The sequence below is a fragment of the Pararge aegeria genome, chromosome 16, assembly GCF_905163445.1.
Source record: "Pararge aegeria chromosome 16, ilParAegt1.1, whole genome shotgun sequence".
NCBI lineage: Eukaryota > Metazoa > Arthropoda > Insecta > Lepidoptera > Nymphalidae > Pararge > Pararge aegeria.
Window position 1 is genome coordinate 5,710,554 of NC_053195.1, and position 144,179 is coordinate 5,854,732.

General features: G+C 34.5%; 1 protein-coding gene across 5 annotated transcripts; it reads right to left on the reverse strand.

The window, feature by feature from the left end:
- Nucleotides 1-529: 529 nt before the first annotated feature.
- On the reverse strand, nucleotides 530-94,005 carry LOC120630308 (collagen alpha-1(IX) chain-like). Of its 5 annotated transcripts, XM_039899491.1 has the most exons (28): nucleotides 93,823-94,005; nucleotides 38,523-38,569; nucleotides 37,558-38,075; nucleotides 18,401-18,469; nucleotides 18,199-18,219; nucleotides 17,368-17,397; nucleotides 16,246-16,275; nucleotides 15,801-15,834; nucleotides 15,249-15,385; nucleotides 15,048-15,146; nucleotides 14,668-14,748; nucleotides 13,768-13,953; nucleotides 13,305-13,460; nucleotides 12,998-13,115; nucleotides 12,331-12,392; nucleotides 11,869-12,051; nucleotides 11,513-11,593; nucleotides 11,333-11,416; nucleotides 11,041-11,260; nucleotides 10,883-10,956; nucleotides 10,366-10,458; nucleotides 9,904-10,005; nucleotides 9,395-9,543; nucleotides 8,656-8,832; nucleotides 6,885-7,028; nucleotides 4,136-4,228; nucleotides 2,512-2,614; nucleotides 530-1,565 (listed from the first exon to the last, which is right to left on the reverse strand). In XM_039899491.1, exons 1-27 carry the CDS (start codon nucleotides 93,861-93,863, stop codon nucleotides 2,560-2,562), a joined length of 3,084 nt encoding a protein of 1,027 aa, XP_039755425.1. In that variant the 5' UTR covers nucleotides 93,864-94,005; the 3' UTR covers nucleotides 530-1,565; nucleotides 2,512-2,559. The 5 variants fall into 5 exon arrangements, with proteins under 5 accessions (XP_039755425.1, XP_039755426.1, XP_039755427.1 ...); XM_039899492.1 differs by lacking the exon at nucleotides 17,368-17,397 and having other exon boundaries at nucleotides 530-2,614; XM_039899493.1 differs by lacking the exon at nucleotides 16,246-16,275 and having other exon boundaries at nucleotides 530-2,614.
- Between the last annotated feature and the right edge of the window lie 50,174 nt (nucleotides 94,006-144,179).

Sequence of the window (144,179 nt, forward strand, 5' to 3'; positions counted from 1 at the left end):
TTAAAAATTGCCGTGTCTACAATATTACATTACACCATGCACAGGTGGTGTGATTCAATAAATTTATTGATGCGCAGGAAAGTATAAAAATTTAAACAAACTAAACAAATATATTTCCTAACGTTTCTTCTACTTTAGTAGTAATTAATACATTAACATACATAATATAAAACATTGATTTAATGTTATGTTACTATTAAATCGCAATCATAACACTTGACTTATTTAAATATTTTTTATTGTTTGTCCAAAAGTAAGCAATCGTGCACAAGTGCATAAAATTGAGTTTTAGTTCGCGTACACATAGCCTTAAGTACGACTTTAAGAGCATGAAAAGTGATAAAGTATTCAAAGTAACGGATAAGTATATACAGATGATATCTCTATTCTTTAAAAATGCTGAGTTCAACTTTACCAATATAAAGATAAGCGTTACATTTCCAGGTATATTAAGTATCTAAAATAATACTACGTAATTAATAAAGTAAAAATATTTATTATTTATGTGCAGCAACAGAATGAATATAGCAAAAATATTTTTCTCTAAAAGGCAGGTAAAAATAAAATGCGGATTAATTCTTAAAAATTTCACTCTGCCCGTCTTTCTGACATGTAAAGGGCACAATTCTTAAGTGATTAGGAGCCAAACAACTTTTTTGTTTTTTTATTGATAGTATTTTGCGAGATATATCGTAAAGCCAGAGAACCAAGTGCTTAAACAATAATAGGAGTTCCGAATTGTTTAAAAAATACAAAAAAAGTTCACTGCTTAAATGCCACAGTTATACTTCGCTCATTTTTCATCCTAATACACATAAAAATAAGACTTAATTTTAGTATATTTTAGAAGATTTTTAGCTACAATTTCGTAAGTAGCTTATTTTTCATTTCGCTTTATGTCAAAAACCTCTAAGACTAGAATAATGTATCTCCAATACATAAGGTCTTCATCATCAGGTCTTGTCCTCTTTATATATATATAGTGGGAACGTTAATAGATATAACGATAAAGTAATATGCATAAGACATAACATGACATTTCATAGTATTTTTAACTTTAGAACTGTGTTGGTACACCGCGAACAACAAATTTGCGCACAGATTCGTCAGGGGTTAGAGCAATAACCCCTCGATCTTTAACTAAAAAGCTTTTGTAAAATCGTTTTAAAATTTTATTCAACACTTTTAAAGAATTTTATTGTCGATTAAAACAACACAATACAAATACTTAATTCTATTTAGAAACCAAAGGTAAGTTTTACGATCCTTAAAGAATAGGAAAAGTGTCGCACCTGTCATGAATAATTTTCCATACATTTTTATTTATATTTTTTAAATATGCGCTGTGCAGACGTAACAAATTTGAACCTGGAATTTTGGCGTCTGGCAACTCTGAACTAGCAAAAAATAAACCTATACCAGCTTTCTTATAATGTTTGCTTTGCAAACCAGCAACTCTAGGACATCCCTCCGTCTAACTTTGCGTATTCATATCTTCAGCCACCAATTGCTTCTTGTTGGGTTCAGGCTGTCATAGGAGGGCAGGATCCACCAAGTCACTGCAACTATTACGAAAACTTAAAAACGTCTGCAATACAATTACTATTCAAAAACTAATAATATAAAATTAAGAGAAAAGTGATTATACCGTTCTGAGTGTAATGTGACAACAATTAGTTAACTTATTAAGCGTTTCTAAAATCATCATCCTTAAACTAAAGAAATTGTTATCTTACAGTTGAAATTAATGACTGTTTAAATATTATATCTAAAAGTATAATTAATTAACTTACATTTATAATATTATACTAATGACTAAACAATATGACACGAAATTGAAAATTTAAAAGGCAACTAATTGTAGATACCCCTCGCCACGGTTGTCATTTAGGATGAAGGATTTAAAACCGGTTTTGTTCTTTAGGTTTATTTGGGAACGAGATATCAAGCGTCTTCTATAATGTTTTTTTTTTGTCATGAAAGCTGAGAAAAACACAGCGCCGCGCAACTAATTGAAAGATAAAGCACGAGCGTTCAATCAACCCAGTCAATGCTCACACAAAGAAATCGCGCGTTAACAGGTTAATGAATGGATGGTCGCGATAATCGTTACAAAAGTTACCTTAACACATTGGTATACATTGGCTTGAAACTTAACTGATTGCAAGCTCTGCAGCTGTATAAATAGCGGGGGAGTATCTTAAACCGACATCAAACATGAAAATAGCAACATATTTTGTCGGTGCGAGGGAATATTTTCGTTGATAACTCCATGCTACGTGACTAACATAATTAAATACCGCGAAAGTAAATATTTGCTGAATTCATTTGAAAAACTGAGGTTAAGAAATCTAATTTTTAATAATTTTGAACATACTATTTTGTTCAGGGCCATTTTTCAATCAATAATGTACTTATATGTACTGTAAATGGATTTCATGTATTTTATTATATTCAACTTAGTTGGTTCATAAAACCTACGCAGGAGTATAATATTATGGGTCTATATACAATGGAAATATTAGGAAGACAGTAAATAGTCTAGTGTTTCTGCGAATGTTATGTTTCCGGTATTTGATTATAGAACGTAGATTCCGCCATACTCATTCTTGACCTGAAATATATAAACATTTAATTAGTGGTGCGTGGAAACAGAGGCGTGCATAGTGGGTATGAACAGGGTTTGCAGATGATATAAAATGAAGAAAGTTATAAAAAACTTAAGGATTGTAAGAGTTACAAAAAGCCTACACCCGAGTATTTATAACTCGTACTGGAGATTCTCTTCATTTTATATTATAACATCTGCATACCCTGTGCATATCCTCTATGTACGCTACTGCGTGGAAAGTATTACGACCTACAGAGTCCTACTCCTGTTTTTCAAGAGATCTGACATCTCTTGGAATATTTATTAATAGACGTACATGTACTAAAATTGAATTCTGTAACCTAGAGAATGAATTCTGAATTTTCTCTAGACTGGTCTGAGAAAAAGGGCGCCAATTATAAAGGCGACGGTTTTCCTCTAAACATCAGGTGCCCACCTGACCTTTAATGGGAATGGAAAACCAAGGTTGCTTGGTTCGTCAATTATGAGTATAAAAACGTAGACGTACGTGGATATGTGATCCAAGGGTATGGTTAGAAATTGGGAGGCTATAGCTTGATACCCTAACGACTATTCCGGTACGATGCCGTAAAACCGATAACGGTTTAATATAACTGCCAAACCATTAACAGGTTAGCCCGTTACCATCTTAGAATGCATCATCCAGCAGGTGAGATTGTAGTGAAGGGCTTACTTGTGGCAGAATAAAAAAAAAGTGGTTAAAGTAAAATGTTCATAAAAAACTTGCCACTTAAAAATTACACATTTGAAAAACATTTTTTACGCGGGTCAATGAAAAATTACACATTACTACATTGATAAATTCTATCGATAAGATGTATAGAACCAAATCTAATACTTCATTAAATCAACTTATCTTGAGAGCAGTGCTATTCAACCGGAAAAAGTTGAAAAAGACGGTATTAATTTTAGAGCTGCCAGTTTAGTGTAAGATTAGCGTACAACCGAATTGACCACACTGTGGTATACCAGAATAGCTTTTCGAAATAGCATTTACTTTGATACTAGCGGTTCTATGCGGCTTTGTCCTCGTTTTATTTATGATACTTGTACCTTTTCCCTATACAAACTTTCGTCAATTTTTCTACACAATACAATACAATGCAATATCACGACCGAATCACCCGCCCACTTTTTAGTTTTATTTTTTACCCTGAAGAATCGTAGCTTAAGATTAAATGACCGATAGCCTCCTTAAAAATTCGGATTTGCTTGTTTGTTGGTCTGGTGGAAGGCTCTTAGGCTGTGGCAAAGACCTGCCGCCAAGCGATTTAGCGTTCCGGTACGATGTCACGCAGAAACCGATTAAGACTAATAAATAACCCTTATAGGGTAGCCCGCTACCATCTTGGATTGCATAATCAAGTACCATAAGGTGAGATTGGTGTCAAGTTCTAGCTTGAAGTGGAATGAAATAAATAAATAAGACTTGCATGTCTTCACTTTATGAAACTTAACTAACTATGAAAGTTAGTTTGCCACTTATTTTATTAAAAATCTTACCTGTGGTGTCTCCTTCTTGCATTTGATTTCAAAACTTGTGTACGAGACGTAACTTCTACGCAGAGAACTATAAGCTCCTTGTTACATGGATATCTGGGAACCAGAACATGAGTTTGAATAAACCAGATTTTGCAGATAAACTAGCAAAATTAAGACAAAAACCGTTTGCGAAGAACCCCTTCTTCAACAGGCATAATAATAAATAGGTTAGGTTTAATTAACAATTTTATAAATTTAAAATGCATCCACAATGTTTCCTACTAGATGGCGCTACAGTCGCTATAAGACTGACCTAAATGCATTTATTAATTTCGGCAGCGGTAGGAGAGCCGTAGCTTAGTGGTCAAAGCGCTCAGGCCGCGATTGCCAGAGAGCCGCAGAGTCAGGTCCTGTTGGTTCCGAAAATGTTTAAATTCATTTTAAATTTATAAAATTCCTCCAAGTGTAGGTAAAAACACTTTTAAAGATTATAAAAATTAACTAACTATTATTTTCGAGTAAAACTCACCGTAAAGTGTTCGGTGAGTTTTTTCGGGAATAGGGGCAAACTTGGTAAATTAACAAGGTTTCCTGTAAAGGGCTATATAAGTTCCAGGTGGGACGTTCTACTTAGAGTCGGGTCATTGGGCGTTGGGGCTATTGGGTTTGATGGATAGACATAAAGTGGTTAGAAATCACTTCAAAGTGACGGAAGAAACCGGGAGTTAGCCACCACGACTTTACAAAAAAATAAATAAACAATAATTATACTACAACAATACAAACATCGCTATACAGCCCCAAAGTAAGCGTGTGCTTGTGTTATGGGTACTAAAATGACTGATGAATATTTTTATGAATACTTATAATATACATATAAACACCCAGACACTGAAAAAAAATAATGTTCATCAGACAAACATTTTCCAGTCGTGGGAATTGAACCCACGGCCTTGGACACAGAAAGCAGGGTCGCTCCAAACTGCGCCAATCGGCCGTCAAAATGTGGTTAAATTGCTGTTTGTAGTGTGTAACAGTATTTGTTAGAAACTATATATAGTTACGATCACAATGTAGTGTTGACGGTCAGATACTAGAAATGCCTTGCATAGCCTGGATACAAAAAAGAATAAAAAAAAGGCGGGTGCACTATTCATGTGAATTTAAATTGTATTTTAGCTTGATGGATGTTCCAGCAATTCGTTCACGAGTTCAAAAAACGATGGATTCAAAAAGCGAATTTGTACAGAATGAAATAACAAAATTTACTCAACCGTAATTAATGGTATCTAATAGGGTGCCGCTAGGGTTGTCAAATTACAATTCTTTAAAAATTACCATTCTTAGATCCTTAAATAAATTTCATTTATTGAATTTATAAGTTAGACTCATTGTCATTCAGTCGTGAGGATGGTAGCCATTGAAGTCTCTGAGACTGCGGGAGCAGTTGCCGAAAGTACAATATCATTATCATATTAGAAATAACTAACTTGGGGTTAGCATGTGGTCTAACTACAGACTAGGCCCTTTTTTCGATTCCCGGTTTAAAACCAGGTCTGCTGTTGGCGGTGTTAGCCCACGTGGCTCCGATAAGCTATGATTCCCAGTTATTATCTCTTACATATTGTGATAAAAATCGCTAAAGCCTATCAAATTGCAACGGAGCGGTGTTAGCCCAGGTGGCTCGGAGGCTACGTTAAGCTATGCGTCCCAGTTCTCTCTAACATATTGTGATAACAATCGCTAAGGCCTATCAAATTGCAACTGAGAAACGTGGTGAGTATATACTATACCTTCCTTCTAAGAAAACAGAAGCTTCCGCCCAGCAGTTAATATGCTGAAAATGGTAAGGATTTTTAGAAATGTAGGCAACGGTGAGTATGAAATTAACTTTGGCCGATCGATCTTTCCACCGCACTATGCCAGCGTGGTGGACTACTGCCTTAATCCCTTCTAGTTGTGAGAGCAGACCTGTGCCCTGTAGTGGACCGGTGATGAGTTGATATGATTATTGATCTTCGGCCTTAATATGTGTAGAGAAAATTGCGTTCTTAAATTGCGAATTCAAATTCAAATTCAAATTCAAAATTCGAATTCAAATTCTTTATTTGGAAAAATATGGTACTAAACAAAGTGGAAGGTGGAAGGTGGAAGTGGGCATCAGAAAGAGTTTATCAAAAGAAAAAGTAGAAGTTTTTAAATGGTGGTTGTAATTGGACAACCCTAGGTGAGTTTCAAACATGTTACAGTATAGGAGGGCATAATATCCAAGTTTTAACGGTCTACCCATGTCCATCTATGTCTTCTAACGAAACGGTGGAACAATAGTCGCTTAGATTAATGATTTACCCACGTTAGGTTTTGAATGTTGTTTTGGTTTCAAATAAATACATATTTAACATAAAATTTTTAATCCCTGACGCAAAAACGACGGAGTGTTATAAGTTTGACGCGTTTGCCTGTCTGTGGCATCGTATTTCCCGATCGGATGAACCGATTTTAATTTAGATTTTTTTCTGTTTGAAAGTCGAATTAGCGGGTATTGTTCTTGGGTATGTTTGATGTAAAAAGGTCCAACGGGTTTTTATGGGAAAAATAATTAAAAGGCTTGACTAGTAGAATAATGTACACATAATTAAAAGTCAAGAATTTTTTTTTTTTAATTTAAAACCCATTTACGAGCGAGACTTAAGTCGCGTTCTTCTTATTAAAATATTAATAAAAAAACCCCGCAATTTCAACATCATTATCTGTGGAACCATATACTTACTCTTTCAGTTCTAGAAGTCTACGTCCGGCAAGTGAGGACGCTGTACCTTTGCTGATTGCGTTATCACTCTGCCAATTGTCGCAGGAGAATCTTGGTGACCTTGAGCCGAAGGAGTCGCTTCCAAGCCACACTGCTTTGGTTCGCCTGCGAAATAATGGGAACTTTAATTTAATGGGATATAGGAAGGCCCTCTGAAAAAATTTAAGCATTATTTTGCTTCTATCCAATATGCATTATTTAGTTTTATTAGCTTTTAAGTGTAATTTAGCATTACAACAGATTGACATCAACTGCTGAACATAGGTCTTTTGTAGGGCGTTCCAATCTCCACAATTCTGGGCCGCTTGTTTCCAGCGGCTCCCCGTGATTCGTTTGAAGTCATCTGTCTGTGCCGGGTTGCGGGGGTGCGGGGTTGTAAGTGACATTGCAAGGTTTTTAATGACCAATTGCACGACTAGATACAAGTCTAAGCAACGGAGATACGCGGACAGAGGTATCACTTCGGTAGGTAACAATATGTGGGGTTTGGGGGAAAAAAGGCGCCTAACAGTTACTTATGGATTCGACGAACATTGCGCGTTTTACCTTCATACGCATAGGAATCACATTTTATATTGGTCGGATTATCTCTGTAAACTTTGTTACCTAGTATTTCTATAGTTCCGAGGAACCCTATTAAAACCCTCTTAACTTTCCCTCGCCGTTCAACCTCGTATGGGTGCCAACTCACCAGTATCTAAGTTATGTCAACTTTATAACAAGTTCAATATTGTAGAGATACATTGTGGTTCTCTGTCCGAATATAACTTTATATGCATGAAATGAATTTTATCAGTGTCCTATTTGGATTTTTATTTCATTATTTTATGCTTTGAAGTCATATTTCACATTAGTCACATTAGTTAATGTTAGTTTTTTATAGTAACATAAAATAGCAGTACTACATGCTTCAAATAGTTTTGATGGCCTGAATGAAGTTTTATACATTGCCTATACTGGATATATTTGTGTAGTTGTAAGTTAGTTTACCTGTAAGTAGCTTTACATTTTGAGTTCATACCGTATAATCTTAATATATATAAATCTCCTGTCACGATGTTTGTCCGCGATGGACTCCTAAACTACTTAACCGATTTTAAATTAAATTGGCACACCGTGAGCAGTCTGCTCCAACTTAAGAGATAGGATAGCTTAGATCTTTAATTATAGTCGCAATTTTATTTTATTGCAAATTATTTGTCTTTAATTAATTGACAGTCACAGGTTATACATATATATACTACTATACTCATTTAAGGCTTAACGATACTGAATACTTTAAAAACAAAATCAAACGCAGACGAAGTCGCGGGCAACAGCTAGTAATATATATATATCTACAGTGCTACTATTATTTGGATAGCCAGAGTTCCCTGGAACCTAAATAGGGTACTGTATCCAACACATGTCTGGTGTTAAGGTGAGTGCTGTGGTCTTTTAAGTGGGAGTTCCGGGTTTGACTCCCGCCAGAGTCAATTTGGATATTCCATCTGGGTGATAATCGATAAAAACGTGCCGCAAGGTGTTATGATACCGTACAGCAACCATAGGGTTTAATATAGCTGTCATACCTGCGACAGGTTGGGTTAGAGAATTTAGTATTTAATCCACCACGCCCAGTGCGGATTCGCCAACGAGAGAGCTAACTTGTAGTGGATAATACAGAAAAAAAATAGTCTTAATAAAATCAAAACAAATGGCTGATGATGAGAGGATTTTTTTGTTAACTTACCAAGTGGGATCAATAAATATACTCTTCCCGTTAAAGCTGTAGATAGAGTTGTTTAGCAGGGCACCAGATCCATTGAACATGCTCGACCAAGAGTCAAATAGTACCTCGCCTCTAGAATTCTGAACCGGCAGGTTACTATTCATACCCGTTTTCCCAACAGATTTCAGATCATCCACGCTAAAAAAAAATTAAAAAATAAGTAATAATTTTATAGCCTAATAGCAGGATTATACTTCATCCAAGGTGCAGACTTACGGTATGAGGACGTGACTAAGTCAAAATACTAGTAGGTCTTTTGGATATTTGACCAATTTTTTCAGTTTTTTAATACTCTACCGTTTTGTATTAAATACAAATGCTTTCAATGAATTTTTAATCGAATAAAGTTGACTACAAATAAAAACGCATTGAAAGTTAAATTAAACTGAATCGCAACTAAACAGTTTTAAAAATGGTGCGCTGGTGGTGTAGCGGTGGCGTGTCAAATTAGTTTTTGTACAACACAATAGTTATTACATTATCTATAACTATTCCAAGTTTCGAGGCATTACAAAGACCAAAGTGATTAAAATTTTGGTATGAAACCCAAAAAACTTACAAACTCGTATGCAATGTCTTTCTAAGATTATAATTTTATAATGTAGATGAATGGGCTACCACCCACCTACGGTACAACAACTCAGTAAATTTGGAGGGAATGTGTACTAATAAATTGATACACGGTTAAATTTCTACTTACTTAGTAGCTAAGAAAGCCACAAAATTGTTGGTGTGGAATGACTTCGAACCCTGCCTGTAGCATTCTTGGTTAACAGCATTCCTTCCAGTCCTATTTGCTGCGGTAAGCATGTTTCCAGGATATGGCTTGTTTAGAGCTACTAAGCGAATCTATCAACAAATAATCAGTAATCCGTACATTTGTTATGATCCACTAAGTTTTAGACAAAGAACTAAGAAAATCTTTCTGCAAATTTGCATGAACTAATAACTAAGTAATTTTACTTAGTCGTCGAGTAAATATAACTTAATCCTGTACGCTTTACTATCTAGTAAAAAAAAAGATCAAGAGTAACATTTTTTGTTTTTTATTAACTTCACAGATTTCATAATAGTCTGTGTTGTTGGAAGACTCAGGATGTTATGTTTCAGGTAGAATGTTGAGTAAATGCGACTGTCAAGATATCTAACCATATTATATGTGGCAAGAATCCTACAAAACACGATTTTCAAAAAAGAACTCTTACTTACATATCTTTCGTTGTTCGGTTTAGGGACTTGCAATTTTGAGGATTGCAGCGTATTATACTTTGGCGGTGTTAATACTGCACTTGTGTGTATTACGGAATCTATCTGAAAGCAACAAAGCATACTTACTCAAACAAGTGTTGCTGGTAATTTTGCTCTGTTATTATATTTTTCACATTCAATCAATATTATGGAGAGACCTTGCAAAGTATGCAATCCAAGTTTGGATGAAAATTAAGTAACTGGATTTTTTTCTTACTTAGGGAAATAAGGTACCTACTCCTGACCGTTCAAATGTTTCGAAAATATTCTACATCAGCTGCATAGACTACACGCAATTTTTTGTGTTAAAGTTAGTTTTTAATAGCTTAGTAGTAGTAAAGTTATTTTTTATAGCGTAGGTAGTGTTTAGTAAAAGATTTTTTGATAAAAACCTAACTAACTGATCCTAGTTGTTCTACTTACAAATACATATTTCCATCCTTTTCCGACTCTCAATAATAATTCCTGTTCTTCCATGATAAAAGCTAACGTTCCCTGAGGTATACTTGAGGTTTTCTGAAACAAAAATATTTAAAGCTATACGTTTCTATTTACGTATTAGAAAAAATAGACCGACACTGATCACCCTGTCGTGACAGACTTGCAACAGGCGTAAATCTCGCGATCACTGCTGTTAAACGTCACTTTTGTTTATTTATTGTATGGAAAAGTTAACTTTGACAGCAGTGATTTCAAGATTTATGCCTGTTGCAAGATCGTAATCACCCTGCGGATTAAATAACTATTACTAACTCTCTGAGAATTCCATAATGTAATATGTAGGTATACTACCAAATGTTTTTTTCTCTATTAGTAAAGCATATGTTGCAGAATATTCAGATAGGCGATTATATAGTTAGTATCTGTCTATAAAGTCATCTATCTTATGAATCAATAATGATAATAAAATTGGGGACTCTGAAATTTCTTTATTACTAACCTTAAAAAGAGCTCTTCTCGTTTTATAAATAACAGTTCCAGCGGTATAAAAGTCATCTTCGTCTTCCAAAGTGCCTGGAGTTAGAAAAGGGTTTTAAACATTGATTTAACTTAACATAACTTACATATGCCACCTTTGATAATTATCTACCTACTTACCCTTACTGTTATCGAAATCAAAAAGTGAACTTTTAATAATTTGGCCCGGTTCTCCTTTAGGACCAGTTATTGATGTGCCAGGTGGACCAGCCGGCCCCGGCAATCCAGGTGGTCCGGAAACTACATGAGAGTTACAGCTTTCACATTTCCCAGGTGTGCCAGGTATACCCATTTTACCTGCCGGGCCAATTTCGCCTCTGTCTCCTTTTTCACCTTTAAGCTGTAAATGACATGATTTTATATTTAATGTACAAGCTACCTAGTCAAAATCAATAAGTTGTTAAACATGTACCTTCCCAACATCAATGAATGGTGTATCTCCCTTTTCACCTTTAACTCCCAAATCACCTTTATCGCCTTTAGGTCCTTTTAAACCCTAGAATTGTATATAAATAAATTTGTTTGTTTAGAGTATCAAGTAGGTGATGAATAATTTGCAAAATAGGATATAAAATGAGGTTTTTTTACCAACCGCTGGTCCACGTGGTCCAGTTTTTCCTTTGTGCCCTTGTGGGCCTCGGGGGCCATGTGGTCCTTGCTGCCCTTTTGACCCCTATAGTAAAAATGTGTATTAAGTAGTAAAATTAGCCAAAATTTTACGAGTATTTTGATGATAACTTTATCATCAAGATACTTGTTATATTTTGGCTGATAATAACCATTACGAATACTACTAGTTTCATGACATTATATAATTTTACTAATTAAAGATACTAGTATAATATGACAAAATTTGAAAGTAAATTGTCACAATACAATAAAGTATGCTTTATAGGAATAACTTTTATAATAAAGTATTTGATAATAAGGAAAATAAATTACAATTACTTTACTGATAGCTGCAGTTGGTACATTTCCTGGTCGACCTGGTTCTCCAGGTTCACCTTTATGTCCCATTTTTCCATCAGTTCCAGATTCTCCCTTCTCTCCTCGAAGTCCCCGTTCTCCAGGAGGCCCTTGTGGTCCATTGGTACCATCAGTTCCTTTGACGCCTTCTAATCCTTTATCTCCCTTGAATCAATTTAAATGAAAGTAGAACAAATACGTAATTAAGTGTTATTTAATGTCATCTAAACTTAAAATATTGCAATGGCAAACTGAGTATACTATACCAGGTATAGCTATGACCTCTTTAAAGTAGCAGGCATTGACTGGATACCATAAATACCCGTGGTTTCGCAAAACATAATAAATACACTGAACCCAATGATATTTGTGGCATACACAATCACATCGATAAACTATTGCAATGTTATAAAAGTATCAAAAATAAATCACAGTGCCTCCTACCTTCTCACCAGGCGATCCCTTTTCACCTTTCCCTCCTTTAATTTGCACTACTATGGCTTCTCCTGCAAATTTACAACAGAGCTATGAATTGAATTTAATAAAAGAATAACTTTAGCAGATATAACAACATTTTATATTTTATATTCAAACTTCAATTACTACGTGGATTGGAAGCTGTTGCAGATACCGTCTTTGTTAAATTATTCAATATTTTATGCGTGTATTTTTTTTACGTGCATAATTATTGCTTCAACCATTTATGTTGTAATTCTTTTTTTAAAAATTGATAAAATTGAATGTTAAAATTCCAGAAATAATAATCATCATCATCCAATCAATCCAGAAATAAGTCATCAAGACGAGAAATTACCGGAAACACATTATGAAAGATGGCACTCCAGCCATATATCGAGCGTATCATTGCCCTAGGCATATAGTTTCCGGGTGTTTTTATCTTGCTAACGGCGAATACTTGCACAGATAAAACGAATTATGAGGAGGTTCCTCACTATGGAGCCCTGACCGTTGGTTGCAGGGCATTAGAAACCCCGCAAGCAGATAAGAGGATGTTTTATTCGTATATTTTTAATAGTGTTATATTTATTTGTATAATTTAACATTGTTAAGAATTTAAAAAACAAATGATGAAAAGTGACTATTAATTTACCTATGTCTCCCTTTTCGCCTTTTTTACCATTGCTCCCAGGCTCTCCAGGTATTCCATTTATTCCTGACATTCCTGTGTCTCCCTTTTCTCCGGGTGGTCCTGGTTTTCCATCCTGGCCCTGTGCGAATAATTACAAGGATACAATTTTAAATTAGGTTTTAGGTCAAATAATACTCAGCCTATTTTTTTGCTCCAATCCTTTATGAAGAATAGTGCTGATACATTTCATGACGAGATAATGTTCCATTAGGGAATACATTTTTTTTGTAACATTTGTGTAATACACTCAACCCATATAAAAACTTACCTGAATATGTTCTATTACTTGATAGCCTCTTTCACCTTTGGCTCCCTGATCTCCTTTCTTCCCATTCTCTCCGTCTCTTCCATCTCGTCCGGCAGGCCCAATTGGCCCCATATCACCCTTTTCACAAGTGATTATTTTTTTTGCCTCTACTATTTCCTGTCAACATATGCTCTGACACTATATGCTCCTTAGTAAAATACAACTAAATTATAAAAAATCTTTTAAATGCATTGACATCAAAAAAGAACAGAATATAATCATTAATGAGTAAACTAGAAATATAAATACATATAAAAATATATTTACTCAGAAAAGGTAAAAATCTTTGAATAAAACTTTTCAAAAGAAGAAAGGGTTTCAGAAAGAAAATCCTCCGTAGACCAGAATCATTATATCTTCATTAAACGAAATATTAGAAAATATAGATACGGATATAACTTTAATACACTACAACAGTTATCACCTTTATTACAGTTCCTGGTTTCCCCGGTGGTCCGGTTTCCCCTGGTGGTCCAGGGTCTCCATCTTTTCCCGGTGGTCCTTTTGGTCCTTCTGGTCCAACCATTCCTGCGATTCCTTGAACCCCCGGCTCCCCTTTAGTACCATTTAGACCTGGTGGACCTCTTTCTCCTGGGGTGCCTGGCAAACCCTGAAAGTGATTTTAAACATCAGTTTTAATTATTAATTGTAAAGATTGATAAGTTCTTAAACTACTTTTAATAAAAAGGCTAAAGGGTTTATTTAATATTTGAATATGCTTGAAAATACTTCTTCGACTAGAGAAAATCATAGAACTTCCTAATAAAACGCTTATGTTATGACAAAAGCTTTATTTAAACATAAGCAAGCTGTAATATTATAACAACTTTGAATATATCCTGTAAGTTATTTCTAACAGTGAATAAATCAGATATCTCATCATAGGAGTAAAACAAAGTAAACTCAAATCGGATAATCTCCCAGCCATTTAAGAATGAGTAGATATTAATAGATATGATTTACATCCTAGAGAAATCTTTAATTTTTTCTGGGAGTAGCCTATGTTAATCTTTAATCCATAAATCACGTCAATACGTTACTCTGTGGCTGCGTAATGGGAGGATAATCGAGTCACATTTGCACATATATAAAATTAAATCCTAGTTAAGGGGTCTCGCCCGACAGCGTCCGTGTACAATTATTCGATGTCTTTCCATATTCTACAACATATCCTGGACCAACCGCGTCGCCCTACCCACCAAAGGATCGTAGCGTCTTCTTAAATAGCATATAAACATCCTCAAATATGAGGTTATCAAAAATCATTTTTTTTATATCATAGTGGTTTCTCCCAAATATAGATCCGAAAACTTTTAATACTAACGGCCAAACCATTTACTCCCGGTTCACCTCGAAGTCCTGGTAGACCATGTTCGCCACGTGGACCAGCAACACATTCACATTTCTAAAAAAAAAATTATTCACCATCATCAATCAAATCGACTTTTTCTTCACTTCTAAAGACTTTTTGAATTAAATTGATTTAACTTTTTTAACTTTTTGAATTTTATGCCATATTTGTGTTTACAAGAACATACAAAGTAAATTAGAAAAAATTTAACGTTTAGTTTAGTAGGGTAAAAAAAAATGTGTCTTTAAGTAGTTATTTTGACCATCAAATTTAACTTAACAAAGAAACATTTAAAAATAATTGTTAAATTTATTCAAGTCAACGGAAGAGCAGCTCAAATCAATGTATCTTACTCCATTATCACCCCTTTCACCTGCAACTCCTGGAGCTCCTGGAGGTCCTTTAGGCCCTTGTGGACCCTCGTGCCCAGTAATAGATTTTCCATCGTCACCCTAAAGAATCATAAGCTTTTAATATTTTTAATAATAGTATTAGTAGTTCTTCAATAGCAAACACCAAAAATAATATTCATTTTAATCATTTCAATTTCTTACTTTGTTTCCCTGTTCACCTTTTTGACCCTGTTCACCTTTTTCACCTTTATTACCCATTTCTCCTTTATCACCTTTTTCACGTATTTCAGTTTTTTTACTTTTTTCTTCTAAGTTCGTTGTTTCCTCTACATTCGGATCTGCAAAAACATTAAGCATGTTCTTAGTAGTGAACTTGACATTTGTGGAAAAAACATGAATATATCGTTTCATTAATGCATTTATCAATATTTATTAGTAGGTATAAGTTAATATAAGTAAACTAATTTTGTATTTCTTAATTAGTTTGCATACTCATTTAAGTAATATTAAGTATCTGCAACTAGCTTTTGCCCGATACTTCGTCCGCGTGTGTTTTGTTTCAATAAATTTTCCCGGACTAAAAAAAGTCTCAAAGATTGACATGGCAAGTTACATTTATGCCTATGGACAAGGTATTTATTTGTGGGCAGTGTATTTACCGAAAAGGTCACAAAAATAAAAAAATAAGAATTGACACAATATCGCATTTATAATGTAAGTATTATGTTAGGATTAAAAAAGATACAAACTTACCATTGCTGAAGTCTTGAACGTCCCCCCGGATAAACTAAAATTTAGAATTTACACTTAAAACAGTAATTAATGAGTATAGATAAAATGTAAACTGCATGCAAAAGCTCGCATTAAAAACCCTTTATGAGATTGCCCCCAAAATTATAATGCGCAAAGGGGTAAGGGAAGAGTGGAGTATGATTCCATTTAAATTGTCAAATAGTTAAAATAACAAAACAAAAGACCTAGCCACGACAGATTAATTGCGAACAGATAGATCGTAAACATGGCATCAATTAAAATATAGGCACTATGTATTATGAGAAATTGGATTAAACCAAAACTACTAAACATAACTAATATAAAATAATTTAAAATTTAATGCACAATAAATAAGGAAGCCTTAAATTGCTCGCGTAGTATATACAAACTGAGTTTGAAGTTATTTAATAAAGTTTACACGTACCTTCAAATTTTGTGGCTTTTGGGTAGTATGCTAAAATTAGGTTAAGTTTAATTAATTTTTGTTATTTTCGTGTAGACATTATGTTAAAGATTAGACATGCTAAGAAGAAGGTTAAATAATAAAATCAAAAAACAAATTAGCGAAGATGTAAGAATACTTTGATTTTTAGAAAGCTTCAAATTAACACAAATAAAGAAGCATCTGACGCCAGAAAATATTAGATATGTACATAATTGTGATCAGCGGTTTAACTTTAGGTTGGAGAATTCCGTTGGAATGCTTATTTGGAATTGTTAACTCAACGTTATCAAATCAGAAATGAGGAGATCCTTAGAAGAACCAGAGTTAACGATATAGGAATGGGCGGGCCACATAACTTTGAGAACCGATGGACGCTGGGTTATTAAGGTGTTTGAATGGTAACCAAGCAACCTTAAGCTCAGCTTTGATAGACGTTTAATAAGGTGGATAGAAGCTATTAGACTGAATTGGACGTTGAGCTGGAGCAAGTAGCACAATAATTTAGAATTTCTCCCTACAAAATACCTTTGTCTAGTAGTGGACGTGCATCGGTTTATATGATGATTGAGAACCTAACTCTTAGTTTGATATAAATAGAAAATTGGTTAGTTGCCCCTCAAATCACCTGTTTTCAAGGTATTTGCTTGAAACTGTTTGTTCTTGCGCTTTAATTTTAGAGCATCCATCTGTTATCGCAGTTTTATGAGTCTTTACGAGCTCTCATATTTTTGGGCATTAAATGTCTTAAAAGTTATAAATGTGTACCTCATGCTAAGAAGTTCTTCTATACCATTGTATAAAATGTTTTAGATTATTTATTGATGATATTATGTTACGAATTGCCAAAAGTCAAGCTTGCAATGAGTGTCAAAAACAGTTTTTTTTATTCAAAATTATAAAAACATTGTTCAAACATAAAAAATATCGATTAAAAACATAGAGAGAGACGAGTAATAATTTAATGTTTTTGGCTCTATTGGTGCTGCACTCACCAAAAAACATTTAATAAACTATCAAATTTAAATAATTTATAAAAAAGCGTATTAGCTATATGTATGCTTTTGATTATTACTTTATAAATAGCTTCTATTCGAAACTTACAAGTTTGTCGGTACTGGAGTTAGGCTCAATCTACGAAAGAAATATAAGTGATGTTAAAAATGCTACTGTGCTCCAATAATAAATAAAATATTGTAAATAAACCATCGAACATAAACATAAATATATATTTATCATAAATTATGGCCATAATTTTTGATTGCATGATGAGAAAAATAGGCATGATGAATAATTTTAATGATTAAACACTGCCCTATGATGTTAGGAAGTAACTTCTGTAGCCAAAATAATCATTTTTTGCAGAAAATAAACGTTTTGTTGAGATGAATTGCACATTATATTTTAAAAATTACGTTTGCTTGCGAAAACGCGCGCCGTGTTTATAGCAGTACTCGTGACGTCATAAGCAAATTTGAGATTCCTTAAGTCCTTGTTCAATTACTAAAGATTATTGATATTGGTATTGATAGCAAAAACTTAGCAACTGATAGTTTGAAATCACAAAATACTTGATATACGCAGATATTTCCGAAGCACAAGCGGTACAAAATTATGTGTTTATAGACGTGACGTTATAATCGTCTGATCACTAGGTTTTGTAGTTTCATGCATTGAAAATAAATACCAATCTCACTTAGAATACTAGTAAAATGCGTTTACCATAACATATGAATCATATAACATTAGAAAGATATATTATACATTAGAAAGATATATTATTTTGGCGATTCTTTGTTGGTTTCATCATGCCTATTGTATTACATTTAGAGGTACTGAATATATGAAGTGAAAAGTGCCAATAAACCTTAAATATCAAGCTTTTTAAGCAGATTGATTGATTGAAGTGATCTGATATTTTTTATAAACACTTACACTATCGGGAAAACTAAACGCCTGTAAGATAAACATAATATATATAAACTCGTGCAAATGTATTTATTTATCGTAGGTTCTTTTTTATAATATAAATATCCAAACATTATTTAATGGTCCTAAATCATAGTTAAACTTATTTTAATCTTAAATAATTTGAAGGTACATAAATTTAGTAAGGATACTACATGTTTATACTTACATCATTACAAATGTTATCTCTTCCATAAATTTCTGGATTTGGAAATATTTGCAGGTTTTGTATCGCTCCCTGTAACAAAAGAAACAAATAACAAAAATTTTATATTTTCTTAAAAATAAACAGCTAAGTGTAAGTAAGACTTGCGCACTGAAGAAACTAAAATTAAAAAGTTTATTGAAAAGCAAGGTCCCCTTAAAAACTTTTTTGTTTTAAATGGGACCTTGGTTTTCAATTCAAAATTCAAATTCAAATTCATTTATTTCAAGTAGGCCTACTATATAAGCACTTTTGAAACGTCAAGTATGTAGTGACTCTACCACCGGTGCGGAAAGCAGATTCTACCGAGAAGCGCCGGCAAGAAACTCAGTAGTTGCTCTTTTCCAACATCAACATTTGCAATCATTTTACTATCTTGTGGGAGATGAGAGCGAGGCTGGCTGCTTCCAATCTACCTTGTCATTGAGGAATTCATCAAATGTATAATAACCTCGCTGTACTAGATGCGTTTTTACACATTTTTTAAATGTATACATTGGTAGGTCAAGGGTTTTCTGAAGAATCATGTTGTAAAAGCGTATACTCATCCCCACAAAGGAGTTCTGCACCTTTCGCAGACGATATGCAGATATTACTAATTTATGTCCGTTTCTGGTAAGTCGATTGTTAATTTCAGATTTTTGTTTATAAAGAGCAATATTTGTCTCACAAAGACTATATTATTATAGATATATTGCGAAGCTACTGTAAGAATACCTATTTTTTTAAATTTTTCATGAAGCCATTCGAGTGTTCCAAGTTTATATGTTGATCGTACGGCTCTTTTCTGTACTATAAATATACTTTTAATATCTGCAGCTTTTCCCCACAGTAAGATCCCATAGGACATAATACTGTTAAAGTATGCGAAATAAACAAGCCTATCTGTTTCAAAATCGGAAAGCTGTCTAATTTTCCTGATCAAACCTACAAAACTCTAGTAACACAGCCCTTCCACCGTAAACTGTTACGAGGTATCATATAAACCAATTCAGATATTTTAGCTACGATTAGTATCTATGAAACCATATTATATTGCAGCATTTAGTCATGAGTTATCCATCAACATTTACTATTACCCTTTCAAAATGAGATATCTTTAACTCTATAAAGTATGCCTATTAAAAAAAAGTAAACTCTTAGTTTTTAGTATGGGATTCAGAACGTATTACAACGTACTGGAAATCAACGCTCTATCATTGGAATGGAAGAACGTGAAAATTTGTAAGAGCTTTGCGTTGAAGCAAATATCATTGTTCTGTTAGAAGATTAAAAATATGATGGGAATGAACCCCTTTGTAATGGAGTTTTAATGAAACTGAGTTTTAGATTTGCTATATGCTAGATTCCAATGCTATCGACGCAAATTGATTTTACACGATTGGATATTTTGAAGTTTGCACTTCTTCACTGTAAGCTTCTTTATTTAAATATGACGTCCATACTAACCCAGTGTTTAGGACTTCGGTTTCACTTTCGGGGGTTCGAGTTCGTTTTCCGGTACGCACCTCTAACTTTTATAAGTTATTTGCGTTTTAAGTAATTAAAATATCACTTGCTTCAACGGCGAAGGAAAACATCGTGAGGAAATCCGCATGCCTCAGATTTTCCATAATGTTCTCAATGGCGCGTGAAGTCCACCAAGCCGCACTATTCCAGCGTGGTGGACTACGGCCTATAAATCCTTGTCATTGTGGGAGGAGACTCGTGCCCTGTGCTGTGTCGGTATTGTGTTGATCGTATTAAAAGTAAAAACTTATGAAAATTAAGTTAAGTAGTAATTTAGCTTAAACTCCACACCGAAACCGGAACATCCTCAGGAGATGTTGACTTTACAATTAACAATTATTCATCGTAAAGTCAACATCTCCTGAGTATGCTCCGGTTTCGGAGCGAAAGGTGCGTACAGGGTACATTGCCGAAAATCTGTTTGGTGTGGAGTATAAGGATTGAAGAAATTATAAATTACACCATACAGATTGTCATGCTTTTCGCGGAGTATAGCAAATGAAGCTTAATTTGCATAATATATCATGGATTTCCGCAAAGTAACGCCTGCTGCTATCCAACATATCATAACATATCCAGCTTTTAGAAAAAAACTCACCGAACACTTATCGGTGAGTTAAATTTTGTGTTAATTTTTTTGTCAGATTAAGTTTACATGACGATTTGTCAATGCTATGTGCACTTGTCATTGACGTGCATATCAGTTCACGTTTTCGTGTGTGTGCTATGTTTAAAAAACGTGTAATATGCATGTTGTTAGTGCTCTTAATAAATAAATATATAAATAAACATTAAAAACATATATTTATCTTTTAAATAACTCAGTGAAAATTATTTCAGTGCCGCGTTGAGGTGGCCGATTAGAATGCAGTTGTCCACACCCTTCATCTTTCCGCTGCTGCCTTACGAGGCTACTAAGGGAGCATAACGGAGAATATGCAGATGTGTCCTCTGTGCTTCTATTACGATCTACAGCGATCATCATCCTGCCTGCCCAGCGGGATGATTATGTGTAAATCCTTTTGGGTATATTAGAGGCCTTTAGACAAGCAGTGTACTTTTAAAGGCTATTATTGAATCCCAATTGTTGAATAAAAACTACTGTATCAAGTTCCTACCGTAGAACCTATACCTACAGCAAATATCCACAATATTAACAGCAGAACGCTGAAATAAATACTTGAGTTTTATGAAATAAACACGTAAAATAACTGTAGGAGTTGACTGTTTCATTATGACTATCATTAAGAATATTCTCTTATTGTTGCGCAGATGAAATAAATAAATATAAAGCAGGGTGTCATGTGTAACCAAGATGGAACATAACTTTTATGTGTTACGCAGGGGACATAAAATATTACCGGGATTTAATATCCGGGCGTGGTAAAAATATCTGTCAGAGAAGATTCAATTTTGATACCTATTGCAGACCCGATCGGCTATTTTCTTGACTAAATAAAGGTCTGCTTATTATTGTTTTGTGTCAGGCGTATACGGGAAATATATTTATAAGATCTCATTTCTGAAATTGATTCACACTTCTGATATTCGGATGAGATAAATCTAATGCTAAAATTTTACGTGTTAGAAATCCGCACTAATGATGAAATCTTTAATATAAGTAAAGTACATTAATATATACATTTATCTACATAACCATACATTTACACACTTGTACATAATACAACTTTATGTATGGTTGTTAAAAATACTCATACACAGCTTCCAAAACCTTAAAGGAGTTTTACTTACTATTTGTGTATACCATATTTTGGTCTCCGGTAGAAATAATAATCAATCTAATACAAAATCATCATATTGAAGATATGTCGATAACGATGTCTATCTTGACTTCACTGTTTCATCTAAATTTCTCGGATTACATTGATTCTATTAACTCCGAACCTAAATTATTTCTATCTAATATCATGTTAATCCGTTTCTCTATACCGCCGTAAAACTAACAGCTTATTAAAAATAAGTACTACTTATTTGAGAAAACCCCCAATAAAAACAACGCAACGAAAGAAAACACGCAAATAGCAAAAATTTTGTGTATATACACACTCTATACTTTTTTGAAACGAAGATCCTTAGCAGCTTGCCGTTTGAGTTAATCGGATGTAATCTGCACATAAGAAGAAAGCGTTACGTTTGCGTTACTCCATGTGGGTGGTTCGGAGTGTTAAATATATATTGCTGACGAAGGTTTTCTGACTGCACGCATTTTTGGAAAAAAATATATTGGTTAGAAATAACCTACCGTGTGGATGGGCTGGAATAAGGAAGATAAGGTAATGGAGGTCTTGAATGTGCTCGAGTGCTATATTATTTATAGAATTTGAAAGCAGATACATTTGGTATATGAAACGCAATGTCTGCACGAGTCCATGCTGTTTGCCTGAATGCTACGCATATTATGTTAGGCCGAAATAAAGGTAGGTGTTTGTTATGCTTACTTAATATTATAATTGCGAGAGTATGCTTCTTGATTTGTTCTTGACACATTACAGAGCAACACATTTCCGAAATATTTTGGGCGTATATTTTATGGGCTGGAGTGACATAAGCATTAGCCTGTGTCACTCTCGGGCCCATAAATAATATTTATCCCGGAAAAATGCACGGACAGATTTTAGACACTTTAAATATGTATGCTGATACCATAAAAGCTAATATTATCTTATTCGGTACGCGGAAAAAGGTTAAGGATCCTAAATCGGAATATAATTGAATTATGCAATTTTACATCTATAAATTAAACGACTTAAGAAATGTGTTGACAACGAGTTAATATGATATCATTATAACTGCAAGAGTATAATGAAAAAAGTAAGATACTCACGCCGAAAACCAACTTTTGTAGAACCCCTCTCGTTTTTAAACCTTAGATTTGATTTGAACTAGTTGGTATGTAATATTTGTTGTAAAAAAGGCATTAATGAAGATTTTTAATAAAAAAAATATCACAACCATATGCAATTAGTATCATTACCACTGAAAGCCTACAACTACAGAATAAGGATCGTAATACAGAGGTTTAAGGAAGCTGTCTGGACAGAGCAATTGTGCGGAAAGTGCGGGGCGAGGAAAGGATCCTTACTGACCTTAGTAAGAAACCTACAGAGCTTTTTTATAACGTGGCGATGCTGTATAAAGAATGTCTGCATTTACAAACTAACAAATAATGCAGAAAGACAAAAGTGGCAATAGCCTAGTGGGTAAGGCTTCGGCTTCTCTTTATAGGCACGCACCTATAATATTTCGGAGCTATGTGCATGTTCTCAAGTTCTCAATGTTCTCAAGCTTTGACGGTTGATTGTCGCAGTGGGCAGCGACCCTGTTTTCTAAGTCTGACGCTGTAGGTTTCCACAACTGGTAAATGTTTGTGTGATGAACATGAATGTTTCTCATTGTCTTGGTGTTTATCTGTACATTTTAAGTAAATACATAAATACTATTATTAATAAAATACTCATCTACGCTTACTTTGGGGCTGGATGGCGATGTGTCGATTGTGGAAAAAAAAACGGCTTGTGAAGTCTACCAATTCGCACTTTGCCAGCGTGGTGGACTAGTGCCTTAAATCCTTCTCGTTATGAAAGGAGACCCGTGCCCTGTATTAGGCTGGTTATGGATTGATGATGATGATGATACCGATGATGATGATGATGGTGATGAGATAAAGTAGTCAAGTGGAATAGTAGAGCAATCATAAAAAAGTATATCATAATATGTCCAGTACTACATGTATGACCGAACTTGGTCACAAGCATATTAGTGATCATTTTCCAATAAAACACAACACCGAAAAGATATTTTCCTACTCCGTTCCATTTTAGGAAAAAATCATAAAAACAAGAAGACATATGCAAATACAGAAGTTTATCTCTAAAACTGTCATAAATACATTATGGAATACCAAGATGTTCGTATCATAAAATAATTTCACCGTGTACAGCCACTTTTATCTTGCGAAGTGGCTCAAAATCGAGTTTTATTACAGACGCTTTCGAGGTAAGCAGGTTGAAATGTATTCCAAGGAAAAATTGGGTAGTTACACAAGACGTGCTGTAATGAATACATCATCCGCATTTCAGCTGTAAGAAAGATGTTATTTAAATTTTTGAAGGCTTTTAATTTTATTGGAGTTTCATTTTAGCGCTTCATAACATGATACTTTACATTTCGGAATGATTACCAATGGAAATATTATATTATATTATCTTTGTTTGTCTTTTTGTTTGTTGTGTTTGGGCCAATCATAGACAACGAACTTGACAAAGTTTATCAAAGAAATAGCCATATGACTTGATGGACATTACTTTTTTCCGAGGTAACATTCCCGGAAGATTTAAAGAAACTTACCAGCTAAACCGATTTACGCGAAGCGAAGAGATAGCTTGCATCCTAAAGACGTACATATAAATACCGGGAAAATTACGAACTTTATAACCTTAAAAACGCGGAAGATGTCGTGGGTATTATATATTTGCATTGAAAACATTTTGCTCATACCAGTTTCATAGTAAACACAACGAGAAAAATATTGACGATACAGCAAAAACCGGCCTCACTATTTGGGAGTGCGCCATATGAAGTTTTTTTTTTTAAATATAAAAGTCTTTTATAACTGCAGAGGGGCTGGACAACGACCCATCCGCACTGCTCGTTTCCTCCAAAATTCGTACCCATCTCGAATGCGCGGCCTAATTTGTGAGTGAGACCGTAAATTTCCCTACTCCAAACTTTTGCAAAAAGTAAGCCCATATATTCCGGGAATACATCACGCGACTCGACAGCTGAATACCTCTAAGTGTTGCGATTTTAATTCCGCCTTGCAGCGGTGCGAATTTTAACGACTCATTTTGTAGGATTGAAAACTTTTACTAGCAACCTAAATTACAATAATTTATGAAGCCACAATTTGAGTAAATTGACAATCTGACTCATCTGGTGTGTATACGTAAGTTACTATAGTCATGGTTTGTTTGTCTTTTAGAACCTTACTGGTTCTTTGTCATAGTTGATCACTTTCCACAAAGATTACAACCTAACTCTTCTATTAAAATTGTTTGTCAAATAGTAAAAGTAATGAAAAAATAAATAAATTAGAAAACGCTAACTAGCTAAACGAAAAAAATGTTATTTTATTGTTTCCTCAAAGCGTAAGTGAAAATGTTCAATAGTAAGTAACGATTCTTAGATCTGCCATTACTATTCAACCATGAGAACACTTTTACAAATATTACCTACCTGATTGTAATAACAAGAGGTATACAGTCTTTTCTAATATAAACAATCAGAATATAATATATCTCTGTAGATGCTTCTTACTTGTTTAAATAAATTGCTTATATACTCAACACTCTCAACTACTCAACCTCTTCAAGTGCTCGCCCTAATTTAGATCATAATATTTTACTGCTATTATTATTATTATATTGTGCCCTACGGCTCCGGAAATTACGGGACGCAGCTATATATATCATATAGGCCTAATATACAATCCGATTATATTGAGTAACTACATGAATAAAAGATAGCGATGCAACTTCTTTTAACATATTTTAACAAACGACTGAGGTGTGGGGCTATTGAAACTTTCATTCACGTTAATATTGCCAATCGCAGATGACCGTCCCGGGGACCCAGTCCCGCCTCGCCTTACTTAAGATATTTTAAATTTCCAATAATAAACGACTGCAAATAATGCGTGACATTATAGTCGTCTTGTTAGTCGACAGCGCTGGGTAAGCAAGGTTGTCTCAAGAAAATGGATTTGAGCCCGTTTTTTGGAATTTTTGAAGATGAGAGAGGTATCCAAAAGTACCAGCTCCCATCACAAACAAAGGAAATCGTAATAAATAATTGTTAAAGGAAGAATCGATAACATATGGATTCATATGCTGAATGTGAACCAAGAAAATTTCTAACATTTGCAGCAGCAGGACTTGGACTGATAAAAAAGTTCTTATAAATCTGTCAATTTTTTTTTGTATTTAGTATCGCAAAGCCGGTGAGGTGTTTCAGTGAGGGGTTTTCTCACGAGAGTACTGTCCTATTTTACTAATCACATTCATCAGATCTACACAAAATTTTGGTAGAAATAAACACATTTAACGAGTTATTTTGTAAAATCGTCAAACACTTTTAGCCCCTCTCCCAGAAGGACGGTGCTAAATTTCTGGATAAAAACTATACTTGTTACAGTGAGACAGACTGACAAAAATGTTGACAGTTTCGAATATATTCGAAAGCACGCAAAAAAAAAATTAGAAATATCTTTGATGACCCGTTACAGTTTTACAATAAATATTTTTATTATAGATGCAGATTTCATAGAAAGCGATGGAAGTTGTCTTGCTATGAAAACAAAAAGGCCCGGGTTCCGATTTCAGCGTCTTCTTTCTTGTCCAAATGTGAATCTAAGTCAACCAAGGAAAATCCCATTCAAAAACACACAATAAATATATTGAATCTGTCGAGCCATTGGACGAGTTTATTGACACAATGAATAGAAAAACTATTCATAATATAATATAATATAATAGTAAAGTTAATGTTAGTCAATGAAAATCAATGATATTTTAAAAAAAATCTGTAACCGACTCAAAGCTTTCAAGCATCACCTAGTCATTCAGCACATTCTCTATAAAATATGGCCTCACATCTTGCGGAACTTTCCGAAAATTTACGGGCTTACTTTCAAATTAGGCGTTACACATAGATACGAGATTCATATTTCGCAGGATAGCACCCGCTTCGCTAAGCCTGTAGTCCAGTGATTGTTAATAATACAAAGAAACAAAAATGTTTTTAATGCATACAATCAGTTAACAAATCCAGGCTAATCGTGAAGCAAGTTTACGTTTATAACTAGTACCCATATAAATTTAGTGTAAGTTTTCATGAAAACTCGCGTCATATGCATACAACGTGACGCTAGTGTAAATCTGTTATTTTAAATGGAGGATTTAATGTCAAAGTTTGACAACTTCATACAAACTTGACACATTTACGTTACTCCACAGGTAAGTTTATTTAATTTTTAAGTTACACTAAAGGCTCTGTCTGGTTCTTCTACAGGTCTCCTTATTTCTGATTTCGTTATTCACACAACACATCTCGTAGGTCAACTTTAAATTAGCTGGTCTATGACTTGATGGTAACGTTTTGATTATAAGCCGATTTAAGCCCAGATAACTAACATTAATCGTATAAAAATTTATAAACTAAATAAAATATATGATCTAAATCTTACTACTTACAACGTAATATTGTACTTTTTTTATTAACTTTTGTGTAAGAACTAGTTTCTCTGTGTTTGGTAAATTATACTTAATATGAGACGCAAGCAGACATTCATTTACGGAACTCCATAACTTACAAAGTACATAATTAAACATTATTCGTATCCTCAGGCGAATTAGGCGAATTAAGTTTAAACGTACATTGGTACATATATTGTGGTATAGTGTAAATAGATATAGCATAGCATCTAATATTAGAACTATCAGTGTACAGTTTCTTTAGTTTCACCCTCACGTTATCGCCTAGTAAGAAAACCTTAAAAATTTGTATAGCACCTTTTCTTACCGTCTTTTTGTACTCAATTGTGGACGATATTTTCAGTGCAACATAATATGTTCTATGAATTTTTTTAACATTCCAATTTAAGTTATAGATCAGAGCCAAATATTACTTCATCGATTTACATAATGCCGTCTCACTGATTAAACCATCTTTAACAAATTTGAAGTTGAAGTTGTCTGCGCCTTTTCTTCTGTCTAAAATCAACAGAAATGTCGAAAATATTTGTTTTGTTATGATTGATTTCATTGATCTAATATGTTACTATAGTGTGAACATGATTTCATTTTGTTTATTGTAGTAATTCGTACGTAGGTAAAACATTTGTTTAATACTAGCCATTTTTTTATCATAACCTTTGGCTATTTTTGAGTTTACAGTAAGTAGGTCCTTTTAAAAACCTCTTTGTTTATGCAACATAATTTTTTCAGCTTTTAAGCCTTAACTATCACGCACGAAATAACACGACAACGCGCTTTAGCGAAGCCTTTAAAAAGAATCTAGATCTTTTCTTGGAATCTCTTTGGCAAAGAGGTTTGTCTACTTTTTTGCGAACATTTCTTTCGTAATCTTAAGCCTATTTCGCGTTTAGTCACGGTTTTGTATCTACATAGCTCCTCTTATTTTTCTTTTATGCCGTTTCTTCCAACATTTTTATCGTAAATCAGTCTTTGATTTAGTATATTTGAGTGCTCTTTTGAGTGCCATTTTACTTAGAGCCTAAAAACAAATGGAAATAATGGTCTTACTAGTAACCTATTATACTTTGCGATGTACAGACGTACTAAAGGGTTTTCTTTTTTCATTTAAAACAAATTAATTATATACAATTGTTATTGATGTAATTGAACACAACTATGAACCCTCTATGATGCTTTGTCTATGGCACAGACAGGAACTGTATTTCTATAGACAATAATTTCTTCCTTTCGTAATCTGCCTCTTTTTTGCTTGTTAATCCTACTGTCTATTTGTTATTATTGCAACCATGTTATAAACTTAATACTTTCCGAGTATATAATTGACTCTCTAATTAATTATTTTGTTTTCTCAACCACGAGCGATAAAATTGTACATTTATTTTAATTTCTATAAATATTTTCTTGATGTAGTTCTCTACTACTGTTATAGTCAATTCATGCGAGTTAGTGTATGTTCGTGTGTGTGTGTTTGTGGGTGTGTGTGCGCGCGCGTATGTTTGTGTGTAGGTGTGGGTGTGTGAGTGTGTATGTGTATCAGTGGCATTGTATTTTTCGAACGGATAAACTGATTTTGATTTTGTTTTTATGAATTAGTCGAAAGTGTAGTGTGATATTAGCTATCGGTTCAAGATCGTCGCCGCGCCGCCACAAAATGGCAGATTATATAATTTCAGTTTTCACAACTCCCACAATATGGGTATGAACTGAATAGGCATGGCCAGTAAAATACTAGACACTACGAAAAATTTAAAATTCAAGATGGCCGCTACCGCAAATTAGTGATTTTCCCATCTCCCTCATTCTTTATTAGTAGAATAAGGTTGAAAGTTGATGGTTTTCTTAATTCTTAATTTATAATTTACGTCATTAAAAATTTAAAAAGCGAATTTCTAATCTTAAATGTACCTACCTACCTGCCTAAATTCATCAAAAGCGTGTTATACACATGGTTTTGTTCCAAATGTCATAGCGAATAAGGGGCCTGTTATGATTCAAATTTCAGCGGAACTATTAAGTGAGTTGTCGCTAATGTGTTTAGTGTTGCGAGCAAGTTACTGCGGTAATCACACAAATGAACTGACGAGTTATAGTCGCTTTGCGTGGATTTCGAGCATTTCGGGATTATTTAATGTTCTTAATGAATACGAAACAGAACAACAGAATCAAGTGTTAGAATCCATCAAAATTATTGTTTTTTTTTATTCCGCCACAAGTAAGCCTTTGACTGCAATCTCACCTGGTGGTAAGTGATAATGCAGTCTAAGATGGTATCGGTTTCTACGGGACACTACACCGGTTACTAAATCGATTGGCGGCAGGTCTTTGTCGGTAAGGTGGTAACTAGCCATGGCCAACCAGACCAGGCCTGTAAAATTCCAAATTGCCCCTAGAATCGAACCCGGGTCCTCCTGCTCATAGCGCTCGCATTAAAAAGTAAAAGTAATTACAGTCACATGAGGCTTAATACCTATGCCTCAAATTGATGGACACAGAGCGACATGTTGCAGAACGTCCTCCTTGCATGCTCTGTCAAGTATTGCTCTGTTTATAGACGATGGTTTTCCACTTAACATCAGGTGAGCCTTCAGCTTGGTTCGTCAATTAATTCTATTTTTTTTTTGGTTATGTTTAAAACAATTGTGGAAACAAATAAAACGTGAAATTCCTTAATAAAATAATAAATAAATAAAATAACAAATAGTACAAAAGAATTTTCACCCTGTTTCTGATTGTATATAGTCTTAATACGAGTAAAGTTAAGTATATGGTAAGTAATATTGAAAGTGCTCTCTTTAATTAAAAAGTGTTTCTAAGCTTTGCGGAGATTATTAACTTTATGAAGAGAAAATTTTCTTTAGGTGTACTAACGGGGTTTAATTAAGATTTTTCACTGTTTAGAACAGTGATAAACTGAAAAGCGGTGTTTCGCTAAGTAATATGCTTTTTACTTAACTAAGAACGTACTTTTATTGTAAGAGGTCCATTGGCGTTATACTGGTAAACGTTCTTACTGAATTCGTGAACTTCTTCAATGTCATGGCCCTGGTTGGTAGTCAGATCGTAAAAGAAATAACATAATTAAATATTACCACCAAATACCACATGGTATTTTAGCTGAAATTTCACACCTAAATTATAGAGCCCCAAACAAAGTTTATCTTATCAAACCATAAAGTAACTTTAAAAAAACCAAATTTTCTTAACGGACGACCGTAAGTAATTAGTCTGCAGTAAAAATATCTGCTGAGGTTCTATCAGCAAAATTTTCTTTTGGACAAGAAAAACAGAATGTTTTTAATCCTATACAACCTAGTTTATGTAGTACATTTCACGGCACTAGCAGCCTCACGGAATAAGATTATGAAAGATAATGAAAGTTTCCTCACGATTTTTTCTTTCATCGTTAAAGCGGGTGATATTTAATTGCGTAAAACGCACATAAGTGCTAAAAGTACTAATAGTTACTACTAGTAAAATTTATTAACATTTATTATAGTTTAAATTACTCCTTAAAGTTAGTGCCAGGCATCGAACACAGTCCTTAAAGAGACTCAAAAAGTCCTAACCACTATGCTATCAGCGCTTCCATCATTCAATCCATATCCTTCAGATACGATTAATTTATTGTTACATACTAACTAAAACAGACTTTAAGTACAAATAGTCCAAGATGTCTGCCCGCGTCTAGAAATTCACCTTAAATTTCCCTCGGTCCTCGGGCGAGAAATCCTATGATTTACTGAGTTAAATGCCTTATCATAATCTTGCACGTCTCTCATATTTCAAAGCGAGTTAGTGGTGCAAGAAATACGGTTTAGTGGTTTTATTTTTTAGTTGGTATGTATGGGGCCTAGTTGCGAGCTGTTATGTTTTGGCTTAAATTAAATTTCACGCAGGGAATGAAAACAGATATATTTTCTTCTAGGTAAAAGTGAGTTTAGAGAACGCTATTAATAATATTCAACGTTATTAATTAATTCGATGCAAATTCAAGGACCCAAATCTATAAATAGGTAAGAAAGAAGTTTCCTTATGCATTTGTTGACGGGTTGATTGACTGCTGGTTTTCGATCTTGAACTTAGCGATGTTATTAGGAGTCTGCCGATGGGGAATTCGTTTGACCCCATGTAAAACCGGTATACAAGAAATAGATTAAAACGTTCCCAAAATTAATTAATTGGACGAAACTAAAAGGACACTTAAAGCAAGCAAACAATAATTATGTACCTTATAAAATAGGTAAATAAAATCTGAACCAAATGGTACTATTTTTTGGTAACACAAAATATATTGGCAAACCACGCCCCATATTCAAAAGTAGAAAACTGACCGCAAAACACAATTCCAAAATCGCTACAGTTTTCACTAAATCAGGCATTACGAGTTCATTATACACAGTTTCGCTGTGTAACACGTGCCACTGCGATATTTGTTAAAACAAAACTGGCAGCACTTGCTACGATTTACAACGTATTCATTTGTGTCGCTAATCGCAGTTTAAGTTTGACTTATGTGTTTCAAGAGCTTGAACACAATTTGTTTCTATTATTTTACAATTGTTCTACTTTTTTTCTTTCGTTACTTACTTGAGAAGCAAGGTTTAAATGAATTTGTTTTGTAGCAAATTATTGCAATACAAGAAACCAACGCAAAGGGTAGCACTAGATAGCGCTTGGAGAACTTTGACATCGGTGTAATGTGCTAAGTCTGAGGTTTAGGATTTAGTTGGATCTTAATCATTGGCTAAAATCGAAGTCACTTAATTTTAGCTTATCAGAGGAGCTCATAAACTCTGACAAAAATTAGACTATAAAGCTCGAAAAATCTTGACATAATATCTTTCTTAAATAGTGGTGTGAACTGTGAAGTAAAAAATCGCGGAGCCTAGATGGTAAAAGCTTTATAATATACTCGTAGTAAAGTATGTTAAAATTACATTTTAGTAATATGTAAGTTTATTCAAATTCAAAACCCGTATGTAGAACTGAAAGTGTGAGCTAAAATTATGCTTCCTAGTCCTAGAAATATAGTTTTATGAGCAAATAATTTTAGCGCATGTTCTAACGATGTTGGTTTTACTACCAATGGGCTTGTGCATTTTAAAAATACGAGAAGTAAAGTAGGTAATACATTTTAAATGAGTGAAACTATTCTTTCATTAAATTCACATCGAACGTTAGTAAGTACAATTTATTTATGAGTCTGTGTTAAGTATTGTTTATTATACCGGGAGGGACAAGGTTTAGTTGGTGCCTTACTTTTCTTTTTCATTCATATAACAAGATAAATGAGAAAAGGAGAACATAATCCAAATCAATAAGTTCATCTAAATCATTAGCGCACTTTCCGAGAAATCAGGTGGGAACGTAGGTTTCACATCAGTGACATTGAGCAGTATTGATGAGTATTATTTTAGTACTAGCTAGTTCCTCACATACTGGTAATGTTGATAACCTACCTATACATTTTTTTGTGCTACGCATCACTCATTCTCAGTATAAAAGGATATATATATACTTGTTTGTCTTTCCTTAAAAGACGAGATACGGAACGTAAAGTATGGAAACAAAGTAGGTAATTCTGTTTGTGAATATTTCAATACCTAGACATATTCATTTTTCTTTTTACATTATAATAAAAAACATTAGTAATTATTAATATGAAACCACAAAATTATCATAACGATACTTTAATATACAGTCCAATTTCATTTTACACAAACTTCTCACAGAAAATACAATAGAGATACTTTTCTTATTTGTGGTTGTGCTTTGAACGGAACAATATTACATACAATCTGTGCCGCTTTGAGTTCAAGATGCACGTCTCGCGTTCAGTGATTGTTGGAAGAAATATCGCGACCTGATTCTGATTTTCTCTAAAAGTCGTTTAGGTACTATCTTATATACTCGCAAAATTATCATCTGGCTATTTATGATATTATAAACCCAGTATAGCATATTTCTGTACAATAGACAATACTTAATTTTTTTTTAAAGAAATTCACAGTACTATCGTAAGGAAACTAGCGTTGTCGAGCCCGTACCTTAAGTAACTGATAGAATCTTTGAAGCCCAAGTGGAGGTTCGAGAATAGTTAAAACTCTTAGTTCTTTTTTCCTAGTACAACAACAACATCATAATGTTGTATGTGTGCGATAAAAGAAATTTTCAAATGGTTGCTATTTTTCATGAATATCTGTACCAAAACATAAAATGTCATAAATACATTTTATGTTTTGGTACAGATGCAAATGTTGGCTGATGAATTGAAATTCCAGAATATTCAATACAGGAACTCGTCTTAACAAAACAAACAAATACGAATTTGCATAAGAAATCCAAGAACTTATAAAATGGAATAGAAACTGTTAAGACGCATTTGAATCTTTTTTCTTTTTATGTAAAAAATGTATAGTCCTAAATTGCAGCAATTGCTTTGCTTTCTTACGTTTTTCTTTATAATGGCAAAAACAGCATTTTCTGCTTAACTGATAATTAAATAAAATATAGAAATCAATTGAATGGAAATGAGTTTTATATGATAGCTTTGAAAGAAAATATCCTTACTATCTATCTTAACTTACTTAAAGCTATATATTTTCTAAAGGTTGGGAACCACTGATTCCAGATTTATATTATGATTCTGGTCTCGTATGTCCGAGCGTGACCTCATTTTGTGTCACCCGTTATAAAATATAGATTTATGGTGCAAGAAAAATTGAACGCTTTTGAAGTCTGGACTGAGTTATGAAAATAAATAAACACGTCACAATTTCTGTGGTAAGTAAATAAGTATGTATTAACTTTAATAACGGAAGTCTATCTAAATAGACAGACCGCATAAACATACGGACGAATCTGGAAAATGGAAATAGGGCATGCGGTTCAATTAAGACAGCTTTTTTTATCGGTGACAAATTTGTGCTTAGAAATACAAAATTATTGTCTGGGAACTAATTAAAAAGTTTAATACAAAACGAAAAAATACCTTATCTAGAAGAAACGTTAAAGTTTCGATCTACTAGATGACGCTACCGTGAAAGGCATATACTAATTTCGGCATCGACGGTTGGAGAACCGCAGGTAGGTAAGGTAAAAACACTAATAAAAATTATAAAAATATTAATTTATAATTGTCAAAAGGTTAATTATTTACCCATATTTTAAATTTACTGTAACAACGATTTTCATGCAACGAATATTCATGAGTTAGTAAATTAACCAAGTTAATAAAACTCTAAATTATATTTATTTTATGACTCATAAATTAATAAGAGACAACGACGCTTTTAGTCGTTCGTAAGTTATAAAACTACTCATAAAGGTACTCTCCTATGTGGAACAATTGGGTAAGACCTAATCATGAAAATTGAAGTCAGATGTATTTATAAAATAATAATTAAAAAATCCGTTCTATTTTTTAATAATTTAGAGCATTTTTAAAGTTGCCATAATTACCCTTATTTTGAATACAAATAAAATAATGAGAGCTCATAATACAAGCCACCTTATTCGAGACCTTTGTACAACCGATAAAATGGATTTTACTCAGCAATACCGAGTCATAGACAGTAAGAAGGGTGAAGTAGTCTGCTTTTTAATCCTACAACTATTTAAAAAAAAACGGATTTGTTGGTAAAAGTTTCTTTTGTTAATTTAATTTAATCGAAATTAGAACCATTTCTAATATATTAATTATAATTAAATATACTACGACAATACACACATCGCCATCTAGCCCCAAAGTAAGCGTAGCTTGTGTTATGGGTACTAAGATAGCTGATGAATATTTTTATGAATATAATACATATAAATACTTATAATATATAGATAAATACCCAGACACTGAAAAACATTCATGTTCATCACAAAAGCATTGTCCAGTTGTGGGAATCGAGCCCACGGCCTTGGACTCAGAAAGCAGGGTCGCTGCCCACTGGGCCAGTCGGCCGTCAAATACAATTTGCAATTTAAAGTGAAATGCGAACCAACCATTCCTAATATTTAATGTAATTTTCTTAATTGGGTATCCTTATATCAATAATGTCATCTCCACTGGGTGATTATATACCATTATATTAAAATTTAAGTTTTATTAATGCTAAATGCACTGAACATCAGTTGAATAGGAAAATAGGTACTAGAAATTTTGCGATCTACCAGCTGTATGCCACCTATCTTGTAATTCGAAGCTGAAACGACACCTGTGCCCTGTAGTGGACAAATAATGGGTTGATAACAATAAAATGCTCAATGACCTCAGCAGAGTTTCTCAACAGGTGGGCCTACGTATGAACATGAGCAAGACGAAAATTATGTCTAACGCTCATGTTCCGCTCCACCCAGTAATAATTGGAGCTCTGCACTCGAAATTGTAGACAAGTACATATACCTAGGAAGTGGAAATGGGCGGGGCACATAGCTCCGAGAACCGATGGACGTTGGGGTTCCAAGGTATTGGAATGGCGAATGGCGACCCCGCACAGGTAAACGCAGACGACATCAAACGAGTCGCTGGGAGCTGCTGGAAACAAGCGGCCCAGGACCTTAGATTTTGGAACTCTCTACAAAAGACCTACGAGTTTGTCCAGCTGTGGACCTCAATCGGCTGAAGTGATGAACGATAAAATTAAAAATTGTTCAAGCATTCTGCTTAAATTCAATTTCAGGATTTAAAGATAATGTCCAATGCTTAAATCCTAATGCGCTAATGGACAAAAGTTCATACACTCACTGTACATACAACTCATTAATTACCAGCACAAACTTTGTCTCATTCCCATTCGAAATTTCATAATGAATTTCTGCCAGTTCATAGTGCTCTTATTTGAAACTATATTCGGTTTTCATTTAGATTTTAATAATACTGGCTTATTGCAAATTTGACATGCACATAAAGGGTTCCGTTCCAAGGTGGAATATAAAATTATACATACGACAGTATTCTTATTATTCAGATTTAGCAAGAAATTAAAACAAGGACCATTCTTGTATGGGGGCCCGTTTTTATTTAAAAATAATAACTATGATGATAAATGTATTTCGACAATACACATATCGCCATTTATCCCCAAAGTAAGAGTAGCTTGTGATTTGGGGTACTAAGGTAATTGAATATTTTATATGAATAATATTGTTAACTTAGTGTGATATTGTTTTCTTTGTTAAGATAGATTAATATATACAGAGGCAGCGGGGATCCTGAACACACAGGTTTTATTTTAAAACAATAAATTTCATTTCATTTTAATATAAAATATTCATAAATTATCCTAGTAAAATAAAAATAACACCCAGACACTGAAAAACATTTGGGATCATCACACAAACATTTTTACAGTTGTGGGAATCGAACCCACAGCCTTGTGCCAGAAAGCAGGGTCGCTGCCCTCTGCGCCAATCGGCCATCCACGTACTAACGCGTGAAGTATGATTCATGGGATATAGCTGGCTGAAACACGGACGGAGGGGCGGGCGGCTAATAACTACATTAAAGCTACTATGATTAAAAATCGGGTCACTAGTTACATAGTTTTTTTGGTTACAAACATTATCATCGTCATCAACCCATTACCAGCCCTCTACAGGGTACGGGTCTCTTCTCAGATTGAGAAGGGTTAAAGCCGTAGTCTACCACGCTGACAAGTGTGCATTGGTAACCGCGGTTATAAACATACAAACATACAGACAATCCTCTTTACAATATTAATTTAAAAACATAGATTCAGTAAGCTAATATACTAATAATTATGTTGTCCCTTAAATTTTGTATTACGAGTTTATTATGTTCATTATATTCCTCTGTAACACGTGCCAGTGAAATATTGTATAAACAAATTCGTTCATATTGTATTTAATTTATGGTGGCCTACAATATTTGCTCAAGAAGCCGGTTTCCCTATTTATGGAATTTATTCAGATTGGGAAAAGTGTCGTTCTTGAAATTTAGACAAGTCAACAAGTTCAGAAATGTGTTAATTCTTTATAAAGCTCCTAAAAATACGAGCGATAGCATATTCGATTCGGAATCACGTCTGGAAAAATTATCAAAAGCACGTAAAAAATTTGCAATTTCTATTAATAAAAAATGAAAGTATAATATGGTATGGTATGTATATATTTATATATTATATGGTAAATAATATAATAAAAAATGGTTAAAACAGGTGTTAAAACAAACAGTTGTACGGATACAGTTTGGGTGAATGTTTATATGATATGGAACCATCACAGTTAATTTACTGTCAATATACAAAGCGTCGCAACTATAACCACTAATGTAAATAGAAAAGGGAAGAAGTAAATTGTCCTTACCTGAAATATTACTTCATCGGTCTCTTCATATCTTCCAAGCAACAGTGTGCTGTGCTTCGAAAACTTTATTTCTCTGATGACAGGTTCGACGGCAATAGTTTTGATCAACTTACAATCAATGTATAATTCTAACTTTTTTTCTTCCACACGTACAAATATTTTGGCCCATTCGCCTTCTATAAATTTTTTATACGTAAAAGATTTCTTAGTAAACAATTCTGTGTCTAGCAACTTTATTCTTATTTGGCTGGAGTGGAATCGATCGAAACATAGTGCAAATTTCTTATCGACATTTGTAGATATTGAAAATAAGCAAGGATTTTTGCTAATGTTGAGGCTTATGAAGGCATATATTTCAAATGGAGGCTTAAGGCTGTCCAGTGTATGGAACACTTCGTGTAGAGGTACATTCGCTGGTTCAGCTTTTATTAATTTGAGGGCCGTGTAACTGTCATTTCCGCTCGTGCTTTCCAATGACTGAGTATTTTCTTGTATAACATCTAATAAGTCGTATTTGTCTGCAATAAAATAAACATTAAAATAATTCAAAGGTCTTAAAATTGAGTTTACCTAGTATTTATAATAGTGTCCGTTTTTTCGTACGGGTGCTGGGTAGTGTACAAGTCTAATTTATTTTAAGCAAAACTTGGTTGCGACTGCCAAGAACTTATAATGTAGGATAACTTAAAAAAACTATATGTTTGAAATTTTATTGGAGAGGTACATCTTACAGCTCATTTAGTGGTTCTCTTAAAGATAATTTTCTTACTATGCATTGGAGATAACTTGCATCCCAGAGTTGATAATTACTAGGGAGTTGCTTATAAATTAGACTCAATACGTATTGTACCCTTGGTGACATTTGGCCGCGAGAACCGTTCGTTTTCTCGAAATGAAACGTCAAACATAAGTAACAATCAAACAGACACTCCAGTTTAATAATAATTTTAAGATGAAACAAATACCTGGAATATAATCCATGGAGCGTGATATTGAAATGCAAGTGATAAATCTGAAAAAAAGAGAAAACTCACTTAAATACAAAAATGGGACGGACTGGTAATAAAAGTATTATTTTTCTGTTCAGAGAAGAATTAAAGGATTGGAAGGAAGGGCGGTTGGAAGGCGTGAAGGAAGGAGAAACAAAAAAGCAAACAACCTCACGTTCGCATATATAATGTTATGTAAGTTATTTTTAAAATTTTATTTCTTATTTTATACTATTTAATGTCGTCTATGGTTTAACCCAGTCCATGTTTATTTAAATGACTACTAAAATAATAAATGTAATTTGTATGTGTATGTACCTATGTGTAAATACGTGTATTGTAATTAAACAACAATTCTAGGTTTATGATCGACCTAGCTTAGATTATCTTTACATGTGTCATGATTTACTGTCATTTATTATCTGTAATTTTAATCTTCAATAGAAGAAATATAAACTCATAACTGGTTGGTCAATGAAAAATTACTTATTTTTCCCACACTTTCCCTATCTAGCGTTTACCTTTCCCAGAGCGTTTCCCGGGCAGATAGATAAATGAAAAGAAAGACTGAGTGAAAGGCGGAGAAGCGAAGGAGTTGGTAAAAATGTGGTGAAAATGTGTGTTTATTGAACAAAATACAGAGAAAACAAACGATGAAAACAAGAACAACAAACAAAAAAAAAAAATGGGCAAAGGCGGTCTTATCGCTTTAAACGCCAGACAGCCCTTAATGTTAGAGTCAAGTATGGATGTATCATTCAAGATTTTTGAAATAAAGTTGTATTGAGTGAACTGTAATATATTAAACAAGTTATACGTGATTGTATTAAAGGCTCTATAGGTCTACGTTATTTAGCATATTAATAAACTTGTAAAGACTGAATATTACCGTTTAGAATATAAATGGGTCATAAATATAACTAAGATACGAGACCATAATTGCAATAACCACTTTATTCTATATACCTGGGCGACACAGACTTTACCCGGTGTCTCTTTGTCTTTATTGTTATTTCTTTATTCAGTCTTAATAAACTTGGAAAATGAAATATTACTTTATTATTTTAATCTTTACTAGTCTATTTTACTAGCGTTAACTTAAGGACGTAACGTTATTTTATATTTGCCATATTCCCTCCCTCCTGTGTGTCCTGTAATATAACTTTTTTACTATCACCTAAACTATGTCTATTGAAATTTATAACTTGTTTTTATATCTTCTGTAGAGCAATATTTTTGTGAATATAGTATTTCTGTATGGCTGGCCATTTAGACCGTGCATGTGGATAAAATAGTTTACAGACGTTTTTATTTCTGGCTGGGTTAACAAGTATAATAATTTTAGGCTGAAATTTTATATTACAAAAATTAATATAGCCTTTGCTACTTCTGTATAAACTAGCTTTCGAATGGTGAATATTTTATGAAAATCGGTCCAGTGTATCAAAGTTTATTGATTACAAATAAAGCAAACAAAATAAACTATATCCTTGTAATAATAGAATAGTAATAAATATTTTTTTCTAGATTCCAAGTCAATTTAAATTTTAATTAAATAAGGTCTAGAGAAAACACAGTACTTTGTCATATTTACATCCAGGCACCGTTCAGGTAGTCATATCTCTCTCCGATAGTCAAATGAGGCCTAGATTTACACTTTTGCGACCAACTATCTCCATAATATTTCCCATCTGACAAAACCCACGCGCATAAATTATTATTATAAAGTGAATATCTAACTTCACTTGAAAATGTTATTAATGAACATAAAGGAACGTTATTATGCATAATCACGGTATACGCACTGACTATGGCATATATATGGGGAGTCATATGCCTCAGTTGATATTTTACACGTACATGAAATTGCTTTCGTGTTAAATTAAATTAGATATTCATATGAGGTTTGGTGTGGGAGGTTTTAATTAACCTGTGTGCACGAGCCCTTAGAGATTGACGTACGGTACTGTCATGTAGAATTAAGAAAACTTTTCGAATAATTTTAAGTTTACGGATAAGTTTGCGGTAGCCTTATGCAAATTGTTATATGTTAGTTAAAATTGTTTGAAAGTGATACCGCTGAAAGACATGAATGAAAGAGAAAGAAACCTCGCCTGCCATGAGATTTGGATAAAGGATCCTTTTAGAAGTAATCAATAGCCAATAACAGTCACGCCACGCCAAGCTGGCCCGAATGGTTGGTGATTGCAGTAGGTATTAGTAGTTGGACAGGGGACGCGTCTTCCCGTTCTTCGTTCTAGTCCCTTAGTAGCCTTAGCCACTCACCGAACAGGGGTGGTGACAACTGTATTCTCATGTGCATCACCACACGGTACACTAGTTACTGGGGTAACAAATAAAACATTTGGCAAATGAACATAAAAGTGTTAATTTTCAAACATTCAATATTGCGTGCATCTCACTTCTGAACAATAAGGTTTGCTATATTACATAACAAAAGTAACAGTATGAAACTGCCTTCGGTATAACATCGACTGCATATCATGAGGTCCTAGGTCTCCGGGTCGGGCCAATAGTTTTCTATCAAGATATTCTTAGTACTAGCTTGAAGTTGAGAATTCAGTAGTGATAATCTAACCTCTGTGCCTCGAAGAGCATGTTAAGCTGCCAGTCGTGTCGCAACTGCCATGCCATTAGACTATAAGAGCGAAGGAAATAGATTGCACCAGTGTTTATGCACAAACTTGTGAACTATAATATCTTTTGGTAATCGTTGGAGAATCTCTCTTGATATTGACCACCGTGGCCGAAATCGGTCAGGGTAACTGCTATAAACGCATATCATTGTTGTTGTTATAAAATATGATATTACGACCTTTTATTATTAAATATAAAATTAAAAAAACTAAAACACTAGCCCAAAAAATCCTACACGTCTTAGATTACGCATGAATATAGCACTGTACATTCTTGCATTTTGAATAATTCATAATCAGGTTTTTCAGATAATGACTACAGATACAACATCATGAGCCTCAAGTAGCAATTTAGAAAATGTTATTATGTGTTTTACTCGTAACATTTAGGTCATGAAATCCTTGAAATACTACCCAGTACCCATACTACGGCATCAAAGTAAAAGCGATTCACATTAGCAATTTCCAGTGAAATTGTAACATTATGTCATACAACGTCCATTCCTTTGCTAGACTTTGATTACATATTTTACTTTGTGGACGTCACTTTGATGTATGTTATTCAGTTGAAATATCTGAAGAGTCAAACAAAAGTGAAATGTAATAAATGCGCACATTTTTTATCTTCTTCAGATAGTTTCCTGATAGATAGATGTTGGAATATTTTTAAAGAAAGATTAACTTAAAACGTATCGATTCCTGGCATAGGTGAAATAACAAAATTCGGTAACCCCAAAAGTATTTAGAAAAACCGCAAAGAACTACGTTTTGGATTTTTAGTTATTCTTTTAACCTCGCTTGGTACGTCAGGGTAAATTGTAGGTAGGTAATCAATCTAATACCTTCTTTGCTGAATAGTTGGTAATCGTTTAATAGCTCGAGAAAGCATGATAAGAAAGTTTTAATTATTATCTTATGCTTGATAATGATTGGTTATTTTGTGTCAGAAATGTTTGCTTAGTTATCAACCAATGTTAAAGCACGGTGGATCTAAACTATATATCTCACTCTTTTCTAAGAGAGGATACCTGGGGTTGTTGTCTAGGATTATTGATGGTTTTTGAATCCTATTCAGACTGGTTTCGCCACGTTTTGTGCTGAACGAAAATTAGAATCCTAGTTTTCTATTCGACTTTATGTTTTTTTTTGTATAAATTTACAAAACGCGATACCGCCAATGATATATCTCAGAAGTGGTCCCATTTTTATTTGGTGAAGATACCTTTGAGAAATCTTGGTTTAATTAAAGGTGGATAATGAAGTTCCCTCGATTTTCCACACCTAGAGCGATTTGAGTATTTTTTGATCTTACTTCACTATTGGTCAAGTAAGTGATGATGAAGACCACGGAAGGCCACCGGAACTACAAAATAATAGGTATTACTTTTTCATATTTTTACATTTTACTTGGCACCGACTTAACTTGAACTAATCTTGCTTTTCAGTTTTGTTGTCCATTTTTAAATTTTATTTTTACGTACGTAGATGATTGCAGATTCGGCTTTGTACAGTATGCAGTAACTATGCAGAAAAAATCGCCCACGACTATCCGCGATTCTTCCCGATAAATCAAACTAAAATGCATTTATGTCAAATATTAAATTCAATTCTATCTGTTTGTCTACAGGCATGAAAAGCATATTCTACTGAGTTTTGCCAGCAAGCAACTCAACCATTTCCATTAACAACATTTTACAATTAACCAATCATTATTCTTTGAGAGATGTTATGATTGTTAAATTGTAAAATGTGAATAGAATCGCGCACTATGTATTCGAACGGCTTTGACAGCTATATAGGTATAAAAAACGCTTAGTTATTAAATTAATTAAAATGTTTACAAGACCTACGAATAGAAGAAGTTCTTTTCTAAAAAGGCAGCAATTACATAAGTTGTCGGGACGACCATCTCCTTAGACAGTAAAATAAAAGATAGGCGATACTCTTATTCCTTGTTTAGTTCTGCCATTCATTTTTAATTTACAATATTATACAAGTTGCTTGATACCTGCTTTGCTAAGATAATAATTTATACTATCAAATGAAGGTTGGCGTCTATACTTTTAACACCTTACCCTTCTATGTGCCTTAACATTTCGTTAGTGAGGTTTTCTGACTTTTACAAGGTCATAATGCTTGCAATATCAAATAATATTACTGTGCCATACAGTATGATAATTACTACTGTTAACATATCACTATTGATGAATCATTTTTGTACATATATCAATAAATTTATTTCATCCTTCAACAATGTTCAAAACTCACCGAACACTTATCAGTGAGTTTGATTTTTTTTTAAATTTTTTGTCAAATTAAGTTTACATGATGCTTTGTGCACTTGTAATTGGCGTGCATTTCAGTCCATGTTTTTGTGTTTGTGTGCTATGTTTAAAAACGTGTAATATGCATGCTGTTAGTGCTCTTAATAAATAAATAAATGTTACACTCAATTAAGTCACTTTTAGATTCCTAAAAGTGACTTTATTGAGTGTACAGAGGAGGTTGGTTACTAGACAAAACGTATTTTCCAGTGTCTTATCAATCAGGTGACACAGCTTCAAAATTTTGAGAAATCTACCCCAAACCTTAGTAAATTAAGAAATAAGAATTTCCTTAATTTACAAGCTGGTTATTAAACTTATCATTAAATGAAAGGAGGGCAAATTCGAATCCCAGCACGTATCTCTCAAAGTGTATAGACATCATATCTTTGAGAACAATATGGAGAATTCTGCGGCATGCAGGTTTGATGTTTTAATTGCTAAAAACGCACATAACTTAGAAAAGTTATAGGTACGTGCTCAAACTCGGCCCCCCCAAAGTGAAATCGAAGTCCTACCCCCTGGGTTATCATCGCGTCTACACTGAGCTATAATATAGCAATTTCTGATCCAACCCAGACACTCCGTTGCCAAACGTCAGTTTTAGTAGTGTAGTATAAATGAATTGCATACATTTCGTATTTTGCACTCTCATCCGTTTACAGCTTATTCATTTACAATGGCATTATTACTGGTGCTAAATTATTTGTATCCGTGCCAAAGTAATTTTCAATCTGTCAGTGTAGAAATTCAAGATTTCGTCATAGTATTTCTTTTGTTGAAAATATACACCACTGGTAAACTATTGGCGTATTTTTTGCACATTTCTTTTTATAGCATTTTCTCGGCCAAATAGGTCATGCCTTAGATACGTATACATTCAATACTCTGCAATTTTCTTCTACCCAATGTCAGAGAAATGGGGTCACATTTACAGTAATATTATACTTCGGATTCTTCAAGGCCAACTTTAATTTAATCTTAACATGTGGTGTGCCTTCTGAAATGTCCGTGACATGGTATCAATGGCGTGCACCGAGCTCCTTACATGGGTATGCATTCAGCAGGTCAGTTGCACAAAAAGGGCAAAAATTCCCATTCTATAAGATCTATTATCAATTTTAGGGTAGGCAGTGCTTTTGTGCATGTATGAAGCGCACGGTATATACAGAAGAAATGTTAAATTAAATTATAGAGCTAGCCCGTGACTACAACCGTGACGTGACGTGACGACTCAAAGATGTGAGCAGGCTAAAGTATGGCAGTTATAATAAACCTATACCCCTTTACGGTTTCTACGCGTACCAGAATCATCATTCATATTGATAGGTACATACATCGTCTATGTCGGTAAGGCGATAGGGTGGTATCTCGCCACGGCTCAAGCCTCCAACCACACAGTAAGTCAATCAACTTTGAAATAATTACATTAAAGAAGTTTGACTATCAATACCTTACTTATATCTTACTAAAATACAACTTTTCTGAATTACTCGTAGGTGTTCAATATTTTCGTCACTTTATGTTGATAGAATAACATCTTTATGATAGTCCGAACAAAGCGGGGTTGTAAAATAAGCCAGGTTTTCCTTAAAATGTAGGTGTTTCATATTTTTGTAATTTTTTTTTGTACCTACGTTTAATCCCTTGCCCACACGTCGTTGTCGCGTGACACGTGTAAGTAAGCGTGCGGTCGTTTAATCAGATAACTTGTGATTCAGAAATTATATTTTATTATATATTCAAATTAAATATTTATTTGTTTCGATATAAGCACTTTAAAACGCCAAATCTGTCTCTTTGTAGTGACTCTACCACCGGTCCACCGGTTCGGAAAGAGATTCTTCCGATAAGAATCTGCCAAGAATCTTATCAGTTTCTCTTCTCCAACATCAATATTTTACTATTTTACATTCGTAATTCAGTCTTACGGTGGTTTAAAGCGAAGCGGTGTCTTTGCAAAAACATTGACTGTCATATTTCGTAATATTTTTTTTACATAAACATTTATTTGTCGCACTAATAAATATGTTATCATCAGATAAGCGAGACATACGTTATCAGAATAGTTCTATGCTTTTTAAAGATATTTTCGGTTGATAAGAGATCTCTATTGTATAAAATAATTATAATCCCTAATAGTTTTATGGCTTTTTAATTGTCACATTGTATTGGATCTTCTTTGGACATAGCGTCTCTTATCCTAAAATAATAAACAATTACTAAAAGTTCTAAACTAAACTACCTACGCACTTTTTTATATCGAAGAACATTAGGTTTGGCACACTTTGTAAGAAGTGCATTTAAGTCTTGCTATCTATAAATAATGTATAGAAGCGGTAAAGGTAATACTTCTTAAGAAATTATAATATGTGTATTTTTAATTATAACCTTTTTATTCAAAGTCTTTCTATATAGAAAAAATAATAAATTGAACTCGAATAAGTTACTAAGTTACCACTCTCTAATGAATAAATGAATATACTTTAATTGCACACCACAAAAAGTACATAAAGATAAAAAGTATAACAACACAACGTATGCAGTTTGGCAAATTGTACACGTTGCTCTCTTGTTTTTTTTAAGCTCACTATCAATATTTCTATTTTTAGTATCAATCATTGATTTTATATATTGCTATCGGTATTAATACATACCTAGGAAAAAGGGTTTTATTTATTATTCTGAGATATATACACAGTATGGTGATAAATAAGCGTTCTTTTAAATTCAAGTCAGCACTTAGATGCTGCAAAATAAATGCGATAACGCTCTAAAAACTTTTTGCTCAAATACAGTTGTTATGACTTTCGACCCAAAGTTACTTAGTAGTTGCTAAGACATTTATCGCTATCAATAAGTTTGTCGCCAGTTCGCATCCTCCCATTCAATTATTTAACATCGCAGCACGTTTATTATGTAAATTTAACTGTTCATTACGCACAAAATTGCTGTACAGTACACCTTCAGCAAATTGCGAGTCAGAATCAGGTTCCAATAACGACGCTGTCACTCAGACATGTAATTAAGTGGAATAAGCAGAATCTCGTTGGCACTTTTCATAAATATGACGCCGATAAATATATCCCAACTAAAGCCCTGCAATATAACATTACGAACGTGCAATTTTGTAACTTGTTAGATTTATGGGATAAATACAATGTTAACAATTCGTGAAAACGCATAATGTTGACTTTTTTATGTTAGTTTGTTAAGGTAAAATCTTGCAACCGATTTTTATTTCCATACTATTGTGTTGATTTTTGCATGCAGGTTTAGTTTAAACGACAACACATGGTACATAGGTAACATCATTCTAAATTCAATATGGTGGATTCCAAAAGATGGCGGACTATTTAGAGCATTCAAATAAAATGTTTAAAAAGTAATACATCAGCAAAAGTACGTTAGAACCTAGGCAATAATACTCGGCATTTATTTGGACTAACTACATTGTAGTTTTTTAAATAACTTTTAAACATTATAACATCTTTAAAAATAATGTTGTTTTAACATTATTATATAAGACAAGGCGTGAAAATAAAACCTCTTTGATCGAATTTTGAAGTCATATAATCGAGCGATTCGTTTAAATCTAGTAGATGTTTTCTTACTTATTTTTCAACCTCGTTGTTCCGAAAATCTAAAATGTTGTTGACCGTCATCAGAATGGATCGAACACAAGCTTAAGGCATATTGTGCTGATTGAACAATTTAGGTGAACAAAACGCGTCACAGTTTCATTACAAATAAACCGAAACGCAACAAATACATTTAATACAGGCCACAATAAATAGCACCGCGTGGGTGAATCACTAGTCGCCACTTAAGTTTATAGCTTCCTTCGTACTAAAACTGGTGACATTATGCGGTGGTGCTGTCCTATGCAACTTATCTAGATGTTAATTAAACTAAGCCACTGTAAATAGAAACCTATTTTCTTTAGGTTTCCTTCGCTTCCTTGTATATGCAGTGCGAGGCGTGTCAGTGTCTTTGCCACTGCAATTACACCCGTATTCACAAGCTTTACTATGAACCCAACTATCACCACCGAATAAACACGAACAGTTAACAATTAGAGCTAGAACGCTTTAGGAGCTTTGTAATGGCATAAAAGCCCTTCGCATACGCGATGCCGAGTTGACACCAATTCCACTCAAATTTGAGCATGGAAAAGTGTACTTTACTATATTGAAGCCCACCTAAACATTTCTTTTATTCTGTTTTTTATATTTTTGTTATAGACGTCATAGAAATTTTCAACAGCTAAACCATCACAGTTCATGCGATAAAGCCCGGTGACAGACAAACAGACAGACGGACGGACAGCGGAGTCTTGGTAAAAGGCTCCTACCCATTGGACACGAACCGTAAAAAAGGATACTGCAAATCAATAAACTGCAATTCATAGTAAATTTCATATCAGAAATGAAATGCACTTTAAAGTACACGGATGTTGGAAAAACATTCGTCTCAAATGGAAGAAAGGGGGATATGACAATGGGATGTTCTTCGCCATACTATATTGATTCTGCCTGTACGCTTGAAGTACTCGTAGAAATCTTGAATCTACGACGTTCAACATAAAAATGAAAATTGGAATTGTAACGTGATGTAAAATTAAAATTTGGAGAAGGTAAAAAATGATCTACTTGTATTTCTTTTATTTTAATACTTGTTAGCCCTTGGTTGCAATCTCACTTGGTACTACCAATTGATGTTAGTGATAATGCAGTTTCAAATGGTATCAGGTTAACCTGTTAGGGGTTTAGCAGCTATGCTGACCCCTACCCCTAATCTGTTAGTACGCGATATCGTACTGGAATGTTAAATTGCGTCGCGGAATATCTTTGCAGCGTAATAACCAGCGACGGCCAAAGTTTATCGTCAGATCAGACTTTAGAAATTATAAATTCCCAAATTGCCTCTTTCAGGGATTGAACACGGGACCTACACTCATAAAACGACAGCGCTCACCATTGCGCCAGGTAGGATGAGAAAACACCTAGTTGACATAGTAAAGCAAACAATCAATTGACTTTCGTGTATTCATTACCCGCTCAACAAATCCACAAAAGCGTAGCTTATGTTTTCTAAATCTTTTTTTATCTTTTTTTGAATATTTTGACATGCTGTCTCCATACGGCACATCATCAAATACCATTGAGAATTCTATATTGGGATTGGAATATCGTGCATAATATGTATTAACAGTATTGCAGTAATGCAGCGAAATTAACTTTATAAATAAATAAATAAATATACTACGACAATACACACACCGCCATCCAGTCCCAAAGTAAGCGTAGCTTGTGTTATGGGTACTAAGATAACTGATGAATATTTTTATGAATAATATACATAAATATTTATAATATACATATAAACACCCAGAAACTGAAAACATTCATGTTCTTCACACAAACATTTTCCAGTTGTGGGAATCGAACCCACGGCCTTGGACTCAGAAAGCAGGGTCGCTGCCCACTGCGCCAATCGGCCGTCCCTTTGACACTTCAACGTGAATTGTAAGCTTAGCTTCACAGCCTGACTGAAATGTAGGAGCTCCTTGCATTTCCCCTCAGTGGCATCGTATAAGACTGTTACTATCATCACAATTTTAATCATAAATCAAAATTAATGTAAGCAATATTATTAAGTTTAAAAAATTAAAATTTTTAGGGATAAAAGCCTTAAAAGGAAAAAAATAACTTCTATAGGAATACTTGCCTGTCGGTCTATCTGTCAAAACGTGGAGGTATCAAAATTGATATCTACTCATACTCAAGTCAGCAGTGTTTTGGAGATTAGAAAAAATTTAACTTCTATGTTACGCGATTCTCGATGCGATGCGCGATGAAAATAAGACAGTCGAATTCACTGTGCATATTTAAAAATGCTTTTAAAACTATTATTTATTTACTCTAACTCATATTTAATTATTTATGGTATGCAAAAGGAGGTATATATTAGTACATTTTTTTTTTATTTATCGATAGTATTGTTGTATGTAGTCAGGTTTATGTTTTAATATGTAGTTATTCTTGCACAGTTAGTTTCGTGCAACAGTGTACCTTTTCTTTTTTTTTTTAGTTTTCCTAATCCTAAGGTCGCCTGGCAGAGATCGCTTCTTAGCGATAAGACCGCCTTTTGTATCCTATGTATTTATTTATTCATTTTTGTATTTATAATGGACAGTCAAAACTTACATTAAAACTTGCTCTTTTTTTTGAATTAGTCACATAGTAAATGTTCAAGTGTAATATATCATATTTCGAATGTCTGGTCTATTTTTTTGTTTTTCTGAACTTTATGTGGTGTAAAAATAAAGAGTATAAACAGTAAATAAAAATAAAATGCTAAATTCCATGTGGAATAAAAAATTCTTAGTATCAAATATCATAAAAGCATCCACTCTGATGATTTTATAACGAATTGCATTATATCTGTCCGATAAGAACCATTTTACCGGGGAGATATGGGAATTTATTACTTCCGAATTTTCTAATGTCTGGTCTGGTGGGAGGCGAGGTCACTTTAGAGGAGCGTTGCAGTACAATGCTGTGAATAAGCCGATTAGGATACGCAGTGGCGTGCACTTCATACATGCGCAAAAGCACTGCATACCCTAAAATTAATATTATATAGCAAAGCGATCCGGTATGATGTCCCGTAGTAACCGATTAGTACGCGTTAAATATAATTGCCATACTTCCTAACAGGTACGCCATCGATCTTCTGTATAATCTCTTACCATTAAGTGAGATTGTAGTAAAGGGCTAACTTGTAGAGTAATAAAAAAAATGGAGACGAAAGGCACTCCTACTACTAAAAATAGAATTCCCGTCACTACTTAATTAGACTCTATTTATTTATCGGTAACAAAGGTTATCATTTCTGACGCTTAATAACTCGTAATAAAAGTCTATTCTTATCGAAATTAATAGAATTTTGTGTATTACCTTATCTTTTTATAAAATTTTAATTAACTAAGTATTTAATTTATGTATAAAAAGACTGCTGTTGCCGTGTGGTGACGGCAGATCAAAATACAGTTGTCACCACCCCACTTCTTCCCGCGGGTGTCGTACGAGGCGACTAAGGGAATATAACGAAGTGTGGGCAGCAGTGTCCTCTGTGCTACTACTACCATCTACTGCAATCACAAATCCGACTGCCCAGCGTTGGGATTATGGGCAAATACTCCAGTTGGGAGAGGCCGTTAGTCCAGCAGTGGACTGTAAAAGGAATGTTGATGATGATGATGATGATATAAAGACTGGTTGTGAAATTATTTATGATACCAAAAATTTTCTGATCTGGTCTAGTAGGAGGGTAGGTCTATTTTGAGGAGCAGTGGCCTGTACATGCGCAAAAGCACTGCATAGCCTAAAATTGATATATAGCTTTTGTAGGAGTAGGATTTTTGGCATTTATGCAATTTTCCTGCTATATACATACCCTGGTAAGAAACCCAGTGCACGCCACTGAGGATATGGGTTCTACTTAACTTTTTTTTTTAATTTTACTTCAGGTTAGCTTGACTGCAATCTCACCTGGTAAGTGATGATGCAGTCTAAGATGGTAACGGGCTAACCTGTAAGGGAGTATGGGAGCTATACCCCTTAACGGTTTCTACGCGACATCGCACCGGAACTATAAGTCGCTTAGTGGCACGTCTTTATCAGTAGGGTCGTAACTAGCCACGAACAAAGTACCCCACCAGGCACGACCAGAGAAAATTCAGAAATAATAAATTCCCGAATTTCCCTTGCCGAGAAACGAACCCGGGACTTCCTAATAAAATTCACAGCGCTCACTGTTGCGCCAGGGAGGTCGTCAAATCTATGCTGGCTGGGATGTGGAAGATTGCGCAAGTGTTCCCATGTCCCAGTCACTAGGCGACGAGTAGGAACATCGCTGGGTTTTAGTGGGTATTCTGGCCGCTTTATGCCAGTGAGTCCCACATACCCATAATGCATAAACGCATTTCCCAGCGTTAAAAAAAAAAAAAAAAAAGGGAGGTCGTCAAATCTATAAGTCAAGTTAATAATTCAAGGGCAAGTTTATAATTTATGTATTTTGAGCTTAACAAGGAGCGGTTTTAGTCCAGTGGGTAGTACTAAGACTTTACTCTCATGGGGCCGAGTTCGTATCCCAACACGCACCTCTAACTTTTCTAAGTTATGTGCGTTTAAGCAATTAAAATATCACTTGCTTCAATGGTGAAGGAAAACATCGTAAGGGAACCTGCATGCCTGAGACTTCTCCATAATGTTCTCAAGGTGTGTGAAGTCCACCAATCCTCACTGGGCCAGCGTGGTGGACTACGGCCTTTACCCCTTCGCATCAGGTTGATATGATGATCCTGATAATAAGCTTAACAAATTCTAAGTTAAATCAACCGCAATATTTTTATATTACCTACCTGTCAATCAGTGAAAAGTAAAATAAGTTAATTACATGTCAGGTTTATGACCTAGATTTATGTTCTGTTAAAATATCTTGAATGTTATTTAGGACTCAAGAATTAAGGTTAAAATTGTTAGTTATTATTAGGAATAAAGATATTTAACTCGTTAATATATTATTAGTTTCCCTGGATCATTAAGTAAATGGAATATGCTCTTCCAACCGTTAAAATGATTCAGAACTTGCCTTACAGTGATAGGAAATTATGCGAAAGCCTCATTTAAATCATCCTAGTTATTAACCTTTATTTATTTATTTATTTATTAAAACTCTTTATTTGTACACCACTACACAGTTAGGAAAATAAAGGACGAATAGAGAGAAAGACAAAAAATTGGAGTAGAATACAAAAGGCGGCCTTATCGCTTAAAAGCGATCTCTGCCAGGCAACCTTAGGATTAGGAGGCAACAAGAACTTTTAGTATTGAGCTATTTAGTAGTTTTCTAGTGTGTGTCTTTTATAATAATACGTATGAACAAACGCGCACAACCAAAAACATTCGCTAACTAAAATGCTTAACGTATATAGGTATACTTTGCCTCTTTAAATATATTATTAAATACATTATACAGTTCATTTTCGAGCTGGTTACGTGGGCATTGAGCAAAGTGTAAAATATTTTCAACCAATATTGAAAACTAAGTCTAAGCAGGATAAAGGATTCATTTTATCTATGTCAGTCTGCCACAACTGCCACCTACATTTATACGCAAGGTGTGGTCACATTATAAATTTTATAATCGTTGCCACACCGTATAGTTTAAAGGTACGCTGAATGTCAAACAGTTTTTCGCTTTGAACAAACCATTTACAATGATAATATGTGATAAGGTTTTTAAATTAAAATCAAAGTCGTCCTCTCTGACTCCCAAAATAATTTCTAAATTAAGAATAAAATTTCTATGTATATGTTCTAAAAAAAAGAATTGTGTAAACCTACCACATATTTTTTTCACTTCTGGTTAAGTTTTCGTAAAGCTAAGGGTTAAGACAATGTTCGACAAAGCAATTTAAAACTTTACTTTGATTGCTATAGAGTTAATTTTGTTTTGCCCAGATCATTCTATTTACTTTACAAGCAGGTAGCTATTGTTCGACAGGTTTATTATAAACGGCCGCTGATTATGATTTAAAGGGTACGCACGTTCCAGAGTTAGGTAGTAAAAATACAGCAAAATATTTATTCTATTCTCAATTGATGGGAACTTAACTGCTGTCTTTTTTTGGTTTGTATTATATATTTTTATTCAACAGTAAACATATTGATATAATTCCAATTAGTAAACACATAATAATAAATAAAAACTAACATTAATATTTACAAAACTATAAGCCGTCTAACTGTTCACTTATGGGCATGGTACCCAAAATGCTGGCCATGTTGCCCCTTTGAATTGCCGTCGGGCTCAATAGGCGCCGGCTCTTAGGTCACCAGACATCAAGACCAATTTTTTGGACACGATGTAAATAACATTTTTTGTGTCTGAAGACCATGGGCACAGAGTCTCAAACGTAAGCACCGCGTAATCATTACAAATAACTGAGTATTTAGAGCGTTTTGAGCACTGCTGTCTAAGGCAAGTTAATTTTATATCTCGGGATCGAACTGGGTCTCTCCAGAATCGAAACCACCGCTAGGCTATCCAAATTGAGTACACTATTCTACGACAATACACACGACAATACACACATCGTCATCTAGCCCCAAAGTAAGCGAAGCTTGTGTTATGGGTACAACGATGATTGATGAATATTTTTATGAATAATATACATAAAATACTTATAATATACAGATGAACACCCAGACACTGAAAAACATTTATTCTATACCAGCATTTTAAATTTGTTTTTAATACTCTCACTGCAAAACCATAGGCATTTTATATAATCTTCCAACCCTCGTTTCACCTTTTAGCGTAGAATAAAGATACATCGATCCTTAGAAGATACCGACAAACTAAAAGGAACCTTCTAAATTCAAATTTACTAAAGCGGCGATAGCCTAGTTGCTATGGCTTCGGCTTTCTATTTGTGGAGAACGATTTTGATTCAAGGCCACTGACTTTTCGGAACTATGTCCGTTTTTAATTTAGGCGATTTAAATATAACTTGCTTTATTGATGAAGAAAAAAATGGTGAAGAACCCTGATAATTCTCCATAAGGTTCTCAACGGTGTGGAACGTGTACCAATCCCCACTTCTACTGGCTTTTTTTTTTTTCACCGTACTTATATACTAGATCCAAAACCCATGCTTCAATATCAAAATTAAAAGTGTTCAGTCTTCTGGAAACAAAACCAAAGTTCCTAACTGTGGATTTGAGCGTTAACGCAATAACTACCTACGCCCATTTTACAGTACCTGCTATATAATAGTTACCTTGTAGTACTACTAGTAGTGATGGTGGACGCCGGTGGTCCCGTGCTGTGTGACTCTAATGGAGGAGCAAGGAAGAGAAATCGAGAGCGTGGTTATTCCGCTCGGAGAAGACAAACCGGAGAGAGTCCCCTCCCCTCTTCTGTCTGTTGAATAGTCCCAAACGCAGCGATGTTTTCCCGTGACGAGCTTAACACGTATTGTGGAAGGCACTTAATGTGTGCTGAAGGTGCCTACTAAGGGGGTATAAGTGGTAGAAATTGTAAATGACCTACATAATCCTAAAAAAACCTAAAAATGTCTCTTTTTAAGAAGAGTTCCCCCAGTCAACCAAAAAAATAGAGGTTACCCCCAACTATTATGTTCAAATTATTTATTGACACTACATCACCACTAAAACATGTAAAGTTTGAAGGTCGTAGCAGCTTATCTGATACAGATAAATAAAAGCGGATACATAAATCATAATACAATGATATAAAAGGAACATAGGTTATCGGATGTTAAATATATTATTGTGGCTAAACTTTAGGTATAATTTCTATTATTCTTCGTTCTGTTGTTACTTGATTAAACACTACCGTGTTATCATCAATAAGTTTTTTTTACATCCGATCCGTCTTTTCTATTGTGTCTATCGGTCGATTCCTCATCTACATATCCAAGGACTAAAGATCATTACTATTTACTTCAGATCCTTCTACGAGTATTTAGTATTTTACATCAATTGATTTTTGTTTTTAATAGGTAATAAAATACCTATTAAATAAAAACTTTGTGAACATTAAGTTGTGCAGCGCTAGGGAGTGCTTTAATATAATTGGCACATAGCTTTGATCTATTTCGCTACTTAGCTGCCTGACACATCTCTTGCAGAAAAGGAGCTTCTTAATTTTTTATTGTTTATTACTCGTAACAATCTTGTTTTACCGACAAAAAAAAACACGAAAACGATAACGTTTCTCCTTTGATCCATGCATTACACTTTAAGAAAAGCAATGAACCAGTAACGGTGATAAAAATATCGCCGCAAAATCGGGGACATATCGTATGGATCTTTGGAATTGTGCCAGTACTCGGGATACAGCTAAACATATTTCTTTAATTCGTCGCGTATAAAACAAATTACATCTGTCTTAGGATTGTCCATTACTCAGATATAAAGCGGTCATCAGACTGAGGCAGTGGGCCGCGCGGCTAGGGTCAAATGTGTTGTTTTCGAAAGCTAATAATAAATTTTAAGGGTTGGAAAAGCGTCACCAAGGGATAAGGGCAAGTACGGAGCTCGCCAGTATATCAGTTCCAGAACTCGACGACATCAAGTTGGGGAAGGGACATAAGACATCAACCAAGGGTTCCGTCCTGCGAGGCTAGGCGCTGAACTGTCTATCCCAAACTACACCTCAAATTTTCCTTGAATTTTCTTTTCTTTACCATTATTAAATCCTCTTCCAAAAAAAATCTAAATTCATTTATTTCAAGTAGGCCTAATATAAGCACTTTTGAAACGTCAAGTATGTCTGTTTGCAGTGAATCTACCGCCGGTTCGGAAGGCAGATTCTACCGAAATGAAGCCGGCAAGAAACTTAGCAGTTGCTCTTTTCCAACATCGTCTTACAATTTAACAATCTTTGTTCTATCTTGCTTCCAGGCAACCTTGTCATTAAGAATTGTCATTTCTTTTTGTTTTTCTTTTAATATGTATTTTTTTTAAATTACTTCGCTCCACTCGCTATGCACTAACAGAGTACCAGCGTTGTGGGTACATTAGTATCAGCAAAATTAAGCTGAGTCAGAACCTTTTTTACGGGACGGAAAATCTGAGACTTAGGACTATTAATAATTAAGTATTAAATAATAAGTTACACCCTTTGTAAGCCTGTCTGTGAGGTTCTGGTAAATAAACATATTCAAACCTATTCTTTTCAATTTCGATAATCATTTGGACAGTTTGGGTCTGTTGGACTTGAGGTAAACCTTGTACGTCCCCGTTCGATGGTGTCAGAAATTGGGGACCTCATCTTCGCTGGCGAAGTAGATGTATGGATTGAGATGCATTGTCTGACGTGGCAGGGGATGCAGGTTGTGGCAGGGGAGGTAGGTATTACTGTAAACACACACAGATAAAACTCTATCTTCAGGGAACCCAGTCCGTAGATTATATAAACATCACTGCCGCATGTATTTTAAAAAATATGAGTCATAAACTCATATTTCTTCATTATTATCCAAAGGTATTAGAATCGAGAGGTCGACCTTTCTATCTACACCAGTAGTAGCAATAATTTTATCATCGTATTTCTACGAGATAGGACACAAAATGGATATACATAATAATATCGTTAATTAGAACATGGTAACTCAGCGTAAACGCGCGTCCGCCACTGCTTCTGTCAAGGGAACCCTTAGGTATTAGAAAACAATAATAAAGCTATGAGGCCACTCAATTACTACAAGTGTTATTTTGGTAGAAACGTCCGGATTCCACTGCAACCCTTTTGTGCTCATTTAACATTCCGAGATGTTTTTATTACTGTAGACGCGTTGCTACGTTGGTAGTGTTCAAACAAGGGTCAAAATGGTCGTGGGTTCGATTCCCACAGCAGACAATTAATGTTCGTGTGATGAACATGACTGTTTATCAGTGTCTGGGTGTTCATATGTATATTATAAGTATTCATGTATATTATTCATTAAAAAATATTAATCAGTCATCTTAGTACCCATAACACAAGCTACGCTTACTTTGGGGCTAGACGGGGGTTTGTTAATTGTCGTAGTATATTTATTATTTATTTATTTACTAACTGAAACAAACGATTCCCACGGTATTTGTAATAAACCGTAATAAACTCGGACAAAGAACGTGGGCAACAGCTATTCTCGAATATATGTACCTTGTTGAATAAAGCCGTTGTTACTTCAAAGTGAATGAGAGGCAAATACAACGTCTAGTGAAAGAGTGAACTAGAAAATCCAACCGAACTAGTGCCGTTGACGTTTTAAGTGCAATAATACTGGCGTATAATCCGTGTATTTATTTATAAAACGCCTGCAATAGCATAATCCTCGCGCACGTAATAACCTGTCTGACTGTTCGTTACAGCCGAATCAAATTAATAGAAAGGGAATATACCTAGCCTAAACTATCAAATTCAAGTGCTACAAAGAATAAAAAATCGTTAAAATCGTAATATAGTATAGAAAAAGATCAATTTTCAAATTTAAGAATGATTAATTCATAAATAGACCTTATCACAGGCACTTTTAAAAGTGGTTATGTTCAAGCTGGGAGGGTTCCAAACGCGCCCTGGGTTAGACCAGGGACCTGGAAGAGCCCACAACAAACTAAACCGGTATATTTTTGCCATCACCATCTCAGAGATAAATAAATATTTAGCTATAAAGTTAATGCAATTCATACCCAAGCTTTTTAATCATTCATGTAACCCTCAATATTACAATAAAATTTTCTATAAGCTTACGTTTTATATAAACTTCATCTGGTAATTTGTTAAAATGATCAATTACTCTTAAACGAATTATTCTACATTATTTTATGCAGCCTAGTAAACTGCACTACTAGTTTATTTTTACTTCAAATATTAATATTTTTCCAGTCCACTTTCTTTTTAAATTTTGATAAATTTTTACGTAGAAAAATTTAATTTTCAAATTTGTATTGATTATGCACCGTCATAATTTTAGCTTTTTTAAATATATCTCTTAAAGACTCTCTTGAGCCCATTTTATATTTTGCACGGAAGACTCTCTTCATTTTATATATTGCCCTCTTGTGCAGTACAAAAATAGAATCAATATCAGCAACATTACCGGATAATATAATATAGTAGGACATAATGCTGTTAAAATAGCTAAAATACTGCAAACCCTGGCAATTTCCGTATCGGTCTAATGACTTATCTTTTTAACCACATATGCTACAGAGTCTGTCCGATATATTATTTATCCCACCCGTAATTTTAGCTTTGAAAGGAGGCCTGTGCACATTGGAACGTTAATAGGTTAATGTCGATAGACATATTGCAATGTACCTTTAATTCTTGTAATTTTTATAGTAAAGGTACTTTAAAGACACATCCTTTGCCGGTAATCCAATCTCCTCGTGAGTAATAATACGCAATTTATGTACCTACTATGCATAATAAATGCATCATGATTACTTTCAAGTGCACGTCCTAGAGATTCAGGCAGAGTGTACTTTGATTTTTAACCGACTATACCAACAGTAGACCGATGGTTCTTATTTTGTTTGGAGGGATCCTAAAAAAATCGAGAAAACTCTTCAAATATTATAGCGATTTAATTATTGTTTAAATGAGAGCATTTTTTTGAAAAATTACATTTGGTAGATGAAACTTTTCCAAAAACTAAAAAAGAGCAAGAATGTTCACCAAAACTATAAAATAATTAGTATTACACTAGTTGCACTTCGATTATGGTAGTTTTTTTTAATACTAGATAGACTTGCGCTTGAAAACTATCATGAAATAAAAAAAAAGCATTTTGTTCCATTCAAATAATATTACAAACATAGTAAAAAAGAATGAAATAAAAAAATTGTGTCCATAAAGTTTACAATACTATTTCGTTTTAACATTTTTTTGCTTTTATTATATTTAGAAAAGCGCTTGACAACTATCATGCCTTATGTAAAGCAATGATGCGGTCTAAGTTGGGGTGCGCTTGCCTAGAAAATGCCTATTCACTCTTGCCTTGAAGTATATCCTATTAAAAACCGCCAGGCAGGTAACATAACGTAGGTGCTGCAAGCGGTGTAGATTCGTTGCCGATGATTCTTCTGGCGCGACGATCCACCGCGTATAATGCTTCAGTCTGGTACTTGGTTGAGCCATTTCACAGGTGACTACAGTATTCCTGTACTATATACTAAAGTATGCTGGCTCGGATTTCAGCCTGGTAAAGTGTAAGAAGTTCTCCCGGCTTGAGAACCGCTTAACCTTGTTAAGGATACCAAGTTTCTTAGCAGTAGTTTTGCAAGCTATTGTAGGAAAGTAACTTATGCTCATCACAATATGGTGAAGTCCCGGGAGAACTCCTCAACCGTTTACGCCCCGGGAAAAGCAATATTTCGTAAAAGGTTTTGAGTAATTGACTTTTGACTATTATGACTTCGATATAATTGGAAACTTACCCACTATAAAGAGTGAAAAAAAAAATTTGACAAACAGAACCGACTTTGTAAAGCAACTAAAAAGCAAGAAATAAATATATTCTACAGCATTTTTAATTCGAATATAAGGACGAAAGTATATGCCTTTGATCGATCGCCCATCCAGTTTCCTACTCAGGGCTACGTTAATAGTTGGGTCTAAGAAATATTCAATAAAAAAAATTACTCCGAAATACCAATCTACAGTCGAAAAGGTTAAGATACTTCAGCTTTGACGGTCGATTGGCGCAGTGGGCAGTAACCCTGCTTTCTGAGTCAAAGGCCATGGGTTCGATTCCCACAACTGGAAAATGTTTGTGTGATGAACAGGCATATTTTTCAGTGTCTGGGTGTTTATATGTATTTTATAAGTATTTATGTAAATTATTTATAAAAAAATATTCATCAGTCATCTTAGCACCCATAACACAAGCTACGCTTACTTTGGGGCTAGATGGCGCATGTGTATTGTCGTAGTATATTTATTTATTTATACTTCATCATTATCATTATACTACGCTGGCCCAGTGCAAATTTCTGGACTACACACACGTTGAAAACATTATGTAGATCTCTCAGGCATGTAGTAGGTTTTCTCAAGATGTTGACCTTTAAGAAAGTTGGAGGTGCGTGGTGGGTGGATTCGAACTCGGCCCGAATTCTAGCTGAAGTGAAGTCGAGCTCCTACACTGGGCTATCATCGCTTCCTAAGATACTTAGTATCTGCAAAAGGATCATTTCTGTTGTAATTTAACTCATTAAGAAATATCAAGCAAAATCCTGAAGAGCACTGAAAGCTTTAATTTTGCTCTTCTAAATTCATAGTTAAACCGAATTACTTCTCGATTTCCGTTCCTATCGAAATCCAGGTCAACTGTTTAGAAAGTGTCATTGGGTCGCCGGGAAATCTCCCAAGACTTCGTGTCAACACTCGATTCAGCCTCTGTACCGAATATTATGTTTCGTTCACTATGATCTTTAGGATTATAAACTTAAGAAAGATATTCGATTGGTTGGAGCTTCAAATAAGTTTGTAGAACCCGACGCTGCATGATTGATTGACTGGGCGGTGAATGAACTTTGTAAATATATTGGATAAACCTACTCTAGAAAATAAAGGTTTACGAAAATTTTTATTGTTCAGTTTAGGTTCAAAAACTTTAAAACTATATGCTTTTGTAATTACGGAAAAAGTTAAAAACGTGGAAATAATTTTCTTTAACGGTACAGGAAATAATCGTGAGGAAACCTTCATGCCTGAGGGTTCTCCATAATGTTCTCAAAGGCGTTTAAAGTCTTCGTACTTGGCCAGCGTAGTTGAACTACGGCCTTAAGCCTTTCAATTCCGAGAGGAGATCCGTGTTCTGAGGTGGGCTTATAAAAGGTTAATAATGCTTTGCTCGTTAAAAAGCTGTGACAGACTGACTGACAGACGGACAACCTTAAATAAATCTAAGAAGTAACAGATTGTAAAGATATGTAAATGGTTGTTGTTCAATCGAGCATCAACGAATTTCATTTGAATATAGTTTGGCTCATAGATATACAATGTCTGTCAGCATACTTTGCTTGCAGGAAAATAATGAGGCTAAGTGGCGGGTAGAAACTACTTCATCATATCAACCTATTACCCGCCCTACAGGGCACGAGTCTCTTTCCACAATAAGAAGTGGTTAGACCGTTCACCATCACAGCGGGTGAGCGGGTGACCACACTAGATGGTACTAATAGCAAAAGAGGACCCTTTGCGTGGTAACTTAGTGAGTGGTGACGGCATAACAGAATATAGCTGTCACATCCCCTTCTCATCCCTCTACGTGTCTTACGAGGATAATGGAATAGAACGGATAAAGAATATAACTTAAATGAAATGACGTAATAATTAAAAGAAAAAATGATACGAAATAAGTGATTTTATGTTTTATTTTGACATTGAAAAGGTTTCTATTAAGAAGATTTAATCTAATCAGGATCCAATTAAGATATTTGAAAGGCAAGAGCTCCTTAAAGTAAGTGACTGGGAATTCGGACAGCAGTTGCAAAAGTAAACGATATATCACCTTACACTTCATTCGAACGGACTGATTAATTTATCCACTACTAATACAGGAGCTTGTTCGTTCGCGTGTAATATGTAGGGCTGGCCTCAGCCAGTCGAGTGATTTAAAGACAACGCTATACGTACTCGTAAGTGAACTAAAGAGTTATTAATATAATCTGTAAGTGAATTTTATTCATCCGCACTGGGTGGAACGTGGTGGAATTTTATTTCTTTACATAATCATGTTATATTATTTGACGGTGATATTAAATTTATTGGACGGCTGATTGGCGCAGTGGGCCACGAACCTGCCTTCTGAATCCAAGGGCGTGGGATCGATTCCCGTATCTGGACAATGCTTGCGAGATGAGCATCAATGTTTTTCAGTGTCTGGGTGTTTATCAGTAGGTATATTATAAGTTTTATTTTTTTATAGTAATAATTGACGGGCCCAGCAGTTGGCCCACCCGATGGTAAGTGGAAAACCATCGCCTATATCCAAAAATTTGGGGTGCAGGTGCTAATCCTCATGCGCTTTTAATTACATAAAAGTATTTATGTACTTTATTCATAAAAATATTCACAAGCTGCTGCTTTACATCATAATAGCAACCCATTACCGGCTCACTACCGGGCACAGATCTCCTCCCACAATGAGAAGGGGTTAAGGCCGTAGTCCGCCACGCTGGCCCAGTACGGATCGGTGGACTTTACATACCTTTGAGAACATTATAGAGAACTCTCTGGTATGCAGGTTTCCTCGCGATGTTTTACTTCACAATTGAAGCAAGTGATATTTTAATTGCTTAAAACGCAAAAACTTAGAGTTAGAGCTGCGTGCTGGGATTCCAACTCGGTCCCCCGAAAGTTTATTCGAGCCCACCCACTGCACTATCACCGCTTCTAACTTCTTACTTGCTTCGGCAGTACATATACTAAATTTGGAACGATACCCACCAGACCACACCAGAGAAAATTCAAAAATCAATTATATCCAAAATGCCTGAAATTGAAACCAGGGCCTCCAATTTGTAACACCACGCTTGCCAAAAAGCATAGATAACAAACATTACTAAAATTCTCAAATAACTATGCCGGGATCAATCCTTGGACCTACTATTTAAAACACCACAGCGCTTACAAGTACAGTAACAAACAAACAAACAAACATACTTTTGTATTTATAACATTAGTATGGATTAGTATGGATTAGGATTAAAATAAAGTCGATTTTATGTAATACGCACTCATTAAGAGTGATAGCATGCGCAACTTTAGAACTTTACATAGAAAAGGGCGAGAATAACAAGTGACTAGCAGTACTAGTATTCGCGTCATGTAGAGATTCCCGCAAAACGGATGCTCGATGCATATCTATTCCATACGTTTTGTATGCAGTCTTATTTCTATCAATTACATCACACTGGAATACTTTTCTCGTAAAACAAATATATTTCTTTTATGACCTCCTAGTCCATTAGTTCAGTAATAAGTTTTCAGTACGGGTACGAATTGCGGCAGAGTTAATTTGGGAATTTATAATTTCAGAATTTTCTCTGGTCTGGTTAGCCCGTTTCCATCTTAGACCGCATCATTACTTACAACCGTGGAATGAAAAATGTATGTTCACAAGTGATCTCAATATTCTGATAAAAATACTAAGAGACTTTACGCCTTCTAGCACATTTATCCATCTTTCTGAACTTTACTAGATATCGGATAGAAGTAGGCGTTACTTTGCGGAATTCCATAATGTCCCCACTACAGAGCACGGAGAGTTTATTATGGAGCACTCTCAGGTTTGCAGGGTTCCTCACGATGTTTTCCTTCACCGTGGAAGCAAGTGATATTTTGATTGCTTAAGACATACATAACGGATTCGAACTTGCCCTCCGCTTCTAGCCTAAAGTAAAGCAAGCCTCAAGCAAATTAAGCATGATTTATATCAAGATTCTTCTAGGTCAAGTTGGGTTTCAAAAGATAGAACCAATTGCGTAATTAGAATCCAGTGTAAAAATATTATTTTAAATTCAAGCTATATACGAAAAAGATTTGCTTATTTATAGCCTTTTTTACGATCGTTAATCATTGTCATAAAAAAGGCAAGTTATTTATTTAATGTTTCCCAAACAACACATTTTGATGGGTCTATTATAGAAAAATAAACATTACATACTTTAAATACAATATAATTAGATAAGCATAAACATGGTTTTTGGATGGCCGCGCCCAGTGGGATACCAATTCTGCTGCATTTCAAATTGGATTTTAGGTCCATGTCATTACAGTTCCCTTTCCATTGTTGAATGTCAAAGATCTGTCTGCGTGAACCTGTAATTGGGTTGGCCCCTGGATACTAATAAGTAGCAGTCACGGAAATGTAACGGTGTTGTGACGTCATCGTACACTGACCTTATCTAAATCTCTTATCTATACATCGTGTTTCGTGAGTACTGCGTGTTTCATAATTCATGCCAAAGCAGTACTTTTGGCTTGATAAAGCTTAATTTACTATACTATTAATATGTTTTGTTAAATCGTAACAGTAAACTACCTGTAATTGTAACGAACTAACTTAAAAATCATGACAGGTATGGGTAAAGTCAAAATTATAATTTTTTTTTATAAATATACATGATGTAAATGTTTCATATTCGAATTACAAATTCAAAAATCTTTTGTTTATTTAGGCCAACAACTTGCACTCATAAAGCGTTTATACATAATATATAATGTTTCTATTATTGTGAGGTGATGGTGATAACTACATTATTTAACTCAAAACTAGAGCTAGGGGGGTTAAAAGAACCCTTTTGGGCTAGCATGTGCACCATAAGATAATTAGATCTACCCGTTACTCTTATTTTCTTCCATAGAAATAGATGCGACTGCAAGTAAACATAACTTTCTTTCTCGTTGCGTGCATGCTAGCCCTACTAGTCTTAGAAACAAACCCATATCCCATAACAAACCTTGCCGGGATTGACATAGTTATATAGAAATCAGAAATGTCCCTCTGGGTGTCACGCATCATTTGTTACACAACGAAGGGTCATGTGTGACACGTGATGTTGAGGAAATAATATGAAGAATTATGATAAAGACAGCCGTTATAACTTGATATCTGCAAGGATATCATAGCTTATTACATTTAAGCATCGTGATGACGTTTCTTTCTTCTTTCCTATTCCTCTCGCTTCAATAACAATCTTTAAGTAGGTAATAATGTGTTGCGTACTTAAGTTACATTGGAAAGTTTTTCTGCTACACTTTGTTTTAGTGGACTACAAGTGACATTAGTGAGTGAGTTTTAGCGTTACTCGTTATACCAGTATAGCATAACCACAGGAGTGATACATCGAAACACCTAGGAAAATGGAGAAGTAGCGTATTGTAAACTTCACCGACTCCTCTCTAAATAAATTGACAGGTTTCAAGTTTTTCTAAACAAACTCTTTGTTAAGTTTTTTAACTAAGATTTTCGTTGTTAAAGTCAAAGTCAAAGTCAAATATTTCTTTATTCAAATAGGCAAATAGATGGCACTTTTGATGGGTATATTACATGTAAAATATGACATAGAAGTGAGTTGATGGCGATAACTAAATTCGTCAAATTAAAACTAAAGCTACGAGGGACCTGGTCTAAGAAGAAGCCCACAACAAACTTAGCCGGATTTTTTTTTTTTTATTATCACCATCTCAAATTGTCATATAAAACTATCAAAGAAGCAACCTGGTTAGAGCAATAAGTTACACCCAAGCACTATTATCGTTGACATAGTCCTTAAAACTATAATAGGACTTTTCTATAAGCTCACGTTTGATACAAACTTTGAACATTTTCAGAGACATCTGCAATATATCAACTGGTAGTTTATTGTAAAATTCTATACAACTCCCTATAATGAATTACTTATGTAATGTAGTCTAGTATTGCACTACAAGTTTATTTTTGCTTCTAAGATTTAAGTTATTGCAGTCAAATTTTCTCTTAAATTTAGATATATTTAAAGATTTTAAGATAATGACATACATAATTTAAATTTATCTCTCAATGAATTGTTAATCAATCATCGTGGTCACCATGATCATGATTCATGCCATCATGGTTGAAGTATCGATAAATCCCATTATATTATCGCGGTATATACTAATGCACCGGTTGAACTATATTCAAGAAAAAAGAAAAAAAACTCTCTTAGTTTCAACTTTTTTCGATCGTCCTACAGGTCATTCGCGAGGTTTGTGCGCGTACGCAGTGTTAAATACTATCATCATAAACCCATTATCGGCACTATAGGGCACGGGTCATTCCTCAGAATAAGGGAGTTTAGGCTGTCGTCCACTACACTGCCCAAGTGCGATGGACTTCAGACGTCTTCGAGAACGTCTGAAGTGTGTTTTCCGTCACCGTTAAAGCAAAGGATATTTAAACCGTTTCTTAAAAGTCCATGAAGAAAAAAATTAGAGGTGTGTTCCGGTTTTGAACTCCCCTACGATAGTGATTCCGAAGTCCTGAACTCTAGGCTATTACCGCTTCATGTATACCTTACCATTCAAAATCCCATACAGAGATAATTAAGCTGAAAGCCTGCTGAGCGAATCGTACGAATCAATCGATTTCGTATTAATAATTATGTGAACATAAATAATTCACTGCTCATTGCCGGTTGCTGTGTCCCATATCGACACAGAAGTAAATTTCAGTACAGAAGATTAACTCCGTCAACACAGGTAATGAAATTGCAACTTTAACAGCTTGGCTATAAGATGAAACTTGCTTAAAGCCATCTGTGTGATTAACGTTTGAATACCCTACATTACGCTAGTGGCTTATAACATACTAAAAAGCTGGATAACCGCGTAAGATTTGGACCGGCTTTCGTGGAAAGCTGCTGGCACCATTTAATCGGGCTGGGCGTTGATTGCCCGCTAATCTTTATAAACATAGGTATTTATTTTGAAGTCAAACTGTACTTACTACTACTGAAGTTTAATGTTATTATAATTAAAAAAAATAGGTAAGAATCTTCAAGTCGTACTCTTATTATTATTATATATTATCCACTATTAGTAATCGACACTCGACTTAATTAGCACTGGCATCGGAGTCCACGCGCTTGAGGTACGATTTCTTAAGTGCTTAGTGATACAGGGATTGGTAAGAAAAAGCGTCTGTAGCGTGTACAGGGCGTCAAAATATTACATTCTTTTCTTTTTCACATAATGCCAATGCATACCATGCCATGCCATCATACTCAACTGCAGCTTACTAGCATCCCACTGCTGGGTTCAGGCTCTCAGGACTAAAGAACTACTACCCTGCTAATGCGGGTAGTTGGGCTAGTGCCAGATGAAATGTAACTAACCTTCCTAATATTATAAATGAGAATGTGTGGTTGTTTTTGTGTATGTCTGTCCTTCCCTCGCGCCCTATCAAAACAATCAATCAACTTGATTTCTGGTATAGAATTAATTCAAAGAACGAAGAGTAATATTTTCTATGTTTCTTCCTTTTACGCCATTGGTTGCCTGGAAAAAATCGCTATGTAGCGATAAGGCCACCAAACGTGTACTCTCTTGATATGTATTTATATCTCTGTAACTACTTTTTTTCTTTGGTGTACAATAAAAGTGTATTCATTCATTCATTCAATATACGCTATTTTTTATTCCAAAAAGAACATACGGTTCCAAAAGGATTTGTAAGAAAATTAGTAACAAATGCGGGAGATAACCGCGATTAACAAACTAGTCTGAATGTAAAATCTAATCTAATCGAGCTTCAACATTAATGTGTCTTTTACTCTGTCCACAAAGCCCATTTCCGTGACTTCTGGGGCCCTATTGCTAGAACGTGTCTAATTTCTGTCGCAAATGAGGCTTTGTTCGACCACTCCTACCATTGTGACTACAGTAATCTAAATATATGGGCAATATGTTTATTCGCTGCCACAAATTAAACTGGCGATTAAAGAAAATAACATGAAATATTTGTGCCACTGACTCATTTAAAAATAGGGTGCAATTTATCGGGAGAAAACATCGTACCTTGAATTCTTGCCATCTCTATCACTATAATAGATATTACAATAAGCAATATCTTCAATTAGAAATAACTTATTCATACTCTTTATTTGTACTACACAAAAAAATAGAACAAATACTTCAAGAATGAGGCAGGATAAAAAAGGCAGCCATATCGCTAAGTAGCGATCTCTGCCAGACAACCTTAGAATTAGAAAAACTAAAAAGAAAAACGAAAAGGCGGGGTACACTATTTAGAACATACATTCGAATAACTACATACTGATACATAAACCAGACTACACAAAACAACAATACTATTGACAAATAAAAAAAAAAAAAAAAAAAAAACTCATTCTCATTTTATCAAAGCAACCATCGACTGTGTACTTAATATAATAATTTAAAAAAATTCGTTCATAAATAATCAAATTCACAAATTAAACTTATCTAATGCTAAAATATAAGATAAAAAATGTTCTTTTGACAATATGTCATAACATTAAATACCTACCTATTTGAGCTAAAAACGACTGTAGAATTTTATAAGTTGCGATAACCGTCGGGATAGAACATAAAATAAAAAAAAAAACGATAAAAATCGACAAATTAAATGAACATGGGGATAATCAATCATCCAGTTTTGTCGTAGACGTCATAACTGCTATGAATTACGATTGAAATCGATTTTTATAGGTTTTGATAAGGTTTCAGATCGAAACAAGTAATATATTTCGGAAAAAAGTAATAAATCTCGTTTTATCCGTGCTATAACTTTCATTAATTACATTTAAAACATAGTTTAGAAGGCCGATTGGCGCAGTGGGTAGTGATCCTGCTTTCTGAGTTCAAGGCCGTGGGTTCGATTACCACAACTGGAAAATGTTTGTGTGATGAACATTAATGTTTTTATTGAGTGTCTGGGACATGTTTATTATAAGTATTTGTGTACTTATGGTGGTTACTAGCTACGGCAAGAAAATTGAGCAATTATAAATGCCCAAATTGCCCCAGTCGGGAATCGAACCCGGGACCTCCTACTTAAATTTACAGCGCTCACTGTTGCGCCCGGGAGTCAAAAATATTATATTTATATTTGTTTATTTAATATAATATATAAATTATTTTAAAATTCAAAAAACCGACTTCAATATACGCCCAGGAACTAAAAAGCAAAAAAAAAAATTGCTACTTTGGGTTACATTATGTTGATTTTTAATAATAGCTTGTCTGATTTCGATAAAATTTAAATGGGATCACCTCGAAAGTAGGCCCTATAAAACAAAAAAAAAAATTCAAATCGGATCAGGCGTCTTCGGGTAATCGGGTAACATACATAAATTAAAATAAGGTTTGGATTGGGAAACTCCTCCTTTTTGAAGTCGGTTAAAAATTGCCTCAGTCTGTCAAATTGTTTAATAAAGTTAAACCTTTATGGACCTTTCAGGTTTTTGCGATAGTTTAAACAATGAGGTTAAACATTTCTTAAATTGAAGTCGCTTTAAAATTCATGAGTTTTAAGGCAGTGGAGAAATCCTTTCAGTATTTTTCTATATTAACACAAAGAAAATGTCACCTGAACAGTAATTCGTTTCAAAAATTAGCATTTTAAAACGTAAAATGAAAAATAGCATTTTGAAACTTTAAATGAATATTTTACGATATGACTTTTCGAAAGTCTTCAGTAGCTTTCTTGACGTGGCACAGAGGAATGAAGTATGTTGTGGTTCCAAGGTGCTAGACCCCGCACTGATAAGCGCATAGGTGGAGGAGCCCTACTAAGTGGACAGCGAAGGTTAACCGGCACAGTACCGTGAAAAGCGAAATACTTCACGAAAGACCTAGTAGTGGACGTAAACATATATGTTGAAATTATGATGTCTATTACTAATGCGATCACCAATACGTCTGCCCAGCGTAGTAATTACAGATAACCCTACCGTTGGGACAGGCTTTTCGTCCAGCAGTGGACTGTTACAAGCTATTGATAAATAATTATATTGATCAAGCAGAAGGCAACTAACCATGGGTCTCATAAGAAAACAGTCACTCAGCGGGCGATGGAGAGAGCTATGCTTGGAGTATCTCTTCGTGATCTTATGAGGAATGAAAATTATAACCGTAGAAGAACCGTACGACGTAGCTCAAAAAGTCATGAAGCTAAAGCAATGGGCGCGGCACAGGCTCGGCTCGAGGAATGCTAGAATGGCAACTTCGCAACGGTAAACATAGCGTTGGCAGAAATCCCACTACACATGACATCAAGGGAGTCGCAGGAAGCCGCTGAACCCAAGTGGTACAAGAACGTGTTATTGAAACTCCATCAAAAGACCTATATGTCCAGCAGTGAACGTCCATTCGATACTGATGAGACGGCCTAGATCGATACTGAAGAAACACCATCGCCTTTACTTCACAGGGCAAGCATGGAACACTATTGATAAACGACTAAGACACCAGGAGTTACTTTGCATCGTTCGAGTCCATGTAGGACTGGAGTATATCGATAATGCAGTCGTAATTATATCAAAATACCCACAAATTCCATGTCATGAACATTGGTTATTAATGAAATGTTTAATTATTTACCCACTTTATAAAATTACTGTAACACTATGTTTGTATGTGTCTATCAACCTTAGATGTAGGCATTAAGCTTCATGGGCCTACAATGTAAATATGATCAACTGCAAAAACGTAAATAGGAAAACCGCATTTTGATTCCTAGCCAACAACGTCATACGAATAAAAATAGTTTCCTCATTTTTATGTTAGTACCTAATTATTATAAAATATATACTATACAGCTTGACTGGTAACTTTGTTGTAAAACAAAACATTGCTCTTTATAAACGAAAAGTGGATATACACAACTCTAACTGATTTAATCGAAATGCATATAAGTTAGTGACATCTGCATAGCGTCTGCGAAAGGTACAAAGGTCATTTGTTGGATTGAGTACATGCTTTTATAATGTTATGATTCCTAATGTAATTTTGGGCCTACCAATGCATAAATTTAGGCAATATGTTAAAACGCATGTGTAGGTAAGTCGTGGTTACTATACGATTGAAGAATCAGGCCGCTCCACTCTCATCTCTCACAAGATAGAAGCATTCTAAATATGGTTACTTGATGACTAACAAAAAATTATGTTTAAAAGGAGCAATCTGCCGATCATAGAGTCACTACAAACAAAATAACTTGACGTTTACAAAATGCTCATAAATTAGGCCGTTTTGATATAAATTAAATTATGAATTTTGAATTATTTTATACAAGTAGTTAACATCATCGTCAGCCTTATGATATCCCACAGTTGTGAGCAGTTATTCTTTATGGTAGAGAGAGAGAAATCTCCACGCTGCTCCAATGCGGTTTGACGGGTTTAAACGTCTATTTTCACACATATTGAAAATAAGTGAGAAAAAATTAAAAATGATAAGAACAACAGTATCATTATCATCATTACATCAACCCATTAGCGGCCGACTAGAGGGCATGGGTCTCCTCCCACAATGACAAGGTTCTAGGCCGTAGTCCACCGCGCTGGTCCAGTGCGGGTTGGTGGGCTTCACACGCCTTCGAGAACCAAAAGTAGAACTCTCAGGCACGATGTTTTCCTTCGCCGTTAAAGCAAGTTATGTTTTAATTCCTTAAAACGCACATTGCTTAGAAAGGTTAAAAATACGTGCTGGAATTCGAACACGGCCCCCGAGAGTGAAGCCGAAGTCCTAACCACTAGACTAACACCGCTTACGTAAAACATATTATACAGTTCTTATTGGAATCAAAAACATTAAATTGATACCTTTCCTTTAGTGTAGTCGGTTAAAAACAAACAGGCAGATGGTGTCGTTGGTTAGTTTCGAGGAATGCGGTTAGCATTATAAACAAACCAGTGTTAAACCAAAGAACAATAAAAGACTTCTATGGTAGGATTGAAACTTGTTGTAAGACTAGTAATAGTATATTTATATCAAGAAACTTGCTACATAGCGTTAGCGTTGATTATGTAATCTTTTCAAACTTGCACTTCAAATAAAAAACATCAATCCAATAAATGAATCCATATTATAAATAGTACAGTGTGTCTGTTTGTTATCTATAACGTTAAAACGATCTTGAGGAAATTTTGGCACAATGCATCCTGGATATGGACATAGATTAATATTTATCCTATAACCATAACGTACAGAAATAGTTTGCATCCTGGTGGCGGGCATTTTGTCCCGGGAAAATAAAGGATTCCTGTGGTATTTAAAAAAACTAACGCGGATGAAGACGCATGCAACAGCTAAAATATAAAAGTTATCAGTGTGAGCTTGGACTGGACACATATAGAATACTTCTGAATTCGGGGTGATTTACAACAAAACTTGTGAACAAATCATAGGTATAATATATTGAGATATTTCCATAGATGGCAACATTGACCAGAATGGTGACGGACCAAGCACACCTACGAGATGGTAAGTGGAAAACCATCCCTATAAAAAGAGAGAATTCACAGAGGATGCAAGGAACACGTCCTACAACATGCTGTCCTATTTCCATCAATTTGAGGTGTAGGTGTTAACCCTCATGTGCAATTACACTGCCCAACACCCCCTTTAGACCGGAACACAGCATAGCAACAATGCTGCTCAGCGGCAGAAATAAACATGGCGACAATACCGAACGAGCTGTCACAAAAAGCTCTACTACTACTAGATAATGATTCCAACGGCAACAACGCCCGTCAGATTGGAACACAGTAATGCTGTTTGCCGGCAGAAATAAGCGATAGTAATTCCCCGAACGAGGTCTGTCACAAAAGCTTTGACTTCTATTAATAAAGTTATTAAAAAGAGCTGGTTTTGAAATTCGCGTGGTCACAGTATCGTAAGCGATTGGTGATTAATACCACTCGAGATTCAACTTCACGCGAATATGCATGAGTTGAAAAAGTTTGACTTTCTATGATATTTTGCACACTTTAACATGTATTTAATCGAACCAAAATAACAACATACGGTTCCAGCTGACTAAGTACGGAGATTATGTAACGGAGGTGTACGCACGTTTCGCTCCGAAATCGGAGCATTCTCAGGAGATGTCACAACACTCACATAAGGTACATGGCCGAGGATCTGTTTGGTGTGGAGTATAAGGATTTAAGAAATTATAAATTACACCATACAGATTCTCCTGCTTTTCGCGGACTATAGCAAATTACGTTTAATTTTCATAATAGACCTATATTCAACAACAATAATAGACCTATGACAAGATGATGATGAGACATTGCAAAAAGATTTTTTTTGATTATTTTTGATGATTCTTAAACGACGTCACTGACGTCTGAAGTCTTCTGCTTGGCAAAGGAAAAGAGGAATAGTAAAATTAGAGCCAACTGGCCCGTACAGTAATGGAGTAACGACTTCTATTAAGTAAATAGTAAAGATGGTAACATTTTAAATGTATGAATAAAATAATGAAAATTATGTTATTGGAATTTATTAGTCATAAAGCAGTAGTCGCTAAGCGGAAAATTGCAGATAAATGTATTAAAGTCAGTCGTGTGGGAAGTCTGCAATTTATACATATATTTAAATTTAAATATATAGTTATATTTACTATATATTGTATTGCAACATACTAATATACCTATAGCTGAATGGAACTTAACCGATTTATCACTCAGTCTAATATAAATGATGTGGGAAAAAATAAATACTCATTTAAATACTGAGTCGTATAATATAGGAATAAAAATTATCTATCGTGATATTATTTTAACTATTCGGCACAACCACTTGGACGAAATAAAGCTAGCCTCCTGGAGAAGGCATACACTTTTATCCCGTAAAAGTGACTGTGGACATTCCTGCAAGATTTAGAGAAAACAACTTTGTTATCTAACTACCTAAAAATTCTGCTAAAAGAAGCTTTCTGCAGAAAACATATTAAAGGCGAAAATATATTTATTCTTCGGGACTTTCAAATGGAATAGCTACTAAAAGCATAACAGAATGACATATAAACGTATAGTTCAGATTGTAAAATAATAGTGGCATATCACACTATGCCAGTATTATATAAAAGAAAGTTATTGAAATCATGAATACCAAACTTGTTTGTAGATTTAAAAACCGGCAAGAATCAGACTCGCGCACTATTTCGTATTGGCTAAAAACAAATATTCCGTTCAATAAATTATTCGACATACTCGTATAGTAAAATACTGGACAGCATTACTACTACCGCATAAACTAAGTTTTTTTTTGACGTGACAACGTCTTATAAATTGGTTTGCCGGGTGACACTTCAAGAAACTGCGTTACGCTCCGCTCACGTTATGCGCTCACAATGAGAGCGAGTGAGAGGCACGCGTCCCTTCCACTCGGGCATGGTTAGCCCGCCTAAGAGCGAGAGAGACAGACATAAAAAGTGAAAGGCACGCGTCCCTTTGTAGTAAACGCTGTTTCATTGTACGCAAATGTATTGCAAGTTATTGTATGTATATTTGTATATAAATACGTATGTATGTGTAAAGGTAAAAATAAAATTTTGTTAATATGAAATTCAGTGCGAGATTCTTTGTATAAATTAATGTTTTAAATATAATTCTTTGTATAAATAAATGTTTTAAATTGTTACTATTATTTCATCCTTCTTCCTACTATACGAATGAATATTCACATTAAAATTATTTTACCACTCAAAGTCGTTGTCACGTAAAACTTTCGCCCGTATACCGACTTTACAGGCAACCAATTTTTTTGTAAAGGGTTATTGCAAATTTATATAAAAATATACAATATATTTTCTAATTAATTACATAAGCAAATTACGGGGATAAAATGGAAGGATTGTGTTTATAGTAATATTTCTCGGTGATTAAAAAAAAAATGAAGATTTAAAAATATTATAAATTGATATCTCGCTTGTGACAGAATGTCGAACGATAAGGATTTGTTATTATCATTTTGGTAACAGAACCTCTAAATCAGGTTATCGATGATGATTCATAACAACCTATTACCGGCCCACTACAGGGAACGGGTCTCCTCCCACAATGAGAAGGGTTTTAGGCCGTAGTTCACCACGCTGGCCCAGTACGAATTGGCGGACATCCTACGCATTTGAGAACATGATGGATAACTCTCAGCAGTGGCGTGCACAGGGTTTTTGACCAGGGTATGCGTAAAAAAGGAAGGTGCCATATAATGGAAACATCCTTCGCTCTCATGAGTTTTACAAAAAATTCAGGGTATGCAGTGCTTTTGCGTTTGTATGAAGTGCACGCCACTGACTCTCAGGCATGCAGGTTTTCTCACGATGTTTTCCATTACCATTGAAGCAAGGAATATTTTAATTCCTTAAAACGCACATAACTTAGAAAAGTTACAGGTACGTTCTGGGATTTGAACTCGACCCCCGAAGAAAGCCGAAGTCCTAATACCTAGGCTATCCTACTTCAGATCTCTAATATATCATCTCCATGAGATCCATTGCTGGATATAGGCAGAAACTGCCACAAGCTAAGATTGGGTGTTGCTTGTCTCCAGCAACTTCTTCATCTCGTTTTGTCTGTTCATCTAGCTGGGGCTCTGTAAATGCCACGCTTTGCATTGTGGGGTCGCCACTCGGAGAGTGCTAACTTTGGGTCTCCCCTGTGAGCTATGTGACCCCTTGCATCTTTGCAGCGATACTGCGAGCATAGTGCTCTCCAAGATAAATGAATCGAATTCGATGTTAACCTTATGTTAATTCAAATGGTATGCAACCGCTAGCGTGAAAGTGATTTAACGTCAATGAACTCAAAGACATTCAATATGTACATACAGTCTTTACCAAGTAGTACGCATCACGAGGTTCAACGGTTCAGACCAAAAAAATCGGGTAAATCCTGGAGTTAAGAAATTGGCAGTGTCCCGTATCCACCTCCATTTCTCGGAAGTATGCAAAGCCATTAGCCATTATAAAACTAGACCAAAAATCCTAAAACACTGAGAAACCAGGTCTGTGACCAAAAATGGGACAATCCGCTATTGATGGTTCAAGCAACAACCCATTGAAGAAAAGGTACAATGGAATACCTAGATACCTACATAGATGATGTGGTGATAGTTTACTTATTGCTTACTTAGTCCCCCAATAGTGTATGACGTATTTCAGCAATTTATTAAGCTTTTACTAACAAGCTGTAGATATAGTCAGTGGCTAAATAAAGTTGCCGTAAAGTCTAGGGAAAAATAAGGAAATAATAAATTTATTTTACTTCCATTTACGAATTTTGATCAGAATTTCAATAAAACCAGACTTATTGGCGGCCGTTGCGGTAGTAATGTAGGCGGGCTCATTATTAAATTACCTTTCAAAGGAGAAATCCCTTTTAAAAATAACATTAAGAATCACGTACAAATCATTTTTGGGTGCTCCGCTTTGATGGCGATGGTTGAAATGCAAATTATTTTTGAATATTCCTGATTATCTCTAAGGGCATCGTTTACTAGTTTGTTCGTTCGGTTGAACTTCGTGTTATAATACATATGACAATAATTGTGTCAAATAATGAGTTTGGCCATCCAATGCTTGCATATAAAAGAAGAGGGGACATAATCTTTCAAACAGAAAGGCACAAAAGTAAACTAGCTGGGAGGCAGTACTACATCATTAGCTCTAGAATTTACAATAAAATCAATAGAGATATAAATATATACCCCCTAAATAAAATTAACTGTAAAAAATGTGTAAAAGAGTGGCTACTGACAAAATCATATGCTGAAACTGAAATTCTTCTGGAAGTCTTAGGATCGAATTAATATGTAAAACTCTAACTCACATATACACACACACACACACACACACACACACACGCACATACAAACACACACAAATATAAATACATACATACATACAAACACACACATACACCTGCAAAACAAATTTATATATGTATATATAACTTAATATAATAACTATCTTGTATAAGCAAACATATACGCGAGCACAATTACCTATGCGACGCAAACTCACATACGCACAATCATACACTCAATCATCGAAACACCAATATAATTTGTGAGGCACGCATTTGTTTGTATAAATATTATAATAACTACTTTACATTTTAAAAACTGTATGTACCTACATTCTTGTGAATAAATTATTATTATTATTATGTTATATATGTAATATTTCTTCGTGGAATAGATTAACATTATATTCACTCATTCATTCATTCATACTTTCATGATTACTCTAAGACTTCCCCGATTCATTTAGTGGGTGGCATTTTCATGGAGTAAAAAAATAGTAGATGCTACGTCCGTAAGTAATTGCAGTAGCTAAGTACTTTGATCTTAAGAAACTATCGGCTATTGTATACAGTTACTTTTCTAATTTCTTAATACTTTATTAATAAAAAAAATCTTGTGCATTCTTACAAAGTAGTGATAGTGACCAAGATACCAAGAGGTATCTTTGCATTATCTGATTCTCTCAAAAGGCTGGAGTGTATCGATAATTTACCCGTATTTATAACAAATATTTAATAATTAAATAAGAATTACTAGCATATTCGTTAAAATGATAATAAATTTAATAAATAGATGTCACACATCAAGTTTTAGTAATCAATTGTTTAATTATTTACCCACTTTAAAAAAATAATGTGATCGTAGTTACCTACTAACTTCACGATATTAAACAATATCAAAATTAAGCGTCGAGCACATTTGTGTACGACAAAAATCTATATAAGTAAGAACGGTAATATTGACTCTTTTGAATTCTAAATGATTCGTTTAAGTGAATGATAAGTGACGAGTGTTCATTAATTTTAAAATTTCGTGAAAACTTGTCTGCCATCACGTATCCTTTAGTTTTGGCACTCGATCAAAATCTGTCTTCCCCATGCGAATATAAATACAAAGGAAAAACAAGTATAGGTACAGTAAAATGTACCTTTAAGTAGCTTCATAATAAAATACTTTTCATTAAACTGCTTTGATACCTAGGAGCGGCTTTAGCATCCTAGTTAACTAGACCAGAGCTAGATATTATAAACTCATCTCATCATTCATTTTATCTGCAATCGAACCAACAACCACATCGCTCGACACCTATCTAGTGAGAGCGCCAACCGAGGCCAGAAATATTGAGGAAAGATAAATAGATTTAAATTCGTTAATTAAGAAAAAACTCAATAACAGTATAAAACCGGTGTAACTATTTAGACATTATAATATCTGACGAATACTTAAATAAAGTAACGATAAACAACTAGTCAAATAGATAAAGAGAAACGCCTATGAAGGACGGTAAAGAATTCAGTATCACTTATAAAAGCATAAAGCGTACATTAAAATATTTTAAGATAAGATAAGAAAGATGTAAAGAACCAGTTCAATGATCTATTTCAATATTGGTTCGCGATCGCCCTTCCATTTTTAGAGTGACCACCCGTGATTCCATTAGTGAATCACGAAGCAACGAATATTATTTTACTACTACGATTTAAATATATGTATGTACAAGTAAAGTGACTGTCAATAGGCAAAATTGTATAAAGATTCAAACTCAGCTAAAAGTTTTTGGAATAGAACTATGTATATAAAAGTCCATAATAAACCAGAAGGGACAGGCAACTGTCTAACTTCAGGCTGGGTCAATGTTAGAGTGGACGAAGAGGTGTTGTGTAAGACGGAATGCAGAAGGATAAAGTGTAGTTTTATTTACGTAAACTCTTAGACCTCGCCCGCTCGATACATTAGCTGTCATGTCCTTTGTACTTACTTCATCCTTTTGTACGGATAGATTTCATGCACGGAAAATCTTTTATGTAGATGAAAACTAAAAGAACTCGACATCAACCATCGTATATCTTTCTCTGTACAAGGTCGTATTATCCCTTTCTTTATACACGTATCTAGATGTTATAATGTGTCCACCGATCGTCTCTTTGTCCCAGAAAGATTTGAAGGCACCAGCTGGGCTATTCTGTATGTCAGTTGACAACAAAATTTGCTAGTAGCTGTGGAAAGTTGCCATCAATAAGGTATTTTCCTTGTTAACTAAATAAAAAATAACCTTATAGGTATTTTTAAATTTAAGTTGGCACTGACTTAAAAATGTTGTAGTAAATATTCTATTTCTTAATTTTTAGTTGTTAAACAGTCAGTCTTTTTTCATAAATATTTTTTAGAACAAAGTTAGATTCTTTGTATTTTGTATGAGATTATAAAATAGTAAAAAGCTGATACACATTTGGACTCAAATCATATTTAACATCTCGTCAAAGCCTTTGCGTTCGCTGTCACGATATCCAACATTCCATTCCGTGCAATTTTAAACATTACTACTAACCTCATACGGTTCAAAACCGTATTTGCAATTTTTGAATCTTTTGTTATTATTACTGTTAAAGTCAGCTGATGATGACATATCGCGTGAATCCATTCGGTAATCTTCAACGTTGATTACACATATTTCTCTAACTTGTAATTAGAGGTGCTTATTTATTTCTTTTGCAATGACTCATCCTTACTGTTACCTTACTTAGGATAATAAGCAAACTCCAGATACAAATTGCTTAGACTAATAACCCCTGCCAGGTTTCTTCATGCGTCATTAGATGTATCAAAGTTAAATTAAGATCCCCTGAGTAAACTTAACTAAATATTAACAAGCATAACTTAAATTGCCGAATTTGTAAATGTCCCTAAACATGTTGAGACGTCCAAATTAAATAATAGAATAGAATACAAAATAAATTTTTATTTTAGTAGGCGTCTTACAGGCTCAGTTCGAAAACGTAGCCTGGAACAGATCACTATTAGTGATAAGGTCGCTTTTATCTTTTGTCCATTCTTAAGCAATAAAGTTATTTAAATAAATAAAATAAATAGGTTTAAAAACTCACTTCCATGTTTTTTCCTGTGTCATTAGATTTGCTTAAGTTGTGTTAGGAGCCCCTCGTTAAACTTTTAACAAGCGTATCGTAAATTGCCGAATTTGTAAATATCCCCAATCATGGTGTTTCTTCGTCTTAATGAAATTACACAAACGCTAACCCACTTTTCCGGGAAATTGTAATAAAGGCGATCTTTTAGGTTTAATGCAAAAAAAACCGTCGAACAAAAAAATATATATTGTGTAGTTCCGGTGGCCATCCTACTTTACGAGCTCCCTCGATTCCTTCAGGATCACATCATCGAATCAGATAAACAAAAGAAATATCCAAATAGGTCCAGGTTTCTTTGAGTAATCAAAAAACATACTTAAAAAAGATTTCGACGAGTTTAGAACCACCACCTTCAGTGAAGTCAGTTAAAAATCCAAACTACAATTTAAGACCTTGGGTTCAGTAATCAATACTAAAGTACTAATTAAATCTTCAATAACTATCAAAATTTAACTGCTGCAGTAAGGCAATCAGCATTTTCAATCATGGGAACAACCTTAAGCAATTTATTACGTGATTTACATAATATATATTGACCAATGTGTCAATTGCGGATGATCTAATAGTGGTTTTGAAATAGTACTTTGAAAACTAAATGGGAATATTTTGTTATTGAATGGCGCAGTCAAAGGAGTTTTTTTATTACTAAACAAGAGGATCTTGTGCTTAATAAATCTGACTGAATATGAAAATGAATCGGAGATAGCCTAGTTGTTATGGATGCAACCTCATTTCGGGGGCACCGAGATAGATAACGTAACACTTCTAAGTTTTCTGAGTTATGTGCATTAATTTATTTGACTCAATAGGTTAAGATAAAAACTCAACATAAGATAAAGGAACTGTTAGTCTGAACTCGACCTATTATATGTGAGTATGAAAGTAAGATATTACATACTTATAAAAAAAAAAATGTTCGACACATGTACATGATTTTTAAAGTTACAGCTTTCTAAAAAAATATTTGACATAAACCAAAACAAGGATTACTAAGATAGGTTATTCTTAAATTACATTCTTACTTACAGTTTTTCTTAACAATAATGTACAAAACGATACTTTAAGCGCCACTGAATTAAGAACATAATTAATTCTGTGCATAAGAAAATATACCTACTTGTTTGACGTTAATTTAGAAGAATTTTTTTCTCAAGAATTCAGTTAAACAAGTATCAATAAATCAAAGTTGGAAAAATAACAGCCTTGCTGTGTTTCGTCTCTGATAAAAAATATTATTTACTCCAAATTAAATGCTTTACAAGTATACAAAATAATTGGTGACGCCATTTTTACTTTCGGGGAATCATCACCATAAAATGGTATTTATTTTCTTTGTAAATTTAGTGGACTGTATATTTTAGGTTTTGCTGGATTCTTTTCCCCTTTTTAATGTTTAAACTATGGCTTTAAAGGATATAGAACAAGGGATAACTAGGGTTGGACAGAAAAGTATTTGCACGTGGACTTACAGTTCGTCGTAATGCAGTTCTCTTGATTTCTCGTCACTTCACAAGGTTTCACAGGTTATCACTAAACACTAAAGCACTGATGTAGGTTTAAATACTATTAATCGTCCAGTATAAGGTTCTTTGGCCGGCCGACCATGTGGTTTTATTGAGCGGAAGATTGACGTGCGTTTGCCGCGGATATAGGTGTGCAACTAATTGGCGGCGTGATGCGGGCAGATAAGGATGCGGAAATATAAAAAATGGAGGATGGAAATCCATAGTGTAGCCATTATCTATTACTTCGACCACAGATTAATGAGGATTTATCAAGCATCCCCCCGGACATGAAGGAACCCTTCATAAAACGGATATAAACATAATTGCAACTTATAATACGACCTAATATTGTAAGTATACTATACAAGAGTAATGCATAAAGAAAAATAAAATAAATTAACTAAAACATAATAAGATTAAATGAGAACTAGTGATAAAAATTATTGAGTTGGCAGCGGACATAACTTAACGATAGGCCGGATATAAGTCCCGTTCTTAGTTTTTATTTGAACTACGCGGACAACTCCATCTTTGCCAGGTAGCACCTTAGTAATGACCCCAAGTGGCCACTGTAAGGGCGGCGCGTTTTGTACAATAACTATCACAACAGTCCCTATTGTAAGCGGATTCGTGGGAGTGTTCCACTTTTGACGCACTTGCAAATTGTGCAGATATTCCGTTCTGAATCTCTTCCAGAATGACTGAACCAGAGAATCCAATAAAGAAAATCTAGACAAAAGACCAGCGCGTTCTCCAGTTACGTCTGGAGCTGGAATGAATTCCAAAGGTACGGTTGAAAGAAAATGCGAAGGCGTTAGCGCGGAGGGTTCAGAGGGATCTGAACTTAAAACATACAGAGGTCGACTGTTAAGTACAGCCTCAATTTCATTAAGTACAGTAAGCATTTCCTCGTATGTCAGAATTTGTTTGCCGATTACGCGAAAAAGTAGAGTTTTAACACTTTTAATATTACTCTCCCAGACTCCTCCAAAATGGCTTGCAGTTGGTGCATTAAGTTTCCAATCTATACGATATTTAGCTAATTCGGAACTAAAGTCCTTATAATAATCTTCTGACTTTAAAAAGGTATGTAACTCATTCAAATAAGCCTTGGATGAAACGAAATTGGTCCCTTGGTCTGAATACAGGACTTCGCAATTTCCTCTCCTGGCCTGGAATCTTTTAAAACAATTTAAGAAGGCGGAGGAACTCAGATCAGAGGCTAGCTCTATATGAACCGCCTTTGTAACCAAACAAACAAATAGGCATATATATGCCTTCTGACTACGTATGCCGCGTTTCCTAGTCAATGTGATATAGAGAGGTCCAGCGTAATCTACACCTGTGTGTAGGAATGCCTTACTTTTCTCTATCCTACACTTAGGAAGGTTAGACATAAGTGGAAATGTAGGCTTAGGATTATGCCTAAAACATGCATTGCACTTATGTATGCGTTGACGTACCACACAACGAGCGGATAATATCCAATATTTTTGTCTCAATATAGACAGAAGCAATTGAGGGCCAGCGTGTGAATGATTACGATGATAGTGATCAATTAACAGATCTATTATGTGTCCCTTCTTGGGTAATAAAATTGGGTGTTTATGCGAGTAATCTAACGACGAGTAAGCAAGACGTCCACCCACCCGAAGAATGTCCTCAGAAACAAAAGGAAATAATTTTCGTAATTTTGACGAACATGGTTTATTATTTTTAATGTTGTCAATGTCAGTCTGAAAGACTGAGCGTTGTACTGTGCGAATTATCAGTAATTCAGCTGCATTGATATCTTCAGCTGTAATAATATCTCTGCGCGGAAGTTTTTTCATGAATCTGAGTACATAAATCGTGGCGTGAAGAAATTTAGTCCAAGAAGAACATTTAGATCCAAGCTTTATAATTGTATATTCATCGTGCGATATTATTAAGTGCGTTGTAGTTTTCTCCTCAGGCAATGAAGAAACCTGATGAGAGGAAAACTTTATTATGGGCCACTCTTCTGAAGATAAGGACAACCATGGGGGACCCTTAAACCAAAGGTCGTGTTTTGAAAACTGTGTGGGCATAAGGCCACGAGACACACAGTCCGCGGGGTTTTGAACACCAGGTATGTGATAAAAGTTCACCTTAATTGATGTCAATAGCGTATGAATTTGAGAGATGCGGTTAGCCACATATGTATTAAACCTGTGTGGCGAAGAGAGTGCCCAACAAAGGGCGACTTCTGAATCAGAAAACGCGAGTACTTCCTTTATTTTTATGCGGGTTGACAATATATTATATACTGAATTTACAAGTCGAGCAAGCAATACTATTCCATTTAACTCTAACCTAGCTAGCGTGACCGTTGGTTTTACCGGTGCTACGCGGGATTTAGAGCAAATAAGTGTAATTATAGGCCTTTGATTTCTGTTTTTAACGTATAAGTATAAAACAGAGCCAAATGCTTGCTCACTAGCGTCAGAGAATGCGAGAAGATAAATTTCAGAAGTGTCTTCTATTCCAACATGACGAGGATACTTAAGATTCTGAATAATAGGCAGTTCAATTATATAATTTTGCCATCTTTCACATATGTGTTGAGGGGGACACTCGTCCCATCCTATTTTTAGAAGCCATAACTCCTTTATGAGTAATTTAGCGAATAAAATGACTGGACCAACAAGACCTAGAACGTCATAAAGACGCGCGGTAGCTGAAAGTATAGCTCTTTTGGTACAATCACTTTGCGGTTGCGAAACTCTAAAAATAAATTCATCAGATGCGGGAAGCCAATGAAGACCAAGAATCTTAAAAGAGTCATCAGTGTCAAGAGAGATCGACTCAGATTGGCGGTGAAATGAAGGAATGTGTCCGAGTAATTCAGTCGAATTGCTGGTCCATTTCACTAAGTCAAATCCACCAGCCTTAAACAGTTGTATCAACTCTTGAGCTATCTTTACCGCTTCATTTAGAGATGAGGCGGAAGAAGCTAGGTCGTCCATGTAGACGTCTCTCTCAACCACTGATGCAGCGAGAGGCCATTGCTGGCGCTCGTCACTAGCCAGCTGGCGCAGTGTGCGTAATGCCAAAAAGGGCGATGAGCGGAGACCAAAGGTCACTCGAGTAAATTCATACATTTCAAGTGGGTCCTTTGGTGAAGATCGATAAATAATGCGTTGATATTTGCGGTGCGGAGAATTGACATATATAGACAAATACATTTGTCGGACGTCAGCAAAAAATGCGATGCGGAAAATGCGGACATTCAAAAGAATGTTAAATATGTCTGCTTGCAAATTGCAACCAGTATACAAAATATCATTTAAAGATAATTTCCTATTTGCGGAGGGTTCTTCTATTTTAAGAAGAGAATAATCAGTGGGACAAGAACCATCTAGTACGATTCGTACCTTGGTACTCTTGTCTTCGCGTATCACTGGATGATGCGCTAAGATATAACCTGGTGAAGCAGGTTCATCAGGTGGTAAGCGTTGGAGGATACCCTTATCAAGGTAATCCTTAATAACTTCATTATATCTAATATGAAGTTCGGGATCTCTAATGAATCGTTTTTCCAGATTGAGAAAACGCTTCTTTGCGGTAAAATATGAATCACCTAATAAATTAGGATCTTCTTTAAAGGGAAGATCTACCGAATATGCTCCGTCCTGTTGGCGTACAGTGGAAGCCGTATATATGTCCTCACACCTTTGTTCATCAGGACTTAAGAATTTGCGGGAAGGAGGCTCTTCTATTGTCCAAAATCTCTCTAACATTTTATCTAAAGGTTCACTCGTGAAAAAACACAAAGCGCGGGAATTATTAGGTTTAGATAAAATAGGTGCATCGCCCATAATTATATAACCCAAAGAGGTTTCAAATGCGGAAGGCATATTTTCATAACCATTTATTTTATTAGCCATTGCTATTTTGCGATACACATTTACCCCTAGTAATATATCAATTGGACCAGGTTCTGCGAAATCATCATCAGCCAGAGGTAAATTTTTAATAAGACCATCAATGGCTGTGATGTCTACATGAGAGTCAGGCAGTTGAGAAGTGATTCGCTCAACTACAAGAGGGCGTATTGAGTATTCATTCGCATCATTAAAACGAGATTTAAACGTAAATTCTGAAACACCAATTATTTTTTGCGATACTCCGCCGATGCCTTGAACTTCAGAAAAACGACTCTGAAAGCTAATAGGTAGCGAATATTTTTCACAGCAACTGATTGAAACGTAATCTCTTTGCGATGCGGGATCCACTAGGCATCTTATAAGATGTGCACAATTATTTTTGTCATACACTCTTATTTTCGCAGTACCTAACAAAGTGGTTGTTGTGACGCGTTCTAAACAATCATATGATACGTTACATACCAAAGTGGTATTTGTGGTCTGAGATATAAAATTATTTTTATTTAGTGTATTTTCACTAGAGGAGCTTGTCGAAGGTGCCTCAGTAATAACTGATGACACGCGAGGCGAATTAATTGCGTTAGGAGATGAGGGCGGTTTACCTATGTTAGATTTGGACGTTTTAGGTAATAAATCTTTAGCGTTGTAATTGTTGCGTTCAAAATGCAATTCAGTATGATGTGATGCCGATGAGCACCTTTTACAGTTTCGCTGAGAAGAGCAGTTTAAAGTTTTATGATGAGTCGATAAACATCGGTTACAAAAGTTATTATTTTTTACATGTAAATGCCGCTCATGCGGAGACAACTTCATAAATGCAGGGCAAGAATAAAGATGTGTGTGTTGACCAATTTTACACAAACTGCAAGCTGCACTATTTAAAGTATTTACAGTTTCTGTACTTACAAAACTTTTGGTAGAAGGCTTCGGAATCGAATTCCCCTTATATCTATTTTGAGGTAATTCTAATCCTTTATTAAGAGAGCGCGACATTACTTTATTCTGTTCCTTCACAAATTCTATAAGACTCCTATAGGTAGGAATTTGTTTTTTGCGATTTATTATCTCAAACATTTTAACTGTATCAGCATCTAATTTAAGCGTGGCTAAGTGAAAGAATATAAAATCAGTAAGATCGATTTTTAATTGTTTGAGAGCTTCTACTGAAGAATTAAATGTATTTATAAAGCTATCTAATGAATTAGCATTAGTACTAGCAAGCGGTTTAAATTGCAATAATTGGTTTAAATAAGCGCAGGCTAACGAACGCGGATCGTCGTATTTTTGTATTAACGCCTCCCAAATAATAGGATAATTTTCTGCGGTGGCTGGCAATCCTGCACATACAGATGCGGCTTTCCCTTTTAACCTACCAACTAAATAAAATACCTTTTCATTATTGGTTAAGTTAGGATTATCATGTATCATGTTTTTAAACTGCTGGTAGAACAAAGGAAATTTAGTTAACTGACCGTCAAACTCCATTAAGTCTATAGGCGGAAGATGGGATTTTAATTTAGGAAAACTAGAGATAGTACGTGCGCTGTCATTCTCTGAACTCGTATTATCAACATTAGAGTGACGCTCCATTATTTGTTTGACATAGCAAAACATTTCTTCAAATGAAGTCCACGATTGGTAATTAATCATAGCCTTTGGATTCAACATTAACTGCGCTTCATTGAATAAATCTAAATTTAACTCAAACTCTTTGCGTAAAGTGTCTATGTTTGAAGCCTGAGACAATAAAGAAGGCAGCTTACTGCTGTCCGATTCGACTTGAATAGCGGTGTCAAACATTATTTGCATACGAGCAAATATAACGTCCCGTTTGCCTTCCAACAACCGTAACTTACATTCTTCCTTGCTATATGGACTTGGTGAAGAAACCGACTCTGGTTTATTCATTTTGAAGGAGTAAACCGAATTATAAAAATAAAAATATAATAAAAAAGGTGTATATGTGTTTGCAAATGCGTCAAGAAATGCGTAAATTATATAAAGTAGTTGCAGTCTTATAATAATAAACACACAACCCCTTTATAGACGCGAGCGGTTAAATACAAGTGTTATAATGCTATTTTAAAAACTAAACCGGGCAAAGAACTAGGTATAACAATTAACAAGTTAGCGGTCATGCGTGACCTTGAGTGCAGCGAGCGACAAAAACGACTGCGGCCGAGCGCATTGTTTGGTAGGTATGATGCGTTTGAAATAGATATCTTTACCTACGATTCATCCGTTTTTAATACTAAGTAGCGGGGTAAAACTATATAGAAATACGAAGCAAGCGGTGCGGAAAAGAGATATATAATTATAAAATACTTAGTACTTCTTTACTTAGTAAACAAAACGTTAAATCTATTATGTAGACAATATCTTAGCGGTATTAAACTTACAAACTGAACTAGTGAATACCTACAATATGGCGTACTTTAAGTTGCATAGACTAATAATAATTCCGAACTTTAAAGTCATAGAATGTAATGATTAACGATAATTTAAATCCTAAAATTATGAATTTAAATCGAATCGGCCGATCTTCGGATCGAATGACTAAAATTTATGAAATTCGATGGAAGTGATCAAATATTTTTTATGAAATCGGCTCGAAGTGACCAAATTTTATGGTGACGCCATTTTTACTTTCGGGGAATCATCACCATAAAATGGTATTTATTTTCTTTGTAAATTTAGTGGACTGTATATTTTAGGTTTTGCTGGATTCTTTTCCCCTTTTTAATGTTTAAACTATGGCTTTAAAGGATATAGAACAAGAGATAACTAGGGTTGGACAGAAAAGTATTTGCACGTGGACTTACAGTTCGTCGTAATGCAGTTCTCTTGATTTCTCGTCACTTCACAAGGTTTCACAGGTTATCACTAAACACTAAAGCACTGATGTAGGTTTAAATACTATTAATCGTCCAGTATAAGGTTCTTTGGCCGGCCGACCATGTGGTTTTATTGAGCGGAAGATTGACGTGCGTTTGCCGCGGATATAGGTGTGCAACTAATTGGCGGCGTGATGCGGGCAGATAAGGATGCGGAAATATAAAAAATGGAGGATGGAAATCCATAGTGTAGCCATTATCTATTACTTCGACCACAGATTAATGAGGATTTATCAAGCAATAATACATCTCAGACGATATGTGTATTGCTTTATAAGTATATATAAAAAATATATATATAACACATTTTATGACTTTTTGTAAGTCGGTTAATAATTATTAAAATTGCAATTGTTTCGTTAACATTTAAGCGCGTGTTTATGGTACTAATAATATTTATTGACAATAATTCTTACAGAAACATAAAGAAGAATAAGAAGAAGAAACACTTTATTGCACGTATAACATACAGGAAAAGAAACAGTAAGGAGTATACAGTACACAATGTAGACATGCAAAGCGGCCTTATTGCTGCAAGCAATCTCTCACAGGCAATCTTTGCAGATAGGACTTACAGCGAGAGAACGGGATAGTGCCAAGAGTGTTGATAGATATACATAAAATGTAATTAAGAAGAAATAATCATAATACAATAGGTTATGTTTACGCCTAACTTTATAGATATTTACTAGGTACCACTTAAAATATTTTGATGTCGGGGACGGATGGTAATAGTCCGTTTTACCTATCTACCTTAAAACAACTGTTTTACTTATGTATAACTAAAGATTTTTAACTAAGATTTTCGTGGTTACTCAACATTTCTTAAGCATAGATCAACGGGTACATACCACGATAATATTTTGAATTTGTCGATATTTCGACCCAGTTGCATGGATCGTGGTCACGACGGGACTGTTGTTGTTGAGTTGAGGATTGTCGTATGTACCCGTTTATCTATGCTTATGTATAACTATGATTCAACTATAAGTTGACAACGTGACGACCTCACTGGTGGTGGGGTTCGATCTTGAAAACTTATGATTTTACATTTTTTTCTGAAACTAGCAACGGCCTACAGTTTAGAAACCGTTAAGAGGTAGCTCCAAAGTAAGCGTAGTTTGTGTTATGGGTACTAAGATGACATGAACTTTTTTATGAAAACAAACAAAAACTCAGACACTGAAAAATATTCATGTTCATCACACAAACATTTTTCAGTTGTGGGAATCGAACCCACAGCCTTGACTCAGACAGCAGGGTCGCTGCCCACTGCGCCAATCGGGACATGAAGATTATAATCTTATGAAGTACTATCTATTCATAAAAATCAATGTATTCGTATTAAATAATTACCTTTCCTTGGTTCTTTGCTTCTGTCACTAAATGTAACCAACTGTTGAACAGTAGTAGTGGATCTTTTTGGGACAGAGCTCGTCCGTGAAAGTACTATCGCCATACTTATTTCTGCCGCTAAGCAGCAAGTTTGCCGCTGTGATTACAGACACACACGCCTCAGATTTATGGACAAACGCTGCATGCAGGACGTGCTCCTTACATGCCTTGTGAAGTGTTGCTCTCTATATAAGCAATAGTTTTCCACTTACCATAAGGTGGAGGAAGAGATCGCTATTTAGCGATAAGGCCGCCAAATTGTACGTTCTACCTTATTGTGCTGTTTTATTTGTATCTCTGTAAATTTTCTCTGTGGTGTACAATAAAAAGGTATTAATTCATTCATTCACTATGCAATATATTAAACATGTAACATGTTCCGGCAATCCTGCTCTGTTCAAGAATAGTTGAAACTTTTAGAATTATGTTATTGGATGTTATTAAATGCAGTAAGTTTACTTAATTTACTTCTGTTTAAATCAAATCTTCAAAAGGTATCAATTGAAAGAACAAAAATAATGGGATAGTGGAATTGCTTCATCAGTTTAACCTTGGTGCAAAGTCTAGGTATTTTGCGTACAAAACGTATAAAATATGATAGGCATTTGCATTACGCAACTGTGGAGACTATCAAACTAGACAAGTACTAAGTAATAGTTTAAGGTACAGTTATCACAATTTTACAAACGTTGAATAGTCCCATACCGCGTAACTCTTATAAGAATATCTTACTGAAAATTAGCGCTGAGATTGTCATTTTTTTTGTCAAGAAAATTTTACTTTATCGCATGCGCATACAGTATCTAGATTTAACCGTAAGTATAGTTAGAATTAGTTATACAGCCAAGAATAACATATAGCTTCTTCGCTGTGAAGAACTGCATAGACCTAATAATATAATATCTTCGTCTTCTTTGTTGTAGATACAAAAGAATAATATCCTATTAAATATTTGTTAACTCTAGATATGAATTCAAATTGAGTAGGCACTTACTGAAATGTGGAACATGTATTTAGAATTTTTTGTTTGTAAACATTTTGTAAAGCGGTAACGTAGTTCATTTGTTATGGGTGTCTTAATATTCGGGATGATGTAACCTTTTGAATTCAAAGAACGCAAACGAACAGAAGTGCAAGAGTGAGATGGGTGTGCGAGCCAACTTGTTCATCATATTTCAATAATATAATAGGCATTATGACAGGAACAAATCGCTAAAATATTGTATTTATTTAATTATAAATAATTCATGTATTATTAATATTCGAAGCGCGATTGGTAATTATTTAAAAAAAAAAATCCTGCAAAATCTAGCATTCGGGCATGACAGGGTTAGCGCCGAATTCAATCATTCTGAATATGACGTCACGTCTATATAAATATTATTTTGTACCGCTTAAATTTGAAGAGTAGATCATCATAATTATATCAACCTATTACCGGCCCACTACATGACATGGGTCTCCTGCAATGAGAAGGGTTTCGTAGTCCACCACGCCGTCCAAGTGCGGAATGGTGAACTTCACACACCTTTGAGTTCTCAAAGGTTTATATCTATAAGATTTGTATTATTACCGAGAACTCTCAGGCATTCAGTTTCCTTAAGATGTTTTTTATTATCGTTAAAGCGATATTAAATTGCTTAAAACGCACATAACATTGTAAAGTTGGAAGTACGTTTTGGGATTCGAACTCTGCCCCCCCAAAAGTGAAGCTGAAGTCTTAACCAATCACCGCTGCTTATTGGATCCTAGATGGAGATGTGTGTATTGTCGTAATTTATTTATTTTATTTGTTTATTAAGTTCTTCACCAGAACCTTACGGTACGTACCTACTCTAGAATACCAGCTATCTGTACCCCAAATTTTATTTAGACGTTGCAGTGGCTTAGCCGGACAGAGGAATCAAACAAACAGTCACTTTTTAAAGTCAAATTGACACAATTTTTTACATAATATTAAGTTTAGAATATAAGTTTATTGTTTAGTAGCAATATAGTATGTTAGTCATTCAGTATTTAGACCTATGTTAGAACGGAGCTGGAGTAAACTGTATTCTACATAAATTCTTTCTTACACCTACTTGATAATACACTGTTGTGGGCGACATAGTACGTGCCTGCGAGTGCTACCGTGAGCCAAAGTTAACGTATAGGCTGTTTTAACGTTTCGTGGTAAGTGTTTGTGGAAACATAACATAAATATAAATCTGTATAGAAATTCTTGAAAATCATGTCACATAAGATCGTTTTTCACAACTCAACTCTTCTACCTAAGCTAAGCCACTATAATGTTGTCTTCTTCTTCTTCTTAGTCGTGCACTCTTGGCAGAGTGGTCGTGGCTGCTGAGATGAATTTCATGGCGCTAGACATCACTGGATTGCACGCGCGAGTCTTCTCCACTTTTGGCGGTTGGTAGCATGTCGAAAACATTCTACCACAGTTGTCTGGGTCATCGATTTCACCGTATCTATCCAACGAGGATAATGTTGTAGGAGACGAAAATTAGTTCATATTAATAAATAATCTGACAAGTGCGTCTTCAACTCGTAGACTGAAGGTTCCGTATCGTTGAAAGTTCAATATCAAATTATCTATTTATATCAAATTATTCGACGACCTTATTAATAAGTTAATAATTTTGGTTTAATGTTTGACATAAACAGTACAGAATTTTGTTGTTTTGAAGATTAAAAAAAATAAACAATTGTTGTCGTATTTTAAATGAATACAAATAAAGTATACTTATTCATTCATGAGCTCTGCGTTATAACACCCCGCTATCAGGATAGTAAAGTTTACTGAAGTTTTAAAATAATGTTTAATTTAATTCCTATTTTTTTTTAATGTACACCAAATATCCGAATTCAAGGTCTGTCTCATTGCGTCTACGAGCTTGATATGCGTGTCATAAGGGCGATATACAGACCATTAGAGTGACATTAATGACATAAACGAGGCTCCATTTTGCCCAGTCGGACACAGATCCCTAAAAATCGACAAGCACTTTTGTAATAGTAATGATAAATTCTTTATTATGCTGTTGCAAATTATTTTTGTATCGTTGTTGTTATATTTTATTCGTTTTATTTTTATGTCTGTAAATAAACTGGTTATTAAAAATAAAACTGTATCGGGATTTCGAAAGTTATAGAACTTTGAATACAGATGATGTTTCAAAGTTAATAATTATTTATTTGTTAATAAATATTAGTATGTTATGTATGTTTATGCTGGTGTACTTTTTTGATGATAACAGTGCAAAATATAATGCGCAATGCACCCGTTTTGTTTTAGTTACAAACTTGAATGAACTTTATTCTCAAATAGGTACGTTTTGAAGAAATTTGTGGGCATTGGTATAAATTTAGTTAATCATTCTATTAAATATATAAAATGGCTTAGTTAGCAAAGCACTCAGGATGCTTTGATGGATGATTGCCGAAGAGATAGAGGTTCAAATCCTGCCAGTTCTGAGATATTTATAATTTCCCTTTTTTATTTATCTACGAGTACATATTTGATATTTCCCCCAAGTGTAGGTAAAAGTACTTCAATTTAAATCTAAAATTGATGCTGCACTACCAATAACTCTATGAATGTTGGTAAGCCAGGTAATTCTCAATTTTTGGTGGCTTTCGCATTAGGCAATTGAATTACTGCGAGGGTATTTACTTCCATATCAGTATGAAGATATTTATCATTAAGAAAGCCATGAATACATTAGTGAATTTGCCTGCAGTTTTTTCATTTTGCAACTCAAAAAACCCAAACGCAAATATAAAATAGATATATAAAATAAAATATATGTATATAACAAAATATATTTAATTTTTAAAACATAAAAATAAAATGATAAAATAAATTCATATCTATTTATCATAAGCAGATATAATTATTTATTTTTCCAAGAAAATGTGTGAATACTCTTTGCCGATTTTAAAAATGTTTCGGTTACACGGTTAATCTACATAACTTGCAGTGAGACACAAGTTAAAGTTGTGAAATATAACTCTGCTTGTTTAATATTTTGGGTTATAAGCCTCAATGCGAGCCAAAGATACATTTCTAGTTTTGTTAATGTTTCTATGAGTTTATTATCATACTTGACTATTTATGAACGACTGTAAACGTTTATATCAATGGAATAATTTACTGGCGGTAAAATACCTAATTTATCGATTTGCTGAGCTACTTTATAATGGAGTTAGGAATATATTAATAAATAAAACATGGTTTACTGTTAAAATGGTTTCAGTTAGTCAGATTATAAATACCAATGATAATTGATACTTAGGCTTGTTTTAATTTTAAACTTGAACTTTAGTTGGCAAATAATTCACCGTTCAAAGTATCTTACATATAAAATATTAACAATATTATAATTTTAACATTTAAATTACAATATTCATTCAGGTAAAACTAGGATAGATATTGTTAGCAAACAATTTGTTGATATTATTTGTTACCTTTGAAATGTAACAATAAATACTCTCTATAACTAAAAATATTAAATAAAAAAGTACTTACAAAACAAATATAGGATTCACGATCCAATTGAAAAAATCCATTTTGTCGTCAAGCACACATTTAACAAGCAACTGCACAAAAAAAATTAAATTAATTTAATTTAACATTTGAATTAATAAAACATTTCGAACATTTTCTTTCCTCGTAATGTTCTAAAAGGGCGCTTGCGCAAACGAGCGCGCGCCTTAGCGTCGGTTCATTAACTGATTTTCGCCAGTTCTTTACCGCTTCGCCAGAAAATCGAGGAGCTTTTAAATGACGTCACGATAAGAAGTTTCTATTAAACATTCACAAATAGGTCACACCATCAAAATTGTAAGATCGCTCGGTCCTCTTGCTACCGATTTTGCTTGAGGTACTTTTTAATCCATTTCCTAAAATCGGCAAAGTGAAGTCAGACATGGACACTTAGGATTCTGACCCATTTAAGAAAAAAATATTAAAATATATTGTTTTCTAAAAAATATAGTTAAAGCTAATAATAGCTTGAGTGCATTGATATACTTTAAAACTTTATCAACTCACATTTATTTTATTTTGGTAAATTCGTAGGTTAATGAGTAACTGAATTTTTTGGAATAGTTATTTTATAAATATAACTATAAGTCTCAATAAAAGATTATGTCAGAATATGTATTTCCGGTGCCAGTAGGGTAAGATGCGCATTATTAAATAAATATTTTAACCAATTTTCTCGTTTTCATTATTATAATAATAATAATAAAGCTTTATTTACATTCCTTACAATTAATTACCTTACTGGCTAAATATAATTGAGTTAAATACAATTTTCCTTAATCCTAAATTCTTATTTTCTATTTTTAATGTTTTCTTAACTAAGTAGTATATTGCCCTTATTGTACTTATACTATCTAATTTAGAACATTTATGTAAGGACCGCGAGCGGCGGTAAAAGCCTCCTCCTCCATATTTTTCCATTTGCGCCGTCCCTTGCAAGAGTACTCCATGTCTTACCCGCAACTTTCGCGATGTCGTCCTCCCATCTTTTCAATGGCCTACCGGGTCTTCTCTTCCAATCCATGGGATGCCAGTTGGTAACAATTTTTGTCCATCTACTATATTGACATCTCTGAATGTGACCCGCCCATCTCCATTCAAGTTGCAGAACAAACGTCGTTTTTATTAACAAAACATAATTACTAAGTAGCTCTCATGTCGCCTGCACAGGTCGCCATTTTGAAACCCCAATATCCTTCGTCCTAAGTTAAGATACTTCAGTAGCGCTGCCTTTTACCCAAAATATGTACTTACCCAATATGTTGAAATATAAATTGAAAGTATATCTGTATGTGATTCTATTATAAAACACATTAATTCTTCGAAATATTAATTAGGCGATTAACGTATTAGTTATCTTATCTTGATAACTCGTATTAAGTTCAATAACCCAGGTGATTGACCGATTGAAATTATGATAGAGTGCTGTGCAATTTTTCGGTAATGCTAAAAAGTTTTTATATAATTTTTATATTTTTTTTTTGATTTACACACACGCACACACACACACACACACACACACACACACACACACACATCCTGTGCGTATTTTTATGACAATCTATTTAAGGGATATATTAGTATCTCCTTCTTCTTGGTAAAAATAAACAAAGTGAAATAGGATTCAACAACAACTAAAAATAGAAGCTACTGTTATATATGCATTTTCAGTAATATTTGACGACCGATTGGAGCAGTAGGTAGCGACCCTGCTTTCTGAGTCAAAGGCCGTGGGTTCGATTTTTACAACTGGAAAATGATTGTGTGATGAACAGAAATGTACTTAGGTGTCTGGGTGTTTATATGTGTTTTATAAGTATTGATGTATATTATTCATAAAAAAATATTCATCAGTCATCTTAGTACCCATAACACAAGCTACGCTTACTTTGGGGCTAAATGGCGATGTGTGTATTGTCGTAGTATATTTATTTATTTATTATTTGATGAGCCATATGCCCAACCTTGTAGTTAGTGAAAAACCATCGCCTATACGTCCTACAAAGTGCTGCCCTGTGTTTTTTATCCTGAGGGCTATCGTTTGAAAAAGGTGTTAAACCTCGTGGGCCTGTTATGACAACGGTTACCCAAAAACCGCTTTACTACTTTTTTAAACCAAATCGCTGACTACTGCCCCAGGGACGTCGGCTACTTGGAAATCCATCCAAGAAGACTTCATCCACGAAGAAAACAAAGTAAATCTGTCCAATAACAAACAGTCAGTCAAATATTCTAATGACTCAGTTAACCAAGCTATGCAGTCGGGGCGTATTTTTAGCCAACATAAAACTACGTTTCTAGTAAATGCCACAATTTTAAACATTAGATCATTGACCGTGTAACAAAGTGAATCTGCATCGGAAGTTTACGTAATATTAAAGAATATAAATACTTTTCTCAGCGCTCGCGATTGACGCTATAAATAATAGTCTTGCTATCTTTAGTCGCTGAAATGAAATTTCGCGACATTGGTAACGTAACTAATAACAATTATAGTATTTGCAAAATGGCGGATGCTGTATTAAAAATAATATCGACAACTTTGGATTGTCAAGTTGGATTCTTTTTAGTTACTCTACCATAGGTTTCGAAGGCAGATTCATCCGAGACGAAAACGCCAAGAAACTCGTAGCTCATTTCCAAAATTAACAATTTAAAATTTTCGTTTTAACATTCATTTTTCCACCCTGTGACAGAGGAAAGCGGAGCCGGACGCTTCCAAGCAACCTTGTCATTACGAAAATCATCAGTTGTATATATCTTAATATATATAAATCTCCTGTCACGATGTTTGTCCGCGATGGACTCCTTAACTACTTAACCGATTTTAAATTAAATTGGCAAACCGTCAGCAGTCTGGTCCAACTTAAGAGATAGGATAGCTTATATCTTTAATTATAGTCGCAATTTTATTTTATTGCAAATTATTTGTCTTTAATTAATTATATATATCTTTAAGTATATATATATATCTATATACTACTATACTCATTTAAGGCTTAGCGATACTGAATACTTTAAAAAAAAAAACGCAGACGAAGTCGCGGGCAACAGCTAGTATATATATATATTCTTCCTGGCCGTATCCGACCATAGCGACTACGATTAGCTAACATTATGAGTGTAACTAACATATTTAAATTCATGCATTAGTAGGTACAAAACTACCTTAGAAATAGTACTATAAAAACGTATACACAATCCCAAAAATTACTTCTCAACCTTTCACTGATATATAATATGCTTTTAGGAGTCCTTATTTTTTTCGTATCATATCGGGTGTACTAGATTCGTCGGGGTCTATATTCGTCGATGAAATTCGAAAAAATATTTTAACGGGATATCGACAGGCAGGTAGATTAATTTTTAATATAGTTTTGGAGTTTAAGGCTTGTTTCATCAAAACTAAAAACTAAGTAAAAAGACTTTCTAGGCTTACGGCACGCTGTACTAATAAATATAAACTCTACACGATCGAAGTCGCGAGTGAATGTTACCTAGTAATAAATAAATAATTAATGAAGTGACTTTCATTTTAGAACATGAAATCTATTAATCTTATTAAAGCGGTGGCAGTTACTGATATAAACAGGTCACACATATTATTGATTGAACAAAGCAAGGTCTCTGGATTAACTTTGGCTTGCACTTGTCCACTTGTCCAGTCCGTCTGTTAGGCCTGTTGTACTGACAGGTCTGACAGACGGGCTCGGGTCGATCTGTCAGAACTCTATTATATTGTACGGGTGCTATGATATGCGGGGATAAGTGATGCGCTCGATCGTAGAAATAGAAAGATCTTTTTCCGAGCTGGTGCTCTTACATCTTTGAAAATTATATATACGGCAGCCATGTGTGAAAAGTTCGATAGTGCGATGTACGCTTATTGTGACGCTATTAAGTTTGGCAACATGGAGACCGCGCCAGCATATTACGCAAGAAAGATAGTAATTTTAAATGTACTTCTATTACCTAAGTAAATCTATGACCCAAAGCGGGCAATGAAATTAAATATACTGAACACTGAAGCAGCTGTTGTCGCCGATTGTTTCGTTTTTTTAAATCTAACAGGAACCGTTTTCTATGGCAAAAAGCACCATAAGTCCCTCTCCAGTATCTGTTCAGTACGTTTCCCATGCATTTTATAGAAATTATCTTATTTTCATCTCCAAGATGCGATGTACGAGTATGTGCGAAGTTTCGACCAGGCTGATGACCATGGAACCGCCATACATTGGGGGGTCAAATCCTTGGCTAGATTGCGGTGAATACGCAAGTGAATCCCGTACTCTCACTGTTATAAGTTCGCTTAGGGACACACAGGGTTTTTAGTGCAAGTCCCACATAAGTAATCCATTTTCCCCAACGAAGTGGTAGGCATCAGGCATTATCTCTATATAAAAAAAGGTTTCTCGCGCGAGCTTTAGTTTTAAGTTGACGAATGCAGTTATCCACCGGCAGCTCACATATTTTAACGTACACCACATATTAGTAACATACAACGTGTAACCGAATTACGAAATATTGTTGAAGGATGCATAAGTCTATTTCATAGGAATTACCCTGTAATACAAACGAATTCATAACATTCTAAGTTTTGACTGACAACCCTATTGAAGATAAAAGACCGACACGCGCATAGTACTTACACTACGCAACGCGTACCTAATATAGTGACAGGAGTCATAAATACCTGTGATAGGTATACATGAATAAAACTTTTTTGAATGAAATTAAAGAAATAGTAGTCAAATTTTCATTACTGTATATGCGATACTAGATTTGCTGTATATACCTACTGTATACGAGATATTTAGTCGAATTTCTACCACAAGTATTTTGTTCTTATTCAAAGTAGGTAAGTTAAAACTTAGCTATTTCGAATTACCTTGTCTGTTTTGAATAAATTACCTTTTGTTTACATACAATGAGGAAGAGGCAACGATATTAATCAATCGTGAAGTCAAATTCTATTGATACAGTTGTTGTAAATCAATTGGCATGAACTCCAACTTAGAGTCCGCAAGTTCATTTAACGATTTCAAGTTGTTTGGGGCAATTAGTCGTTAGTTTGGGTACGTCTTGATTAAGTTTGAGGTTACTGGAAAATGTGTTTATGTATCTCCTCTTAGTTAATTCATTTACCTGTATTTGGACCGAATAACTTCTGTATTCCTATTAGCAGCTTGTTCGAAAATTCCTCAGGAACGTTTTACTTCAGATGAGTCTTTCTAATCTGGAGTCTAGAAAGACTGCTGACCATCGGCCTTTTCCATTATCAGAAATAATGCCACAACTACACTGCACCATCACATTACATAAAAACCATTTGATTACAACGAATTATTTTTATTACATCCGTGATGATAACCGGGAGGGCTTAGCGTGCTTTCCGAGGCACAACGTTGGAAAATACTATTTTCTAAAATCCAGCTGGCACTGGGATAGTTTAAACTGAAATTCACTGAAACCTTCCACTTACCCTAACGTATAAGTAAATGCTAAACCTTTAACCACTTGAATACAATGTTAAAATAGGTCTGAATTCCTAGACAAATGTTGATTCGCGTAAAGATGAATCTTAAATGGTAATTATGGTCTTAATCAGATAATTGCGTCCCAACTCGCCATTTCGAAATCCTCATATAGAGCCAACAACGTCGCAACAGAAGATCCTGCCATTTTTGACAACCTGTGATACTTCCCGAAATGGCTTCACTAGAAGCCATTTCGGGAAGTTTCACATGACATACGGTTGCCAATAATATTAGCATTATCAGTAGCCTAGAGTCTTTGAAATGTCCGCTTCCAACCTACGCAACTGTGTAACGAAACTGAAAAAGTTATATTGACATCTTATTTGCGTAAGTTAGAGAGAGTTACACGCGCTGTAAGCCAGTTTTTTTCATTATTGCTATTTGGCCCAGTCAATAGTTCAAAACAATCAGCCCAATAGGACCACATTACGAAATCATCACTGTTCTTGGATATCGATACTAAAGTAGGTCGTCAACATCTTTTTTTTTAAATATATAATAAGCTGGCAAACAAGCAAGCGGGGCACCTGATGTAAGGTTATAACCGCAACCTATTAATTCTTCAAAACGTATTTAAATGTTAAATTTAAATTATTATCCCGGCATTTCTTTATTTTGTCCCACAAATTCCTCTCCAAAACTGAAAACTTTTAAGTTAAAGTTACGACAGTACTTTAAGACTAAATTAATTTCATCAAAGTACAATACGAGTATCACCAAAAAATTTTATAGCTGTGTTAGAAAACATCATAAGCAAGCTGGAGTGGAAAAATTGTGGGTTAAACATAAATGGCAAATACTTAAGTCATCTAAGATTCGCAGATGACATAGTATTATTATTAGAAACTAGCTGTGAACTGCAATATATGTTAGAAACACTTTACCTACACAGCAGATGAGTGGGATTGGAGATGAACCTGTCTAAGACGAAATCCATGACAAACAGCATCAAAAAGTATATAAAGATTAAAAATGAACCGCTAGAGTACGTATATTATATACTAGAGTATATTTATCTTGGAAAACTTATAAGCTTAAAAATAGCAGTAACGAAATGGATATATAGAGCGTACAGTTAAAAACGTGTGGAATAAATACTAGAGCCAAAGATAAATATTTAAAAGTAACATGCCAATAAAGGTAAAAAAGAAAACTATGGACTCTTGCATTCTGCCCTCTCTAACGAACGGATTAAAAATAGAATAAGTTCGTGCCAAAAAGGAATGGAACGCAGTATGTTGAATATAAGGAAAATACATAAGTTACCACATACAAATATAAGAAATTACACTAAAGCAATAGACGCGCTGACTCAAGCCCAAACACTAAAATTCCGATGGGCCGGCCATGTAGCCCGATGTGTAGATAATAAATGTGGACTATAAATGTCACTACATGGAACGGCCCACCAGGCAAACGCCGGAAGACCATACACGAGATGGGAGGATGATATTAAGAAGACCGCAGGAACAAACTGGTTACAAACAGCCAAAAATAGACCAAAATGGAAATCCTTGGAGGAGGCCTTCACCTGAGAGGGGTCCTTGCAAATTAAATATGAAAACCAATAATAAATTAATTCTTAAATATATTAAAAGAAAAAAAAATGTTAAAACGAATTTGTATTGTAAACTTTATAGACACTCTTTTTTTATTTCATTCTTATTTTACTATGTTTGTAATATTATTTGCATGGAATAAAAGGCTTTTTTATTCATTTTTTATTTACAATACGATTGCTCTGCCGATGCAAAACACCGTTACAACCTGAAAATCGGACCTAGGACCTAGTGATCTTTAGTCTAATATACTAACTTCTATACCAGTGGTTAGTTAAAGTGGGTATTTACGTCTATATATTATTCAAACAGCCACAAACAATGACACCCATGATATCATTCGTAGTGATTAAATAAATAATTGTATTGAAATAAAACGAATTCCTTCGCGCATGAATGTGGTTTAATTTTTTCTAGTGCTTGATTACAGCAATAAATATTATTATCTGAAAAAAACTAAACCGACTTCCTTGTATTAAATAGGTACGAGAACCTAGTAGTAATGCTTTAAAGCCCCTAGCAGTTTTAGTGGTTAGTATATTTTCCTAGGGATCATATTTTACTGATTTAAATTTCAGTTAGTTGGGTTTTTGTATCAAGGAATTTACATTGCCTGGTTGACATTTTACATTACAGAATTTACATTCCAAAATTTCTATAGCAATAGGATTATGTCCCTACCTACAAGATGGCAAAAAGTTATCGAACAAAATGGTACCTACATACTCTAGTTAAATGTAAATAATCTATATTAAAAAATGTTTTGAATTTTCTTAAAAAATGCGAAGAAACTTTTTCCCCAAAAGTTCAAAAAAATATTCAAAATAGGAACTGAAAACTCTTCCATAGAACGATTCATAACACATTGCGTTATGTCACACTTAACATTATTTTGACAAAAAGTTCTTTGTATATGGTTTCAAAGTCATGAAGAGCATGGCACGTGTTTTAAAGCCTAATTACGTAAGAATAGACAATGCAGTCATAAACTGGAATACTGAACAAAAGAAAAATACAATGAAAATAGGCCGAAGAGATTTAAAACAGAATTTAGTTATGAGTATAACGCATGACATTACCGTACACCGGTGTAATGACGCGTACATGCTACATCCTCTGGAACGTCATTATCGAGTTTACAAAGTGGTGGAACTGTAGTTAAAAGCGATAACGCTCCGTTGATTGGAATTAATGTTTAGAACTAAAGTAGGTATGGTTAGACGAGAGGTAGTTAATTACTTCCAAAGTTGAGTATCGAGTTATCAATGATAGGTTCTAGTTCGATCTACCTAATGTCTAGGAACAACTTTAGATAAACTTCAGTGGGATTCTCATTTAAATAATTTATCACTGACTAACAATCCGCTCGCTGAATTTCCTGACCACTGTCGACTGCAGTGATGTATGGATTTTATTATTATTAAACTCTTTATTTGTATACCACAACATTTAAAATATAACAAAAACAGAAACATCGAAAGAAGTAGTAATACAAAAGGCGGCCTTATCGCTTAATAGCGATCTCTGCCAGGCAACCTTAGAATTAGGAAAAAAAAAGAAGAGGAGAATAGACTGCTGGTGGTACAAATATTAAAATACATACATGCAAATAACTACATGCCAATACATAAACTAGTGTGCACAAATAGATAAAAAGTAAATAATATAATAAATAAATAAATATAAAAATAAACTAATATATATAATAACAACATTTTAGATGAGATTGATAATGTTTATTTATTTATTTAACATAATAATAGTGCGAAATTATAAAAATGGTTGTATTTAAGTCGAACTATTTTTTTTATTCTTAATATAATTAGTAGTAGGTAGGGCAAATAAACAATGTTTGCTTTTTAAATCGTAAATTCAACGACACTTGAAAGTTGCTTACTTCTTTAGTTCATGACCTACCAGAAACTCATTCTTTCAATATCCAGACTCATAATTCTGCTGCAAAGGCAATTAACGATACACAATACTAAAGTGTTTTAACTTACTGCACTGACAGAATTGGCAAATTATTATCTTTTACATTAATTCACTTGTCTATAAAGTTTGCATTTCAGTTGGTGCGTTGGTATTTTATGCAAAACGCGTTAAAATTTCTCTTAAAATAAGTTTCTTTTTTAATATTCGAGTAATAAACTCATCCTACAAATGTCTTTAATTAAATTAAGAAGTTTCTAAATAACTGCTCACAAGGAATAAATGTTTGTCATCCAATCGCAAATATATTTTATTATCCTTGACCCATTTTTATCGCTGAAAAAAGACAAGTGCCAAACTAATTAAAAGGGCAATTATCATTCAAAAGTGGACAGTGGTTAAATTGGCATATTTTTATTAATAGATCTAAAATAGTAGGCATGTGAGACCACCAACACGTTATTAAACGTTTCTCGTAGACAAATAACCAACCGTTGGTCGTACCAATCACGGTTCGATACTCACTACCATCGGTTAAAGTATAATATATATGATAATATATACGGCCGATTGGCGCAGTTTGCAGCGACCCTGCTTTCTGAGCCCAAGGCCGTGGGTTCGATTCCCACTACTGGAAAATGTTTGTGTGATGTTTTTCAGAGTCTGGGTTTTTATACGTATATTCTAAGTATGTATGTATATTATTAATAAAAAAATATATTCATCAGTCATCTTAGTACCTATAACACAAGCTACGCTTACTTTGGGGCTAGGTGGCTATGTTTGTATTGTCTTAGTATATTTATTTATTTTATTTTATTTATAATATTTTAATATTGTTGACGCTCTCGTTCAAAATAGTGACCTTTTTTTATATGGCAAATAAAACTGTAATCCTTACTTATTTATTTACATTTATGACACTTATAAATTATTTAAATGTGGAAGTAAGTTTTTTTGTTTGTCCTTCCTTCACGTCCTAGCTAAACAACTAATTACCTTGATTTTTGGCATAGAATTACTTGCAAGGAAGAAAAGAAAATAGGCTGCTTTCTGTCATAGGAAATAAACGGTTCCCACGGGAATTGTAAAAAGATGTACTAAATGCTCACCGAAAATGCAAGCAGCAGCTAGTTTAAAAATAATGTTGCTTAAAGAGATCATTGTAAGGCCCTTGTCGTTGCTCAGTCGTTTGCCGCCCAAAAACAAGTTCTTTGAGGTTAAACACTTAAAACCATATACTAAGAAGGGAATACAATATTCCTAGTACACCGTTGTAGGTTTAATTTCCTACCTAGAGTGAAAAGTATAAAGCAAGCCCGATAAGAAATATCACACAAAAAATATGTGATAAGCTATGATATATTAAAACCGATTGGCGCATTAGGCAGCAACCCTGTTTTCTGAGTCCAAGGCCTTGGGTTCGATTCCCACAACTGGTAAATGTTTTTGTGATGAACATAATTATCTTTATTTTATAACTATTTATGTATATTATTCATAAAAATATTCATCAGTTATCTTACTACCCATAAAACAAGCTACGCTTACTTTGGGGCTAGATGGCGATGTGTGTATTGTCGTAGTATATTTATTATTTATTTATTATTACTATTAAAACATATTTCTTCCTAACTATCGATAGTATAGCCTTAGCCAGTAAGGTTATATTTAGATAAATATAAATCATTTACAGGTCAGGTGCGGTTAATTCTGGGAAATCACGTTTGCAGCCGTTAAGTCTGATTGGATTGAAAATGTATGTGCATAGCTTCAACTTGCAATAGCAATAAATATACATACCGTGGCGAAGCGCCGCCAGCTGATCTATATAAAATAATGAATAGTGATATTATGCTATAACGTTGATAGCCCAGTGGGTAGGAGCTCGACTTCACTTTCGGGGGACCGAGTTCGTATCCCAGCACACATCTCCAACTTTTCTTAGTAATGTGCGTTTTAAGTAATTAAATATCACTTGCTTCAACGGTGAAAGAATGCATCGTGAGGAAACCTGCATGCCAGAGGGTTCTCGATAATATTCTCAAAGGTGTGTGGAGTCCTCCCCTCCGCACTGGGCCAGTGTGGTGGACTACGGCCTTAACCCAATCTCATTGTGGAAGGAGACCCGTGCCCTGTAGTGAATAAATCGTAAAGGTCGGGAAAGGGTTGATATGATGATGATGATGATAACTTTGATAGCTCAGTGGTTAGAGCTTCAACTTCCCTTACGGGAGAACCGAATGCAATCCCCAGAATGCACCTCTAGCATGTCAAAGCTATGTGCGTTATTGCCACTGCTTTCACGATGAAGAAAAACATCGTGATGTAACTTGCATGCCTACATGGCTAGCAGGAGAGAAAAATTATATCTCCCGATTATATCCCCAAACAAGGAATAAGAATAACGTTTCCTGCCAAAGCACCGGATCAGGGAATAGGAGAAGTTTACCCCTGTTTATTATTACACGAAGGTATGTTATTTGGATATTATTTCCACTTGTGAACAAATGCTCGAAGCTAAAGCTGTTGGAGAACATAAAAATTTACTCTTTGGCCGTGGATAAAAATGTATCCTGCTCATGCTAGCCGTGAAGGCATTATGGAGAACTCCCAGTTCTTTATAATGGTCTCAAAGGTATGCGAAGTCTGCCAACCAACTAGTGCTGTGGTGGACTACGGTATAAACCATTCTCATTATGATAGGAAGGCCGTGCCATGTAGTGGACCAGTAATGGTTTGGTAATGAGAATGATGGTAATGAGAATGATGGTGATGATGATGATGGTGATGATGATGATGATGAATGTCATACAAATGTTTCACTAACTTCACTCTGCACTCGCGACAACTTCGCGGATCACAGCGTTATGCTACATAGTTGTTTAAACCTTCCTCAATAATAAATGGCGCAAAGATTTTTTCAATCAAACGGTTTGTTCCAAATAAACAACCGCTAAGCTTTTTAATAAGGAAAGAAAGCAAAGTGAGAATAACCTACATACAAGAGCTTCAATAACCCATCACTTGTAAAATTCGTAATAGCATAAATATTGACTACCGCAAGTGACCGTCCCGGGACGTATAACTAAGGTTTTGACTTACTACCATTCTTTTTTCTTCCTATCACAAAATACTGCAAAGATGTGTGGCATGGCAAGCACTACGAGTATAATAATTAATTTTAGTGGATAAGCAACATTGATTCAAGTCAGTATAAGGATGGATGACCAACTTTTGAAGATTTGGAGCAGAACTCTGCATCCGCCCGTCACAACTATTAAAACAATGAATAGTATTTTCAGGTGACTCTGTATGCAGAATTAGGATTTAGCATTTATTTTAGTGTCGTAAACTCTTAGGTAATTTCCTGCTGATAACTGAGTATTAGTTACGTCCTTTTATATTAATTTAATACGGCTTTCTCCTTTTTTTATGTATTTGTTTGTACCTACCGTTAGTTTCATTCATTCTTCAAAGTTTACTCGTGAATTGAATTTTTTAGCAGAAAACCTAATACGTTAATTATTAAAGTTTCTGCAAAGAATTGAGCGCGTGATCCGTAGTCGAATGGGGAATCAGCAGGCTAACAAAGCAGTGAAAACTGTAGTACTCTCGCCATATTCCATTTCCATCTTAAGCCCCACTGCATCAAAGGTGATGCAGAAAATAGCCAGAATAAAAAAGTGCACTATTAAACTTTATTTTCTTGATCCTTTGAGGAGCACTCAAAATTCTGCAGCTGTCAACACTCTTTAAATTGAAAACAATTTGAGATTACATTTTATTACAAGTCGCCATATTATTTTATCACCACGCCATCTTGCTGCCATTGACTCGCACAAAGCGGTTCTTAGAACTCTAATCAAGTAAACAATTTAACTGTTTACTAAATGGGTAACTTACATCATTCTTCAACTGCCGATTACAAAACAAGCGCACACATAATACTTATATTACGAATCGTTAGGACGTTTCGAAAACTACATAACAAATAAGACAGTTTACCTAGGTATTTTAAGACGTAACATTAAAATACTTATAAACGAGCTCTAACTTTATGATAGGTTTTTTTTTATAGGTCTTCTTAGGTGTGCAAGGTTTCTAAAGTCATTAAGGATAATAATTAAATGACATTTAATTGTAGCGAAAATACCACGGACATATTTAGGATTGCGTTAATAGAAAAAAAAATTTTTTTTTGAAGATATATAAAAGGGATATACTATTTATTGTATTGTTGTCTGTCTCCCTATCTATTATAGTTTATTTGAGTGGAAACTTTGCAAAATAAATTTGTCACCTGCATCATAATATGGCGTATGAAAATATAATATATACTAAATATGTATAGTTCTCAACATTAATAAATTAAAATATTTGTATCGTTGCTTAAAACTAGTATTATTTTATACAAAAAACACGAAAAAGCTGTAAATAAAAAGTTTTTCTAGCAATATTAATGTGTTTGTGATTTTTGCGTTATATGCTCAGAGAGCGTTTTTGCGTTTGCTGAGAACTTTGGCAATTTCGTGTGCACGGTTTTGCTGACCAAGCGATATAGTTATCGGAATCGCATAAATGTCTATTTTAATAGAATGCAATAAATGGTAAAGAATCGTCAGATTTAATTTCCAAAAAGAACTAAACAATGATTTGCACGGAACCTTCTCCACGCAGGCCCGACTCGTTATTAATTGACCGGTTTATTAATTATTATAAATTAATATTCAATTGTCTTGGACGTTTTAAATGAACAACATTGATTCATTTTATTTGGATTAAAATGTGCGTGGCATATATGTTCACTACGACACGATATTAATGTAGGTTAACAAGTTTAACAAATGATTTTTTTTAACACGTTACGCTGCTGTATGCAAACGTGTAGCCCAAAAATGAATGTAAACTTCATAAGAATAGGTTACACAGGCGTATACTGTTACTGTCATATTATGTCAATAGAAACGTTGGCACACTGGCGTTAGATCGTAAAAGAAAAATGCGGCAAAGGAGCCGCTGCGCCGCTTTCTTGTAGCTGCCGGAATTTTATGCCAATTATGTTAATTTTTACGCTAATGAAACCCATTTTTAAGTAAAAATCACGTTTCTTTCAAATCTTTCTCGGATTAAAAGACTTTATCATTTTACAAGATACCATGCAAATCAAGTAGTTATCGATCGGACAGATTATTGCTGTACTTACGAGTTTATCAACGAAGATGACTTTATGCTGATTTACACACATTTTTCCGATCACATTTAACTGTTATATCACCTGCAGGGCTAGCACAGGAAGGAGACAAAAATGATATCCCCTGATTATATCCCCTGACAGGGAGGGATTAATTAACGTGTCCACCTGCTAAAGTACGGGAACAGGGAATAGGAGAAGTGTATATTATTTGGATATTATTTCCTCTTGTGCGTCAGTGCTCTGATAGTCGATATAGCTGTGGGAGAAGATACATTTTTATCATTCCCCTGGGATATAATTGTCTCCTGCCCATGCTAGCCGCGCTGATGATGCTTGTCAAAGGCTATGATATTTGGGTATGCGTATAAGCTTGATTATGTGATATAACTTATATAATCATACGCGGTTTCGACGACCTCCCTGGCACAGAGGTCAGCGCTGTGGTCTGATAAGTGAGAGGACCCGAGGAGGTTTTTTAATTTTTGAATTTTCTGCTCGGGTGGGACGTTCGTCGTGGCTAACTACCTCCTTACGGACAATTACGTGCCGCAATGCGATTTTTAGCGTTCCAATACGATGAAACATTGTAATCGATTTTAGGGGTATAGGTTTAACATAACAGGTAAGGCTATCATCCAGACCACGTCATGCCATACAAACACGTGAGATTGCAGTCAAAGGCTATATTGTAGTGGAATAAAAGTGGCATCGTAGCTAACTTAAAAAAGTTAATATATCTACAGCATAAAAATACACTACCATTGCTAATTGCACTAACGTAGTATACACTCGTATATTTTGAATCCAATCAGGCTTTATAGCTGAAAAAGTGATTTCCTCGAACGAACACACCTGACCGAGGCGCGATTTACGTCTATCGTACAATCTTGCCTACTGACAGACTTGCGTGACCGCAAAATGGAATGCTAAACGAAGTTTGTAAAGTCAACTTCGTTTAAACAATTGGTTAACTTGCTATTTAAATAAAAACAAATCACTTAATAAAATCTGCATCAAAATAATAACAAAATAATTGAAAAAAATATTTTATTTATGTAGAATATTTATGCTTAATATGATTTTTTTTGTTACTTCAAATCTAAAGTACTATCAAAAGCTCCTATGAAAGTCTCATACATATTTTTTTACGTTATTGTGACGGGATAAATCAAGTCTGAAGAACTTTAAGTTGCTATGGAACATTCATAGTTTTTTTTTTATATTAGTATTGTAAGCTCATGTTGGGAGTATCTCTGTGATCGTGATCAAATCAGGAATGAGGAGATTTGTAGAAGAACCAGAGTTACCGACATAGCTCAGCGAGTCGCAAAGCTGAAGTGGAAATGGGCGGGGCACAAAGCTCGTTGAACGGGTGGACGTTAGGGTTTATTTATTTATTTATTTATTATTTATGTACCATAAATTGTGATTGTGAACATAAGATACATGAAGTGTACAAAGGAAAGCTTATCTCTATAAGAGATCTCTTCCAGCTACCCCAGGATGTGAGTAAGATGATTTAATTGTGGTATAGGTCAAATAAAGGTACAATATATTTCATAACTACTAAGTATATTTAATATATCTAAATAATAACAAAATTCTACATACTAATACAATAACATTCGAATATACTATATATACAAAATACATAAAAATAATATAATAATAATTATAGGGTTCCAAGGTGCTGGAATGGCGACCCCGCACAGGTAAACGTAGCGTTGGTCGGCCCCCAACGAGATGGACAGACGACAAGAAACGAGTCGCCAGGAGCCACTGGAAACAAGCGGCCCAGGACCGTGGATTTTAGAACTCCCTACAACAAGAGATGATGATCATGATGATGGAGCTCATGGTGATAACTTGAAACTAAAGTTATACGTGTGTTACAAATGCTCCTTGATTAAGAAGCTATCGAGGTGTGTTGTGTTATTCAACTCGTTGTCATCTGTATCAACAAAAATCAATTAACAATTTATTTCCTGCATTTCACACCCTTGACTTGATTTAATTTATTTCGTCATCCACTCTCTGTCAGCGGGAGAATGAGTTTTTTTATCTTTTGTATGTGTCGGTGTACACATTCTGTTTTGTTTGAATTCGCTTTTGCAAACATTTATGGATTAGGGGAGATATTTTATACCGGTGAAACCTTTTGCTGACCTCCCTGTCGCAGTGTGGTCTTATAATTATTGGGAGGAATTTATAATTACTGTTTATTTTTTGGTCTTGTCTCTAGTGCGATGTTTTGATCGTGGCTCATTACCATCCTACCGGTAAAGACAAGCTGCCAAGCAATTAAGCGTTCGAGTACGATGCTGGATAGAAACCGATAATAGATTTGGGTTTAATATAACTGTAAAAGCCCAAAAAAATAGCTAATCACCCTATTTGAAATAATACATCTACTAAACAGATAAATTACTTATAACTCATTTTAATACGGATTGTTTAATAGCCAGGTAAACAACTCAGTCTGTGAACATCCAACAACTGTCAGAGAAAATTTAATGTAGGTACTATTACAACGCAGGTGACAAGTTTTTCGTATTTGCTCGCTTAACGTCAGAGTTCCGCAGAGTTCCGCAGAGACCGCAGTCTTTGTAAAAATTCTTGATGATCTCAGTGTTAAAACGAAACTATGTATTCGGGCTACAGTAAATATAAATATTTGAGGTTCAGTTGGTAAATATAACATAGAATAGTTGGTAAACGTCAATATTTGCATCATACGCTCTTTGGATTAGTCAATTAATGAATAAACTTTAGTCATCTCTAGTAATACTTTGTTTCGTGTTCGACGAACGAAATTCGATATTAAATCCTTCCATTTATGAATTGTCAGTCCCGTCGCTAGGGATAATGTTTAATACAAGCCAGGTTTTGAACCTAAAATTACATTGAAGTGACGTGGTTGCTCAACGCTCTATGCCTCTTACTCCTATTAAGAGCCAGCAGGGTTATTATGTATCTTGCGACAGGTTTGCGACAGGCGTAAATTTTGCGATCACTGCTGTCAAACTTCGCTTTTCCATACAATAAAAAAAAAAGTGACGTTTGACAGCAGTGATCGCGAGATTTACGCCTGTTGCAAGCCTGTCGCGAGATAAGTAATCACACTGCCGGTCATTGCACAGTATTAGTTTACATGCTTTTAAATTTATCCACTTTGCTATAGCGTGTGTGTATTTTTGTTACGCTCTCACAAATCTTGTGTGGGTAGAGCGATCGATTAGTAGACTGTTCAAAATGTGGGTAACGAAATTTCTTAGAAGTTAAGGGCTCGGAACAATTTCAAATAATATCGATTTTAGAGTTACTTCCAAGACAATGGCATCTAAATTCCTGAGTGTAGTTAAAGGTGTAAGGGTGCCCAAAATTAATGAAGCATTGTTATTTTAACACCATCGTAAAACGTTTAAAATAAATTTTAATTTTGTAAATATTGTTTTGTTTGATTGATCTAAAACTCACATAAATAATTTATAAACTGATAAAGCTGGAAAGTAGTCTCTCTTTGCAGCCTGATTTTTTTTTTAATTTAGGTATTTATTACTAGTTTGATGAACTAATGTGACTAAAGCTGTGGGAAACTTTGCTCTTAAATGAGTTTAATTTATAGCCGCTTTTGCGCTGTATGGAGACAAGAAACGGGTTTTACGTTAGGAATAGTTAAGCATAGTGGACACTGTTCGTAACTCGGTCGAATTAATTGTAAGGATAAAACGTGCATTCTTAAACACACAGCCAAAATTACAGAATCGACAAGGTTTATATTTTCGATGACAAGTTAGTTAAATATGAGTAAGAAAACGAATTTCTAAATGCACATCACAGAAACATAGTGCCTAAGTAAGTAAATCCTAATTTTTACTTAGCTCATAACCTAGCCTTTCTATGATTCTTGCCAAATGTTGCTGTATTTTGTGTTTGTATTATAAAAATTTTATAATCTGAAAAATGTAATAATTAAATATAATGAAAAAAAACCTAATTTTATATTTTTTTCATCTATCAAGTGTCAGTATACGAATATCCAAAATATAACGCACTGTCAAATAGGTGTCGTAATAATTATAGATATCGCCTAACGAAGCTAGTCATCATTTATAAATTGAAGAAAAAAATGTTTTTCTCTGGGCATCACCTAAATCATAAGACATCCGATTTAAGCGTTTCCTACGTTCAATGAAAATGACTACTAGCGTCTACTTTGACACAGGCTAGGCTAGTATAGGGATTTTATCGTCAACAAACACATAATCTCGTCTAACTGCTAATGAAGTCGAAATGCTAACTTACCAGCTAGACAAACGAGACAGTTCAAATCTTTAAATGATCATGAGATATATTTCAAAAACGTCAACCCGATTTCTGACTCATCTGGACAATCTCATCTCTGAGTCAAAAACCTACAATCATCAACGTCAACCTAAGCCGAGGTACTAGCCATCGGACGAGACCCCCTCAGGTCAGCGGCCTCCAATTCCCTCAGATCCTCCAATCCCTCTTGGCAAGAAGGGCCCCCCTAGCCAAGAGTTGCACTCACCCCAATACTCAGGTGACGCAGTTAGACCTTAAGTGGTTATCAGGCTTTTTGTTCAGTAATAATCGATGGACCAAGATGAAAGCCCACCTAATGTTTACTGTAAGACCATCGCCTATAAACAGAGAACCACTTGGCAACTTCCTTTAAAGAACCGCCTTGTGCCCATCAACCTAAGACGTAGGTGTTAAGCCTCATGTGACAGTTATTCGCCCTTCAGACTTTCACACAGAAATTCTGCACGGCGGCAGAAAAAAAGCATGGCGCTAGTAATTCTCCGGAAAAGCTGTATCACAAGAAGCTCTACTACTACTACAATAAATTCAAAATTATATAGATAAACATAAAAATACAATGTAAGATTTTTTCCTTGTCCCAGTGTGTACACGTCTTAAGCGATAGGTAAAGCACATGTGTGGCAATTCATTACAATGCGAGGCGCCAGTGAGTCACAATGTCAGATTGTTTATTCCGTTCATATTATTATCATTAATGTAAGTACTCGTATTAACATTCAGTATTGTGCTCGTCCCACCGAATGCTATTATTTAGCTATTTTGCAACTTTAATGGTTATATTCAAATATTATTAGTTTTATTGATGGCTTTATTAGCGGTCACGTTTATCTGGCTTCCCACTTCTGATAGTTTTTTTTTTCCACGACTAGGCATCTCATTCGACGGCCGATTGGCGCAGTTTGTAGCGATCCTGCTTTCTGAGTCCAAGGCCGTTGGTTCGATTCCCACTACTGGAAAATGTTTGTGTGATGAACATGAAAGTCTTTCTGTGTGGGTGTTTATCTGTATATTATAAGTATTTATGAATATTATTCATAAAAAAAATATTCATCAGTCATCTCAGTACCCATAACATAAGCTACGCTTACTTTGGGGCTAGATGGCGATGTGTGTACTGTAGTAATATATTTATTTATTTATTGATTCGGTTGGGTACACTTGAGCGTGGAATTTTTTGAGTCTATTGGCTTTCAAATGGAAGTTCACGATGTCTAGCTAGCGTTTTATAGCTTCAGGGATGCTAGTGTTAAGATATATTTAGTAGTGATAGTATTTTCGTATAAGAGCTCGTCCTGCCGTCATGCTTATATCTGCCACCAAGCAGGCATTGTTGCATTCCGGTTTGAAGGTCGTGTTTGCCGATGTAATTTCAGACACATAAGGCTTAAAACCTGCTAGCTCGGGTTGGTGGACACAGGGCAGTACGTTGTAGGACATTCATCTTGAATGACCTGCGAAGTATTGCTCTGTTTACAGACTATAATTTTGACTTACAATCAGGTGGGCCATATTGGTACCTACGTAAATTCTCACTATACAAAAATATATATCTTTGCGGTTGTATATATTGATAATACAACGCATACTATAGTTACTTGTTCTTTTTTTATATAAGAAAAAGTAGAATATAAATTGTGGTTTGGTAGATATGTAGCTACTGTTGTATTGTGTGTTTAATTATTTAATACACAGTAGCAGCTGTTTATCTCCATATCGTTAGGCTAGTATAATTAAATAATTCCTCAGCACATTATAAATAACTACGTCGACGCGGAAGGTACCACAGACAAAAGCCATTTGTTAAAATAATTAGTAAACGTAAGATATTATCATTCTAAACTATCTAGCCAAATTTAATGAAACTAGCGTACGTGTGTCTATGTATAACTTTAATATGATATGTTCTTATTTAATCATTTCACTTACTGACTTAGCCTTTATAGTCAAAAACATTTTCTTGATCCAGTTACAGTTTATGAAAATTACGAAAATGAGCTTAATTTGCTAAACTCCGCGAAAAGCAGGAGAATCTGTATGGTGTAATTTTTTTTTTTGCGCGGTGGTAATATAAAAAAGGTATATTTTTTCCAGAATGCACATAAAAAACCAACACTGTAGTAGGTGGCATAATCTTCATTCAGTTCAGGTTTTCCCGATTATTCCTCAAAGTTATGCGGCGGCTTTTTTTTTTAATACAATCGCTGGACAAGACTTACAGGCTAACACTAAAATTAAGCAAATACGATCTCATTGTCAATCATATCAGATTTGAATAAAGATAATAAATAATACTCACTTGCAATGTGACTGAACATATAAATTATGTATAATACATACTTATATTATAAAGGCATAAATGTGTTTGTTTGTTTGTCATTCTTTCACTCAGCAAAAGAACAAAGGATTAAAGTGATTTATTGCATGAGCAAAATGTCATGGTTTTGACGTCGTAGCCTTTTGTAAGAGAGCTCGTCCGGGGATTATTACCACCAAGCCTTTTTGCCGTTGCCGGTGATTGCCGTAGTTATAACAGGCATGTGTATTTGTATATATAGTACTCCCTCGCTTTTTTCCCTCTCTTTCACTCTCACACACGCTCTTACGATAAACTTTTATATAAACCCTTTATAAAATGTTTTGACGTAGTAGACTTTTGTAAGAGAGCTCGTCCGGGGAGTATTACCACCAAGATTATTTTTGCCAGTGCCGGTGATTGCCGGAGTTATAACAGGCATGTTATTTGTATATATAGTACTCCCTCTCTTTTTTCCCTCTCTTTCACTTTCACACACGCTCTTACGCTAAACTTTTATATAAACCCTTTATAAAATGTTTTGACGTAGTAGACTTTTGTAAGAGAGCTCGTCCGTTTAGTATTACCACCAAGCTTATTTTTGCCAGTGCCGGTGATTGCCGGAGTTATAACAGGCATGTGTATTTTTATAGACATATTACTCCTTCTCTTTTTTCCCTCTCTTTCACTCTCACACACGCTCTTACGCTCAACTTTTATATAAACCCTTTATAAAATATTATATAGAGATTTGATTAGACAAGAGCTGCTGTGGTTTTAAGGTAGAGCGATTTATAACACTTTGCAAATTGGGAATTTATACTTTCCGATTTTTCTCTAGTCTGCTCTTATAGGAGACAAAGTGTGCCGCTTAGCGATTTAGCGCGTATTATGTCGTATAGAAGCCGATGAGGGGGTTAAATTAACTGCCTGTCTTCCAAACAGGTTAGCCCACGACCATCTTAGGCTGTATCATCCCTTTCCACCAGCACAGCTAGCATTGGCAGGAGACAATTATCTCCCAAGGGAAAGGATAAAAATTAATCTTCCCCCACATCTTTATCACCCTTCAGAGTACCTACTGGCGCACAAGTGGAAATAATATCCAAATAATATAGGTGTCGTAATAAACCCGAGTAAACTTCTCCTATTCCATTTTCCCGTGCTTTAGCAGGTGGACACCTTTTAATTAGGATGATTTCCCTGCATGTTGCAAAATACCCTGCAAAATGCTTTTCACTTGTTACTACTAAAAAATTCAATTATTACTAAAAAAACACGTAACGCCACAAGTCACGCCACAAGTGACCGCTTAAACTTTGTTTTCATACACTAGCATGGGAGATGTAAACAAAGCGACAGCGGTCATTTTGTTTTTGTCTCCAATTGATTGATCCCATTTTGGCACTATAACTTATAAGTTGCTTAGATGTAATAATATTGTCCAATGAAGTAAAATTTTAATTACTCAAAAAATTATATTATTAGTTGCATATTGACTCAGTGTGTGTGTATCAGTGTTAATCAAATGTGATTCTTCGAATAGGGATTAAATTTCAGCTGTTATTTGTATAAGGACACCAGTCCAGTGTTTATAATAAAGGTCAGTGACCCTATTTGAAGCGCCAAATGTCTCTGGAACCAATAACGTAATGATCTTTTATTAGTTTATCTAAAATTTTATTCTTTGACACTGGTACTACAGCGTCACACTTCCAGCGCTAAAAAAGGCGACAAAAATGAAGCAATAGTGGTTAGTACCAATGGAATAGCTGCTGTTACTTTATTTATTGTGTAAACTAGACGTAAAGGCCATTGTTCACATGGGATAAGTGTATGTATATGTACATAGTTTGAAAACCTCTTCCTGGTTAAAGGGCAGCATGATCTTTGATAGATTACTGCGGTATTTAGTTATTCTAGATCTCAAGATATTTTTCATTCCGAAAAAATAACATACAAAAATAAACTTTATCATTTGTATATGTTTTTATGTTATATAATAACATATTTTTATTATATATTATTAATTACGGGTAATGTTATTGTATATAAATATCATTAACATCATTACCGGCCGACTGCAGGGCACGGTTCTCCTCCCACAATGAAAAGGGGTTAAGGCCGTGGTCCACCACGCTGACCCAGTACGGATTGGTGTGTGGAGTCCACCAATCCCGAAACGGAGGTCGAAGTCAAACCTAACCGCTAGGCTATGGAGTTTTATATTTGTTATATGTGTTAAGATATAAATAGACAAAGTTATTTTCTATAGTAGTTATGGATTACAGAAAAATTGCATAAGTATTCATTAAAACTTTGTTCTCACTTCCACAATAATGAGTTGTAACGCCCGGTTCGTTTTACTTTGTATCAATCTTAACTTTCCCAATGTTGCAGAGTTACAAATAATTTTAGCGAATTCAGTCTGGAATTTCAATTTTCAAGCGAAACTTACCCGTCTGTTTTAAATTGGTGAAGAATAATTGAGTTATTTGTCTAAATCTGTGTTTAAAACGAATGTTTTAACCGATTGCAAACTTTATTAAACGAAGTGTTATGAATTGATTTAAAGTTACCTACAAGGTATTTATTTTATTTAAATATCGTAAACTTGGCTTCCAAATGGAGTATGATTACCATAAATTTCATTGAATGTAAATAATCCTGCTTCTTCCAATGTTAAAAATTTTCATTAAACTTATCATTTCAATTATATGTATGCAACCAAACAGATCTTTACAACTATTTATTGTAAAGTCAACATCTCCTGAGGATGTTCCGGTTACGGAGAAAAACCTGCGTGTAGAGTACATTGCCGAAGATCTGTTTGGTGTGGGGTATAAGGATTAAAGAAATTATAAATTACACCATACATATTCTCCTGCTTTAAGCGGAGTATAGGAAATTAAGCTTAGTTTTAATAATATATCATGGAATTCGCAAAGTAAAGCCTGCTTCTATCCAATAAGTTATTTCAGCCTCAGTGGAATAGCTTAGCTAACGGACGTTAGGAATTCAAGATACTGTCTGGTCACGGGAAATTAGCACCGTGAGATTATTCAAGTTGATTTAATCGACTGACATAATGGTGATGGTGATCTGACGCACAAAATAACTTATCATTTATGCTATGGAAGTTGCTCTAATTAAATTTATTAAAAGTAGGGTGTGGTTAGCATAAACCAGCAATGTCAGTGTATCATAACTTAGTTAACACAGAGTTTGTTGTACCTCTTCTCAGAGGTTTAAACCCTTGTAGCTTTTTGTTTGCAGAATATAACTATGGAGGATATTTTAAAATAGAGAAAAAATTAAACCCTAAATTGACTAGATAACTAAATAAAGGTCTTAGTTTGACTTCATTTCTTGGTTTTGACAACGCTGTGGACCTCACTGGCGAAGTGATGAGATCTGCTGTCTGTTAAGTGACAGGTCGCGGGCTCTTTACTAGCAGGGGTTCTAAATTTTCTCTTGTTTGGTCTGGTGGCGGTGTTGGAGATAGATTAAGTTAGTAAGGCCACTTACTCCTTACTCCTAAACCTTACTTTATTTTGTCTACAATACAGTTAACTGACTCGCAGATAAAGTATTGTTTTAGAGCGACCTAATATTTTGCATTCTATATTCCGCAGGTGTTGTTGTTCAATAAGGCATGCCACACCCTCGCGCACACACACACACACGCACACACACACACGCTTTTTGTACCTTTATAATGTTCGCGTCGGCTTATTTGATGCTAATAATAAACGCTGCTGCTATAAATACAACGATCAAAAATTACACGGTCTTTAGCATTGACCTAGTATAATACTAAGCAATTTTAATAACCTTTAAGGTGGAAATCGATATCTCATCGACTTTTTAGGGTTCCCTACCCGAAGGGAGCCTAGGGCATCCTTCTAATAATCTAGCGGAGTCTTAGTAGACCGTCTGTTTTAGCCAGTTTTAAACGCTACGCAGACCAAAAAAAAAATTGTGACAGTGGCCAAAATTTCATTGTATATGTTTCATTGTAATATTCTAAACTGAACTTAGACGTCTAAAAGTAAAACCATGTTTTCGCGATGTTCCCTCTCGAAAAGGATATCACTGTTTATTGAATTTAATTCAGTTTAGGTTTTGCTTACTAACGAATTAGCCTCAATTCCGTAGCCCACGTATTATTTAAATGATTTTTAACGTAAGTAATTTCCTGACTTACCTTACTCACTCACTAAAGCCTAAACTAAACTTTTTGAATTAGTAAGCTAATAAAACCAATGGTCGCCATGTAGTTCCAAGTGCCACGGTCTTGTCCCATGGGTCCAGGGGATCCCTGCGACGCGTATGATGTCGTTTAACGAGACGCGAAGCTGAAGTGCAGCAGTAGGCAGGGCATAAAGCTAGGAGAACCGATGGACGTCAGAGTTCCAAGGTTCTGGAATGGCATCAGTGAACGAAGCGTTGGTAAACGTTGCGACGATATGGATTAATGACATCAAAATTTAATCACAATTAAAGTTTTATTTTTATTATTAGAGACTTTTCATTGTTTCAGACGTTGGTTTCCTAACTACTACACTGCCATGCAAAATTAAATAAGCCAAAACTGTCCGCATTTATAATAAACCGCTGAATAAAGTTGTGGCTAAGACATCTGCTCACAATAAATTCTTCAAACACTGACTTAGAGTGAACCAGACTAAGAAAGTGAAATAATTTATCAATTATTAATAAGTAATTTTATTAAGATAAATGTTTACTTTTACTTGACTAGTTTAGGTTAATATATATTTTTTATAATTCTTGTTAATTAGGTATATCAATTATGTCGGGCAGATATAATTTTTATTAGTGGTTCCTGACATGCTACAAAATGATTTTATTCTCTTTTTTATTTACAACTGTTTATGATTGTAAGTACTAATTTTTGAAGTTCCTTACAAAAAGCATTGCATCCTGGAGACAGGCATATGTTATACGATAAAATTTTATCTCATTAGAAATCCGATATTCAGGCGGACGTCTAGAGACACCGCTTGTTGGTTAAAGTAGGTCAAGGAATCCCAAAATGCGAGTACAAAGTGAGTTACAATATTGCCCTTTCAGCGATATTCGATATCAAAGTAATTTAGTAGTTCTCGGTACGACATTTGTGAACTACACGAAACAATGTGGACCAGATGTCAAACCATCAAGCCGTATTCAAGTTCTCGATTTGATATTTGACACCCTAATAAATCGCCAGTCAAGCTTTGTCACTCATATATTTAAATGAAATAGATTACTGAACCACTTAATCTATGAATTCATTCTATGGGACACTTATAATAACATTGCAACATTGAAATACCACAAAGCACACTATTTATAATCTGTAGGTTTATAGTGTGTCCACTCGGCCACTCGACAGGGCAGGGTGTGGAGTCCCTTCTCTGCTAGTGACGTTCCCTGCTTTTTTGGCTGGCTTGGCTTCGCTTGCGCGCTGGCACTTTCTATGAGTATACAAAAACAATGACTCAATATTCATATAAATAAATGAAACTGACCTCTAATACTTACTACTTAATAACTGCCCCTAGTTATGCGGACATGTTTATTTTACGGTCTTAAATTATAATAATTATTAGTATTAATAAATTAATACAGGCCTTAATTTGTTCCTTATCGAGCATGGAATACGGTAAATGTACATGATAAGGCTGATCATTCTAGACTGACCCTACTAGAAAAACAAATTGAAATTAAAAAACCTCCGAATTTCAATGTAGTGTACATTTATCTACTAGTCAAGACTTTTAATTTGATCCCCATATTGAGGAAATTGTAAAAAAAAATTTAAATGTGCCATTTTGTGGCAGCGCTCATGTTAAACCGATTTTCATCAAACATAGCTAATAAAAACACACTTTCGACTTAATCTCCTATCAAAAAAAAAAAGAAAATTGATTTCGGTTTATCCGATCAGGAAATACAATGTTACACCCACACACGCACATACGTCAAACTCATAGTACCGTTTAACATATCCTAAGTCACAATGTAACATTATTTCGACAGGCGTAAATCTTGCGATCTTTGCTTTCAGATGTCACTTTTATATAAAGAAAAAATACAAAACTTACGTTTGACAGCAAAGATTGTAAGTTTTTGCGCCTGTTGCAAACCTATCGTGAGATGCGTAACAACCCTGCCGATCTCTGTGCCAAATTTCATCAATGTCAGTGCAATGTTTGAGTCGAATATACACCGGGGGAGGTAACAAACAAAGAAATAAAGTAAGCTAACAACCATATTATGTTAATTTATTATTTCTTGTTGTACCGTTGATTAAATCACTAAAAGGTACCAACGTATGCAACCTATATTATGACGATGCAAGTTTATAGTGTCCGAGATGACGTGTTAAATCCCGAATCCCTCCGTGAAAAATTTAAAGAAATAGGTATCCTTACGGTAGCCTCACAATATGTTTATAACAATATAGTATTTGTTAGACAACATATTAGTCTTTATAAACAAAAAGTGAATATAAACAGTCGACTTACAAGAAATGGTCATAAATTCCTCCAAGTGTAGAAAAAAATAAATAATAAAAATTATAAAAATATAAAAAAGCAATGTGTCATCTCTCTCATGTCAAAACGTGTCTCATTGTGATATGGACCTTTAAAAAGTATATCGAAACTGCAACGTTTCCTACTAGATGACGCTACAGTCGCTATAAGACTGATGTGAAAGGCATATACTAATTTCGGCATCGACGGTAGGAGCCGTAGATTAATTGGTGAAAGCGCTCAGGCCGCGATTTACCGAGAGTCGCAGGTTTAAATCCTGTCGGTTTCGAAAATTTTTATATGCATTTTAAATTTATAAAATTGATAATTCCTCCAAGTGTAGGTAAAAACACTGATAAAAATTATAAAAATAAAATTAATCATTTCTATAACCCATGTCCAGCGAACTCAGAATAGTCTGAGTTCTTTGAACATAGATTGGTTAGACTTTATTCTACAAACTAGTATATATTTTGTATATTTCTGTTACCAAAATGTTTAAACCAATTTTTTTTAAAAGTAGATATCGTTTGCGCAGTTACAGTATCTATTCCCTCAACTTTCTCGACTGAAATAAACTTGCGCGTAGGTCAGGGCAGAATGCAGACTTTACTTGTGGCTTATTTCAAGATTTCATACCATCACTACTTCAGTGTTAGTTACTGAGTTCAGTTTAAAGAAAGATAAACAATTTTTAACAACTGTCCGTCATCATCCAAACTTCTTTTCATCATCATCCAAAATTCAGTGTTCTATTGTTAATGCTTTGAATAATAAACTAGCCCTGTTTCAGACACATGGCCAAGTTGCTAAAGTTGTCAAAGTGAGACAAAGTGAAATGCTCGAGTTCCATTAGTTCACATATGTCTTTGTATGCTTAGTTTGACTGGTACACGTCATTTTCAATGAAAATTTGTATAGCTAAGCTATGATGGGCTGTGCAAGAGTTCAGGGTTACTACCATTTCTTAAGGGTATGAAAGAGTAGTGTTCTACAGGTTGTAGTGTTCTACAGGTTGTAGAGTGGCTACAAACAGACCTAAAATAAATATTTTAAATTTTGTTTTTATATGATTATAGTATTATTGGGCGTGGGGTTATAGCACACGCCCATTAACCCGGTTCCTGGGGGAGCAGAGTCAACTTCTTTACTCTTCACTTGAACTATTCCTGTTTGGCGCGTCCATGTCGCGGGGGTGGGCATCTCATACTTCAGTAAGCCGAAGTGTGTGGATGGCGAAGTTCAGCAGGGTCCCAGTTCGGCGGGGTATAACGCAGAGCCCGTGCCCAGGGTAACGGGTGAATACCTCAACGATGGAGAAGAGCGGAGACAAAAGTTGTCGGTACGGTCCAACCAGCGGAGGAGGCAAGCCACAGGGGCGTAGTACCTGGATCCTGGTGGAAGGCAGCGGTAGCCACTGGTACTGTGGGGAAGCGCAAGAACGATATGTTCTGAATCGGTTCACTAACAGAATTCTACGGACATTATGTCTGTAGTACCGCGATGTAGAAAGCAACGGGATACTACTACATTATTTATTCCCACGAGAGTTGAACAATGACAATAAGAAAAAGAACCATCGTCAACCACGACCACTCTGTCAAGAGTGAACGACTAAGGAGGAAGGAGGAGTATTATTGGCGGTCTCGTTTCGGAGTTATAATCGTTATTTTAGGAAGATCAAGGTACGAGTATGGTGCATTAAAACTGTTATTGTATACTAGTACTGCCCACGTATTCGTTAGTTGAACTAGCTCTTAGGCTCTAGGCTTACTTCTTCGCTTAAAGCAGCATTAGTTTAAATGGAAGTTTATGTTGTACACTATATATATCCTCCCTAAAAATAAGATTATATTAATTCTGAAAAATAAAATAATCCTTTTTATGCTGAACGTATTGAATAGTTATTTAGTATCGCAGGATTAGAATAGAATATAATAGAATAGAAATCTTTATTGCAACACAACAAATTTCATATGGCTTATCTCGACGTCCTTCAAATATCTGTGATACTACTTACAGCTATAATTAATATATAAATAAATGGTAAAGGATAATAAGTATTCTGAAATAGCGTCAATAAAATTGATTTTATATGTTACTACTGTCCAATAATAATAATATAAATACTTTTGGATTTTGAACTTGAAAGCTGACTTAATGAGACGTAAAGTTAATATTTCGATGCTTTATAATATTGAGTCACGACGCTGTTTGGTCGATATTATTTACTAAGCTTAATGTTGGCATAACTGTGCTCGTCTGTGTATTGACGTTTATACTCGTAACATCGAACCTAGTAACTAATATTTGTTTAAGTTTGTTAAATACAATTATTTGGTGTGTTTGTGTACTCTACAAATAAACCTGAGGTGTGTGAGATATTTAATTTAAAGATGTAGTTATTTATTATTGCAGTATTAAACTAAAATATGTGTTTCAGATTTCTTATTCTCCAACTAAGGTTGGCTGTTAATTTCGTATACTCGTGTCTATTATTCGTGAGCATTACGTCTGCATGATAGTACCCACAAAATCAATACCTATGTATATATATATGTATAACAGGCAAAGGTGACTGACTGAGTGACTGACTGATCTATCAACGTAAAGCTCTGACTACTTGACGGATCCGGCTGAAATTTTGCACACAGATAGTTATTACAATGTAGGAATCTGCTGAGAAAGATTATTTTTTAATTCCAACCCTAAGAGGGTTAAATGGGAGATAAAAGGTAACATAAAATCCTTTATTTATCAATTATTTTTAAAGTTAATTCCACGAAACTTTGATTTTAGGTTTTCGATTAAAAATAAAGATATATGTGTTTCACATAATGTGAAAATTCCAACTCCAAAGGCATCAAATAGGGGATGAAAATGTAAATAAAACATTCTGATTTTTTAAGTTATATACGTTCATATTTTTCTATTAGCAACAAGACATATTTTTTTTATTTTTTAGCTAAAATTTACCAAATTAAAAATTGAACTTAACGCGAGCGAAGCCGCTTGCAAAAGCTAGTTAAGCATAAAAAACATTCTTAGCATCGAGTTTTTTTTGCATAAAAAAGTACCTAGTCCAATCTACAACATATTTCGACACATATCATTGAGTCAAAATGATATCAAACAAAAGGGAAATCATAAATTTTATTTGTGTATCCAATTTGTAGCAAAATATAAATAGAATGTTATATTTACAAAGGTAAGGCAAATATTGAATTTGATTAGTATGAACATACCGATTTGATCTTTATATTATTATAGTAAGGCAAAGGCCCAGAAACACACGGATATTACAATTATTTACTGAACATTGCCTTAAAGAAAGATTAAGTTTGAAATACGTGTATTTTTATTACATATGTTAAGTACTACCGGTATGCTCAGTTGGTATTCCCTCTCTATTTTCCCTCTCTCTCTATTTTACTCTCACACATGCTTTTACGCTCAACTTAATTTACAATATAAATCATGCCCTAGAGATAATATTACATAAGAGATCAGATAGGCATTAGAACCATATCAATTTCTAAGCATTATCTAAAGATATCCAGGAAGAGATGTTGGATGTACTGGTTTTTTCTTTTAACCCCTGACGTAGCGTTGTGTACTGTGGGTCCAAGTGGGAGGTTTAGGGATCGATTCTAGATCATTTCAAGAGTTTACATTTGCGTATAAACTGCATCAACACAACATATTGTATTGACATTAATTAAAAAATGTAGAGTGTTGATTTATGATTGGTCTACGAATTTATTTGGCAGTTTTAAAATTGGAAACCGCTCAAAACAAAGATGCTTGACACAGGAATATAGTAATAGTATCTCTTATTTTTGTTCGTAATGTAAAGATTAGCTCTAGTCGACCAACCATTCAGTTTAGTTTGACGTGTAACTCGTAAAATATACTTTCATTGTGTTGTCGTATCCGTAATAAATATAACGTCAGATACAGGAAGATTTACAGAGATGACGTAAGCTTTTATGTTTCCATATTGGGAGACACAAAAATAAACCTCGCTTCCCGCAGTGAGTTCATGAATATATCAAAGGTGCATGCACAATGGAACTGTCTAATTCTTCGTAAAGAATGTCGTAATAATTGTCTTTAACTATGCAAGTATCACAAATCTTTTACAAAGTAACTAAGTTAAATCAAACTATGAAGCTGAAGTCTAAAGATAATCTATACATCCCTATCCCTATCCCTACTAATATTATAAATGTGAATGTAAGTTTGTTTGTTACGCTTTCACGCAAAAACTACTTAACCGATCCTCATGAAACTTTGTACACATATTCTTGGAAGTGTTAGAACTAATATAGGATACTTTTTATCCCGACATTAAGCTCGGTTCCCTTGGGAGAAGGGATGAAAGTGTTTGACGATTTATACTATTACTCCGACAAATTATAACTGATTTAAATAATTATGTTTAATTTTGTGAATGTGGGATGAATGTGTTCTTCCTTTAACGATTACCATTCTTTGTATGTGATAGGAGGAGCTGCGATTGATTAGACAGTTCTTTTTAGATATTGTTTATTATATGAATTGTTTTTTTAAACTACATCAAATCTTTGAATGCCACATGTCTTTCGAAAAACAAAAACAAACGCAGACGAAGTCGCGGGCAACAGCTAGTATAATATAAACGTAGACTAGCCAGCCGTGTCTGTACATAAAAAGTTTGTGTGCAATAAACTATTTCTTCTTCTTCTTCTTCTTCTAAAAAAACACTCATTTTTTAGCTACACTTAATTGAAACAGTTCATTTTAAAAACTACACCCGATATTTATACAAGAATATTTGTACAACGACATCTGAATTCAATGATTTTCTCAGTATTCGAATTTTTAATCAACAAAGAGAATGATGCTGTCTCTTAATATAAAACCGAAATACATTAAATTCTCCTTCAAACCTGAAAATCATAGCTTACCCAGAACAATCGACAATCTTTTTGCCGCAGCTACGGCCAGACATCTCACAAATAAACTGTTCAGCTAGTTAGTATAGGGTGTTGTAAGTTTGATGTGTCTGTGTGTTTGTGTGTGTCTGCTGTGTGCGTGTGTGTGCGTGTGTGTGTGTGTTTGCGTGTGTGTGTGTTTGTGTGTGTGTTTGTGTGTGTGTGTGTGTGTGTGTGTGCGTGGCTGTGACTTCGTATTTCCCGATCAAATCAATCGCCTATTGTTTTTTTTTACGTTGATATTGTATTTTTTTGTTTGAATTAGTCGGGAACTCGCCGGGAAGCCGATTTAAACCAAATAGCTATATTTGGTTCAAATCAGCTCAAGATGGCCGCCAAAACAAAATGGCGGTTTTGCGTAATTCCTCACAACTTCCTCAATATGGGTAACAAATGAAAGGGCTTGACTAGTAGATAAATGTAAACTGAAGTTGGGGTTTTTTATTTATTTAAATATTTATTTACACTTTTCTAATTTGAGGTTTGCAAACATGCGTCTTATGCAAACTGAATAAATAGTCAGAAAGATGTACATTCAGTGACCAAATCGTCGTCTAGTATGAGAGCCTGTAGATTATAATCACAGATGTGTAAGACCTAACTGACCGAATTTCAATGCATTACCGTGTTTAATTCAGTATAACTAAGTACCAACTCGACAGATGGTAATCAGCAATCAGCTAAAATAAAATCTTTAATATCACTGTTTGTATGACGAAATCACCTGTCAGATATAAAGCTGATCGTATGTTAGAAATACCGCATTGGATTTAACGCAAAACAAATAGCATTTTAGTGGGTACGGCCGTTTTGACCTCATTCGTAAGTTTAGCTTATCGTGAGTTTCTAAGTAAAACTGATGTTACTTGTGAACGGTCAAATTATTAACTTATTTGATAGAACCGTTCTAAATTAACAACTTTGATGTGAACTTTTATTTTGAATATTGCTAAATCAGTGCATATTATTGTGTGTATGCTATATTCAAAAATAAGAGTTTGGTGTATTATATTTCTTTTTATATGGTTAAAAATAACTATTTAAAAAAACGCAAAATATAGTTATTAGGATTGTGTCCCATCATGCCTCGGAAAACACCTTTAAGCCATCGGTACCAGCTGTTATCATAACCATGTGATAACTATCGTTAGGAGCTCAGCAAACCAGCATGGTGAGTCCATGCTCATATAAATCTCTTGTATTAGTTATAAGGCCTACGCCCAGCAGTGATACGTTTAGAGATCCCTGAAATAAATGCCTGAGGATACCTGAATCGAACCTTTTCCATTGATACGTCTGTTATTGGAGCAGTGTGCTTTTAATCTCCCGCTACTTAAAAAAGAGGACCTCGATGTATAAAAAACCATGATTGGGTAAGCTAACTTTATACACGACGAATGTTTAACATCTTACATTGATAATGCGATGCGTGCGACTTGACTGCAATGTACGTTCTCTATTACATGTCTAAATTTATAAACCGCAATGTCGTCCATGATTAGGTAAGCTAACTTTATACACGACGAATGTTTAACATCTTACATTGATAATGCGATGCGTGTGACTTGGCTGCAATGTACGTTCTCTATTACAGGTCTAAATCTATAAACAGCAATGTCGTCCATGATTGGGTAAGCTAACTTTATACACGACGAATGTTTAACATCTTACATTGATAATGCGATGCGTGTGACTTGGCTGCAATGTACGTTCTCTATTACAGGTCTAAATCTATAAACCGCAATGTCGTCCATGATTGGGTAAGCTAACTTTATACACAACGAATGTTTAACATCTTATATTGATAATGCGATGCGTGCGACTTGGCTGCAATGTACGTTCTCTTTTACATGTCTAAATCTCTAAACCACAATGTCGTCCATGATTGGGTAAGCTAACTTTATACACGATGAATGTTTAACATCTTACATTGATAATGCGATGCGTGCGACTTGGCTGCAATGTACGTTCTCTATTACATGTCTAATTTCTCGAGCTCTTTGTTTTGCAATCGGCCTCTGAGATCTTGTTAAGTATTTTGTTTTGATTGATTGATCACTTACTTTATTTACCACACACATAAATACGATACATTATAAAAACACAAAGAAAAAGCTAAACCGGAACGATTCAGCGTGCAAATGCGGCTTTATCTATTATTAATATAATATAAACCTCTATCGAGAGTAATTTCTAACAGTTTGCTTGAGTAAACTTAATTTAAATCTAATTATAATTATTATTTCGTGAATGTTAATTCTACGCATACGCAACTGTAAAAATATAAATTTATTTTTAACAACAAGTTGGTCTGTGAACGTAATCTTAGCTGATGGTAAGTGATGATGCAGTCTAAGATGGTAGCGGGCTAACCTCTATTGTAGTTATATTAAACGCATATCCCTTAACGGTTTCTAAGCGTCTTTCCGTAACGTCTTCGTCGGTCGGGTGGTAACTAGCCACGGCTGAAACTTCCCACAAAAAATTATAAATTCCCGAATTACCTCTATCAGTAATGGACCCCGGGACCTTTAACTTAAATCTAGTATCTCAGCTACACTTTGTGGTATTTCCCTTTTACCATAAAATATTATTATGTCTTTGAGTAGTACAAATAATTTGTATTAATTCGCGTTGCCAAAATGCAACGTGAGTTTAATGCACGTTATATATGTTGTGTATATGTTGTTAATAATCCTTAACAAACCTATAAAATATCATCTCAATATTTTTATTATATCTTATTTTTAGTATCTGTGTATATGATGAAGGATATCGGTGTTGTATTTACAGTAACAACTTATTATTGTTCGACATTTAACATTTTAATTAGCATTCTTATTTTTTTACATCATAACGCTCAAATATATATTTGGTTGTTTTTCATAAGCCCTCTGATTTTATTTCGATTTTAACATACAAATAAAAATGTTTCGATTTGCACGTATCAAGTTTAATAGCAATGTCTGTATCTGTAAATTCGAATTAATAGTATGAGAGCACCCAATTGAATTTGAATATTTTCTTGTTATTTAAAAACCCTCTGATTTTATTTCGATTTGAATCTACAGATACAAATGTATCGATTTGCACGTATCAAGTTTAATAGAAATGTGTATTCGTAAATTCGAATTACTAGTATTGAAGCAACCAATTGAATGACCTACATCGCAATCAGTAAAATACATAGAATTTTACTTTTACGATAAACTAATTGGTATTATTTTTCTTGCTTATAAATTCTTTTAAATTTTGGCCAGTAATATGACGGAAGTTCTTTATACTTACTTCTTTACCACATGTTATCAATTTCAAGTTTTGAGAGAGTTATAAATAATTGATATGGATTTCACGAATTAAGTGTTAAATAAAATTTATGATGTGAATGCAGAGCGTTAAAATTTAGGAATTTCTTTCCGTAATAACATTAAATAAATTGCTTTTTAGGATTCCGTACCGTATACAGTTAAACGGAAGCCATACTCGTAGAATTAAAAGCGTGTTTGTCTGTTACCATGAATAATAGATGTTTCTAAATCAACTAGAGGTTGGTTTGGTGATCCAACCATAGATATACGGAAGGAAAAGATATACGTGTATGTAAGGTAATATATGAATCTTATTTTTTGAAGAAAAAAACAACTTGACTCAAAAACTGCTTCTTGTGATACACTGAAGTTATTCTTGATTAATAAAGATTTTTTTTAAACATATTAATAAAAAATGCTCGAAAACGAGCATTCTGTTCCCTATTTTTAATGTAACTGAGGCTTGGGTGACTCTTAGATAACATTATTTAACGAAATATGAATGCTATTGAAAAACCGCGAGAAACAGAAAAATGGTTAACATAAGTAAAAACGATTTGCACTTAGCCGTCTTTTAAAACTTTATTAAATATCAAATTACAAACTGGTTTACATATGAATCTAACTCATGAAAACAAATATCTTCAAGTATTTCAAAAGCTCTTTTAATTGAGTAAACTAGAACGTTATAGCTCCCGTTTACTTTGAATGTGGAAAAATTCATAAATTATTGTATGATACTGTTAGAAATCTATATCTATACTAGTAAGTTTGTTTTCTTGCAGGTTCCGAAAGTACTAATCCGAGTTTCATCCTTTTTTTACCAAAATTTAGCTATATTATTACGATGCAAACGCAATATATAATGTAACTCAAAAATTTTGGTATAAAATATATTATGTGGCGTTTGCTGAGAAAACTATTGTTGATATATATACAAGTTATTTACTATATTTTAAAAGCACTAATTAAATACTTAAACCTTAATACTTTCCCGCGGGATTTCTAAAAAAACATAATTAACGCCGACGAAAGCATGGACAACAGCTAGTGGTATACTATAAATGTCTGTTAAAGTGTTTGTTTGCTTATTTTTTTGTTATCTATTTTCTACTCAATAAATGCATGGTGCTTGCATCCTGGAGATAGACATAGGATACTAATACACATACATATCGCGGAAAAGCAACAGGGTGACAATCCTTCCTATATACAATAGCCTTGTTAGCCTTTGTTAGCATGGCTTCATAGTTCAACCAAACTTTAAAAAAAATTGCATAAAGAGCATTGCAGAGAGTAGCATCCTGGACGCGGACATAGGATACTGTTAATACCGAGAAAAAGAATGCTGCCGTGGTATTTAAAAAATAAGTGGACGAAGTTGTATTTCACTAGTTCTTAATAAAAAGTTGCTCTCAAGGATTCGTCCAACTTCTGATAGTAAATTAGTTTCCATCAACTACAAATTATCTATTATCCTCTATTCTTACTACTTGACAATATACCCCGATCCACAGCTTTGCGTCACCTGCAAAAGCTTTTTTTCGTTCTCTTCAGGGTCGAAGCGTGATGTAAAATAGCCTGTAACCTTTCTGATAAAGTTGTCTACTGGTAGTACCAGATAATTATGGTTTTATGAAAAGCAAACAACAAGTTAAATTCCGTGATGACCACTCCCGTACCTCGAACAGGATGTAAACAGGTGTTATTTTCAAGTTTTGTAGCCCGCCAACCTGCATTAGAACAACGCGGTGTATTTAAGTTTTAAATCCCTATCCAATATGGAATCGAGAATGTTATTCAAGATGAACCTAGTAAAGCCTAATCATGGATCAGGTCCAACTCGCACAACGACTGAAACCTACTCCAATTAATAAAATAATCCAGGAATATCTAGAAAATATTGTTTAATCATGTCTTACGTTCTTTAAAAGTAAATTTTTTTAATAATACTAGCACACTGTTGCCCGCGACTTCGTCTGCGTTTGTTTTTGTTTTTTGAGACACATGGACATTAAATTTAGGTATAGTTGTACTGAAATTTTTAAGTTGTGTATTCTTATATAAAAAAATGTATTCGCATACACAATATCTGAAAAGAACTGTCTGACCTCCTCCTATCAGTCTCAGCTCCTATCACTTACAAAAAATAGTAATCGTTATAGGACGAATCGAAATCGCATTGTGTAAAATCGTCAAACTTTTTCATCACCTCTCCCAAAGGAACTGTGCTTAAATTCGGTATAAAAGCATCCCATATTACTTCTATTACCTCCAAAAATATGTTTCCAAAGTTTCATTATGATCGGTTCAGCAGTTTTTGCGTGAAAGCGTAACAAACAAACATACATTCACATTTATAATATTAGTAGGGATAGGGATATCGCATTTTTTGAATAACAAAGAGTCATTGAAATATTATTGCTATTAAATTATTCCAGGTATTTTTTAGAATGCCCGTTTTTTCATCGTTCCCAAAAGACGACAAGGCTGCCTCATCTGCGTAAGATTCTCAAAAAAAATTTAATTTTTTTGTTGTTGTTTATTTTCTTACAAAGTATTCCGACTAACTTAAGTATGTTTAACCTAACAGTGAAGGACCAGGGCCCCAAGTCTGCTATTACAATTATTGTGTCAGTGGTAGATCAATTAAGAAAAGGTAAAACGTTTTTCAATCAATTTGATAAATAAAACCATTGTCTGAGCCTGTATATCTAAGATTAATTATAGTACCATTCGACGTCAGATGAGAATACAATTGTCACCTTTCCTTCTCTTCCCATGGGTGTCATACGAGGTGACTAAGTGAATACAAAGAATATCGGACTGCAGCTTCCTCCTTGCATTACCCACCCGTCTGCCCAGCGTGGTGGTTATGGGCAAAACCTTCCGTTGGATATGGCCTTAGTTCCAACAGTGTAGGCTATTGATTGAGGTAAAAAGCGTGCACGTGATCGAAAACATGCTGAAAACAAATTTATTTGACTAAGAGGCTCCGACGTTTTTGTAGGTTCTAAAATTATTGGAATTATTGGTTTTGGCCGAATGTTTGTCCGTTTCAATGTTGCACTTGTATGTTCCATTTCTTGCCAGCATATAATCGGTTACGGTTTGCCGGACATGACGACCAGTGGCGTGCACTTCATACATGCACAAAAGCACTGCCTACCCTAAAACGTATTTATAACTCTTTTAAGAGGAGGATTTTTGACGTTTTATACATTTTTCCTGCTATCTTCATACCCTGGTAAGAAACCCAGTGCACGCCACTGATGACAACCCTACATTATTTGCACTTAGTCAGATAAAATAAGCTCTTAATAGCTACTCGTATATTTATGGGGTTACGCAAAGCTATAATAATCGGATTTAGATTTATATAATCTTACTCTTCCTCAATTAAAAAAAAACTTCTTAATTCTAAATTCTAACTTCTAATTGTTTTACTTAAAGGTACAAAAAGTGTTTTCATATTTTCACTACTGGTAATTATGTTCGCGTATTAACATTATTTGTCAACAATATGTGTTTATTTCAAACCTGCTGTTGTGTTTATTTCAAGCCTGCTGTCAATTTTTATATATGTTCGTATGGTTTATTAGCGGCTACTTAATATCGGTGTAAGTGTTAATTTCTTTGTAATAATTCTAAGTATAAAGTTAACTGTTTGGGCATTAAAAAATAAAATTTATTTCTCATAATTAATATTTTAAAAAAGAAAAGGTGGTCTACGGCCTACACCCTTGTCATTCTGTGAGATTCCGTGCCCTATAGTTTGCTGGTGATGATTATGACGATAAATATTATGAACATAGGTCAATCACACATACACAACTGCAAAAGTTAACTCGGGCCAAACCAACACGATCATAGAAAATAGAAATTGTTTGATGCCCAAAAAAGACAAAACCTTTTTGGAAGATCCTCATTGAGATGTAATATTTTTAGCACATTTAAGATGTTTCCCTCTTTCCTCACAAATCTAATATAGCATATTTTCACTTGGCGCCCCGTTTGGTACGAACAATACAACTCAACAAGATTGAGTGGACGGCGCCGAGCAAGTTCTGGTGAAATTTAATAACTTCAGTGCTCTACTGCAAAGAATTTCAACAACTCGTTCTTTAAAATTACCTCGCTTATGCTAAGCAATTGTTAATGGGTTCTTCTGGAGAATGTTTGCGTGATGAACATGAATGTTTTTCAGTGTCTGGATGTTTATTTTTATATTATAAGTATTTATGCATATTCTTAATAAAAATATGCATAAGTCATCTTAGTTCCACACCTGACACACCTCACACACACACACAGACAAATAAAGTAAATTAACTAAATAAGAAGGCACTGATTTTGTTATTTTAGTACCTTATCAATATTAAGGAAGGTAGGTCGCTGATGCCTATAGCACAGGGTTATCAAAATTAGGCAGCAGAGACCGTCCATACTTTTTGTTTGTGTATTACTAAATGTAATCATGTTACCACAATAAATATTTTTTTCATTTAATACACATAACACAAGCTACGCTACATTGTCGTAGTATATTTATTTAACTATTTATTTTCCTCTTCCTGGCTGAACATACCATATACATAAATACTTATAATAAACATATAAACACCCAGACACTGATAAACATTCATGTTTATCACACAAGCATTTGCCAGTGGTAGGAATCGAGCCCACGGCCTTGGTCTCAAAGAGCTGGGTCTCGGCCCCACCCAATCAGCCTTCAATCTAGTTATAGTGAGTGTTCTCAAATCTTTTACACGTCTGGCAGATGTTGTGAAAAAACATGAAGTGTTGCAAAATCGCTCAATCTAGTTAGGACATTTTAGCTCAGAGAAGAACAGAAAGGAGACGCTTCGTGCAACGCTGCACTGATGAATTTCTAATGAAAATCAGAGGAGGGATTTTATTCGAATTTCAAAGCGGAAAGCAGATTCTACCGAGAATAGCCAGCAAGAAACTTAGTAGTTGTTCTTTTCCAAAATCAAAATTTACATACACAATTTTATATCTTGCGGGAGTAATGCTCGCTGTATTAGATAGTGTTTTTAAAGATTGTTTAAATGTATGCATTGGTAAGCCCAGAATTACCGAAGAAAACATGTAATAAAAGCATATACTCAACCCCACAAAAGAGTTCTGAACCTTTCGCAGACGATATGCAGATATCACTAATTTATGTCCGTTTCTGGTAATTCGATTGTTAATATCAACTTTTTTTATAAAGATTATTAGAAATACATTTCTAAGCAACTGTCAGTACCTACACCTACTTGTTTAAATTTTTCACGAAGCGATTCGCTTGATCCAAGTTTTATATCGATCATACAGTTCTTTTCTATACTATAAATATACTTTCAATATGTGCAGCTTTTCCCCATAACAAGACCCCATATGCCATTATACTGTGAAAGTATGCAAAATAAACAAGCCTTGCTGTTTCAACAACGGTTAACAGTCTAATTTTCCATGATGTATAATTATATTGATGGTACCTTAACCTATCCCTACTGCGCTCGATCTCTCAGTGCAAGGATCGGGTACATAAGTCATATTAGGGCACACGAACAAATCCCTTTTAACAATGCAGCAGGTATGCAGTTACCGTAACCGGCTAGGGATTATCATTGTTCGCCTGGAAACAGTTAAACATACATTCCCTTCACAACAAACCACGGGTAGCAGCTTCACCCAGTAATCACATTTCACTTATCACATAACAAAAAACAACAATGTTAACTAAGTCACGCTTGAATCGCATCTTTGTTATCTGCAGTTACGAAGAAACTTGAAAATTAGCATTGTTAAGTTTCAACTTAGCACAATAAACTTACCCGGTCATAACACGAACTTGAGAATGAGATGTTAATCTTATGTATATGTCTCAGACATTTCCTGTTGCAAATCTGATAAAGCACATTTCAGCTCGTGGTACAATGTCGTGAACTATACAATGTATATAACTCGACAATGTTTATGGTGTTCATTACTTTTGATACCATAACATCAGTGTAGAATGGACTTTATGCGTTTTTTGACGTGACAACGTCTTATAATTCGATGGAGCCGGCTGCACGCACGAAAAAACATGACATATGCGGCGTTACCTCGCTCTGAGGCGTTCCATTCTAGGCTTGAAGTGCAAGCGAGAGCGCAGAACGAGCGACAAAGAGGCACAGTCGGCATACGTGTTCGACATCAGTCTCTCTCCTACTTGAGTGAGCGATGCGGATTGTGTTTTCAGCAAGGATGAAGTGCAGTGAAAAGTGAACGTGGTGTCAATTGTTTATAGCAACGATAATATCTATCAAACAAATAATTAAAAATTTTCTTTTGAAAAATGCAACCATTCCTTCAGTATTTTCTTACGACGTTGTCACGTTCAACTATCGTCAGTAAGCCGACTTTACAGACAACCAATTTTTTTTCAGCTTTAATTCTTTCATATATATCTTGCGCCAGCAAACTTTGTAAGTTGGACTCGTATATTAAGTTTTTCGTATCAGTCAAAATAACACTTTACCGATTTCAAATAGCCAATTTTCTCTAGCCCTGTAAAAATTCTAACTGTCTCTCTAGGATGGTTAAAAAGACATAGCCCGCACGGACAGAAAGACGTGAATTACATGAAAAAACGTTTGTTTGGGTTATGATATAGTTCAAATAAGAATAAAGCTCAGTACAGCACGTTAATTCGATATTACAGACAGGGACTTAATTTAAGCTAAACTATTTGTATAGAATGTCTCATTATAACAACGATAATAAGATATTTTTCGGAGATAACAACGATAATGCTGTATACACCTATAATTGACTATTGTAATGGCACTAGACAGAATGTGTAATTCTAACACATATATATATATTTTTATGAATGTAGTTACAATTAATTGCTGGTGTGTCTTATGAATAAATGAATTAATAAATTATATCCCGGTCGAACCCAGGACCTCGTTGTGTGCAGTCGAGTGACCACAAGGTCAACGAGGCAGTTATATATGCACAGGTATACAGACACTAGCGGTCTCCCGCAACTGTTCGCGTATGAGTCAACCTTAAAAGATGTTGTAGTGGACTTTGTATAGAACTTTCAAAGAGGAATAATTACGTAATACATTACTTTGGCATAACTTTAACCTTTAAAGCATCGCACGCATCGGAAGCTCTCAAAGGGATAATTGTTCCCGTTTTTGCAACATTTTTGTTTGTTTTTTGAAGTCGTTATTGCATACACACATTTTATACAAATTAAACACAAATACAGAAAAAACTTAGAAAATAAAATAGAGCGTACAAAGGCGGTCTTATCACTATAGCGATCTCTTCCAGACAACCTTTGATGTTGGGAAAAAACGAAGGAACGGGTTGGTGCAGCGATTTCAGTTTAAAAATATATACAAAAGAATTATAATAAACAACTTACTCATAAATTCTAATACTACACATATATTATACATAATATATATATGTATATAGATATTTAAGCAAAATACTCCATACTATAATATTACATAGATAAGAAATGGTTTTCCAAACGCTTCTTGAATAAATTTAGGTCATTTTTCATTGAAACTAATGTAAAGAATTATAATTCTTTAGCCTTTCTCAATAAATGGATTATCTAACACTAAAATATTTTAGAACCAAAAGTAAGTAGTTCCTGAAATTAGCGCGTTCAAGCAAATGAACTCTTCAGTTTTATAATATTAGTATATTAAAGGTGAATAGCTCTATAACCTATATCTACTCCATGACCAGTTAAAAAGTCTTGTAATCACTTCAATCTCCACACCAAAACTCCACTTTAAGCAAGTTGAATCCTTGTACTATCTTGCATATATACGTGTAAATTGCTACCTATGAGTATGTGGCCGGCGTCTGTAGAACTCTACTTTGTTAAAACTTTCAAGAAGTTGTTAGTTAGAATCATGTTGGAATAAAAGTTAGAAAGGTTTTCTGACTTTCTTTTACCTGAAATGTTAAAGTGCAATCAGTAAAGATGCCTGTATTTAATTGTTTATATTCTAAGTTTTATTTTGTTAATTTACTTTATAAAGTACGCTAAAAACTCTGTAAGGGAAATATACCAACCAGCAAAAAGATGATGTGTTGACTATTTAGTTATGTATCGAGCATTAATCGTCATCAACGTAAAGGTAATGTAATTAAACGTCATATCAGATATACGTTACTCCGAAGTAAAGTTTGTATTGTTATTTACCATGTATAAACGAAACAAACATTTTTATCGTCGAACTATTTCTATTTTTTCCGAAAATAAGGCGATTAATGATGATATTATAGTTTTAATAATTATTTGTAATTTATTTTTATGCAAATTAAATTAATATTAGTATATTGATATCTTTGAGTCCTCCTGCGTCGGTCTACAAAAATTAGCTTTCCTTAGGGTGGGCAAACTATTTCAATATGTATATAAACATTATTTTTAAACCGTTCACGTTATAAGATGCGTTTTGCTCTAGACTCCTTTTTTTTTAAACTGGTCACTTTATTACATTCATTTGGTTTGAGATTCTGATGTGTTTTTTTGGATTACTTAAATAGTTATCACCTATCATCAGGATCAGTCAAGTTCTTATTGGTCATGGTTTTGGTTTTTATTCTACGTTTTTTCTTCTCCTCAGTCTTTTAACTTCTCGAGAGTAGTGGAGGGCATCAGTGTTGGGGCTTTTTTGACTGTCGGTCTTCACTTCACTCTGCCATTGGCTGTCTTCGTGTGCTCATGGTCTCTGTATCTACATTTGTGGTCTCTGATGAACTCAACTCAACTTTAAAACTAGACACTATTGAAACAATTTACGGCAATAACAACTTTAATAAAACTCCACTCACAGGACCATCCGCTGACGAGGGACTCTGATTAATTTATGGACGTTAATTACACTTAGGTCCCGGGGTACACGCCAATTTAATTTCATTGTTTGACCAAAAACATCAAACGGTTTTAGCAATTCTCTACATTTTAATTGAAAACGCTCCACCTTTTAAATATAAATTTAATAGAAAATTGTATTATTAGGTAGGAACAAAATGTTTAATAAAAACCAGTATAGTCCAGGTTCAGTAATCAGCTAATTTGTAGCACTGTACGTACCTTTCTAGCAGCCATTGGTTACGGCCTAGTGGTTTGAACTTCGGCCTTATTTTTTTAGGGTTTGTCCCCACGGTTTCCAAAACCCGGCACGCACTTCTACCTTGTCGGAGTTATGTGGGGGGCAATACAATCTGCTTTAGCGATGGAAAAAAAATCGTGAGAAAACCTGCATGCCTGAAAGCACCCTCTCTGGTGGACGACCTCTCTGGCGCAATGGTGAGCGCTGCGAATTAAAGTAGGAGGTCCCGTGTTCGATTTCCGTCAGGTGCAATTTGGGAATTTAAAATTTCCGAATTTTCTCCGGTCTGGTGGGAGGCTTTGGCCGTAGCTAGTTACCACTCATGCTGGCTGGCTTTCATTTTAGACTGCATCATCACTTTAGATTACAGGACTTGTAGTGGAATAGAAAAAAAACTGTTATGAATACTCTTAATGCACATTAAGCCGATGAACATAAAGAATTTAAAGGGCGTTATTTCAGACTTAATTAAACCCAGCCTTCTAAATATGAAGTAACACACCGTTGCACCGTCAAGGTCGTCACATCGCTTTTACAAGAGCTATAAATCACCATTCACGATCCCTCCCACGTTGATTGAGCCGTTTCTTCGTTGAGATGCAATTTGCCAGCTTTTTCGTTCGTTCAACGTATCGCCCAATCGTTTCGCTCGATTTTACTTGGCTTCTTCTCAAATGAATGATCTTTACATGGTACTTCTTTTTTCGATATGAGTTTTTTTACTTGTTTTGCACAAACACTGTTATAAATAGCTAAGCTTAGACCTCGACCACTTCTTTTTGTTTTTTTTTTATCCCACAAGAACCAATTATTTTCTAAATCTTCAAAGTAAGAGTACGTTTCATTTGATTTTCATGAAGTCGCAAGTTATCCCAATACAAAGTTGTGTGTACATCAGATTTGCTGTTATGCTCTACATAAGTAGTAAGTAAGTTTTTTTCTCACGGGAACGGCTATGTTTTATTTCCGCCATAAAAGTATCCATTGTCCGTTTCCAGGATGATATTTTCTAAAGATCGTTGTAGTGGTTTAGCTAAACTCAGGTAACAGAAGAATACTTCAAATCATAATAGTTATGTCAATTATAAAATACTTCACCTGTTTACAAAGCTTCGTAATACATTAAATAACCCAAAATCTTATATCTTCTTACCAATAACTGCAAATCTTTTTACAATCCATGTAAATGCCTGGAATCAAATGCGTTCCGTACGGTTGACGGTCGTCGAGGGAATTGTCACCACGCACCCGGTCCGTGAAAGGAAGACACCTAGCCATTCAAAATAGCATCGCGTCGAATCGCAGTTTTGTATTTATTTTTTTCCAACAAGGAGGAGGTTGTCAATTCATTGGAACTATCCTGGTCAAAAAAAAAATCATCGGATTCTTTTTTTTTTTACTTTTGCCTTTATTTTTTTAACTATAATAGACTCGGAAGATAACTCGGAAGGGTGTTCCTTACCTTTACACATACATACGTATTTATATACAAATATACATACAATAACTTGCAATACATTTGCGTACAATGAAACAGCGTTTACTACAAAGGGACGCGTGCCTTTCACTTTTTATGTCTGTCTCTCTCGCTCTTAGGCGGGCGCGTGCCTCTCACTCGCTCTCATTGTGAGCGCATAACGTGAGCGGAGCGTAACGCAGTTTCTTGAAGTGTCACCCGGCAAACCAATTTATAAGACGTTGTCACGTCAAAAAAAAAACAAAATGCTCTTAATAAAAATTTGTATAATTATACTTATCTACTTAAACAATAAACTAAACGCTGACTTTTTTGAAACTAATTAAGATGGTCTAAAATTAATACGTGCTTGTATATAGTTATTTTAGAATTAACGATATAGAATTTGTTTATCGTTAGCTAATTAGCGGTAAGAAATCAACAGCCCGTTTAATTAAGTTTTCATTTGTTAATTTATTCGCCGGGCGCTTTATATGAAATATGTTATTTTAGTTTTATACCACCGAGAGTGGATTCAACGTTTGATATTTGCTCAAGATTAGATCTCGTTCCCTCTTCACCATTCTACCATCGATCCGCAAGACACCGGGCGGGTTTACATCCGTTTGTTGTCAATATCCTAAATATCCCATTATATTTCTGACCTCACGTCTGACAGTCCTAAGAACCTTCATCAGGCATTAGCGTACTTTTGGTATTAAAAACTTCCTTTTTAACTCCTACAGTTTTACATAATATAACGTACGTAGTTAAAGTTAAAATTGGTCGCATACAGCTTGTTAGTTTTTCGTTAGCTAATTAGCGGTAAGACAATCAACATCCCGCGCAGTTTAGTTTAGTTTTAGTTGGTTAATTTATTTACTCGGGGCTTTATTTGAAGTCTTTTATTTTTGTTTCATGCCATTGAGACTTGGATAAGCGTTTCGTATTTACTACAGATCTATCAAAACCTTCTCGTTGAATGATAAGATTCAATATTTTCATAAAGTTGAGAACAGTTTTTTAATAATCTATTAGAAATAGAGGATTATTAGAAAAATTAAACTCTTTAAAAGACTCTCAATATAAACTCTCACTCTCTCATTAAAAAACTTGTAACTCGAAATGCTAAGCTAACTTATTAGAATATAATTATAAACAAGATGATAAAGAAAATAGCTACAAGGTTAACCAAAGTTCACAACCTAGCTGCTTCGACCGGCACTAGGAACAAACTCTCTTATTACTCATTTCTTTCTTTTTTATAAATTATATAATACTTTTAAATTAGATTATTTTAGCACATAGACATAGTTTTTAAGCGATGCTCTGTCAGTGCCTACCGTACAAACGTCACGTCTGGCTTCACGGAATTTCAGTTTCTTAACAGGCACAGCAAATATGCTGAGTGAAGACCATTTTAGGATCACAACGTACTTATAATTGTTGTGTAGACTGTAAGTTGTATTTTAATTTTAGTGTGTGTATACCCAAATAAAAGTTTTTCTTTCTTCTAACGAGAAAGAAAATATGATAGTGAAAGCAACTTAGTTTTTTTTTCCTTTCGGGAATATTAATTAATATATTTAAGCGGTTTATAAAAATGTCCAATTAGCAGATAAGTAGGACAGAATTCACAATTGTCACCATTAAGTCGTTTTCTTTATCCATATTAACGATACTTGTACAATAACTCACTCGATCATCTTGTTTGAAGCTTTCGGACAAGTAAGTGTTTACATTTGTACAGATCGGTTTCGGCCGATACACTGAAGGAGCCAAGTTCAATCGCCATCACACACCTCTGTCTTTTCTGAGTTACACACATTTTAATTAAGGTCTCTTTTGGTGTCTCGTTAAGTGGGGGTATATTTTTTTTTTACTTTTATATCAATAGTGAATAGTGAAATGATTATACAACGTGTAACGGAAATACGTAATTTTGAATCAAAAGAAGCATATTTTTTTTTCCATAGAAACAAATTCAAAACATATTGAGCGTTTACTTATGACAAGGGTTGTCATAAGTAGGGTTGTAATAAAAATATTTCGGCTGACAAATAAACAAAAAGCTTTGGATTATGAGAAACAATTTCAATATTTCTTCAGGCAATCGTACTAAACAAAAAAAAAGAGGGTTGCCACTTTTGTGCAAAAAAATTATGTAATTTCTGAACGTTAACAAGGCTTCCAACTTTTAAAAACATTTCTGTTGGTAATTATTAAAGTGTCCGAGCTTTTAACACGCTAGCACCTTTTGTTAATTAATTAATAACGTTATAATCTTGTTGGGTTTGCCGTGTTATTAATTGTATTATTACTTTACGTTATCGCGATGATCTTATGTTGATTAATTAAGTTCTTATTAATACATAGTAAGAAGGTTTAACTCACCGTTCTTATTTTTATAACACTGTTTTCGTTTCAGGATATAAAAATCGTGTATGACAGCTTGTTATTACATATATTTTCTAAGCCACACTAAGTGTATGATATGAAAACACATATAATGAATTTATAGCGCAAATTATCGTCGAGTGCAATAAATTTGCATATGATAATCATACTCTTACTAAATCAATTATGATGTTAAGCTTCTTAACATCATAATTTATGCAACGTTATTATGAAGAGTAAGCGAGTTAGGTACTTCCTGTTAGAATTAAAATCTACTATTTTAAAGTTATTTTTTTGTTTTTTATTTATTTTATTAAATAACATAATTACAAAAGTTTCAATCTTTTCAGATTTCAAAAATGTTTACCAAACTTACTATAGTTAGTTGAACTAAGAATTGTAAAATATAAATGAAAACCCTGCTTTCTGAGTCCAAGGCTGTGGGTTCGATTCTCACAACTGAAAAATGTTTGTATGATAAACATGAATGTTTTCATTGTCTGGATCTGATTATATTCATATTAAAATTATTATTTACAAAAATATTCATCAGTATCCTAGTATTAATGACACAAGCTACACTTACTTTGGGGCTAGATGGCTATATATGTATTGTCGTAGTTTATTTATTTATTTATTCATTTACTACTAATCGAGCTTACGTTCAATATATCCTATAGTTATAGGTGCCGCTGCGATACCCTCAACCGTTCTCTAATTATCGGTATATAAATGTAAACGCCACTTCGCCACTTCGTAAACGTCATTATGAATTCGCTGAAAATACGATACCAAAGTTGAAAAAAGTGAAGCCTCAATGGAATTGTCTTGTTTTATTTAATGAATGAAAATGAAATGAAGTGTTCTGTAGTAAAAGTGTAGTCCTAGTACAATTTTAAGATTACAATAATAAAGTATCTCCTTTAATATGAACACCTAAGATAAGTCATTGGACCTAGTTTTTAGATATAAGCTAATGTTCAGGTTTAAAAAAATGTTACTAATTATTCTCAAGGCTAGATATTAAAATAATAAAAGCACACGCGTGCGTGGAACTTTATTGAAGGAAAAAAAATTAATGGTAATATAATATATACAAAAGCACATATAATATGTATGTATATATAAATAATATATACAATAAATCTAAAATATTCTGCAGACCTTTTTTTGGCGCTCTTGAACTATTGTTAGTAGTATTATGTTAAATTTTGCTATCAGACAATTACTATTTTTGATTTCTTTTAGCCAAAGAGATGATACATCAATAATTTACAACGTTGCGAAAACAAGGTTAAATATAATTTTTAATTAATATTTTTTATCCATTATAAATGCAAAAGTATATATTTAATTATAAAAGTCTATCAGTTATCTCGAGTCATAGCTCGTCCGGGTAAGTACTATCGCCATGCTTATTCCTGGCGTGTTCCGATCTAAAGGACGTGATTGCTGGGTTAATAACACGCACATGAGGCTTAACACCTACGCCTCAAGTTGATGGACACAGGGTGACACGTTGCAGAAGGTGTTATTTGCATGCGCTGCTTAGTGTTGCCGTTGCTGCGTAGTGTTTAAAGAAAAAAAATCTAAGTTGGCGTTACAAATATTCGAAGAGCCTTATCTCACGCAAAAGTATAGCA

Bases quoted from the DNA above. Each gene is read 5' to 3' on its own strand.
- LOC120630308 (XM_039899491.1), bottom strand. From the start codon at position 93,863: ATGGATTTTTTCAATTGGATCGTGAATCCTATATTTGTTTT. The intron at 10,006-10,365 runs GTAAGTAGAACA...TGTTGCTTTCAG, and splicing joins AAGGATGGAAATATGTATTT to ATAGATTCCGTAATACACAC. The intron at 8,833-9,394 runs GTAAGTAGAAAT...ATTTTTTTTTAG, and splicing joins GTGGCTTTCTTAGCTACTAA to CGTGGATGATCTGAAATCTG.